The sequence below is a fragment of the Mobula birostris genome, chromosome 18 (genome assembly GCF_030028105.1).
Source record: "Mobula birostris isolate sMobBir1 chromosome 18, sMobBir1.hap1, whole genome shotgun sequence".
NCBI classification, from domain to species: Eukaryota; Metazoa; Chordata; class Chondrichthyes; order Myliobatiformes; family Myliobatidae; genus Mobula; species Mobula birostris.
Window position 1 is genome coordinate 44,284,852 of NC_092387.1, and position 144,179 is coordinate 44,429,030.

Sequence of the window (144,179 nt, forward strand, 5' to 3'; positions counted from 1 at the left end):
TAGACGTCATGCCAACATAAGACCATAAGATCATAAGATACAGGAGCAGAATTAGGCCATCTGGCCCATTGAGTCTGCTCCACCATTCAATCATGGCTGATCTTTTTTTTCCATCTCCTCCTCAAGCCCAGTTCCTGGCCTTATCCCTATAACCTTTGATGCCATGTCCAATCAAGAACCTATCAATCTCTGCCTTAAGCACACCCAATGACCTGGCCTCCACAGCTGCATGTGGCAACAAATTCCACAAATTCACCACCCTCTGGCTAAAGAAATTTTTCTGTTTCTGTTTTGAAAGGGCACCCCTCTATCCTGAGGCTGTGCCCTCTTGTCCTAGACTCTCGCACCATGGGAAACATCCTTTCCACATCTACTCTCTCTAGGCCTTTCAACATTCAGAAGGTTTCAATGAAATTCCCCTCTCATCCTTCTGAATTCCAGCAACTACAGACCCAAAGCCATCAAACATTCCTTGTATGATAACCCTTTCATTCCCAGAATCATCCTTGTGAACCTCCTCTGGACCCTCTCCATTGCCAGCACATTTTTTCTAAGATGAGGGAGCCAAAACTGCTTACAATACTGAAGGTGAGGCCTCACCAGTGCCTTCTAAAGCCTCAGCATCACATCCTTGCTTTTGTATTCTGGACCTCTTGAAATGAATGCCAACATGGCATTTGCCTTCCTCACCACCGACTCAACCTGCAAGTTAACCTTTAGGGTGTTCTGCACGAGGACTCCCAAGTCCCTCTGCATCTCAGATTCCTGGATTTTCTCCCCATTTAGAAAGTAGTCTGCACATTTATTTCTACTACCAAAGTGCATGGCTAAGCATTTTCCAACATTTGCCACTTTCTTGCCCATTCTCTTAATCTGTCTAAGTCCTTTTGCATCCTACCTGTTTCCTCAACACTACCTGCCCCCCTCCAATCTTCATATCATCTCCAAATTTGGCAACAAAGCCATCTATTCCATCATCTAAATCACTTATATACAGCATAAAAAGAAGTGGTCCCAACACCAGACTCCTGCAGAACACCACTAATCACTGGCAGCCAACCAGAAAAGGATCTTCTAATCATTCCCAATCATTTCCTCCTACCAATCAGATAATTTTCTAACCATGTTAGTAACTTTCCTGTAACACCATGAGCTCTTAACTTGGTAAGCAGCCGCATGTGTGGCACCTTGTCAAAGACCTTCTGAAAGTCCAGATATACAACATCCACTGCATCCTCTTTATCTATCCCACTTGTAATCTCCTCAAAGAAATCCAACAGGTTCGTCGGGCAGGATTTTCCCTGAAGGAAACCATGCTGACTTTGTACTGTCTTGTCCTCTGTCACCAATTACTCCATCAACTCATCCTTAACAATTGACTAACATCTTCCCAACCACTGAGGTCAGGCTAACTGGTCTATAATTTCCTTTCTGCTGCCTTCCTCATTTCTTAAAGAGTGGAGTGACATTTGCAATTTTCCAGTCCTCTGGCATCATGCCAGAGACAGAATATAATATAGCAAAAATTAGTGGGATATAGGAGGATTGGGAAGCGTTTAAAAACTTAAAAAAGGCAATGATAAAAGCCATTAAGAGAAAAGATGAAATATGAAGGCAAACCAGCCAATAATATAAAAGGGGACAAAAGCTTTTTTCAGATATTTTGAGTAAAAGAGAACAAGAGTGGATACTTGACCACTGGGAAATAGGACTGGAGCGGTAGTAACGGGGGGCAAAGCAATGGCTGACAAACTTACTAAGTATTTTGCGTCAGTCTTTACTTTAAAAACACTAGCAGAATGCCAGAAATGCGAGAGTCTCAGGGAGCAGAAGTGAATATTGCTGCTATTACCAAGGAGAGAGTGCTTAAGCCAAAAAGTCTGAAGGTAGATAAGTCACCTTAACCAAGTGGACTGCATCCCAGAGATCTGAAAGAGTTTGTGAAGGCATTAACAATGATCTTTCCAGAATCACTAGATTCTGAAATGGTTCCGGAAGTCTGGAAAATTACAAACGTCAGTCCACTCGTTAAGAAAAGAGGGAAGGAAACTACAGGCCTGTCTTTAGTGGTTGGAAAGATGTTAAGAGTCTATTATTAAGGATGAGGTTTCAGGGTACTTGCAGGCACGTGACAAAATGGGCCAAAGTCAGCATGGCTTCCTTAAGGGGAAATCTTGACTAACAAATCTGCTGGAATTCATTGAGGAAATAGCAGGCAGGATACACAGTGGACTTTGGTTATTTGGATTTTCAGAAGGCCTTTGAAAAGGTGCCACATGTGAGGCTGTTTAACAAGTTAAGAACCCATGGTATTACAGGAAAGATACTAGAATGATAGAAGATTGGCTAACTGGTAGGGGGTAAAGAGTCAGAATAAAGAGGACCTTTTCTAGTTTGCTGTCAGTGACTAGTGGTGTGTTGCAGGGGTTGCCATTTCTTTACACATTATTAGCCAGTGGATGAGGGAATTGATGACCAACTTTGTGGATGATACGAAGATAAGTGGAGGGGCAAGTAGTGTTGAGGAAGCAGAGTGTCTGCAGAAGAACAGACAGACTGGTAGAATGGGCAAGGAAGTGGCAGATGGAATATAGTGTAGAGAAGTGCATGGTCATGTACTTTGGTAGAAGGAATAAAGGTGTGGACTATTTTCTAAATGGGGAGAAAATTCAAAAGTCAGAGCTGCTAAGGGACTTGGAAATCTCATGTAGGATTCTCTAAAGGTTAATTTGCAGGTTGATTCAATGGTCAGGAAGGCAAATTCATTGTTAGCATTCATTTCAAGAAGGCTAGAATGTAAAAGCAATGATGTAATGCTGAGGCTTTACAAGGCATTGGTCAGACTATAAGAGTATTGTAAGTAGTTTTGGGCAACTTATCTAAGAGTTGACATTGGAGAGGATCCAGTGGAGGTTCATGAGAATGATCCCAGGAATGAAAGGGTTAATATACAAGGAGCATTTGATAGCTCTGGGCCTGCACTTGTTGGATTTTAGAAGAATGAGGGGGAATTTCATTGAAGCCCATTGAATATTGAAAGGCCTAGACAGACTAGATGTAGAGAGGATCCTATTGTGGGGGATTCTTGGGCCAGATAGTACAGCCTCAGAATAGAGGGACATCCATATAGAACAGAAATGAAAATTTTCCTTTATCCGGGGAGTGGTGAATCTGTGGAATTCATTGCCACAGATAGCTGTGCAGACCAAGTCGCTGGATATATTTAAGGTGGATATTGATAGGTTCTCAATTAATCAAGGCATCAAAGATTACAGGGTGAAGGTGGGAGAATAGGGTTGAGAGGGATAATCAATCAGCCACGATGGAATGGCAGAACAGACCCGATGGGCCAAATGGCCTAATTCTGCCCCCATGTCTTATAGTCTTACGTTTTAAGCTGTTCCTGAAATGTTGAGTTTGTCTCTTCAGGGTCTTGTACCACCTCCTGGATGGCAGCAATGAGAAGAGGGCATGTCCCGGTTGGTGGTAGTCCTTAATGATGGATTAGAGATTATAAGTGCTGGAATCTGGAGCAACAAGACACCAGGCAGCATCTGCAGTGGGAAATGGACACTTGACATTTTGGGTGCAATGCTTTCATCCAGACTGGTATAAAGAGGTGAGGATGAGGGTTGGGACAAGAGCTGGTAAGCAATAGGTGGATCCAGGTACGGAGCAGTTGATTGACAGATAGAATTACGTGGTTGAGGGAAGAATGCAAATACTGACAGAGGCTGGGAGATGATAGGTGGAGACGAAGGGCTGCAGATTATGGAATTTGAAGAGTGGAATCTAAAAAGAGGGATGGTAGGCAGGTCAAACAGGAGGGGATTGGAGATCCAGTACAAGAGTGTATGAGGGATGAGCGGGGTTGATCAGGGGAGGGGGAGAGGGGGGACGAGTGAGCACGAAAGGATCAGAAGAGGAGCGAGTTATCTGAATCTCAAGAACTCCATGTCTGGTGTCCATTTCGCCTTCAGATGATGCTTGACTCAGATCCTCCAGCAGCATGTTTTGTAATGGACAGAATGTTCATCCATGTCCAACTTAAGATATCTCATTGCAATTTTAATGTAAACATTGTAATTCATATAAATTATAAGTAATGAACAAGTATATTTAAACTTCTTTCCACCCAAACCACAAATACACTAGCACTTTTTCAATGTTTAAATTTTTTTAAAAACACCTTCTGGACACTTCATGTCAAACACTTGTCATTGTAGGAAACAAATTATGTCCCTCAGGATCATAATTTGCTGCTTGGAATGTCATGCAGCATCAGGTCTCTCCTGACTGATCTCCACTTTTGGTGAATTCTATTTAAGCAAATTGTGTCAATGTTTTGCAAGTTCAGCAGTCATCATATCTGTTCACCTCTTAAACTCATCAAATACTATGTGCAATGTTTACATTTTAAAATATAACTAAATTCATCATTGATGAATATTCGGCAGAGTGAATCATTCGATTTGCGGGCAGTTTGCATTCTCAGGTTTTTAAGAAAAACTTGGCCTTTCTTGTTGTAGGCTCAATTTTACCATTAAGATCATGCAGTGATTAGTATGGAGCAATCATGGGTTCACATCACAATGCTGATTTCAACTTGGAGTTAAAGTTTTGCTGAGATCATGGACTCAAAATTCTACATGGCGCTGCCTTCAAGATGACTGAAAAAGTGCAAAGGCTCTCAATTGGGTGAACTTTGAATGTCTTTGTCTGATTCAAAACCAAAAATCCACCAAGTAACCGGTCTCCCTCTCTCTCTGCAGGGCTTCAAACAAGCCAAGGAATGTTTTTCAGTGAATGGTTTTGTGATGTTAAGCATGAGAACGCCTGGATTTGGCACTCATTTCAGGAAGTCCTATGGCATGAAACATGAAAATGAATAGATTTTTTTTTTGCCAAGGCCAGTATACACACTGGGTTCAGAAAGGAAATATTAATGTATTTCTATAGTAACAGTAAAATTTGCTTTCTTGCCTTCTTCGCATTCAGCCTTGGTGCTAGAATCTCAGTTAAAGAAAAATATTGCTTAGATCAAAAGTAATCAAGAGTGTATATCAACAGAATGGTGAAGGTAGAAATTATGTTTTCAGCAACCTACAGTGGATCTGGCTGCATAATTGTTTTATCTCTAGTCATCTAGAAACCTCAACTAAATCTAGAATGTACAAATTGTAAGAATGTAGTTCTTAGGAGATCTTAGGAAACTGGGTCTTGGTAAAACTGGCCATGAGGCTGTGAGAGACTCAAAAGATTGTAGATGCTGGAATCTAGAGCAACACAAAATGCTGGAGGAACTCAGCGGGTTAGGCATCTATGAAGGGAAATAGACAGTTAATGTTTCAGGTTAAGATCCTTCATCTAGACAGAAGGGGAATTAGCTGGAATAAAAAGGGGTGGAGTAAGTGCTGGTAGGTGATAGGTGGATCCAGGCTGTAACATTGTCATTAAATATCCAATTGGCTCAAATGTAAGAAACAGAAACCTACTGGTTCAAACTTCCAGTCAGCAACTTTCAAACTCCCTTTGAAAAGGCTATTGGTCCACTTCATTGTATTAAACCTCAGGCTGATCAGAACTGATCAAGTTCACATAACCCTGAAGAGCATTCCTCCTTCTTCACTCTTGCTTGTATTCAAGATAAAGCTGAATCCATGTAGAAAGCTGAATTTTGCCAGAAGCTGGAAGGAAAATCAAAACGTAAACAGCAAGTACAAAAATAATCAGCTCAGCTAGTATCTGTAGAAAAAGAAACAATGCTTTAGATTAATACATCTTTCAGCAGAACACTGGAAGGGAATTTATTGGCTTTTGAGATCTGACCTATAGTTTTAACTATTAATTTTCCACCGTCAGCTGCTGCAAAACCAGTCTCAATTCCATTATTGACAAAAAAAAGTCAAAATAGAGCAAAATATATCAGATAACTTGAACATGTGGATTGATTACAGAAAATCAGATGAGATTTATTAAAGTACTGTGTTCAACATATATTTTCTTTAATGAAGCAGAGAATGATGCATTTGTGTATACACGATTGTATATTTGATAAAAAGCCACAAGCTGAAAAAAATGGAAGGAAAAGCTTACTAATATTGTCATGATAAGTTCTGTGAGTTTAATCAAAGCAGGCTATTTTTCTTGAACTTATAGATATTCACCACTTCCCAAAAAATCCAGTCATCAGACAGAATGGCAAAGTCTCAGGTACTGGAAATTTTAGACCAAATGTAGGGACGATAAAATGGTCTGTATCTGTGGCAAGTACAATTAGACCCAGGGTTGGAAACCTGAATGAAAGGCAGGTGTGGTTGTTCATCAGAAATAGGGAAGCAGTTGTGAGAAAAAGGGAAGCAGTGGTGAGAGAAAGGCAAGCCAAGTTACTGAATACTACAGAATGATCAAAACTCCAGTCATCTTCAAAACAATATTGATATTTCAGAAAAATGCACTTCCCCAATGATCAAACTGATGCACACTATACTTGCTATTTACACTTCAAAAGCCTGAGGCACAATTGCTCTCAAAAGGTCTTCACTCAAAAGAGCATCAGACTTAAAAGTGCTTCAGCAGTCAGAGGAACCTACCCTGATCTAACACAGCCATGATGTATGAAACACAAATTTTCCAGCCAAGCAATGAATACTACATGTCAGTCCACTGGGATGCAGAATACGAGCAAGCAATGAAAACAAACTGTGATTGCATGCATCAAGGGGATGATTCCCCAGAAATGTCCAACTTGTCTACATGGTAGAATAGCTGGAAGACCTTAACGTGCAACATGCATTTCACATCTCTTTCAGGATAGCCAAAAACACCACATGGGTAGGTATAATATTGGAAACAACTCCTGATTTGTTCATAGCAACATACGTAATGTTGATTCAGTGCTAAATTTTGACAAGGAACTCAGACATCTCCCAATTTTCTTCAAGTTTACCATGCAGGAGGGGAAAGAGACTAAGTTTAACATCTTACTTTAAAGAGCGGACCAACATCAAAAAATGATTAAGTTGCCTTGTAACAAGAAACCTAGGCTATTGATCGAGTTATACGAGTCTGAATCTCACCTCAGCAGTTGGGGAATTTGAAAAGCTATCAGTAACTTTATCCATAAAACTTCAGGAAATACATGGCCAAGGTGACAGGCACGAAAATTTTGTTGGCATGCAGCGCTACCCCTCAATTCTTTAAACCCCATGCATAATAAAGATACATAATAATCTTTACTACCAAATGAAGCAGCAATTTTTTTTACAACCCAAGAATATTGAATTGCTTTCACAGAAAATATTTTGTGCCACCTAGGCAGTTGGAAGAATATGTGACATTGAAAGATACACTTTTAAATCTTTGCAGATCCGGTGTACATGTCAGTATTTGAATTAAAATAGTTACAACAATGCTATTTAGAAATTGTCTTTTAAAAGTTTAAAATTAACAATTTTTGAATAGGTTTTCTAAAATGCTTCATTTATTTCAAACCATCTCTGTAATACTTTTATTAATAGTAATTTTTGCCAACATTGCATTTGCCTTCTTTACCACAGACTCAACCTGTAAATTAATCTTCTGGGAGTCTTGCAGGAGGACTCCTAAGTCTCTCTGTACCTCTATTGTTTGGAACTTCTCCCTATTTAGATAATAGTCTGCACTATTGTACCTTTTACCAAAATGCATTATCATACATTTCCTAATGCTGTATTCCATATCACTTTTTTGTCATTCTTCCAAAACTGTCTAAGTCCTGCTGCAATCACATTGCTTCTTCAGCACTACCTACCCCTCCACCTATCTTCGTATCATCCACAAACTTTGCCACAAAGCCATCAATTCCATTATCTAAATCACTGATAAACAATATGAAAAGCAGCTGCCCCAATACTGACCCCTGAAGAACACCACTAGTCACCAGCAGCCAACCAGAAAAGGCCCATTTTAGTCCCACTTGCTACCTCCTGCCTGTCAGCCAGTATCTTTCCTGTAACAGCCTCATGCGTGGTACCTTATCAAACACCTTCTGAAATTCCAAGTAAATGACATCCACTGTCTCTCCTTTGTCCACTCTCAAAGAACCCTAACAGATTTGTCAGGCAAGATTTCCCTTTACAGAAACCATGTTGACTTTGACTCATTAGTCTCCAAGTACCTCAAAACTTCATCCTTTAATGACAGACTCCAACACTTCTCCAATCGCTGAGGTTTGGCCAGCTGGCCTATAATTTCCTTTCTTTTGCCTCCTCCCTTCTTAAAGAGTGGAGTGACATTTGCAATCTTCCAGTCCTCCAGGACCATACCAGTATCAAGTGATTCTTAAAAGATCATGACCAATGCATGTTTATCTCTCCAGCAACCTCTCAGGACTCTGGGATGTACTCCATCTGGCTTAGGTGACTTATCCACCTTAAGACCTTTCATTTGCTAAGCACTTTTTCCTTTGTAATAGCAATGGCACTCACCCCTGCTCCCTGACGCACACAGACTTCTGGCACACTGCTCGCATTTTCCACTGTGAAGACCAATGCAAAGTACCCATTAAGTTCATTTTCCATTTCTTTGTCCCCCATTACTACCTGACCAGCATCATTTGCCAGTGGTCCAATATCAACTTTCACCTTCCTTTTACTCTCTTATGAAAAACACTTCTAGTATTCTGCTTTCTATTATTGGCTAGTTTGCCCTCATATTTCACCTTTTCCTTTCTTATAGCTTTTTTTGTTGCCTTTTGTTGGATTTTAAAAGCTTCCCAATTATCCAACTTCCCACTCACTTTTGCTACCTTATATGCCCTTTCCTTGACTTTTATGCAGTCAACTTCCTTTGTCAACCACAGTTGCCTTCCCCTACCATTTGAGAAATTCTTCCTCTGTGAGACATGTTTATCCTGCACTTTGTGAACAATTTCCAGCCTTCTCTGCTCTGCCATCATCCCCACCAATCCACCTGGGCAAGCTCCTCTCTCATGCTTCTGTAATTCCAATTATTCCATTGTGATACTGATACCTGTGAGTTATGCTTCTCCCCCTCAAACTGCAGTATGAATTCCATCATATCATGATCACAGCCTCTTAAGGGTTCCTTTACATTAAGCTCCCTAATAAGATCTGGGTTATTACACATCACCCAATCTAAGATGGCCTTTCTCTAAGTAGGCTCAAGCACAAGCTGCTCTAAAAATCCATCTCATAGGCATTCAACAAATTCCCTCTCTAGTGATCCAAAACCAGCTTGATTTTCCCTATCTCTTTGCATATTGAGGCCCCTCATTACAATTGTGTCATTACCCTTTTTACATGCCTTTTTCAGCTCCCTTTGCAATCTCAACCCCACATCTTGGCTATTATTTGGTTGCCTATGATCCCCAGAATGTTCCTTTTACCCTTCCAATTTTTTACTCCACCCACAAAGATTCAATATTCTCTGACCCTATGTCACCTCTTTCTAAAAATGTAATCCTATCTCTTACCAACAGAGCCATACCACCACCTATGCCTTTCTGCCTGTCCTTTTGATACAAAGTATGTCCTTTGATGTTAAGCTCCCAACTATGGCCGCCTTTCAACCATCACAATGTCCTACTGACCAATCTCTAATTGCGCCACGAGTTTGTCCACCTTATTCTGAATGCTACATGCATTTAAACATAGCACCTTTAGTCCTGCATTCTTCACCCTTTTGAATTTTGCCTCTGCGGTACAATTTATCTTTGCTTTGTCTGCATATGTACCTAATCATTGTCTTGTCCTTCCTCACATTCATGATACACCAACCTACCTGTAAGCCTGCTGACTCATCCTCAGCTCCATCATTCTGATTTCCATCATCCTGCCACGTTAGATTAAACCACTCCCAACAGTTCTAGTAAACCTGCCCGCAAGAATATTGGTCCCCCTCGGATTCAAGTGCAACCCATCCCTTAGTACAGGTCCCACCTGCCCCAATTATCCAGAAATCTGAATTCCTGTCCCCTGCTCCAATTCTTCAGCCATGCACATATCTGCCACCTCATTCTCTTCCTATCCTCCCTGTTGCATGGCACAGACAGCAACCCTGAGATTACTACACTTGAGGTCCTGCTTCTCAGCTTCCTTCCCAACTCCCTATATTTGTTTTTCAGGACCCCCTTCCATTTTCTTCCTATGTTGTTGTTACCAATGAGTACCACAACTTCTGGATGCTCACCCTCCCTTTTCAGGATATTGTGGACACGTCCAGAAAAGATCTTGGACCCTGGCACCTGGGAGGAAAATAACCATCTGTGTTTCCTTTTCGCACCCACAGAATCACCTATCTGCCCATCTGACTATAGAGTCCCCTGTAACTGCTGACATCCTCTTCAATTCCCTACTATTCAAACCACAGGGCGAGAGGCATGGCTGCTGTTGCTTCCCACAAGCAGGTCCTCCACACCTCCTAAGTTTTCAAAATGGAGTACTCGCTGTTGAGGGGGATGGTCACGGGGGTGATCTCCACTATCTGACATTTTCCCCTTTCCTCTCCTGACAGTCACCCATTTATCTGTCTCCTGTAGCCTTGGGTGACTACCTCCCTGCAGCTCCTGTCTTATCACTGCTTCACTTTCCCTAACAAGCCAAAGGTCATCGAGCTGCGGCTCCAGTTCCTTAACACTGTCTCTAAGGAGCTGCATCTCAATGTAACTGTTGCAGATGCGGCCGTCAGGGAGGCTGGGAGTCTCCTGGATATCCCACATCTGACACCAAGAACAGAACACTGGCTCTGTAGACATACCCCCCATTCTCTCAAGATTCAAATAAGAAATAAAGAATGAACTTACCTACTTACCTTGCCTCTGCCTGTTCTCACTGAAGCCTTGTTGAGTCAAAGCCTTACTACTCTACCTCAGACTACTTCTATGACGACTGCTTTCACGATGACCACTCTGCTCGGTGGTAACTCTTTTACAGAGACTGGGTTTCCTGTCGAAAGTCCTTGGAGAACCTGCGAGGGAACATACCTGTTGCGTCTGCACAGTACTTGAATCAATGACTCCCATTGAAAAACTTGCTGCTTTTTCAAGCTCTTTGTTGGACCTGCACAGGAATGGTCCTGTTGCGTCTGTGCAGTACTGCACAGCGTTATGTCATTGGGCCCAGGGCTCTGATGTGAAGACATCAGTGCTGCAACTCTATCAGCAACAGCTGAATCCCTCCAGTACAAATGCATCAATACGCTAACACTACAACAGAAACCCAAGAGCAGACCCAGTGAGACATTTGGAAAGAAACATATTTATTGCATCAAAAATTAATGTCCCGTTTACAACAGCACATTGTGTTTTTAATATATATATATATATTTTACAGCAGGTTGCAAAAGTCAGCATGGTAAACCGATCTAATAAATAGGAATGGGAAAATACAAGGAAAAAGGCTTTGAAAAGGAATTGTGCCTTTTATCCTGGATCACTACTGTTCATCTGATTTGAAATGGACACAATACAGTAATGTACTTTCTCTGTCAAAGATTGGCATCAAATCCTATCACAAAGTCTTGCAATCACAATGCATACAATCAAAACATGAGGATGTGGTTAAAGAATTGAATTAAATCATTTTTTTGTATTTGGTTGGATATTGGTTGGGATTCTAATTACAAAACAACACATTAGAGGCCATCATCAGTGACTTTGAACAGAGCAGCAGCTGAGAATGCCTACTCTCTGCTCCCTTCTCTGATTAGTTTCTAAAATCAGAAACAAAAATACAGAAAGATATGCAGTTTTTAAAAATCTCTCACCCTCCCCCATACCCCAAAGGCCTTTCTGTAAGTCAAATTTTCTAAGAATCTGCAAGGGAGCAAAACAGAATATGGAATTTAATCAAAGGTTAAGCATTCACGAGTGAATAGATAAATTATTTTCATTGACAAATCTATTCACATTTAAAGACCTAATTAACAACCAAGAAAAAAAAGGCTGTGGTACAACATGAAATGATTACTATTGATGTATATAAAAATAATTTCCAGAAGTCAAACCATGTTAGCAAAGCCACAAATTGGATTTTGTTCAATTTATTGACTTGAAATCCTGCGTATTAGGAGTTTACCATCCATACATCCATCCACACAGCGCATTCCCTTCCATATCTCCTCATACACAAGCAACAAAGTAATACAAGTGTTGAAAAGATAGCTCTCATATAAGATTCTAAATCATATACATTATACTGTACTATTAATTCCTTACATTACATTCAGTATTAACAGGTTAGTCACACATCCATGTTGCTTCCATGGCAGCTGCTGACAATCAGGGGCCTTGCTGACAGCAAGCACTGGGCCCACTGGGGAGAAGCTGGGAAACAGCTCCACCCAACTATCTCAATCCCTGCTCTACTCTCCCAGATTAGCTGAGTAGCTGCCGTATCTCCTTATGCATATGGCACAGAAAGTCCACGTATGAGGCTCCACCATTTGCACTCTTGTCCTCCATGAGAAAATGCTTAAAGAGCACCTCCATCTTGTCTTCTTGCTTCACTATCAAGAGCTGTAAGAATAAGAATCAGTGTATTGATGAGGTATTTTATCAACTCTTTAAGCACAGGTCAAGCTATGATGTATTTACAGCTAATGGAATCAGTTTGAATACTGTTCTGTGGAAAACCCACCAGCATACTTGCACTAAGTTAGATCAGATAAATAGTCAATGAAATAATTATTTTTCAGCAGGCATGTTTAATGCACAGGGTTGGGTGGGGCATAGAGAATTCTCATTTCCTCATCAAACTGAATGCAGAGGCCTCTGACCTCTACCGGAGAGGAGAAACGCCAGAGGTCAGCACCTAATCCTGTGATGCAGACTCCTCCCTGAACCTACACTCAAGTGCCAGACTTTATTTCTCACAGCACTTGTGCTACCTGAGAATTAACCACCTGTTCCTGGGGCAGCAAAAAGAGGAAGGGACCGCAGTTTCTGAGAGCTGTATGGAACTGAAATCCCGATTTCTGCAGGCTTCAAGGACACAAGCCCCAGTGGCAATGTGTCAAACAGATTGTGCCAATAACCTTACAAATAATTAAGATCAAGGATCAGTAAGCAGCATTCAGATTCTTAAAGAACCACAAGAACAATTTTAACATCTTTTTAATAATACAAAAATGGACCCGCATTTTATACAGCAAAGGGCACTGAGTTTTGTCTTGTGCACTGATCCAAGGTAACCATTCATTGACAACTGGTTGCCTCCACTGTCACAACAGTTGGTTATCTGAGAAGTGCATACATTGAGAGAAGTTTTAAATGTTGTTGCCAACACAAATGTTTTATGTCCATGAAATTTACCAAGAATATCATACACCAAGAAAATAAAACAGGAAAGCAGAGCACAATGAGACCCTTCGAGCCTACTTGACAGTTTAATGAGATCACAGTGAATACTATCTCAATTTCACGTTCTGGTTCTCCCCATGTCCCTTGATGCCATTTGCATCGATTTCCTCAACACTGCCCCTGGTTCAGCCACCACAACCTTATAAAAGACTGTCATATATGTTAATCACTCTCCAATAATTCTCTCTCAATCCTAATATTTTTACTACTTACCTTGAGATGGTAACCCCACGTTTGAAAATTTCCAACAGCAGCACCCTCTGCCAAACCCCATCAGAACTTTGCAGAGTTCATTGAAAAGTCATTTAATTCGTCTAGATACTCGTGAATATAGGTCCAGTCGCCATCTTCAATTTATTATTTTGACAACCCCTCCCTCCAAGATTTCTAAAGCACTGAACACTAGGTATTCCAAAAATAAGATCCCACTGTAGTACTCAAAATTATGAATTAAGCACCTATGTAGTTCAGGACTTAACTTTACCTTCATAAACCTGGGTCTCTGGGCACGAATTGCATCAACCATGGATCGTAATTTTTTGGAATATGGGTTATCTAGTTGTGGCAGAGTGGCCTGAAAATAAAATACATATTGAATCAGATGGCTGGCATTGCACAGAAGACAGAATATATGGTTCACAATGAGGACATTCATCAACTTTATCATCACACTTTAGTATTTACTTTAGTAGAAGCACTTTTTAAATTAAGTAGACTTAAACTTGTCTAGGAAATAACTTCATCAGTAGTATATTTGGAGTTAAGCAGTTTGATTTTGCAATTCTGTTGATAAATGGACTCACAGCAAATGCAGTGACAATGTAAAGCAGTTTCAGTCATTACTAAATCCAGAGTAAAATCCTGATATGATAGGACAATGATCAGTTGGGAGTTGGTGCCAAGTACAGGTTATTCATACCAATGCTAAAGTTATGGTTGATATAGCAGCTGTACTACAAAAAAAAGGAATTTCCCAAATTTTAGCAAGTTCAAATTAAGTTATGCTGATCTGGAAAACTCAGATGTGCATTTATAAGTTATACCCCAAAAGGGCTGTTACTGTAACAGTCAAAAACTCATTTGACTGAAAAGAAAAGCTACAATAAACAAATAAAATTTGAGACAATGCTCCTAACCTTCAGATAGCAACTCATCAGAATGGAGAACAAATTGTTACTCATTTCCAAATCATAGAATGTATAGCATAAATGTTCTGCATAGCTACTCTTGATTCACAACAAAAGATATTTAGTATTAATCAAAATTCACAGAGCAAGATATAATTGGAGGATTCACGTTCATCTGAAACCTACCATTCCAGAGTCAATCTGGCCAAATGATTGCACGTTAAAGATGCTCTGGATGAGGTCATGTTGTGTGTTCATTCCCACCCATATGAAGAGGTTCAAACCATTCTCCAGCAGATAGATGCCACCTTTCGATAATCGTTCCTCTGAGCAACGAATGGCCACTGGAAACTCATCACTATCAACATCCATTTTGTGCTAATGAGAAAGAGAGAGTTTTGTCACAATTGAAGCCTAGAGACTGAACAATGTTTCAACAATTCTACCAAAAGGCAAAAAACACGTTCATGGAGCCACTTAGATGACACTTCTGAGAGTGTTCCCTCTCAAAAGTGAATGATGTTGTGATATGGACATTATGATTCAGCAATGGGACATACTGATTGAATGGATAAAAACTTGGAAAATGTAGTTTAAAACATGTTAATGTGGATTTATATATTTATTTAGAGATACAGCATGGTAACAGGTCCTTCCGGCCCCACAAGGCCACACCGCTCAATTACACCCATGTGACCAATTAACCTACTAACCCTTGTGTCTTTGGAATGTGGTAGGAAACCAGAGCAGCTGGAGCAAACTTGGTCACAGGAGTAACATACAAACTCCTCACAAACAGCAGTAGAACCAAACCTAGGTTGCTGGCACTGTAATAGAATTACACTAACCACTATGCTACCACGTTGCCCTTTCACGCACTTCCAGAAAGGGAATCAAAATCTGGATTAGCCAAGAGGAAGAAAACTGGTGAATCAGGGAACTTCAGGAGTACCAAGGCATGAATTAAAAAAAGGTAGCAAGCAATTTTTTTTTCAAGTAATTAAGGCAAATGGCATGTCAGCCTTTTCTGAAAACAGGGAGGCTTTGTTATCTGTGTGCAAAATGTTGGAGAGGACATATTTGGGATACTATGCAGTGTTGGACATGTTATTCAAAAACAATACAGTTGCATTAGAGGAAGTACGAAGATCATTCAGGTTATTTCTTATAGAAGAGGATTTTCGTATCAAGAGAGGCTGGACAACTTGGGTCTGTATTCTTTGTCCTTTATGAAAATGAGTGGTGACCTTATTTAAACATATTGGAATCATCACAGTAGATGTTGAGATGTTTTCACCAAAGTGAGATTTACAAACAAAAAGGCATCTCTATAAAATAAGGGGCCCTGGCAAGCACACCCAACTCCCTCACCAAGTGGTGGGGACCAGCTTAGTGGATACATTTCAAGTGGAAACAGACAATTATCTGAAAGAGAGGAAGTGAAGATTATGGGTATCTGGCACAGAAGATCAGCCATGATAATACTGAATGTCAGGGCAGGGTTGAGGGGCTTGTTAGATACTCTTGATTTCTAATTTTCTTGTGTTTAGCGCAGATCTACATGTCTTGCCCATCCTATAGATGAGCATTTGAAATCTCTCATTTTATGTTCAGAGCACAAATTTTCAGGGTTTTAAAACATCTAAAAGAGCCGAACAAGGTATAAGAAACTGGAAACTGGAAACTAACACTGCAGGCTAAGAATTCAGCACTTTGTCACAATCACTCACAGCTGAACTTCCAAATTTATTCTACAATAACTGTGTGAATTCTAAAGAGGACCACAACCTTGTCACAAGATTTGGAGACTTGTGTGCCTCAATGATGTGGACAGCTATGTTGGCTGGAGTCAGGGCCTTGTTTTAGCCCTTGTTAGGGTTACCCATGCCAAACAGGTCAAAGGATAGAGGCTAGGCTTTAAAATAAGTGGTCCCATGTCCTCCAGGTTCGGGGATTCAGCTCAGGGCTAATAACCCTGACTGATCAAACAAAAATCATTATGGAAACAGCAATGAAGAATCCTTCTACACACAGATGGAGGACTTTCACTGCTGCCCTGAACGCCAGCAGCATAATGGCCAGTAAGTAACTGCATAAATCATAACTCACCACAGGTAAAAGCCTAGGGTAGAAGAAAACATTGGTTTCTGACACATCCATGCTTGCGATGAGCTGACGGATGTAGGCCCGATCATCAGTAGAAACTTCAGCTCCAGGCTGGAGAACATCACTTTTCAATACACAGTTCAGGTAAACAGGCAGTAGCTTCATGCACTCTGGTAGAATCAGCTAGGAGAAAGGGCAGGAAGATAGATAGAGTGAAAAGGAGTGTGGACTCATGAGATTGTAATTCGGATGTTAAGCAGGGCAAGATTACATCTGGCCTGTTTGTAGCTTGAGTTCCACAGCAATGAAGCCGACTTAAACACACTCTGAAATGGCCCAATGAGTCAAGTTAAGGAGCAATTAGGAATAAGCAATCACTTGCCAGCAGCACTGATTTCCAAAATATGAACTAAAGATATGAGAAGTTAAGAACTCAATGCATTTGCACTATATGTGGGGGGGAAAGCTATCTAAACAAGGCTTCACGTTTAAAATTACTGTTTCCGACATACAGCAAAACACCATAAAGCTGGTATTAAGTTAGAAAGCATACTGCTGCACCGACATTTTTCAGGGGCTTGCACAGTCAGTTCCAGGAAAGACAAAGCACATTCCCTTCTTCCAACTAATTAAAAAACAAATCAAGGATTTTTTAAGCACATCTGTGCATGTAAAGCTTCCACAATGTACTTTACAGAGGAAAGCTGGAACGTGTGTGTGTTGGGGGAAATCAGTTACAAAATAGTTCAAGTTCATAAACTTTTTGGGAATCAATTACTTGTATTAAATTATCAGGAACAAAACAAGAGATCAAGTGACAAATGTAGAGGCAAAAAACATCTGTGCAACATTATTACAATGCTAAAATTGGAGTTTCAGGGGAAATTTTCCACAATGTCAAGATAACAAAAACTTTCAATCTCATGCTAAGCATTTTATTTTTAACAAAGAAAATCATTCAATTCCCAAAAATCTTACTCTGGCTCAAATACTGAAGTACAGAAATAATCCATTCCTATCACAGCCACATTGCACTTAATGGTAGCTTAAACCTAGAAGACACAAGCCATTTTCGCTTCAGGAAGAAAACTTGCCATGTATTTCAGTATGCAAACACTAGGAATTCTGCAGATGCTGGAAATTCAAGCAACACACAACAAAGTTGCTGGTGAACGCAGCAGGCCAGGCAGCATCTCTAGGAAGAGGTACAGTCGACGTTTTGGGCTGAGACCCTTCATCAGGACTAACTGAAGGAAGAGTTAGTAAGAGATTTGAAAGTGGGAGGGGGAGGGGGAGATCCAAAATGATAGGAGAAGACAGGAGGGGGAAGGATGGAGCCAAGAGCTGGACAGGTGATTGGCAAAAGGGATATGAGAGGATCATGGGACAGGAGGCCCAGGGAGAAGGAAAAGGGGGAGGGGGGAAAAAAACCCCAGAGGATGGGCAAGGGGTATAGTCAGAGGGACAGAGGGAGAAAAAGGAGAGAGAGAGAGAAAGAATGTGTATACATAAATAAATAATGGGTGGGGTACGAGGAGGAGGTGGGGCATTTGCGGAAGTTAGAGAAGTCAATGTTCATGCCATCAGGGTGGAGGCTACCCAGACGGAATATAAGGTGTTGTTCCTCCAACCTGAGTGTGGCTTCATCTTTACAGTGAGGAGGCTGTGGATAGACATATCAGCCTGGGAATGGGATGTGAAATTAAAATGTGTGGCCACTGGGAGATCCTGCTTTCTCTGGCGGACAGAGTATCCTTGTAAGCAGAACAAGTGCTACACATGCCCTTACACTTCCTCCCATACCACCATTCAGAGCCCCGGACAGTCCTTCCAGGTGAGGCGACACTTCACCTGTGAGTCGGCTGGGGTGATATACTGCGTCCGGTGCTCCCGATGTGGCCTTCTATATATTGGCGACACCCGACACAGACTGGGAGATCGTTTCGTTGAACACCTACGCTCTGTCCACCAGAGAAAGCAGGATCTCCCAGTGGCCACACATTTTAATTCCACATCCCATTCCCATTCTGACATGTCTATCCACGGCCTCCTCTACTGTAAAGATGAAGCCACACTCAGGTTGGAGGAACAACACCTTATATTCCGTCTGGGTAGCCTCCAACCTGATGGCATGAATATTGACTTCTCTAACTTCCACTAATGCCCCACCTCCCCCTCGTACCCCATCCGTTATTTATTTATACACACAATTTCTCTCTCTCTCCTTTTTCTCCCTGTCCCTCTGACTATACCCCTTGCCCATCCTCTGGGTTTTCCCCCCTCCCCCTTTTCTTTCTCCCTAGGCCTCCTGTCCCATGATTCTCTCATATCCCTTTTGCCAATCACCTGTCCAGCTCTTGGCTCCATCCCTTCCCCTGCTGTCTTCTCCTATCATTTCAGATCTCCTCCTCCCACTTTCAAATCTCTTACTAGCTCTTCTTTCAGTTAGTCCTGATGAAGGGTCTCAGCCCGAAACGTCGTCTGTACATCTTCCTAAAAATGCTGCCTGGCCTGCTGCGTTCACCAGCAACTTTGATGTGTGTTGAACGTATTTCAGTTTCAGATCTCAGCGTCGAAGGACTGGGGACACTCTGTGATGATCCAGCATATATCATTCACCCTTAGAGCTCATGCCCTTTCACCATTCCATTATGGCAATGGTCTATGGATCCTAGGATATTGTTCCCCAAGCAGAATGAAATGCAGCTTTCATCCATTCTTATGGTGTGGGCATAACTAAGAATACACACTGATGACCCACCCAATTAATTTAGCTTTAAAAGATCAGCACAAGCTACTTTGAACAAATCCAATAATGCACAAGTGACTAAATAGCTTTGGTTCAAGTTTGAGGGTCCATTGACAAATTTCCATTCGTGCACATAGGTGGCAGTGTCAGTCATATTTCAACCTCCTGATAAAGTCATTCCGCTTGCATGCATCCCCAAGAATAAACGTGTCAATTATGACAGGTACACCTTGTTACTTACTGCACCATACGCAAGGTTATTTTACAAGCTGTCTGAATAAATGTTAACGGATGTCAACCAAGCACCTGAACAGATCACAAAACCACTGCTTGTCAAAAGTACAAACATTTAAAATGACTATGGTGCAAATACTGTATTTTCAAAGTCCCTTCAACATTTAAATTTGGATCATTAAACACTGAAACTGGGAAGCTTTTGAACTTCAAAACTATATGGAGATATTGTGTTTTCTTTTTAAACTTCAGTTAACTCTGTTCACTCTGGTAATCTAATAGTCATGCATGACCAATTAGGCTCTTTTGAAATACAAGCACTTATAACATTGAAAATCTAGTAGCCAATTCGTGCATAGTAAACTTTTCCTCAAAGATAATTAGAAATGATAACTACTTCATTAACCAGTATAGCAGGAAAAAAAGTCTGGGGTGTGAAGGGGAGGGAGAATTAACATTCCAGCTCAAAATCCTGCATCAGGACTCCATTCTCGCCCCAATCCACTTCCACAGATAATGCCCAATCTGTTCAGTTCTTAAGTAATTTGTTTGTTGCTCCAGATCCCAGCATAAGGTGCTGTGTGACCTAGATCAAATGTCTAATGGAACTGTCGCATGGAATGAAACTCAGGAGCCAAAAGAATTAAGGGTACAGAGAGTGGTGGGTGCGTGGATGCACTGCCAGTGATGGTGATAGAGGCGTATACAATGGTGTCTTTTAAGAGACTCCTAGATGGGTACATGGAGCTTAGAAAAATAGAGAGCAATGCAGTAGGGAAATTCTTGGCAGTTTCTAGAGTAGGTTACATGGTCAGCATAACATTGTGGATCAAAGGGCCTGTAATGCGCTGTAGATTTCTATGTTCTAAGAGCAATTCTTCAGCCAAAAAAAAGGTAAAACTGAGAAAATCGATTAAGTAAACTGCAATTTCACATTTTTTTTCTCAGCTAAAGCTTGAAAAACAGAAAGTCAAAGTCCTGCCAAAGAATTTTGGCCCGAAACGACAATTGTGTCCAGCCGAAGAGTTTTGGCTCAAATCGTCGACTGTATTCTTTTCCTAGATGCTACCTAGCCTGCTGAGTTCCTCCAGCATTTTGTGTGTGTTGCTCGGATTTCCAACATCTGCAGATTTTCTCTTGTTTGTTTCAAAAGACAATGCATTGCATATTTTAAAGAAATAACCCGATACCCAAGTTTAATATTTAGTATTATCCTTCCCTACATTTCTGAACGTAACTGTGCATTATAACAGTGTACATTGAAAATGAATGAGCATTATTCACAAAGGTGCAGTTTTGCTGTAATTAAACCACCTATTGGCAACACATTTGAAATGTACTTATGTATTTGAGATATTAATAGATGAATCTCAAGCATTGCTAAAAATAACTTCATTGTCAATTGATAACAAACTGCTCATATTAATAATCAAAATCTAATGCAGGTAAATTGGTAGGTGATGTAATTGGTTTCAGTGTTCTTGAACAGTAGTCCCCAACCTCCGGGCCGCGGACTAATACATTGCCGCGAAGAATGCAGTGGTGCAGCGGTAGTCTGAACGCACCCAGCACATCTTTAAGAAAAAAGCCGAAATAAACAAGCTTATTAATTAGGTGCTGCCCAGCACGTAAATGTCGGCCCAGATCAGAGGCAACTGCAGAATGTTCCCCGAGCATGCAACAGGTACTACTTAGTCCAGGATTGATCCTAATTTGTTAGCAGATAACACATCTATCAGGAGCAGGAACCCAGGGCTGCTTTACAGGGGCTTGCTCCTCAGTTTGCAAAAGTTACTGAATGCTACTAACCTTGCAAGTTCTTCAAGCTCTACGATGCAGGCATCTTTCAAAGTGACAAAGCTGTGTTCAAATTTGCTGCACCAACATGTAATTTGACATCCTCCTCTAAATGTGGGATGCAAATTGCGCATGTTTTTGTTACATGACTAGTAAACCAAAGTCCTGGATAAAACTCCACTATTGGATATTTAAATTGTTATTTGAATTGGGAATGAAAGGCACCAATAATCATGGAGCTACCCGATCTGCCATAAAAACCAGATATGGTTATTTGCAATTCAAATTTATCTACTGGAAAGGGCATTAAATACAGGTCTGGCTTGGTGTGGGTGAAAGCAAATTACTATATAGATATGCAAAAGAGACCACGTTTTACCTGTCCAGCCGATGATGGACTTGCACAATTCTTGCGGTAGCAGGCCAGAATCTGAGCAGACTGATTAATTAAGGACTCTCGTACGGTCTTTGTGGGGTTGCTCAGAACACCACGATAAGCTACAAACATGACATTGAAGTGTTAGACCAACTGCATTATACAACATGATAGCATTTCAGGTACGGACTAGAGGGTTTCAAAGTACATATACTGTACATTAGAATATCTGAATGTAATCTTTTAACTGTTAAGAATTAGAAAACAAAAGCTTCCACAAAGGGACATGAATGATCATATCAACACAATTCAATGGGGCCACTAGTTGTTAATAGGTTGAGAAAACATGGGGGGAAATTACCTAGTTTATATTTTAAGATTTTATGAAGATTTGAGATAAGAACAAGATGAGAGGGAATCAGAAAAGAGCAATCTATTTTTAACGTTACTTAATCACCTTTCTTTTCAATTCTACCTCTCCATTAGTTGTAAAGGTTTCAAGGGGAGTTATTTAAGATAACAGAAATATAAAGTCATCTACTTCCACAGGAAAGAAAATGAAGATTAACGTTGTATAGTGTGACAGTTCACAGGGCCTTGGGCATGCACGCTTAAGCTTTTGGGGTGACTGATGAAGGCTGTGCTGTGGATATTGCCTACATGGATTTTACTAAGGTGCTTGACAAGGTCCCTCATAGGAGGTTCATCCAGAAGATTAAGATGCATGGGATCCACGGTGAATTGGCTGTTTGGATTCAGAACTGGCTTGCCCATAGAAGACAGAGGACAGTGGTCAAGGTGGTACTTTTAGCTGGAGGTCTGTGATTACTGGTGTTTGGCAGGGATCTGTACTGGGACCTGCTGTTTGTGATGTACTTAAGTGACCTGGATGAAAATGTATATGGTGGGTTAGTTAGTTCACAGACTGGTGGTGTTGTGGATCACGCAGAAACTGTTGGGAAGCTGTGGACATACATTACTTGTTTATCCCTTGGAATGGAAACAAAGTGATCCAGAAATGGGGGAGATTCAAAGTGAATACAAAAACAGGGTGGAAACTGTCAGCAAAAATTAGGAATGTGTTCTGCTACTGAAAACTAACTACCTTTCTCTTTTCCTGGTTCTGGCACAGGATCTTGTACCTGAGACAAGAACTGAGAATCCACAGATACTGCGTGACCTGACTGTTCACAGCACCTTTTTTTCTTGTGATTTTCAACATCTGCTTATTGTTTGGATTTTCTTTTGCAAAGGAACCAAATGGCCAATTCCTTTTTCTTCTTTTGTTTAGCATTTTTATACATTCACATTTAGTGAAGTTTGATCTGCTCCATTTAGCCACATTTACTCCAAATACTAACTTGAATATAAACAAAAAACTATCCTCAGCAGTTGGGCAAACTAATCATAAAAAGCTATGAAATCTTTTAATATCAACTTTAGATGCAAAGGAAATTTATTACATCCAAGGTATTATATGAACTGTCCACATACTATAACTAGACTACTGGTTTTTGAAATTAATGTGTATTGTTTTACTTTCACATCTTTCTAAATCATCAGTAACACTGTACAATATTTTTCTTTACAGAGGACACCCTACTAGCTTTGTTCAAGGAAACATAAGATTGCAATAAAGGTCGCAACTCGAAATCAACTTATTAAATAACAAGCATCCATTAGTTGGAGAACAAGATTAAAAACAAGCTCCCCAGGATTTCTCAGCATTATCTGTAGGACTCATTTGAGATTAATTTTAAAACTACACATAATTGAATTTGTAGAATAGATAGGTTTGTACGTAATGAACCTTGGGTAGCTGACAATTATTTGAAGCCAGAAACCAGCCTTGGATTTAGCTGAATAGTTTCTATAGCCAACTGCAGTATCACTTTTCTCCTTTTTTCTCTGCTGGTTTTCACCTCTCCTCTAATACACGTGTCAAATGGAGGCCAATTCCATAGTGCTTGGGCTACTTAAGGTAATGCAGAGTGTGCATAATTCAGCTGCTGGGGTAGTCACTCAGCTCTACACAACATTACAAACAAAGCACATCTTAACCTCATGCACACGACCCAGATAAAAACGAGGGCTGGAATTCCAGTCTGACATACCCTTCACTCAGAATAACAAATGCAACACAAGGCCAGATCACTGAGATCAAGCCACATTATTTTAACACCAGGTCAAAGAAGCTGTACAGAATTCATCTCATTTTTAACCACATAAAGACAGTTTTGAAATTAGACAATTTAAGCAAAAACATACCCAGCTTTACAAAGAAGTTGATAAGCGTATCGGTCTCACAATTTCTGTACAAGTCAGCAAGCTGAGTGCAGCAGTTTAGGGAAAGATTGTGTATGCGTAACCTCCTCTGTCCACTGCAACTGGTGTAGAGCAGAGCACACTGTAGGGGAGAGAAAAGATGCTCATTTCACAAATGTTTGAATGGATAGCGCAATAAAAACCAAATTTTACTTGAACAAATGTTGCATGTGTGCCCATCTAAGAAATGTGAACTGCACAGAGAATATGAATGTTTCAAGGCAAGAACTCTCTTGGGGACGCTAGATGGAGTAGGTTGCATTTTGGCTTTGCTCCATTCATTTTTCAATTTCTTTACCACCCTTTTACTATCGATATCAAAGTGTTTATAACACTTTTATATGCTTGAATTCTGAATTTTAATCGATGGAAATGAATACCAGAGGAAGAAAGGCATTAGCCGAAGGCAAGGAAACTGGTAATAGAAATGGAAAGAAAGAAGGTGTCTTTGCTCTTGGAAGAAAAACTTGATAAAAGATTTGCTACTTTGGAAGTATTGTTAAAGGAGAACGAAGGTAGATTGGCAGCACTTAAAAAGGAGAACGAAAGACAGCAATGGCAAATTTCAGAACTTACTGAAGCTGGGAAACAGATTGCAGACTGAATTCTTTGGAAAAGAAATCAACTTCGACCACTCATACACTGGAGCAGTACAAAGTCAAGATTATTGATTTGGAGAGTCGTAGTCGCAGATAGAATTTGCGAATAATAGTGAAGACGTTGACAGTGGGGATCTTACAATTCTTAATGGAGGTCTTTGGCTCTGAGGTTTTTTCTCCTCCTCCTATACTCGACCATGCGCATCTGGCGTTGAGACCCAAACTGTCGAAAGAGTTAAAGCCGCGCCCTGTGATCCTACTTGAATACTAAGGAGCATTTAATTTGAATTGCTCGTCGGAAAGGAATTATTGAGCATCAAAATCCTAAGTTTCGTCTGGTTGAAGATTATTGTCCTGAGGTAATGCAAGAAAGATCGCCTTTTAAATCGGTGATGTCGGAATTATATCAAAGGAATTTGCGACCGGCTTTGCTATACCCTGCTCGTCTAAGGGTTGTTCTGCCTAATAAATCGTTTAAATGGTTTAAATCCGTGGATGAAGCACAACAATTTCTTGAGGATCAATGATTGAACTCGGATATCTAATAAATTTACCGTTCCTTTATGTTTGTATACATCTGGTTTATTAGTTAATAACCAGCTTAAAGATTTTGACATTTTAAGTTTGTAGAACTTTGCCCTTGGGTTGATTCTACTTGTACCTTGTTTTGGTGTACGGATGTTTATTATGCTTCTATGTTAAAGTTCCTTTCTTTTTCCTTTATTATTTTACTTTCTTATTTTTAATTGCTTTTGAAAATTATTAAGATTCTGACTTGGTAATTATTTTTTTTCTTGAAATATTATTAAGATTGTATTCTGCTTCTTTTTTTTAAGACCTTGTCTTTTAAAATGGTCTGCAAATGGTTTTTTTTTCTTAACATGTGTTTAGCATTCCTTTCGCAATGCTTTGACTATGGGTGTTTTTTAAATTTTTTTTAAATTTAGAGACTTGCCCTCAAGAGAGATGGGGGTAGGGAGGTTCTTGATAGTTTTCTGGCTGTCTGCTGGCCAGGTTTTGGGTCTTTGTGGGTGGGGGTAGGGGCATTTTTAGTTTAGTATTTTTCATTTGGGCTGATTTGAACTACAAAAATGTCTGTATTGTTGTAACTTCTGGTTCCTCTTTAAACTTTTTTCCCTCTTCCTGATTCATGAGTTTCCTATGTAATATGGTTAACCCTTTACATACTATATGGTTTATTTAAGGAAAATGGATAATATTATTAACTTTGTTTCATGGAATATGAACGGATTGAATCATCCAATTAAACGGAAGAAGATTTTTAAAGCTTTTCATAGATTGAATGCTCAGATTATCTTTGCATAGGAGACTCATGTGAGGAAGGAGGATAATCAGCATTTTTTTAGGTTTTGGAAAGAACAACAATTTCGTTCTAACTCATCGACTAAGGTGAAAGGTGTTCCTATTTTTATAGACTCCTCGATCTCATTTGTTCACTATGATACTATCTCAGACCCATATGGTAGATTTCTATTAATTGCTGGTTTACTTTATAACCAAAAAGTAGTTTTGGTTAATATTTACGTACCAAATACTGACTACCATAAATTCCGGTGTATAAGCCGAGAATCTGGCTCTAAATTTTGGTCTAAAATTAGGGGGTCGACTTATACAGAGGGTGCCAACTTTGGAAAAACGAATACATGGAAGACAGGTCGTATTTATTGGCTGCTTTTGAGTCAAATACAAAAGAATACAAATGCCCACTCGCAAACTGTAGCTAGAGATGCGGCCCTCATATTTCCCGCTGGAGTGAATGACTGATTTCCAGACATCATCCATTCATTCCACTGTTGACGCACGAATTCTTTGAATGGTTTGTTTAAGCTCACATCTACTGGCTGGAGCACAGACATCAAACTACTGGGAATGACAGCAATGTCTGTATTTTCAGCTTTCAATGCTGCTTTTGTCTCACCTGACAAGTGCGCTTTGAACATGTCCCAGACAAGTAGCATTCCTGAAACCTTCAGGACATCGACACCACACCTCTTTAATCCACTTCAAGCAACCCGCTTCGTCCATCCAGCCGTGTTCTTGAACGTAAAGAACAACACCCCGTGGGGATTTTTCTTTCTTTGGGAATGTTTTCCTCTTAAAAATCACCATCGGTGGTAGTTTGGTCCCATCAGCCATACACGTTAACACGACAGTAAAATGCTGCTTCTCGTGTCCAGTTGTTTTGACAAGGACTGTTTTCTCCCGCTTCTGATTGACAGTGCGGTTGCCAGCAAAATCAAAGAACACTGGTGTCTCATCCATGTTACCAATCAGTGACAGCAGGTAAGAATGTGCCCATCGATGCTTGATTACAAACAATTGGAAGGCCGTAATCTTATTCTCAAGGTCGCTCGGCAACTTCTGAGTATTCTTTGTGTTTTGTCTCAACAAACGATCATGTCTATTCATAAATCGGGTGCACCAACTTCGCATAGCTTTGAAATTTTCGCTGTGTTTTTTGGCCCATTTCAACACTGGAACTCAAATCATTTCTCTGGTAACAATGTATACACATGATTGCTGGTGATTCACCCACTCTAAAACTTTTTCTTCCAGTTCTGGCCACTGGCATGTTTTCCAGCGGTTTGCACATTTCATCTTTGGCATTTCCCTCAGCATGTCTTCTGCCTTTCTCCACTCTCTCACTTGTTTCTCGTTTACACTAAACTTAGCAGCTGCAGGATTATTCATTCCTTTAGCAAAATCAAAAACCTTCAGCTTGAAGCCAGCATTACATCGCTTTCGTTTCAATCTTTTGTACGTGGTGGTAGCAAACTCAATACTGAGTACACATACTGATCCCGCCACCCCGTGTTATGTTTCAACAAGATTACGATGGGTGCTAAATGGTTTCACGGGGTTACATTTCAGAGGATTCCTTACCATTGGGAATCTAATCCAAAACTTCCCTCTCTGATTTATTTATTAAGAATTCGCTTATAACGCTCTATAATGTGTAGGCCTATTTTCTTAGCAGGTATTGGTTCACAAAATTTCCATGTTCCAGATCCAACAAAGCTGAGTCTCACCTGGCACGTGTGTGCTTGTGATCTTTTCTGGTTAAATCAAAAACCTCTACAAAAGGGGTCGGCTTATACAAAGTTAACATGAAAATGTCACTTTTTTTAACCTTGAAAATGGGGGGGGGGGGGGGGGGTCGGCTTATACACCGGAATTTACTGTATCCTGAATTCTTTAAGCATTTATTTGCATCTCTTCCAAGTTAAATGACTATATGTTAATGTTAATAATGGGCAGAGATTTTAATTGTTGTCTGAATCCTATGATGGATAGGTCTGTGCCCAATCAGGTACTTCCAAACAAATCTGCTATTTTTATTAATTCCTTTTTAATTGACTCCAGAATTTTAAAAGTTTGGAGGTTTTTACATCCTAATGATAAAGAGTTCTCTTTCTTTTCTCATGTATATCATAATTACTCTAGAATCCATTACTTCTTTGTTGATTCTCGATTAGTTTCGTCTGTCACTGCCTGTGAGTATGATGCAATCGCCATTTCTGATCATGCGCCTTTGAAATTATCAATTAAATTAATTGATGTAACCTTTAGTACTAGACAATGGTGGTTCAACTCTATTTTGCTTCAGGATTTAAATTTTGTTAACTTCATTAAAGAACAGATTGCATTTTTCTTTTCAACTAACTCAACAGAAGAAATTTCCAGTGGGATATTATGGGATACCTTTAAAGTTTATATCCATGGGCAAATTATTTTATACTCTGCTGGACTGAAAAAACGAATTAATAGTGACATACGTACATTGATTGATAAGATTAAAGAAATTGATAAAAGATATTCTATTGCTCCCAATCTGGAGCTTTATAAAGAGAGAGTTGAACTTCAGATGCAACATAGTTTATTATTAACATCCCCGATTGAAAATCAATTACTTAAAACTAAGAGTCAATTTTATACACATGGTGGTAAATCGGGTAAATTACTGGCTAACCAACTGAAAGCTGCTTCGGCAAAATGTCAGATTAATAAAGTTCGTAAATGGGATGGTATTTTGACGGTTGACCATGATGAAATTAACAAATCTTTTCAAGAATTTTATACCAATTTATACCTGTCAGAATTTCCTGATGATTCTACCATAATGCATGAATTTTTAAGGAAATTGAATATTCCGAAATTATCAGTTAATGAATCTTTAGCACTAGACACACTCATTACTGAAGAGGAAATAAAGAAAGCAATTTTTTCGAGAAACTCTGGTAAAGCACCTGGTCCGGATGGGTATACAGCTGAATTTTTAAAATCTTTTTCAGATTTACTTTCTCCCTGGTGATGTAGAATTTTTAAAGATGCCTTATTTGTAGGTAAATTACCACAATCCTTTTATGAAGCATCTATTTCTTTAATTCCTAAAAAAAGATAAAGATCCCACTGAATGTGCACAATACAGATCTATATCTTTGTTGAATGTGGATTCTAAAATCTTTTCCAAAATATTAGCAATTAGATTGGAGAAGGTATTGCCACAAATTGTCTCCGAGGATCAGACAGGATTTATTAAAAATCGTTGTTCAGATTTTAATGTTAGGAGGTTAATGAACATTGTATACACTACTTCATCTAATACTCCAGAATGTGTTATTTCGCTTGACGCCGAGAAGGCGTTTGACAGACTTGAATGGGAATATTTATTTAATATACTTGAGAAATTTAATTTTAGCCCAAAATTTATATCTTGGATCCAATTGTTATATCATACACCTTTGGCTTCTGTATTTACCAATAATCAGAGATCCCCTTTTTTTAGGCTTTTTTGAGGCACTAGACAGGGCTGTCCTTTAAGGCCTTTACTATTTGATATTGCCCTGGAGCCCTTGGCAATCGCTCTTCATGATTCACCCAATATATTTGGCATCATTCGTGGAAATGGGATGCATAAAGTATCACTATATGCAGGTGACCTGTTACTATATATCTCTAATCCAGAGAAATCCATTCCTGCAGTAATAACACTACTTGCTCAGTTTAGTAGTTTTTCTGGTTGTAGATTGAATCTTAATAAGAGTGTGCTTTTCCCATTAAATGTGCAAGTTCCAATTTATAGACAATCAACATTTAGATTGGTTACTGATTATTTTATTTATTTGGGTGTTAAAATTACTAAGAAGCATAAGGATCTATTTAAAGTTAATTTTTTACCCTTAGTTGATCATGTTAAACAACTGTTTACTAAATGGTCCCCATTGTCATTATCTTTGATTGGTCGCATTAATGCTATTAAGATGATTATTTTACCTAAATTTTTGTATCCATTTCAGGCAGTATCAATTTTCATCCCTAAATTTTTTTTTGATATTATTGATTCTAAAATTTCTTCATATATATGGCAGAATAGAAATTCTAGGTTAAGTAAGAAATATTTACAGAAATCAAAAAAGGAAGGCTGTTCGGCTTTACCGAATCTTAGATTTTATTATTGGGCAATTAATATTCGCTATTTAACGTTTTGGACGTAAGAGTTGGATGAAACTCAATGTCCACGATGGATGAACCTCGAGCGTGAGTCTATACAGGGGTTTTTACTGGTTTCTATTTTAGGGGCTGCGTTTCCCTTTGCACTTACTAAATTGAATAACAAATGATAAATCCAATAATTAAACATACAATACGAATATGGTTTGACTTTCGTAAATTTTTTGGACTGAATAAATTTATCCTGTCAAGTTCTATTATATCTATTTTTTTTCTTTCAACCAACTAGAATTGATCAAGCTTTTCTTTCATGGAAAACAAAGGGAATAACATGTTTCGTGATTTATTCATAGATGACTGTTTTATGTCTTTTGAACAGTTGTCTAATAAATATAATTTGCCTGAATCACACTTTTTCAGATATTTACAGATTAGAAACTTTCCGAATGTTATTTTACTTACCTTCCCGCTATCACATCAAATTGAAGTTCCAGAAAAAAAATTTAAGCTTAAATCCCTATCAGAAGAGTTTAACAGTATTTATTTATGATTTAATTATGAAAATACACTTTGGTACTTCTGATAAAATTAAAAATGAGTGGGAAAGAGAACGTCAGATATCTTTACCTACAGAGAAATGGGAGAAAATTCTTCAACTAGTTAATACTTCTTCAATATGTGCCAGACATGCTTTGATACAATTTAAGGTGGCTCATAGGGCTCATATGTCCAAGGATAAGAAGTTAGCTCGCTTTTACTGCCATATAAATCCTGTTTGTGATAGATGTAATTCTGAGGTAGCTTCCTTGACACATATGTTCTGGTCTTGTCCTCTTCTAGAAAAACATTGGAAAGATATTTTTGATATTATTTCAGTAGTTCTGCGTATTGACTTACAACCTCATCCTATTACTGCAATTAACGACAAATAATAATTTTAGCCAATGAAATATGGCAGCCCAATCATTGTTTTCGTTTTCTTTTTGTAAGTTTTTTTTAGTTTAGGTTTTTCTTCCTCTTAATAAAATATCTTTTTCATGGTTAGTTACTAAGAGATTGAGAGGCTAAACTACATTTGTTACTTGGAATCTGTGCTTCTACATGTTAACCATTATTAGTGTAATCCCAATCTCTTTGTATCGTTATTATTATTGCTATGTTTATTAATTTGAAACTTAATAAAAAGATTGAAAGGGAAAAGAAAAAGAAAAGAAGAAAGAAAGAAAAAGGGCCTAGAATTTCAAAAACACCTTTTGGTCCCTTTTCCAATATTCCATGTCATTTTACAGTGCTTTTTAAAGTGCAGTTGTTTTTGTTATGTAGTCAATGTTCCTACAACACCTTGGGCAAACTGCAATATGATACGTTTAGTGATACGGGACGAAGGAAAGATTTTCAGCTAGGATACCTAGTCACCCTTCTACTCTTCCAAAATAGTTTCAGGGATCTTATATACCCACTTGGTAGAGCACACAGGGATCTCATCCAAAAATACCAATAACTCGTGCAATATTTCTTCAGTGCTACACTGAAGTGTCAGCTCAAATTCGCTGCTTAAGGTATCTGGGATAACACTTAAACCCTCAAAGTGAAAGTAATTTTCATTGAATTTTAACTTGCACACAAAACACCTAGAACTTAAACTGTTCAAAAACTGTTACTGCCTCTCGACCACCAGGCTCTTGAACAAAAGGGAATAACTATACTATTTCTGGTGTTCCCACAAACCGATGGTCTCACTTTAAGGACTCTTTATCTTGTTATTTATTGCTATTTATTTATATCTGCATTTGCACAGTTTGTTGTTCATTGATCCTGTTTACAGTTAATGCTCTATAGCAGCAGTCCCCAACCACCGGGCCGCAGAGCATGTGCTACTCGGCCATGAGGAAACGATACGAGTCAGCTGCACCTTTCCTCACTCCTTTTCACGCACTTGGACATAAGGTTGCCAACTGTCCCGTATTTGCCAGGACATCCCGTATATTGAGCTAAATTGGTTTGTCCCATATGGGACCGGCTTTGTCCCGTATTTCCCCCGCTAAGGTAGAGCATTCCTATGAAACCTTTTGTGCCAAAATGGTGTAAAGTGAAGAAGCAATTACTATTAATTTATATGCAAAAAATTGAGTGTTCACAGACCCAAAAAATAACCTACCAAATCATACCAAATAGCACGTAAAAACTAAAATAACACTAACATATAGTAAAGGCCAGAATGATATGATAAATACACAGCTTATATAAAATAGAAATAATCTATGTACAGTGTCATCGGGAAGATTAAGCCAAAACCGATTTGTGGAAAAAAATTGGCATGTACACACATGCGCACGTCACGCATATGTGCCCGCACAAGGCTTCATGGTCATGGTAGTCTTTCCCAAGTGTCCCGCATTTGACTGCTACTTTTGTCCCTTATTTGGGAGTGAGAAAGTTGGCAACCCTAACTGTAAAAGACATGTTGAGGTGAGTTTAACCTTACTTGAACACCCACCGCCCCCCAGTCGGCCAGTCCGCAAGAATATTGTCAATATTAAACTAGTCCGCGGTGCAAAAAGGGTTGGGGACCCCTGCTCTACAGATTTGCTAAGCATGCCCACAGGAGAAAATCGCAAGGTTATATGTGGTGACATGTATGCACTCTGATAATAAATTTTACTTTGAACTTTGAATACTAGTCAGTGCATTGATTGATTTGACAGAAGCAAACTTGATAGTAATTTTCAAAAATAGTCCAGATAAGTGAAAGGCACGGGAAATATGCACGAGAAGTGTAGTGGTATACTGCTAAATGATAACTATTTCCAAAAGATGGCATAAACACACAAGATCAAAGAACAGTAGCCACATTGCACAGGTAAAGTTGTCAAGTTAACGTGACTCAGCTTTTGCCTCTGTCATTAGCTTCAAGTGCCACTCTAGACTCTAGAGTACAAAGTTCAACACTGTTAATCCTGTGCAGTAATGTGGATAGTAGATAAAATGTTAAACCAGAAATCGAATTTCTCTCTCCAGTGGGTGAACAAGCATTGCCTGGAATTTCTAGGATGACTGTGATTGGAGACATCTCTGACTTTCACCTATTGGTTGATTTCACTCAATGTTCCAAAAACATTACCTGGTTTTAAAACCAGACTAATGTACCTGGAATCTTACCATGTGCACATTAGCTTCTGCACTTATTTCAAACTAAGCACAAGCAATTAACAACACAAACAGAATAATGAAACTAGGATATAACAAATGAAATACATCACAATGTGTTCAAACTACGGAGTTCTCTGGTCTGAGTGCAGATTGCGCAGAGTATGTAGCACAAATCTGATTATGCTTCTTTCTCAAAAAAAAAAAGACCCAGCCAGTTCCCCTCCACTACCACCTTCCTCCGTCTGACGGAACTGGTCCTCACCTTCAGCAATTTCTCCTTTGGCTCTTCCCACTTCCATGGTCTGCCTGCCTTCTCACTGGCTATTTAGAATACTCTGTGTCCCAAGCCTTCCCTGGTATTTCTCCCCAACTCCTCCTGTGCTATACTGATGACTGCATTGGTGCTGCTTCATGCACCCATGTTAAGCTCAACAATTTTGCCTCCAACTTCCACCATGCCCTTAAATTCACTTGGTTCATTTCTGACACCTCTCTCCCCTTTCTTGATCTCTGTCTTCATCTCTCAAGGGAGATTGTCTACCAACATCTTTTTATAAAACTACCAATTCTCACAGTTAACTTGACTTTACCTCGTTCCATCCTGTGTCCCGTAAAAATGCTATTCCCTTTTCTCAGTTCCTTCATATCTGCCGCATCTGTTCCCAGGATGAGGGTTTCCTTTCCAGAACATCAGAGGTGTCCTCCTTTTTCAAAGAACGGGATTTCCCTTTCTCCTCCATTGATTCTGCCCTCATTCTCATCTTCCCCTTCTCTGGACATCTGTGCTCACCCCATCTACCTGCTGCCTTAACAGGGATAGAATTCCTCTCGTCCTCACCTACTACCCCACAAGCCTCCACATCCAACACATCATTCTCAGGCAACTTCTGCCATCTTCAATGGGATTTTACCACCAAACACACCTTTAGATCCCCTCTACTCTCCGCAGGGATCACTCCCTCTGTGTTTCCCTTATCCATTCATTCCTCCCCGCTAATCTCCCTCCTGGCACACACCTCTGCAAGTGACAGAAATGCTGCACCTGCCCATTCACCTCCTCGCTTACCTTCATGCAGGTCCCCAGGGTCCCAAACAGTCCTTCCAGGTGAGGCAACACTTCACCTGCAAATCTTTTTGGGGTCGTTTATTGGATATGGTGCTCCTGATACTGCCTCCTCTACATTATTGAGGCCCAACATAAATTGGGGGATCACTTTGTTGAGCACCTCCACTCCATCTGCCAAAAGCGGAATTTCCCGGTGGCCAACCATTTTAATTTCTATCCACATTCCCATTCCGACATGTCAGTCCATGGCTTCCTCAGGGTAGAGGAGCAGCAGCTTTTATTCCATCAAGTTAACTTTGAACCTGATAGCACAAACATTGATTTCTTCTTCCAGTAATTTTCCCCCACCCCCTTCTTCTATTCCCCACTCTGGCCTCTTACCTTTTCTCTTCACCTGCCTATCACCTCCCCCAGTGCCCCTCGTTCTGTCCTTTCTCCCATGGTCCACTCTTCTCTCCTGATTCCTTTTCCCCCAGCCTTTTACCTTTTCCACCCACCTGACTTCACCAATTATCTTTGAGCTAGTACTCTTTCCCTTCTCCCCACTTTGTTTATTTTGCTGTCTTCCACCTTCCTTTCCACTCCTGAAGAAAGATCTCTGCCTGATACATCAACTGTTTTTTTTCCCTCTTTTTCCATAGTTCCTCCAGCATTCTGATTACCAAAGCAGATATTCAAGTTCTAGCAGCAGGTCAGAGACCTAGGCTCCAGACAGCAGGGTCAAAAGAAACAAGGGAACTGGCATTTTTTACCCAACAGATGCAACATTGAAGGCAAAAGCGAGGCGAAAGTGCCAATCACAGACAAGGAGCAGTATAATGTTTTGATTTCACAATTCTTCAGAAAGAATTATCAATAATAATGGATCCAATGAACAATGGCAAGTGTAATAAGCAAATAAAACAAGTTCCCTAAATTCTCTTAACTTTCTGGAATATTCACGAATCCACAAGAAAAATTACTAAATGGAAAAATTGCATTAGTCACAACAATCGTACATATTTCTCACCTGGATTTGAGCTCCACTTTCTTCATTCAATTTATCATCATGTTTGAATTCTACAGTGATGGTCTTATCACAGTCTAATGCTGCCAACTCCACATCAGTTGTGTTACTCATGTAGAAGGAGCCAAAGAAATCAGTTGCTCTAATGCCTAGAATAAAAACACTTTTGTTACGCCACATTAAAGAATTAGAAATAAGGTTCTACAAGCAGAGAACTAACTTTACTTGATTTTTTTTTTAACTCAATGAGCACGGTGTAGCAGAATGGAGGGATCAAAAATTACGTAGTAGCTTCAATGGAAAAGTTTCATTTTCACTGGTTACAAGACATCTACATAAATACCGTCAAAAAGCACAACCAAAATTTACAATGATGAAATAAATATTTAACATTTTATGTTTTTGAAATAAAACTATTTTTAAAAGCAGCAAATACAGTGGCATGCAGAAGTTTGAGCAGCCCTGGTCAAAATTTCTGTTACTGTAAACAGTTAAGTAGAAGATGAACTGAACTCCAAAAGTCATAAAGTTAAAGATATAACATTCTTTTCAACATTTTAAGCAAGATTAGTGTACCATTTTTGTTTTGTATAATTTTAGAGTGAGAAAAAGGAAAGGAGCACCATGCAAAAGTTTGGGCACCCCAAGAGATTTGAGCTCTCAGATAACTTCTACCAAGGTCTCAGACCTTAATTAGCTTGTTAAGGCTATGGCTTGTTCACAGTCATCGTTAGGAAAGGCCAGGTGATGCAAATTTCAAAGCTTTTATAAATACCCTGACTCCTCAAACCTTGTCCCAACAATCAGCAGCCATGAGCTCCTCTAAGCAGCTGCCTAGCACTCTGAAAATTAAAATAAATGATGCCTACAAAGCAGGAAAAGGCTATAAGAAGATAGCGAAGTGTTTTCAGGTAGCCGTTTCCTCAGTTCGTAATGTAATTAAGAAATGGCAAGTAACAGGAACGGTGGAGGTCAAGTTGAGGTCTGGAAGACCAAGAAAACTTTCCGCGAGAACTGCTCGTAGGATTGCTAGAGAGGCAAATCAAAACCCCTGTTTGACTGCAAAAGACCTTCAAGGAGATTTAGCAGACTCTGGAGTGGTGGTGCACTGTTCTACTGTGCAGCGACACCTGCCCTGCACAAATATGACCTTCATGGAAGAATCTTCAGAAGAAAATCTTTCCTGTGTCCTCACCACAAAATTCAGTGTCAGAAATTTGCAAAGGAACATCTAAACAAGCCTGATGCATTTTGGAAACAAATCCTGTGGAACAATAACGTTAAAATAGAACTTTTTGGCCGCAAAGGTATGTTTGGAGAAAAAAGGGTGCAGAATTTCATGGAAAGAACACCTCTCCAACTATTAAGCATGGGGGCGGATTGATCAAGCTTTGGGCTTGTGTTGCAGCCAGTGGCATGGGGAACATTTCACTGGTAGAGGGAAGAATGAATTCAATTAAATACCAGCAAATTCTGATAGCAAACATCGCACTGTCTGTAAAAAAGCTGAAGATGAAAAGAGGATGGCTTCTACAACAGGATAATAATCCTAAACACACCTCAAAATCCACAATGGACTACCTCAAGAGGCGCAGGCTGAAGGTTTTGCCATGGCCCTCACAGTCCCCCGACCTAAATATCATTGAAGATCTGTGGATAGACCTCAAAAGAGCAGTGCATGCAAGATGGCTCAAGAATCTCACGGAACTAGAAGCCTTTTGCAAGGAATAATGAGCGAAAATCCCCCAAACAAAAAATTGAAAGATTCTTAGCTGGCTACAGAAACCGTTTACAAGCTGTGATACTTGCCAAAGGGGGTGCTACTAAGTACAGACCATGCCGGGTGCCCAAACTTTTGCTTCAGGCCCTTTTCCTTTTCTGTTATTTTGAAACCATAAAAGATGGAAATAAAAAAAGTAATCTTGCTTAAAATATTAAAGAAATGTGTCATCTTTAACTTTATGACTCTTGGAAATCAGGTCATCTTTTACTCGCTTAGCTATTCACATTAACAGAAATTTTGATCGGGGTGCCCAAACTTCTGCATGCCACTGTATTTACAAGTAGTTTCTTTAATATCAGCATCTGATTGGGATACAAATCAAAAATTTTTCTGTAGAAACAAAAGGTCAACTTTGCAGAATAGCACTCTTAATAGTACTGGTGAAAAAGGCACAACAGCACCTCTTTTATCTTAGACAGGTGAAGAAGTTTGGCATGGGCACCCAAATTCTAAGAACTTTCTATAGGGGAACGATTGAGAGCATCCTGACTGGCTGCATCATGCCTGGTATGGGAACTGTACTTCCCTCAATTGCAGGTGTCTGCAGAGAGTAGTGCGGACAGCCCAGCGCATCTGTAGATGTGAACTTCCCACTATTCAAGACATTTGCAAATAAACGTGTGTAAAAAGGCCTGAAGGATCATTGGAGACCCCAGTCACCCCAACAACGAACTGTTCCAGCTGCTACCATCTGGGAAACGGTACCAAAGCATAAAAGCCAGCACCAACAGGCTCTAGGACAGCTTCTTTCACCAAGCCATCAGAAGACTTAATTCATGCTGATGTTACTGTATTTCTATGTTATATTGACTATCCTGCTGTACATAAGATTTATTATAAATTACTATAATTGCACAGTTGAATGGAGATAAGAGTTTTACTCCTCATGTATTTGAAGGATGTAATAAAGTCAATTCAATAATGAAAGCTTTTTGCAAATAATCCAACTTCCTTTTAATTATTCTTTGATATGCTGTTTAATGAAATTATTCATGCCCAAGAAATTGAAGTGCATTGCGTATAAAAGAAAATGTAAAGACTGCATTTCCATAGAGTGATTTGAGAATGCATATTCCTTGAGAAACATTATGTGCAAAGGTTGTTCTGAAGCTGTGTTGAATTTGCACTGTGGACTACCATCTACTCACACAGACATTGCAAAACATAAATACTAACAACTTTTAAAGGATGTCTGTTCATGAACTTACGTACCTGTACTTGTGCGTACCCTCATCACGGCATCAAAACCGATCACTTTTCGAACATCCCTGTGCAGATCATTTAAGAAACGTTCACCATCTGCTTGCGCCTGTTTTTTTTTAAAGAAAACAAAAAATGCTCTCAATACTTGCACAATAAAGAAAACACTAGTTGTTTTGTTTTTCCAAAGTTCAGTTTCAGTAGCTTATTCAGAGCTTCCAGAAATGCAATTTTAGTTTTTAGCAAGCCAAAGTAATAGATGACTGTCATTAATAACAAACAGATAGATTGGGAGGCTAAAAAACACCCCAATCCACCTGTTCCATTTCCTATTTTTTTGCTCAAAGTTTTCTTGAGCTAATCAAGTTTTCTATCTTTAATAATCAGGACTGTGCTAAATCCCATTCATCAAGTGGGCAAGCGAAATGTTTTGACTATTTATGGCACTATTTGAGTATGCAAGAGCGTACCGCTGCATGCTCTAATGTAACTAATAACATTAGAAAATCCTCAAGGGGAATTAGGGTCTAAACCAATATTCAATTCTCCCCTGTTGCAACAAGTTTGGAAAGCGGTTACAATATCACCTTACATTATTTGAAATGGAAACTACCCACAGCTGCTTCACCCAATCAACTGTGATCCACAACACGAGAGATGTGAACTGGACTAAATATGCTGAAGGAATCTTAGCTCCTTGTGCACAATGGATCTGGATTGTCTCCAGAGAAACAGAGCAATTTTTGAACACAAATGCACAATCAAATTCATTAAGAAGAAACATCTTGTACTCCGATTTATTCCAAGTAATGCAGCCCAAAACTCATTCACCAGCAAACCAGTAACCAGTCTGTTGTAGAGAGTGCAGTCTTCTATGCTGCTCCCCAAACATAAAGCTGCATTGGTGCTAGTGATGCAAAAAGACTAAATAAACTCATCAAAAAGGCTGGATCCGTCCTTGGCTTCAACCCGGACTCTTGAGTTAGTGGTGGAGAGGAGGTCACTAAACAAACTGTTATCCGTTACAGACAATCTGGCACATCCTTTCCATGACCCACTGAATAAGCAGCGGAGCACCCTTTTGAATAGACTCATTTAGCACCACAGTCACAAGGATCGTTACAGAAAATCTTTCCTACCAACTTCAGTAAGTATATACAACAGTTCATCTATGCGACAGGAGAACATATATCATAGTACAACAGTCTGTTTTATTATATTATTAATGCACATTGGTAAATTATTGTGTATATTATTCTGTACTTTATTTTTAGTTGTCTGCACATTACTAAGTGTGTTTTTAAATGTTGCTGCTATAACGAAAGAATTTCCCACTCCGGATCAATAAAGTACTTATTATTATTAATTTGAGAAATTGCTTGTGACATAAGAATGCACGTTCCTTAAAAGACAAAAGTGAAAGTGCTGTTGAAAAGCTGTGTGCATTGGAGGAGCCAAATCCATGCTAATACTTTGAAAGAGAGTTGCAAAATTCATCTATCGCCAAAGTAATCTGATAAACATTACCTGGAAGTATGTGTACTTGTAAATGGAACCTCCAGTCTGATAAGTAACTAATCCCAAGGTTGCCACATCGACATATTGATTGGGGAATAGGAAAAGATCTACACAGCAGCCTTGTGCCACACATTCCTTGGCCAGATTACTGTAAAAGCTGGTCTGAGGTTGAAAGAGAACCTGAAATAAATAAATGAACACAAACAATAATTAAAATTGTGTTAATGCTGGAAATTGGAAAAAAGAGTACTGGGGAGTTGGGAGTATCTGTTGGGAATTAACAGATTAGATGTTTTAATGAAAAAATAATGACAGCACAAAAACAGAGGAAGTGGCATCAGTATCATCAATGGCAATGTCCTTCAGACAACACATGAAACTGTTTGTTTTTTACTTCTTTCAAATATGATTCTACTACTAAGCTGCATGCAATTGGAATCTCCGATTTACATTTCGAAGGTGTGTTTTTGGGCCGAATGAGTGATCTGGCAGTTTGCTGTCTGTGGGAGTTCTCAGAGGCTTGGAGCAGAGTGTGCCACCTAGAGACTGGGCATGAGCCCATGATCACCTCCATTTCTCGCTGATAAAAACGGTCTAGCAAGATTGAAGAGAGCTGAACGAGGATAAGACTGGAAGGCGAGTGAGTGATCAACACTGTGTGCCTGCGTTTGATCTCTCTCTCTCTCTCTCTCCCCCTATCGGAAGGTACTGGAGTCTTGGGTCTTAGGAAAGGTTTGATAAGCATGGTTTGTGGATTGGACTCATTTATAGAGGACACTTCAGTTCAAGTTATGAGTGTTCCTTTTTTTTTGCTATTTTGTGCAATTTTGATTGGGGCAAACTGGCTCTGTAGCCTACAATGAACGATCAGCACTAAATTGAACTGAACTAAACTGCACATTCCCGGACTGTTTTAAGGACTCTCGAGTTTAACGTTTAATATTCTGTGTTTATCGCTCATTTTTGCCACTTGCAAGGTTTGTTTTGTTTTGCACATTGGGTGTTTGATGTTTTCTTTGAATAGGTTCCATGACATTTCTTTGTTTTGTGGCTGTCTGCAGGAAGACAAGCCTCAGGGTTGTATACTGCATACAAACATTAATAATAAATGTACTTTGACATTTCTAATAGGGTAAGAGGAAGGAGAGATTAAAAGACCAAAGATGGGATGAAAAAATGTTAGATTTGGGAGTTTAAAAAGCAGAATTATCTACAATGACCAATGAATGCTAGAAATCAAATATGCCTGCCAGAAATTCTGCTTATCATTGTTCTAAATATTGAAGTTACAACATACTTAGTCAGAAACAGAGGTTCTATTCGTGAAGCTTATGTTAGGCTCAGGCACAGCTTCTATCCCACCGTTATGACTATTGAACAGTGTCCTAGTACAAGATAGACATGTTATCTCACCACCTACCTTGTTGTAACCCTGCACCTTACTAATTGCACTGCACTTTCTCTGTACTTCAGAAATTTATTCTACATTTTTGTTTTTGCTTGTACTACCACAAGGCACCATTGTAATGAACTGTACAGATGATTTGCAAGAGAAATTTTCACCGTGCTTCAGTACATGTGACAATAATAAACCATTTTAGTTTACCTCCAGAAATACTGACTCACGTATTGTTATGCAGCCAGACCCAGGCAGTAAATGTGGCATTAACTGCATCACACATAGAGAGACTATTTATGAAGTTACTCAAAAAGCATTGTTTTTCCGAACATAGCAGCCTCAAAAAAAAAATTAACTTCAAATGATGGAAACCTATCTTCATCATCCTACCTTTTCTTTATCTGTATTGATAAGCTTCTTGTCATCTCGATTCTTTAGTTTTCCAGGTGCTTCAGCAAGAGGCAGGGTAGAGTGGAATATGAAGAGTTTGCCAGCACATTCAGCTGCCTGCAAGTACAAAACCCCATCAGCACCTTCTCTCAGAGGAATAGAGACAGAGCAGAAGTCAAAGACACATAAAGAAAATAGAACTCATGATTGTAATTGCATGAACTCTTCCCAATAACAACAAAAATAATTTTCCCCAACAAATGCAGATTTACATACTTAAGATCACAATTCTGGCCCCAAGATCAACTCCAATCACTGAGATGAGTCATTGAATCATTACTATTCTAATTAGGTAAAAATCCAAAGGTCAAAATCCATTGCTCTAGATATTCAACATGATTTGCAGGTTCAAAAATGGTTGTGGATCTAAAAGTGGACTTACCTTGAGGGCCTCTAAACCAGCCTGAATGACAGGTCCAAAAACTGTCTCAGTTTCTCTGGTATCAGCAAACATCTCAGGAATTTGCTCTAACAAACTGAGGGGAAAATTGCCATAATTGTTATTACTTACGGCTGTTCAGTATGACTGCAATTCAGTTACATAAACTGCACAGCGAGCATTCAACTAACAATACCCAGATTTAACTAAAGATGATATTTGGTTCAAAATGCAAACAAGCAGACAAGTTGCTTAACTTTGCAGTACAATGCACAAGACCCCCATTGGAAAGCATGCAACTGGCTTTGGCTCAGCAATCCACAAGCCACAAACTGCACCATCACAAGTTACGAAATTAAATTCAATAGTTCTGAGAATTCATCAGAGCAACATAAACCCTGAATTTCTATCATCTTGCATGATTGGAGGCTACACCTCAGTGCAAGCTGTAGCAATGATATTTAGGTATCTCATTTCAGATTTCTCAAACCACATGACAACTCAGGTTTCTAAAAATTATCTCCACATCAATATGAATAGGTTTAGCAATTAGCAGAGTTCACTGTGCAGTATACTGATAAGAGACACCGTTAAAACCTAACAACAATACTCATCAGAACATATTAGCATATTATTCATGCTTCAAGTGAAGCTTTCTAACATAACACTATATACTAACCCACTGGATGGGGTCCTTACCTGTTTATCACAGCCCGTGACTCATTCACATTGACAAGGAATCCATCAAGCAAGGGTACAAACATGTCAGCTACATCGGACACCACCATCATTTGTGGCTGAGCCAACGAGCTCTTAACATTGTAAAAATGCAAAACTTTGTTGTATGTTACAAAGCCAACCTTAATGGCTGATTCTTCCACATTGCCCTCCCTGGAAGAGGAGCAAAAGATTCAAGAACATTACTTCTCAGCACCAGGTTTTCATCCGGAAAGATACTAAACAAAATGTTTTAAACAAGATGCTTTATGCTAGAACAACAGAAATACACAAATTGTAACTGCAGTCGCAAACAATGGCAATATGGATGAAATTTGCCAAAGGGCAAAGAGATATGTGAATGGTGAACAAATGCTTTTAAGATTTGAGAAATATGATACAGTGTCTGTTATCAGGAACATTTTCATTTTAAAGGGAACACCTGCAAATCTGCATATCACCTAAGGAAAGGATACAGAGATTTATTAGCATGGTGTCAGAAACAATGAACCCCATTAGACAGAAAAGCAGGCAAAAGAAAGATTGCTTCCTTTGAAGATAAATAAAATGAAGACACAAGATGCTGGCAATCTTGAACAATATATACAAAAGATAAATGATTTTTCTTTTAAATGTGTTAAGTATTGGAATGGAAAGTGATTTCAACTGGACTTCAAGTGATAATTGATGAAGACTGTTGAGAATTTACAGAGCAAGTTATTTCTGCTTAAGTGGGCACAACAAAATGCTCTCACCTTGGAAGGAAATCCAACAAAGCTTTGAGCTCCTCACACAATAGGTGAACCAGCCCACTCTTCAGTGCATTGTAGGACACATCAATCATAAAGATGAAAGCAGGTGGATTTGGAAACTTATTGTTCTGCAAAAGAAATTCTTTCTCAGTTGAAATTGAAGAATCTGCAAAACCCTTTGCATCAGCCATAGCAGTGCCTCAACTTTACAACTAGCTGGACACATTGCCAGCTGAGGCACATGCACGAGAGTTGCACCAAGAACAACCACTGCCTTCAGTGATTTAAAAAGAAATTTCAGAAGATTTTAAAAAAATGGTGAAAGCCTATTGCAAAATTCCACTGAAACTACTACCAAAATGGTATCATTGGCATGCTTTTTTTTAGCTTGACAAAAATGAAAATCCTAAAACACGGTCTTACTTAGTTTGTTTGACTTGTCTCTCCTATAAACTCATTCACAAGAATGAAAGGTGCAGACAAGCAGAAAGTCATGGATCATTGATCAGTCGCCTCACTGCAACTTTGGTTAAAAGTCACCTCCATCAATTATATATTTTATAAACATATAATATATAAATTCCCTTAGTGAACAACAACTACATTCACCTTGATTTATGCAAGCCATCAATAGGCCAAGAATACAAGATTTAAAAAAAATTCCAAGTGCCAGCAAGCAAATGACTAATGCAATACTTGACAGTGTTAAAAATAAATCTATCAGTTATTATCTTTTTTCCTTATCAGAGTCAGCTTGTTACCTGGCAATATTAAATGGCAGATACAGCAAAGCGGAGGAATTTACAAGCAGACTGTAGTTACCCACATCAATTGACTTCATAATATATTATTTAAAGGCACAGGATTAATATTTAGAATATTTGGTTAAGATCAATAGAACAGGTATTTTTGTAAATCAAATGTTTAACTTACAATTTAACTTCTGCGAAACAGGTGCGTTGATTAAGTAGTAAATTAAATATAAAATACCTTGCAGTAGTCTACAGTGGCTAAAAATTCATAGGAACCAAGTGAGAGTTCCGGTCGATCATAGTAGTCCATTCGCTTGCCAGTGTGATCCAAATGTTGGAAATAGTGAGGCAGCACTAAAGAAAGAAAAACAGGAGTTACAGTGTTGCTTCCAAGTACGCCAAAAAGGTGAGATAGGAACAAGAACAAGTCAGTCACATAAGAAAAACTTTACAATGATAACCACTAAAAATAACTTCAACTTAAAAATCTCGTAGAATTAACAGAGGCATGCAGATTAATTTTGAACATTATCAAAATAACGCAGGATATTTGTTAAGGATTTGTAGAGCTGGCAATTCCGAAGATCAAAGGCTGTTCCATGGTAATTTAGAAATCCCCTAACGTGAACTGATTCCAGCTCTGCCAATTATAGTAGGTAGGAAGACAATAAGTGAAAAGCTGGGCATCTACAGTAATTTCTGACATATTCAGAAGTTACTATAAGACAATGCTACCTAAAATACTGTGAATTTTATGCGAACATCAAATGAGGGAGAATTCAAAAATAAGTTTACATTCTAACAGAAATGAAAAAATTACCTTCAGAAACACAACTGCAGAAGGCACACTGGAACCTCCGCCCTCCTTCAATAAACTGCATGTAAGGGCACATGTAGGCCTTGCATCTATTGCACCTTATTGGACCAGTTTCTCCATGATCTACAATGAAAGGTTGTGCCTGCAATTAGAAGGACAAAAGAGTTCCATAACTTACCTTTTCAGCAATTTATCAAATTTGAGATTACATGCATGTTTTTCCTTTACAGCATCATTTATTGGGTGTTTATTTATGCAGTGCATTTTACATCCACTTTTTCCACATTAATTTACTTGTGAATTTATTTACATTACTGTTTAGCAATCTATAGGCAATTAATAGTCAAATAACGAGATTATTAATTTGGATGATGCTTGTTTACGGATAAATGCTGGTCTGCATACTAAGATATTTCTTAATCAGTTCAAAATAGTATAATAGCCTTTAACAACCAAAGGGGGATAGAGGAACCTCAGTTTATCATTGAATCTACAAGACTACACTGAAGTTCTGGCCAAACTAACCAGGTCCAATCATGGATCAATGTTTATGTATTTTTATCATCTATTTTTCAACGTTCTTGGTGGAAGACATCAAAACTTAGACTACATTTCATTGTTTCCATTGCAATTATAGATATAAAATTCAAATTCTGGTTACAGTTGGTATTTTATTCCTTTCAATCCTGATAAATAACTACAAAATGATATCCCCTGGTAAATAACTACAAAATGATATCCATACTTTTTTTCAAATTTATAAAGCATTCACCCAATACTAATCAGTTATTTTATTCTATTTCATTCCTTGCATGATTATTTTACCACAAACTTGTTCATCTCAGTCCATCTGATTTTTACAACTTTGCATCAGCCTTCACATTTAGCTGAATACAGAACCAATTTGTTTATTGACCATGATTTCTCAACTACCCAGTGAAGCCTTACCTTTTAGATAGGTTTTTGCATTATATTTTATTACCACTTCTTCCTTTTCCCACACATATACACATACATCATACATACATACATACAAACACACAAACACACACAGAAATGGGCCTTCTGGCCCAATTTGCTTATGCTGACCAAGCTGTCTATTGAGCTGGTCCCATTTAACTGCAATTGGCCATTTCCCTCTACACCCTTCCTGTCTAAATGCTTTTTAAACATTGTAATTATGTCCACTTCTACCACTTCACTGGCAGCTCTTCTAAACACCCACCAAACTGTGGAAAACTCTTGCCGTTCAACTCTTCTTTACATTTTTCTCCCCCCATCTTAAATCTATGCCCTCAGGTTTAAACTCCCCTACCATGTAAAAGACTGACCATTCATCTTATCTATGCTCCTCATGATTTTATATACTTCTATGAAGGTCACCCCTCAGCCTCCTGCAGTCCACGGAAAAAACTCATTTAAATTAACTTCAGTTAATTTTCCGGAACTTAGATTTTAAAACCTTTCGATATCTCATTGATCCTCATCTACTATGGTACTTAAACTACAAGACCTTATATGAAATTCTTGTTTATGCTTAGATTTACTAAGGCTTGTTGCCATGTGGTTCCAAAAAAGGATTCTAGAAATCTATTCTCAATGCACAAAAGTTGCCATTTGCAGAAATAATGGCAAACATTTTTGACTGTGATTACACTAGAACAATTCCAATTATTCCAGTATTTTACAATCCTATTTTTCAGTCCATGTCAACAATTATTTTGGATACTAGACCAAACAAAGCAACAAAAACTTACTATGCTAAGCAATTCAATGTTGAGTGAAACTGATAACCCACTGCTTGATTGTTTAGAAATCCAGATAGCTCAGCATCTAGCTTCCATGCCTTCTTTACTGCACTCTCCTGATAGAAAGGTCACAGTTCCCAAGCTCTCTTTAAACAAAAACATTTGACCACGTTTCCTAACCTCATGCTCAACAGGAAGATTGTCCTATGGTGGAACATCGAAAAGAGAATTGAAATCATTTTGGTGTATTAACAGAAGCAATGCCCAATAATCCAGAAAATCTGCCAGACCAGTATCAAAATCCTGAGAATTTGTTCTGATGCCTGATTATTGGAGTTTTATTACCTGGGCCACAACAGAAAAAAAATTGGAAGTAACCTTTGCAGAAGGGTTTTTAAAAAAATTAAATTTTGCACGAGGCTTTTCCAATTACTGGAGGAGACTCTGAGGGACATAATTTATTTGCTGTTGCAAAGGCAAGGACTAATCAGAAATGGTCAGCTTTATTCATAGAAGTTGCATGGAAGCCTTGCAAATTTGATTTGAGTTTTTATTTTGATAATGTGACCAAGAGGATTGATGAGCACGGGGCATTGGATATTGTTACATGGATTTTATCAAGGCTTTGGCGAAAATCACACACAGCACGTTCAGAAGGTTTGAAAATACAGGATCCATATGGTAGGAGGCAGAGGATGGTACTGGAGAATTGTTTTGCACATTGGAGACCAATAACTAGTTTATAGTGAATAGTGAAGAAGGTTGCCTCAGGTTTTAAACACAATCCAAATTACCTGGGAAAATAGGCAAGCCAATGGCTGATAAAATTATCTGAGTTTAACTCTAACTCAGATAAGTACAAAGAGTACAATTTGTAAAGTTAATTGCAGGGATTTAGGGAGATCCTTGAAATTGTCATAGCCAATGGTTATGGGTTTGTGCTCCCACTACTCATTAAATACTCCCAATGGCGTGTGTCTCATATAGCCTTTAACAACCAAGTCCAGCTCCTTCCTGTCTTCACCCAAGGCTTCGCTACTAAGCCCAGCAAAACCATTTCTACTGACAGCAGGAGCAAAGGTGGGTCACCAGCACCTTAAAACAAGTCACTTCAGACAGTTGGGGCTCATCAGCCATGATTGGCAGCTCATTTACAAGAAGGAAAATTCTGATCTCAAACCTCCATTGCCTTGCAGCTATACCTTCTCATGGGAAGGCTTCAGGAGCAAACCCTGATGAAAAATCCAGAGTACTATAAAACTGATTTAGTTCCTACTAGTTATGAATGGAGGAATTCATCCAGTGTATGCTGCCGTCTTCGTCTCATTGACTGTAAATGAACAAAATCGGCAAAAACACCTCTTGCAGATAATGGAGTGCCTTCATACAATGCTTTTGACAATTGCGTAGTCCAAGTCTTCATTTTCATTGTAACATTCACAATGATTGTCAATACTTTCAAATTCTTCATAGTTCCTAACTTAAAGTAGTGAACATAGTACAGTACAGTACTGGAACAGGCTTTTCAATCCACAATACTGCGCTGATCCAATAAAATTGATAATCAAATTGGCAGCTTAATTAATCCCCTCTGCCTACACAATGTTCATATCCTTCCAGTTTCCTCACATTCATGTGCCTATCTAAACACTACTATAAAGTCCCTAATGTATCTGCCTCTACCCCTACACCAGGCACCCACCACACTAAAAAACTTGTCCCTCACATTTCCTTTGAAATTACCCCTCTTACTTAAATGCGTGCCCTCTGGTATTAGATATCTCAACCCTGGGAAATAGATACTATCTGTCTACTCCATCAATGTCTCACATGATCTTACAAACCTCTATCAGATCTCCCCTCAGCCTCCTCCCTTCCAGAGAAAACAACCCAAGTTTGTCCAACGTCTCATTATAGCACATGCCCTCTCATCTAGACAGCATTCTGGTAAACCTCTTCTGCACCTTTGCCAAAGCCTAACATCCTTCCTATAATGGGGCAAACAGAACCGTATGCAATACTCCAGATGCAGCCTAAACTAGTTTCATAAAGCTGCGTAGTATCAAAGACATCTTCAAGGAGCAATGCCTCAAAAAAGGTGACATCCATCTTTAAAGACTCCATCACCCAGTTCAGGCCCTCTTCTCACTGCTACCATCAGGAAGGAAGTACAGAAGCCTGAAGGCACACACTGAACGATCCAGGAACAGTTTCTTTCCCTCTGCCGTCTGATTTCTGAATGGACATTAAACCCATGAACACTACCTCACTATTTTTTATTTCTATTTTTTGCGTTATTTATTTAACTATTTAATACATATGTACTCACTGTAATTTGCAGGGTTTTTTCCCTCTATTATGTATTGCATTGCAGCTACAAAGTTAACCAATTTCATGACATATGCCGGTGATATTAAACCTGATTCTGAGGTGGTTCAAAATAAATGAGGTGTTATTGAAAACTGAACTTGGAATAAATGTAGGTAGTCAGAGCTGTAAAACTCCAAGTCTTAAATCAAAAAGTGGAAAAATACAATTCACATTGATTAAGGTCTATCAACTGCATCTCAAAAGTGCATGATACAAACCAAATATGCTGATCAAGCCACTTGGTGTCGCTTACAACTTCTGGATTTATTTCAACAGCTGCAGCAGACAAAATGGCACAAAGAACTTGAAAAAAATGACTTTGCATTGAGCACACTTTCATGTGTTTCTGTGGAGGTGTACCAATAAAGAGAACCTCATCACTCCCATCAAGTAGATTTTGACAAACTTGGTATCAACTTGTCTTCAGAATTGTGTCAAGTAAACATACTCATTTTCATATATTAAAATTTCTTTATAGAACAGGAAGCTACGTTTAGAGTGTTTCTGGATACAACTGACTTTGCCACCTCTATGGCTGGTGTACAATTCTAGCTGTTTCGCAGCTGTCAGTCGACAGACCTAATCAAACGCAGCCAGATCGAATTTTACAGCTTGATTGTGAAAACAGCAACAAATACAGTATTGTTTCACAGCTTGATTATGAAAAGAACAACAAATTCAGTATTGTGGCTCGCTTTAACTAACTTCAAGCAGCATTAACTGCTTGAAATAGAATTAAGTACAAGGATGAGCACCACCTAAGTTACAAATGTCCAACATTGCTCAAATTGGAAAGAGGTCAAATGAATTTGCCTGTATTTGCTATCCCCTTCACTAACTTAACCCACGAAGTAACCCAATTCATCAAGCAACTGCACTTAATGACAATACATGAATTTAACCACTTAAATTATGAGGCAACAGTTTCCATTGGAAGTTTGGATCCATGTTCCTTTCCTTTGCTAAAGGCATCAACTGGGAAATTATTTCCCACATGCTGCCAGTTAACCCCCCAGCAAGTCAGCATTTTTCTGCACAATATGACACAATGATCACTCTCCAACCAAAGACTTGGGTTCATCAGAGCTCTCATGTCCACAAAGAACCTACCGGCAGACACCATAATATTCAAATGTTGCTTAAGTAAATCCCAGATGTTGCCTTCAGATGTTCATTCTACATGCTAACCCTCTTCATACATGCACAGCTCATGAAGGCTACTTACCCAATTTGATGTTATCCTATTTTTACTCGATAGTAATTAATGCAAAAGTGATCCTTCAAATACCTGTTATGGATTTAATTCTTTTTGTGAATGATAGATCTAATCAGAGACCACAGCTAATACTTTTGGTTTAGTACTTTTGTTAGTTGCCTCCACTTCAGTCTAAAATAGTTTTTGTATTGTATACACATTCTTGAACAGGTGCATCCATTTAAAAGATATACAGCTTCAACATTTGAAGCATTGAGATTGTAGTGCAAACATTTACCTCATCAGCTGGTAGGGTGGCAAGTGGCTTAATGACCGCATTGAGGGGAACTTGGCATTGTTTTGCCATATCTGAAGTGCAAGGTATATTGTAAGTCGCACATCGAATATAACGAGGACTTGCATTCCCTGCAAGACAATGAACAGGTTGTTTTAGGTTCCTTCATACATAGTCAAAATGTAACTTTTCAATCCACTAATTAAGAAAATCTACATTTGGTGCATTTTGCTTGCCAGTGAATCAACCAAAAACTGAAGGTCAAGTTTATAAACTCTTCTGTCATTTCATTTTAGAATAACATTTAACGTGTACTGCAGGGAAAGTCAAGAATCTAAAGCATTCAATAGTTTCCACTCACATAGCCTTTAACCTTGTATTGATCAATTGAAGTGTGTGGATTGAGAAGACTGCCAAGCAACTACAATTGTGACCAAGATAATAATTTACAGTCAAATGTTCACATGTAAAGATGATAAAAATGTCAACTTTGCTTTTCTGTTTAACGTGCAAGAAAATGAATCTCAAGGTAGTAGAATATACAGTAACATGCATGCATTTGATAATAAATTTACTTTGAACTTTAATGTTACCAAATGAACAAAAAATGTTCAAGTGCACACAAGAACACAGGAAACCAAAAACACTAGGTAACATGCCCAAAAGGAATTCTGATCAATTTGAACTACAATTAGCCAAAATTGTATTTTCACTTAGGCACGTGGCTAATGCTAATTTAATGCCTTAAATAAACTTCATCCTGAGGACAGTGAACAGCAATGAAAAGCAAGCAGCACAAGATGAAGTAACATGTTAATTATGCAACTAATACACAAATATCCTCCAATTTAAATGATTAAATACATATTGAAGGATAAAAAGATTGGCATGTGCTGGCAGAGGACGAGTTGAAAGGTGACCAAACATAAGAGGCCATTTACTCCCAATGATAATTTTTTTAAATAAATTGTTGAGATTCATGCAGAACAGAGAATAGAATAAAGAAAATATCCCCATAATGCATTTGGAACAGTGGTTAGATTTAGTCACAATGCACAGCATGACTTATCCCAACTGAAAAACCAAGATTAAACATTTTCTTTTTTTTATTATTAATTTTTTTATGCCTTTCTACAGTAAAACTACTGGGAAAAAAAACAACAAAATGGAGATTTATACAATGTGAAACAAACAAATCCAATATGTAATTCACAACAATAAGAAAAAGCACCCAAAAGAGAATTATGTATAATTAGTATCCACCCCAACCTCCCATTGAAAAAAAAACCAGGCCAACCACTTCTGTGCGTAAAAGAAAAAAAAATTAATTGGAGCATTCAATCCCAGAGAACTGTAAATATATATAGGAAAAAAGTATAATGTCAACTACCAAGAGTATAATGTAATTCACAACAAAAAACCCTATAACTTACAAAAAAAAGCTGAAAGTAAGGGATTGTAGCATACAAAGGATAAACTTACACTGAAGAGTTATGAAAATATTCAAGAAAAGGTCCCCATACCTTATGAAACTTTATGTCCGAATTAAGAAGTGAATAATTAATCTTTGAGGTCTAAACAGGCCATAATATCACTCAGCCATTGAGCGTGAGTGGGTGGGGCAACATCGTTTCACCTAAGAACCAACCACCTAGCCGACAGAGGTAAAAGATAATGTTCAACATTTAGTCGGGCTCAAGTGCATATTTACTTCACTCAAGGTGCCAAAAAGAGCAACCAGAGGGTTAGGTTCTAAATAGCAATTAAGAATATGAGATAGGGTTGAAAAAACTTCTCTCCAGTATTTCTCTAGACTTGGACAGGCCCAGTACATATGAATAAGGGAAGCCTCAGCCCCTTTACACTTATCACAGACAGGACTAATGTCAGGGTAAAACAGCAATAATTTAGTGTTAGGCATATGAGCCCTGTGTACAACCTTAAACTGCAAAAGGCAGTGGCGAGCACATAAACAGGTTGAGTTGACTGACTTAAGAATTGAATCCCAAACTGCATCAGATAAGGAGATATTTAGATCTTGTTCCCAGGCAGTTCTAATTTTATCAAAGGGGGCACGCCTCTAAATCACTAACTTATCCCGAATAGCAGATATTAAACCTTTACCCAATGGATTGATACAAAGAAACAAGTCCAGAACATTTTTCTCAGGCATCGCAGGAAAGTTTGATATCAAAATGGTGAATCTGTGGAATTCTCTGCCACAGTAAACAGTTGAGGCCAGTTCATTGGCTATATTTAAGAAGGAGTTAGACATGGCCCTTGTGGCTAAAGGGATCGGGGGTATGGGGGGGAAGGCTGGTACAGGGTTCTGAGTTGGATGATCAGCCATGATCATACTGAATGGCGGTGTAGGCTCGAAGGGCCGAATGGCCTACTGCCGCACCTATTTTCTATGTTTCTATGTAAAGGGTTAATGAAATGTCTAATTTTGAAGATATCTAAAGAAATGAGTATTAGGTAGATTAAACTTTACAGACAGTTGTTGAAAAGTTACAAAACGATTATCTATGAAAAGATCTTCAAAACACCTAATACCCATTCTATACCAATCGTGAAATGTTGAATCCTGCATAGAAGGTAGGAAAAGATGATTGTGTAAAATAGGGCTAGAGAGAGAAAAACCATGAAGACCATTAAATTTTCTGAACTAAGCCCATATTCTTAAAGTATGTCTGATAAGAGGATTAACAATAAGTCTAGGCAAATGACAAGGAAGTGCGGATCTGAGAAGTGCAGAAATTGAAAGATCCTTGGTAGAGTTCAACTCCATTACCACCCATTTTGGGCAGTCAGACTTATTATGGAAGAAAGACCAAAAAATAAGACAACGAATATTGGCTGCCCAATAATATCAATGAAAATTAGGCAAGGCCATACCATCTTCCTTTTTAGATTTTTGAAGGTGAGCTTTATTAAGTCTAGGGCGTTTACCCTTCCATAGATAAGACGAAATAATAGAATCTAATTTTTGTATCTATTTCAGTCTTTACCAACATTGTTTTCAAAGGGAAATTTTAGAACTTACTGGTAAGGTAAATCACTGTGAAGATGTATAGCAAACTACATCAGTTTAAAGAAAAAAGTTAAAAGCATATGCAGAGTAGAAATAAGGACAATTACTAGATAACAGCTCATAGCATCCTGAGAATGATAATAAAAAGGGGTTATTCAAAGGACAATATGAAGCCACAAATGGTTAGGGATGTGTGAGGTTTAATTCCCTTTGCACAATGAGCTGAAGTGTATTATGTATGGTTAATGCACACTGTGCCACTGAATCTTAATGGGGGGGGGGGGAGGAGAGGGAGGGAGATTGCTCAAGGCCGTGGCGGTAAAAGACGAAGAGCTGAAGCTCTCAGTGCTTTTTTTTCCAGTATCTTAGCTTTTCCAGAGAATGCCCTTGCTCGATAAATGAACTGCATTAAAATATGTCCATTTCCCAAGGAACACAAGTGAAGTATCCTATAATACTGAATTGGCTCTGGGGCAAGCAAAATAATTCATTTGAAGATAATCAAGCAGTTGAAAAAAATTGTATCTCAAGAAATTAGGTTTGACACACTGTTGGCCTTATTTGGAATTGGGAGATAATTTATAATTCAATTAACAGATTTATGTAGCACAAAATCTGGCGCTTCAAGCCACAAGTCTGTACCACCATCCAGAACCCATTTACAATAATCTTATTTTATCATTCACCTACAGAGCAATTACCAACCCACATGTATCTGCAAGTCTGAGAGGAAAGTGAAGCACTCAGGAAACGCAGGCTGCTACAGGGAGACCGTGCAAGTTCAACACATATTGCAGCAGAAGTCAGAATTCAACCCAGGTTGCCGGAGCTGCAAAGTTGGTTCCTAGCTCTTAAAGTTGCACTGTTATCCTTCAATCACTGATCTACTCAGTTTAGTATTTTTTGGAGTTTACTTACAAGTTGAAAAATCATCCAAGGTTTTTAGAAAACTTTGAGATTCATGTCCTGAGCACCTTACACAAAAGCAATTAATCAAATATGCAGGTAACCACTGCATGTTCCATATTTGCGATTTGAAACTGCTTATAACCAAAGCTAAGGAAAATCTACCTTGATCTTTGACGACGAAGTCAGTAGTCACAAGTGGTGGAACTTGTCCTCTTACACCAGTGGAAAATGGTTCAGATCCTCGATTTGACTTATCATCCTCAATCACTTGAATCTGTCACAGCACACAATACAACATTTCAGAGTCATTCATTAAAGTTCAAGCTATTTGTTACAGATTGTAGAGATGAACAAATACACTCTATAACACTGACTAGCCACTTAACAAAGCTTCACCCTAGCCTTGCTAACACGTGCTGCCTATGCCAAGAGGCCTTGCTACTGAACTAGCTAATCAACACAGGATCACAATTTACTCTGGCACCCCTAACAAGCAAAAAAAAATCAGCCCAAGTTCCCAATCCCATTCCGTGCTCAGTAGTTACTGCTGCAGTGCAAAGTTAAACATATCTGAGCATAAAATTGGGCTCAACTATGATATCTCTCAATGCTGTGTACAGTGGAACAGCCCGAACAGTGAAAGTCTTTTGCATCACTCAACCAGTTGTCTAAAAGATACCAGATCGACTACTGACACCTGTGGAACAAAACAATGGTACTAATCCACATATTTAAATTGTGAAAAAACTGATGAATTATTGATGAAAACATTGACAATGCCTGGGGATGGTGGGGACAGTAAAAAAATAAATTTGATATGAATCCTCTACACACTGAATCTAGACTTGCATTACACCAACATTTGCATTTCAAAGGTATCTCTGAATGTATCAGTGAAGTACCTCTCAATGAGGGACACTCATTCAGAAGCTAATGTTCACAAAAAAAAATTCTAAGTAAAAAGTTATTTTTCTGTAGCCACTGAAGCTAGTCCTATTCAATACCTAAGCACAATAGTTTTGTCCCAGCAAACTTTCACAGATAGCTTTTAGAATGCTTTATGACTATTAATACACATTCTTCTAAATTAATGTTAGGACTTAATTAGTACACCAAGGCTTCTACAACTAAAGCATCCTATAGGATGGTTTCAATTTCTTATTCACAATTCATGAAAATAATGAAAAAAAAGAGGGAAATTAAAGTGATTTGCATTAAGTATGTTGATGGTGGTGCATTAAGAAACAGCAAATTTTTAGCTAATTGAGCTAGTCAGTGCTGCAAATTAAAATTAAGACCAAAAATACTCATCATATATGCAAGTGTAGATCCTGTTAATAAAAAATTACATTTATATCTAATGCTACCCTAATAAAACATGACTGTAAGGTACCAAAGCAGCTCATGACATCTGTTCAAATGTTATAAATTATCCACAAATCAGATGACTAAAGTTCCAGCCTTCTATTGGAAAGGTCTGCAGTACAAATATTTTCTTAGGCATACATTTTCATGCTGTCATTTACCTTTTTTTAATAAAAAGGTGCAATTGCAAAGAAGGATGCACAAAATGAAGAACAATATTTTATGACCTTACAGCATGTAATTGACATTTACAAATAAATGAGCCTTTTGGAGTTTAAGCAGGGCAGTAATGCAGTAGGTAACAGCACATACATACAAGCAGACTTACTGGACTAGGAATTGCATCTGGATCTATTCTATGTCTTGTTTTCTTTTGAGTTGGTAGTTCATTAAGTTGCTTATAAAGGCACAAATGAGCAGCAAAACAGGAGAGAAACAAGAGTAACAGTTGTTACTTCTACCTTCCTGCACAAACAGTGCCACATCAGCAAGTCCTTTGATATACATCATTGCACATGCAAGTAGTTAGACTGACTACCTGAACAAGTTAATACCAAATGCAAGGCTTTTTACATTTTTGCATTCCAAATAAAATTCTGGGAAGAAGAATTTCATCTATAAATGTGTTAGCTCCTCAACTATGCACAGTCTAACATTAATTCAGAAAATCTTAAGTGCAATATAAAAGGATTACATTCATATGACGTGCAGTGTTAATGATGATTTCAGCCTCATTCATGCCAGTTGCCCACCAAAGGAATCAGTTAAAATGCTGAATACTCTAGACCAAGTATCAAAATCTACGATATGATCAGTTATGAAATGATGAGGACAGCATAGGAAGCTCATTCATCTCCTGAGTAGGGAAACTCTGGTAATCAAAACATTGTCACTACAGTTAACATCTAAAATGGTGTGAAACACAAGGTCACTACAACTGCTTAAAGAAGTAAGTGTCACTGTTTTTGAACAGATGTACATCTATATGAGCCTGTGCTATACTATTGGGACTGTGGCTGATTCCCATTTTAAAGATTGTTTTATTCACTTCATAAAACAATCAATAATTTATCAATGCATCAGCTGATCTGAATTGTTTGGTTAAAACAGGAAGCGTATAATCGTAGAATTAATGTCCTAGAAATTGAGCACATCCTAACAAAAGATTCAGAAGACTTGATTACCCACTTTCACAAAAAAGGTCTTAAAGGCAACTGTGCAAATAGATACTGTTTCACATCGTTAAAAATTCATCTATTCACCATCTATCAAAAATACTCTTATTTCTAGTTCAGTCTCTTCCAAGCACTATCACTTGCTTCCTGTCCTCCTGAACTACTTACAAAAGAAAAGCAATTCAAAATATCAAGACCACAGACGCCCTATTACCTGCAGAGTATTTCAAGCATTTGTGGATTTTCTTCTGATTTTCAGCACTTTTAGTATTTCAAAGGGCTGTTATTTCTTTGCATTCTGAATAACTCCACTTTTAACCCAAATAGAAGTTTGAATAGCTGAATTTTCCTGGATTGCTTGGAGGCATATTACAAGACCTTAAGAACATAACCTCCTCTGTCTGGCTTGGGTATTTAAATTCATGTAAAGTCAACACCAACTCAACAAAAAACTGATCATTCAACTGGAAAAATTAAGTTTTGTCAGGCAATTGAATATTCTTTATAATACCGTAGCACAGATGCTAGGATTTCAACTGACATATTAACATCTATATCCATAATAAAACACCAACTTGCACATCAGGAATAAATCAGCCTTGTTATAGTGCTGCTATGGTTTACGAGTACAGAGCACCTTATGACAAGGTTGTTTACTATCTCACCTGAATGCTGCTCCAGGCATTTCAGTTCTAATCCAGCTGTACGTCTATCAACCTCCACCAGTTTCCCACTCGCCTCTTTCTAGATCTCATTTCCATGTACTCAGGACGTAGCTATCAGCAGACTTAGATTCAGACAAAACATGGAAAGATGAGGGATACTAACAAAAGGCTCAGAAGTTGCAACCTTGACAAGAACAAGATGAGGTGAGTCCTGACGAAGGGTCTCGGCCTGAAACGTCGACTGCACCTCTTCCTGCAGATGCTGCCTGGCCTGCTGCGTTCACCAGCAACTTTGATGTGTGTTGCTTGAATTTCCAGCATCTGCAGAATTCCTGTTGTTTGAGGTGTATCTTCAAAGTCAAATGTGGACTGGAAGCTATGATACTAATACCAGAACAGGAACAGACTAATCTCTCCCACTAGAGTTAGACCACCGAGTCCAGAATATCAAGCTGATGTAAAGTAACTACATCAGTAACTAAAGTAGCTAACTCTACTTGCTTGTGCAAAAACTGCTACTGCAGAATTTCTGATACCATCGGATTAGGTACACATGGAACACTGAGGCTACGCTAAACAATATTTCTAAACAAATTCATTCACATTTGTGGCGGGTGGGGGGGGGGGGAAGAGGAGAAGTACATTTAATACTCCAACAAACCGATCAAACCATTCCTTTCTCAAGCAATTTAGATTAGAAAATGAGAAAATTTACAGAGCAATTCTATGAGCATTAGACCACAGCACTCAACAAAGGAAATAACAAACCAGTGTGCTTACAGGGCTAGGAATGCTGTCTGGGTCCAGTCGCTTTTGCTGAGGTTGAGGTTGACAAGGTGCAGCATAGTTTGGTTGTGGTGCCCTCATTTGCCCAAAAGAACCTAGGACATTGTGTATCAAATAAAATAAATTTGCATATCTCAACAGTAAGAAAATGGAATATATCACTATTTGTTCAAACAAGCTTCAATGCTACAGTGATTTGGTTCTCATCTGTTTTTGCACAAATTCACTGAAATCTGAATACTTTACATAATAGTACAGAGAATGTGTATCTACCAAAACCTTTATTTTCTTAAGTACATTGCATTCTTCTCAAACAGAAGAGATGCTGGAAATCCAGAGTAACACACACAAAATGCTGAGGAACTCAGCAGGTCACGGAGCATCTTTGAAGAGGAATAAAGAGTCAACGTTTCAGGCTGAGACCCATTTTCATATTGTTTCGGCCTGAAACGTTGATTTTTTTATTCCTCTCCGTAGATACTGCCTGACCTGCTGAGTTCCTCCAACATTTTGTGATTTACTAACCATTCATCTTATCTAGCCCATATAAAGACTTAACAATAGTTACCACACGTTCCCTGAAATTGCAATAATAATTTAACCAATTCCTTATTACGCACGACTGTATCCATCCCACTAGACAATTAGGTCTTCAAATGCAAGTGTATTTATGCAGTATTCATATTTGGAGGTAGGATTCATGCTGATGTAGATGGAAACATTTTCATTCTAATATTGTATAATTCTGAAAATCATTACATTTACATGATAAATGTGCAATCTGACATCATTTACAGCAGAGCCTATCAACACAACAGTAGCAGTGGAGGAATATGGCCAACCTTAAAGGTTTAAAAAAAAATTATATATATATAAAAATATAAAAATTATACAGCTAAGATGATATTTTAAATAGATTAAACTCTGCTGCAAGGATTGTATAAAAATTTACCATTCTGTTGAGGTACAAATCCCTGATTAGGTGCTGGATGCATCTGAAAGCCCTGAGTTGGTGCACCAGGGGCTACTCCTGGCATACCAGGCTGAGGACCCATAGGCCTGTGATTAGGCTGGGTTGGATAAGGTCCCAATGGAGGTTGTCCTGGCAGAGGTGGTCCATGCATCATGGGAGGTCTTTGCATCCCTATTGAAGGAGGAAGATTCACACCCGTAGTTGTGGGAGGAGATGTGAAAGTTGATGCAAGGGTCGTTTGACCAGGAAAAGAATGCTGAGGAAGGCTATTATTTTGGGGTGTGCTCGAAGGAACATTCTGTAGCGGAGCAGAATACGTTGCTGGGCCTGCAGGTGGTAAGCTAGTTGAAACTGGAGGACGAGAAGCTGGAGGTCCTGCAAGCAGAATATATTTACAGTCATAAAAATTTTTAGAGAAGCAAAAGTAGAAAATTCATTGAGTTGCTATAGTTCATAACTGAAACTGAAAGAAAATGTCAACTTCATAACCAATTTTGGACAGTTCAAGTTTAATTGTTATTCAACCATACATGAAAACCCACGAATACAACCAAATGAAAGAGCATCCCTCCAGGCCAAGGTGCAAAACACAGTACTAAAATTTGCAGTAATCATACAGTCACACAAAAAAATAGCTCAAGTCCCTGAGTTCATGGATATTGCCAGCAAGAACAAGCCCACACCAATCTCCAGACAAATGCAATCCAGCTTGTCTTCCACTGAACGAACACCGGACAGCAGCATCAATGCCAGCATCGATGCTGCACCACAGCACCTGTGGCATCATCTCCTAGATGGATGCAAAATGCTACACCGCAGCATGAAGCCCAGTTCATACTTCAACAAAGGACATGCAGTTCCCCCGCCAATGAAGACAATCACTCGCTATTAGACTGCACACTCCTTCGTACACAGATCCAACACCTCTTTGTGGCAGACAGCAAACGGTCCACACCAAGGACAGCATTTCACTTTAAGCTCTTCATTAGACTTTCAACCATATACCTCAATACGCGAGAAACAGCAGGATTTGTTATAACAAAGACATCACATACATCCACACCATCAAATAGCTACACTTACCTACAATAATTTATTTTGAAGCAACAGTAGCACACTTCATGCATACAAAATATTCCCGTGAATTCACACGTAAATAAAAGCTTAATGAAAGAGTCATTCTTTTAAGTAAAATAACATTTATCTTTATCAAGCCACCTTCTGGGGACAAAGTTTGCAAAGCAATTCAAGAAATAGCTCCAAAGACATTACCCAATGAACAAGAAAAAAACTCAACTGATTTAAACATGAGCTCTTATTTTTCCTTCTCTAAGAAATATCCTGTCCACATTCATCCTGACAAGACCCTTTATTATCAGTTAAATTCTCTCACTTTCTCCTGAAGTGGCAAATCAGAGAATTGACTTCAGAAGCTAATATACAGTTGAAAGAAGAAAGTTTGTGAACTCTTTGCAATTACCTGGCTTTCTGCATTAATTACTCAATAAAATGTGGTCTGATCTTCATCTAAGAAACAATAATAAGTAAACCCAATCTGCCTAAGCTAGTAACACAGAAACAATTGTACTTCTTCTCGTCAATACTGAGTACACCATTTCAATCAACAAGTGAAATTGGAGATGTGGGTTGTCGAGGTGCCCTGCCCTATATATAAAAAAAAGATGCAAAGTCAGGTTACTGACAGAGCCTGCTCTTCTCAAGACAGATCTGTTTATGTCCACCATGCCTCAATCAAAACAACTTTCAGAGGACCTTAGGAGAAATGTAGAGATGCATGAAGCTGGAAGCCTCGGCACCTGAGCTGGTGTGTCAACAAGAGGGCAATTGTCAAACCTATTGAAGAATTGGCTTAACTCATTAGTCCATTTACAGCTGCATTCCAAGGCTCTATAGCTAGTTCTTCATGTCTCTCCACATCTCCCATGTGCTACTCTGCCCAAGCTTGTTCTCCAGCTTTCCTGTATTCCTCTTTAGCTACCTTGCTCTTCTCCTTTAACTCCCTCTGCATGTTTCAATTCCTCCCTGTCTCCTGACCTAAAGGCTCTCTTTTTGTGGTTTGTTGTTAGGGAAGCAGGAAAGAGTCCTTGATGGCATTGCAGTGTTCACAGAGAAGTTAATGTGTAGCCAGTGACACAATCAGAAGTCCATTAATGTCCTACTCATATGGTTCACAAAGCACATTGTAGTCAGTAACCTCTAGCAGACCTGGGTAATTAATGCAGAAAACCAGATAATTGCAAAGGCTTCACAAACTTTTTTCTTGCCACTACACCTGCTTAGGAGTACATTTTATCAATAGCTGAATTCAAGTAATACATGATTCCAGGGTGCATGTGCTCTCCTGGGTCAACAGTTGCAAAAAGGCAGACACACATTTCTTGTTGGTCACTAACACGCTTCCACAAAAGTAGCTAAATAGGGCTGTCCAGTTAGCAGAATTCCAATCTCCACTGCTGTTTTGGTGGAGTCTGTACCTTTACCCTTCCCTTGGGCATGTGGTTTTGTGACATCCCAGCTTATCCCAAAACCAAGTGGGCAGCTTAGCTGGCCAGTGTTAACTGCCTCTAATATACAGTAGATAAGTGGTAGAATCTGCAGAGAATAGATGGGAATGTGGGAGAGAACAAAATGGGATCAGCAAACATTAGTGCAAAAGAGTACTTAATATTTGACACAGACTTGGCAAGTCAAAGGTCCTATAGCTAAGCAACATGTCACAGTGTCTATTATTAATAACTTAAAAGTGTGTATAACTATATTTCTCTACAAGGCGGTTCTTTTTGTACAACCTGTACCACATATATTGGGACTGACTAGTAAAAGTAAGCTGTCCAGTAAATTCCTTGACAACCTCTGAATATTATGAATATTGATCTCAGAATATCAACTAATTGATGAACTATAAAAGTATATGACTGTTTGATCTCTAGATATGTCTTCAACTGTAAAAAATAATCAACTTTACCTACCGTAACCTTGACTAACTGAAGGTGATGCATTGTTGGTGGAAACTCCACTGATCTGCATTCGGGCCATCTGATTTGGTAACTGTTGAGCGTGACTAAGTGGGGGTGCATACTGTTGATATGGCATTGGTTGACCAGCAGAATGAACTGTGTTACCAGGCAAGTATGGTTGAGACACTGGAAGCCTATGAAAGGATTTCACCAGTTAGATTTGGGTATTAAGTGCAAAGCCAATGTCAACTGCAATGACTCAAGTTCTGCAGACAAGGTTAACAACATAACCATTATCACCGAACAGGTTACTTAATTACTCTGAGCGCAGATGAAATTATTTCATTCCAGCAAAAGCGATTGAGTAAATAAAAGATAGCATGCAGTATTCCCAATAAAGCCCTGCATTTACTGAGTGATGCTGACCAATGCCAGACTCCTCATGGACTTCAGAAGTGAATGAAACAGGTGATAAATACTCAGCAATTACACTGCAAAATTTGCCCAATGAAATTGTGCACTCTTTATCCAGGTGCAGCTACGGCATCTGTTTATTCTAGAGCAAAATGATATTAAATACTAGAAAACATTTGGGCAATTCAAGAACAAACATCCCAAGTTGACTTTAAATGTTTTTCAATGGTATAATATAATTTAAAATTTTAAAGTTTGCTTAATATTTAAGTTTACTGAGAAGTCCCAGCAGATATCTTGTGCAAATGGCCCCACATAACTGTCAGAAAGTCCAGGAGTTTTTGTGCAATAATGTAAACAAAATCCCTAACTTCCTGTCAAATTCTCCTGCTGTCATTCCATTCTTTGCTCATACAGAGGACCAAACTCTTGATTTTCCCAGTTGTAATGCTGAAGGACCTGTCTGCTCAACTTGCACCAGATTAAAACTTCAGTCATTCAGTGGAGGGGAACTGCTGAGGGAGATACAAATTGGTGGGGATGCTGAAGATGAGTTAAGGGTAATTAGCTTTTAAAAAAATCAGAATCAGATGTATTATTTCTGACATGTCATGCATCAGCATTTTAATCTTCAAAAAGTTATAACAGTATAATATTTAATATTTCAATGTTGAGATTATTTGAAAGACAGAGGCATTAACAAATGTTTAAGCTTAGTTTTGACAACCAGTTAAGCGAGTGGCATGACTTAACGGTGCTAATGCATTTCTGAGCAGGGTTTATCATTTATGACTAGAATGAGATCACGTTGAAACATAACTTTGTGACCAAATTGCTAGTGGGTGATACATTTCAGGGGATGTGTATTCAGAAGAAAAGTTCTGAACTGGTTTGCAACCATAAAATGCCAAACTGTTCTTCTTTGTGGGTGGGTGTGCACCAGCCTCCCAGGCCGTGAATTGCCAGCAGCTAAGGTACAGTGGATGCACGTGGATTGCCACTTTTACCCGAGGGTGGTGAGTAGGGCTGGGGAAAAAAACATAATAATCGCACTTCACTGTAAATATGACTATCAGTGTCTAAAATAGATATCCAAGTCCACTCCAGATTACTAATAGCAGCCTGTCATTCACTGATTTGAGGGAAAAGAATGCAGTATGAATACATCCCACTCATAGCCCATTGTCAGGCCAATTATATAATATAGTAACAGTTGTCACCCACCAGCTGCTTTCATCTGAAAAGCTTCCTCATACGAATTCAGTGTGCTGAACATTGTAAGGCAAGAGCTAGATCATGGAGATAACTATATCTTTATATCCATATACATGTTACAACCATACAGACCCTAGGCTCATGCTGCCTCAGGTTGACTTATCACTTAATAGAAAATATGTATGTGTAAAATTTTTACCTAACAATGCTGTTATCATTACTTTGTATAATCAAATTCCTAAAAAACTCCACTTGAGTAATAACTTTCAGCTGACTTATAGTGAAGTTTCAAGAGACAAAAAAAGACTAGTTTAAATTGGGGAAAAAGGTTTCACAAAGTTACAAATGAATTGAAAGTTAAGTGAAAATTCTTTTCGAAGAGAAAGCATAGGGTACTTATTTGCTACACAGATGGCTTAACTTATTGATTGGTGTGATGTGGATGTCCAAATAGATACAATTAATTCACCTTCCTGAACAGCTGCCAACCTTCTGAAGGTATTCTTCCTGTGAATAGTAATTTTGGCACATCTGTAGCAGCCCATGCCGCTTGAATAAACAAGAGACGATCACTTTGCTGGGGTGTGGATATACATCAACCAAACTTGGTAAGAATGTAGTTTTTCCATTTTTAAAGTGTCTTTGTAGCCATTTTTTATAATTCAGTACTACCATATAATAAGACTGTAGAATACACATCTCATGTTAATAACGAAAACAAACGACACAATACTCTCAATTGTCATAATCATATTTGACACTTAAACATCTATGGTTGGTCCATGGTCCAAACTATGTACATATGTATTAACTATTGTACAAATACACTGATCAATTTCCAGACCACTTGCTGTTCTAATAAGTCTTTTCCATAAAGTTGCACCCTGTGATTTTAAAATTATCTCTGCTTGCAAGCTTTAATCAAAGTAATAAATGCTAAAAAATACCATTTCCTTTTAGATATTTAAATGTTTTAATGTGTTTATTAATGCATGTTAAAATGACAAGAACATTTTAGGGTAAATTATGTTCAGTTGAAGGGTTGGTGTATGGCATTTTTGATTATATGTAAAATGTCCAAGCACCTAATAATCCTTGATAACAAGGATTTAAATTTCTTCGGCTTTATTTACAAAAGCAACATTCTTCAACATACCTGCAATGATCAGCAAGTTACATTTATGACATTGGCTTGTGCAGAATTTTAAAACCTAGTATGCGAAGCCAAATATGTATTAGGAATGCATTTCACTCAAAATAAAGTAACACTAAATTTAGGCAGACATATTGTAAAGGCAGTTTTCTGGCCTTCAACCATTCTCAGGTGAAACTAAAGGGCATTTTAATGAAATTCTCAAAAAAGACTGAAAGAAACAGAGCAATCCTTTACACTGTATATTTTGTAAAATCACATTAAATGGAATATGCAAACTTTGCAACTTAGTATTCAGTGGATGATAAAGCTCAAGAAAAATCTTGGTTCCATCTGCTTCCATATATTCCTCTGATCTACCCGCCTTTTTGAGTTTTCAATGAGAAACAAACCTTTGCATCTGGTCAGGCGCTGCAGGGCCATTGTGTATATCCCCCTGTCCATATTGGTTATATACAGACTGCTGTGCAGTTGTTGACGGAGATATTGAGGTTGGGGGTGGTGCTGATCCTGGTGGTGGCCTCAAAGGACCTACGCAAAACAAAAATCACAATTTTAAATACCGCAAGGAAAAAAAAACATTTTTTCTGCTGATGCCATCTCAACATTAAACAAAGAGAATTTATACCCTTCTTAAAAGCAGAACTGAAAATCTGCTTTTTCAAAAAACTAGCAAACCCTGGAAACCCTAGAATTGTATTTTTGAAAATGCCAACAGTAATGGTTCCAAATTCTTATAAGCCACACGTTTGTATAAAATTGACAATTAGTTAGGTTCTATTTAAAAGAAACAAAAGATGAAAACTTAAAATCAGCTGTATTTTTTAATATAATTTATCCTGTAGGTCACTGCTTTCACTTCTGCAAACCAGAAAAATAACTGAATTTCTTGACAAGAGTACACAAAAATGGCTAGATCACACTGAACTTGTTTTCCCCACTTTGGAATTTTACATTTACTGTGTAGAAAAAATGTCACCATTAAGGTATTGCTGCAACCCTGAAAGCTTTTGGCAATGAAGGGGACTGTAGAGAGAGCTACACACAATGAAAACATTTGTGTTTAAACAGCTTGCTTAAACAAATTGTAGCAATTCATTCTTTCATTATTAAAATTACCATACTACCAACCAAATGACCCCAGTATTTGAAAGGTTTAACCTACCAGACATGACAGCCTATTAAGCAGACCCTTACAACTCACTTTTACACCTTTAGTAAAGACCAGATTAAAATCTTGTTACTGATTATTACAGATTTCAGTTTAGACAGATGCAAAAGCACCTCTGCTCAAAAAGTATGTTACTGGGGAGAATGCAGCATGGGTGAAGGATTAAAGTTATCTTGTTACCAACCAAAGAACCCCAGTTCAGAAGTCAACATTCAGCAGAGGCCTTCAGGAGAACAAGCGTACATCTGCCAATAGAGGCAATTCACTTCCTCCAATTCAACTTGAAATTTCTTTTCAATATTTTTAAATTAATTTTCTACATAGAATACAGAGTTCAAGAAAAAAATATATCAAATACATGATACTGAATCGCACATACAAACTCCTTACTCTATATTCAAATTGATTGACTCATAATATTGAAATATGGTAATTATATGGAAAAAAAATCTAACCCACTACCAAGACCGAAGCTGATTAGTAAAGAAGAAAAAAGAAAAAAAAGTATATTATTAGCCATCCTTTAACGGCAAGTCAAAGGTTTTGAAAATAGTTCAAAAATAGTTCAAAAAAGGTCCCCACAATGTTTGAAAGTCTTGCTTAGATTCAGAAATTGAACACCGAATCTTCTCTAAACTTAAACATCACATCACGCAGCCATTGAACGTGAGTGGGCGGGACCACATCTTTCCATTTAAGCAAGAGCGCCCTCCTAGCTTTAAGAGAAATAAAAGCCAAAATGTGCAAATCAAATTTCTCCAAAATAATATCCCTTCCTCCAACAATACCAAATAAAGCGGTCAAAGGATTAGGCTTAAAATTTACTTTAAAAAGTACAGAGAACATTTCAAATACTTTTTTCCAATATTTTTCAAGAAGACTTGGGCATGTCCAAAACATATGAATGATGAAGCTTCTCCATTATTACATTTATCACAATAAGGAGATATATCCAAATAAAAATGAGACAACTTATCCTTGGTCATGTGGACCCTATGGACCACTTTAAATTGTAGGAGAGAGTGGCGGGCACATAACAATGAAGTGTTAACCAATTTAAAAATTTCATTCCAAGTTCCCTCAGAAATTGAAGTCTGTAAGTCTTGTTCCCAATTCACTTCCTCCAATTTAACTTGAAATTTAACGACATTATTTAATTATTTAGTGATCCAGGCCCTGCGAGCCATGCTGCTCGGACAAGCATAGTAACCCTAACCTAATCACAGAATCATTTATAATAGCCAATTAACCTACCCGGTATGTCTTTGGATTCACTGGGAGGACACCAGAGCACCCAGGGAAGTAGATCTCCATACTGTAAACCTCAGCAATCATGCTCTCTAATAAAATCAGCATTCCACATATATAATTTACTTAGCTGGAAGCACTGGATTCTGTGACTGATAGAACAATCCAGCTGGAATTAACAGCAGGAGAAACTGTTCATATTCTGCAATCAATAACTCTAGGTAACCTAAAAGCCCAAATTTTAAAAAATTACAGTACTGCATTATTAAAAACGTTTATAATTACTGAAAAATATTTACACATGTTGGAAATCTGTAATATAAAAGAATATAAATGGAGTGAGAGCCTTCCTCCACCATCAACTCTGCTCTCAAACGCATCTCCCCCATTTCACGTACATCTGCTCTCACTCCATCCTCCCACCACTCCACTAGGAATAGGGTTCCCCTGGTCCTCACCTACCACCCCACCTGCCTCTGGGTCCAACATATAATTCTCCGTAACTTCCGCCATCTCCAACAGGATCCCACCACGAAGCACATCTTTCCCTCCCCCTCCCTGTTCCCTATGAGACTCCCTTGTCCATTCGTCCCCCCCATTCCTCCCCACCAATCTCCCTCCTGCCACTTATCGTTGTAAGCGGAACAAGTGCTACACATGCCCTTACACTTCCTCTCTTACCACCATTCAGGGCCCCAGACAATCCTTCCAGGTGAGGCGACACTTCACCTGTGAGTCGGCTGGGGTGATATACTGTGTCTGGTGCTCCCGATGTGGCCTTCTATATATTGGCGAGACCCGACGCAGACTGGGAGATCGTTTTGCTGAACACCTATGCTCTGTCCGCCAGAGAAAGCAGGATCTCCCAGTAGCCACACATTTTAATTCCACGTCCCATTCTGATATGTCTCCTCTACTGTAAAGATGAAGCCACACTCAGGTTGGAGGAACAACACCTTATATTCCGTCTGGGTAGCCTCCAACCCGATGGCATGAACACTGACTCCTCTAACTTCCGCTAATGCCCCACCTCCCCCTCGTACCCCATCCGTTATTTATTTATATACACACATTCTTTTTCTCTCTCTCCTTTTTCTCCCTCTGTCCCCCTCACTATACCCCTTGTCCATCCTCTGGTTTTTCCCTCCCTTCCCCTTTTCTTTCTCCCTAGGCCTCCTGTCCCATGATCCTCTCATATCCCTTTTGTCAATCAACTGTCCAGCTCTTGGCTCCATCCCTCCCCCTCCTGTCTTCTCCTATCATTTCGGATATCCCCCTCCCCCTCTCAAATCTCTTACTAGCTCTTCTTTCAGTTAGTCCTGACGAAGGGTCTCGGCCCGAAACGTCGACTGTACCTCTTCCTAGAGATGCTGCCCGGCCTGCTGCGTTCACCCGCAGCTTTTATGTGTGTTACAGATAACGATTACTTTTATTTGTCACATATACATTGAATCATTGAAACATACAGTTAAATGCGTTGGTGTGTCAATGACAAACACAGTCCAAGGATGTACTGAAGGCAGCCTGCAAGTATTGCCTTACTTCCAGCACCAACATAGCACACCCACAACTTACCTGTACCTAATGTATACATCTTTGAAATGTGGGAGGAAACCAGAACACCCAGAGGAAACCTACGCAATCGCAGGGAGAATGTATGACTCCTTGCACACTGTAGCGAAAACTGAACCTTGATCTTCCAATCGGTGCAGTAAAGCATTAACTACAACACTACCGTGCTACCCGTCTAATTATACATCTGTATAGTTTTGTCCCATGCACAGACTGCAATCCTACACAGCAATATCAGCAGTGTAGTGGAATGAATCTGATTCATTGAACCTCTTGAGTTTACCCATGTTTCATTTGGGTAAATGCTGTCAGATGGGCAACATACAATCGTTGCAGTTTTGTACAAGTACAGAAAATGTAATTGAGATAAAAATTCTATAACTTTTATTTCATTTGTCATTGGAATGCTCTGCACAGAGCAGCTCTGATAAGCTGCTTATTGCTGAATTTTTTACTTTCACTGAAGGTATTAGAAACCAAAATATCTGATCTTAATAGAAGTAAACTAAAGAAATGTAAAATTTTAAATGGCAATACTTTATAAAATAATCAGGGAGCTAAATCCCTATTCATAAATTCCTGCAATATGCAAACTGTTAAAATTAGATACAATTTTGCTGTTATCTTCCAACCAAAGCAACGATCAATGAAATCTAAATAATGGAATCTGGAATACAAAATAATTTCATACACATCTTAGAAATAGACTCTTAATACGTGGGGGAGAAATTAGCTTTTAGTTGCAGGCACACAATCCCAGAATCCCTTGAAGGCAGAAACGGGTGAAATTATGGGGAACAAGGAAATAGCAGACGAGTGGAACAGGTACTTTGGATCTGTCTTCACTAGGGAAGACACAATCTCCCAGATGTAATGGTGGCCAGAGGACCTAGGGTAACGGAGGAACTGAAGGAAATTCGCATTAGGCAGAAAATGGTGTTGGGTAGACTGATGGGACTGAAGGCTGATAAATCCCTAGGGTCTGATGGTCCACATCCCAGGGTACTTAAGGAGGTGGCTCTAGAAATCATGGACGCATTGGTAATCATTTTCCAATGTTCTATAGATTCAGGATCAGTTGCTGCAGATTGGAGGGTAGCTAATGTTATCCCACTTTTTTAAGGGGGGGGGGGGAAGAGAGAGCAGGGAATTATAGACCAGTTAGCCTGACATCAGTGGTGGGGAAGATGCTGGAATCAATTATAAAAGATGAAATAGCAGCACATTTGGATAGCAGTAACAGGATTGGTCCGAGTCAGCATAGATTTACGAAGGGCAAATCATACTTGACTAATCTTCTGGAATTTTTTGAGGATGTAACTGAAGATGAACAAGGGAGAGCCAGTGGATGTGGTGTACCTGGTATTGGGGGTAGGGTACTGACATGGATAGAAAATTGGTTGGCAGACAGGAAACAAAGAGTAGGGATTAACGGGTCCCTTTCAGAATGGCAGGCAGTGACTAGTAGGGTACCGCGAGGCTTGGTACTGGGATCGCAGCTATTTACAATATACATTAATGATTTAGATGAAGGGATTAAAAGTAACATTAGCAGATTTTCAGATGACACAAAGCTGGGTGGCAGTGTGAAATGTGAGGAGGATGTTATGAGAATGCAGGGTGACTTGGACAGGTTGGATGAGTGGGCAGATGCATGGCAGATGCAGTTTAACGTGCATAAATGTGAGGTTATCCACTTTGGTGGCAAGAACAGGAAGGCAGATTACTATCTGAATGGTGTCAAGTTAGGAAAAGGGGAAGTACAACAAGATCTAGGCACATATCCTTGGCAGCAGGCAGAATCAATTCTTCACCAACAGTGAAAGGCTTCTTAGCCTTAGCAATACAGCTAGCCACCAAGTACAACGCTCTCAGAGCTGCAGCATTTGTGGAGGTGGTGGCTCTCAGCACTTGCTTCTGTCTCACTTGCTCACATTTTTTCCACTCAAAAAATTCAACGGGTTTGTCTTTAGTGCAAGGTGCTTGAAATCAAGGTGCCAAAGCAGTTTTGAGGTCTTCATTGCCTCATCAGACAGTTTGTCTCCACATATCACACACAGGGGGCTTGGAGCATGCCAGTCACGGTCACAATAAAGCCATATTTTATGTACGACTCGTCGTATTTTCTGTTGAAGGAAGTTTTTTTTTTGCAGTCTCCGCCTCAGCTGTCTCTGCATTATCATCATCGTTAGGCCTTTTATGTCCCCTACCAACTCTTCCATAAAAACTCTCAAGCGACGTTTGTTTTTTACTCATCGAGTAGTTGTAGGTTAATGACCGACTGCTGTCCTCACATGGGTATCGACCTAGCGTGTGTCCAAGTTCAACAGTGCATGACAGGGAATGAGGAAAGGTGCAGTTGACTCATAACGTTTCTTCGCAGCCTGGTAGCACAAGGCTGAAGTATAAGAACAAAGAGGTCCTTCTGCAATTGTACAGAGCCCTGGTGAGACCACACCTGGAGTATTGTGTGCAGTTTTGGCCTCCAAATCTGAGGAAGGACATTCTTGCTACTGAGGGAGTGCAGCGTAGGTTCATGAGGTTAATTCCCGGGATGGCGGGACTGTCATATGTTGAAAGATTGGAGCGACTGAGCTTGTATACACTGGAATTTAGAAGGATGAGAGGGGATCTGATTGAAATATATAAGATTATCAAGGGATTGAACATGCTAGATGCAGGAAACGTGTTCCCGATGTTGGGGAGTCCAGAACCAGAGGCCACAGTTTAAGAATAAGGGGTAGGCCATTTAGAACGCAGTTGAGGAAAAACTTTTTCACACAGGGAGTTGTGGATCTGTGGAATTCTCTGCCTCAGAGGGCAGTGGAGGCCAATTCTCTGGATGCTTTCAAGAAAGAGTTAGATAGAGCTTTTAAAGATAGCTGAGTCAAGGGATATGGGGAGAAAGCAGGAACGGGGTACTGATTGTGGATGATCAGCCATGATCACAGTGAATGGCGGTGCTAGTTCAAAGGGCCGAATGGCCTACTCCTGGACCTGTTGTCTATTGTCTATAATTCCTCCTTAATGAAGGTAATGTCAGCCAGAAAAGTGCAGAGCAATTTTTCTTTAAATTCCAGATTTTATTTTATTTTTGGATCAGATTTAAAATTACTTCAGTTTAGGAAACAATCCTTTCAAAATGCCTACTACAAAAGTAAATTTTACCTTAAAATTAATAAAATATACTAAACAGTTCAATGTTGTTTTCATCAATATCATCCAATCCCTCCTTTGCTTAGTTTTAAAAGTACTTTAATTTGCACTTCAAAAATCATCATTACTTACTCAATCAATATTTTTTCTTGTAGGTGGAATGAATCTCTTTTCAACAATCTGAAACATGACTAATGTAGGACTTCACTATTAGGCAACAGAATTCAATTACACTGTTGGGTTTCAGCTTCCTTCAACAACTGAATGAACATTTCCGTAAAGATGTACAACTTGGCATAATGTCTAACATTTTTAAAGTTTCTTCAATCTGCCTGATATTCAGCATTAGTAAACAAAGAATACAGATTGAAAAACTAGAGCATCTAAAGAAACTTTTCATTATCCTATTTAGAATTCACAGCAAAGAATATCAGCATCTTTCAAGTCAAAGGAAATCATTCATTCAATGTAAAATTAGAGACAAAGACCTTTGCTAAAACCGCATTTAGCGAATTGTGTGCAGTTCTAGCCATCTAACTATAGGAAGGGCTTCATTAAACTGTGAAGGGCAGAGAAAAGATTCACAAAGTTGCCAGAACTGGACTGCTTGAATTTCAAGGAGACTGGATACTCTAAGGTTGTTTTCTCTGCAGTTTAGGAGACCGAGGGATGTACATATAAAGGTTCAGAAAATCATGAGAGGAATAGATAAGATGCATGATCCACTTCTTTTCCTCAGGGTAGGGGAGTTTTAAAAGAGGGCATGGGTTTAAAGATGAGAGGAAAATAATTAAGGAGAACCAGAGGGCAAATTTTTCCCCAAACAGAGGTTGGCATGGGTAACAATCTGCCAAAGGATATTTTATTTTCTTCATAGATACAGCACGGAATAGGCACTTCCGGCCCCTTGAGTTAGGCCGGCCTACAACCCCTATGACTATTGATTAACCATGACTTAATTACTGGACAATTTACAATGACCAATTAACCTACTAACTGATATGCCTTTGGACTGCGGGAGGAAACCAGAGACCGGAGAAAACTCATGCATTCCATGGGGAAGATGTATGAGCCCCCTACAGAGGATGCTGGGATTGAACTCCCACACCCCAAGCTATAATTGTGTCACAATAACTGCTATGCTACATGGTACTTAGTGGCGAGTACAATTTACAATGTTTAAAAAAATAATTGGGCAGGCAAAAGAATAGGTAAGATTTAGAGAGATACAAGTCAAATGTAGGCCAATGGGATTAGTTCAAGTAGACATTATGTTCGGCACAGAAGTTGGTCAGAAGGGCCTGTTTCCATTCTGTATCGCTGTTCTACGTTGGATCAATTGTGTTTTAATTTCATTTCATTAAATACCTTGTGGCACAGCATTTTGTTGGTAACCTTGGACAGGTCCATTGTATGGTCCATATTGCAATGGCGGAACCCCAGTCATATGCTGGTTGTCATATGCAAACTGTTGGTACCCTTGGTAACCAGGTTGAGGCTGCCCATAAGATGCCATGTGACCCTGCTGATTCATCTTTATTTGGCCAAGTTCATCCCCAAACTGGTGTTACCTGAAATTAAGAGGGAGGAAGAAAAGCACACGGTCAAAATTCTCATTACACTCTAAAAACTTCTACTATACATTTTTCATTACAGGCAAAGAGCACGCTCACCCTAAATAAAACTACTCAATTTCTTATTAACTTAAGTGCAGATGACATCTTACACAAATAGAAGATAGACAATTCATGCTTTGTTATTAATTACACATTATTCCCAGTTCCTCAGTCAGACTCTTCTCTGAAACTGGATTGAAAAGTTTAAGTGAGAGCCAAAATATGACAAATTTTCAGTTTGAATAAAATGGTAAAATGCAAAACTTCAAATGCTGAAAATCTTAAGCAAGAACAGATAATACTTGAAATACTCAGGACAAGTTGCATGTGTGTGAAAAGAAACAGCATCTGTGTTTCAGGTCAAATACTTTTGTTAGAACTTCAGGAGACAAATGAATTTCTATGTATACCTGGAATATATTAGCTAGTTCTAAATCTGTCTATATCAGTTTCTTAACCCACATTCAGGACCACTTCTCTTCAATCCCCTTGCCACACAAGTAAGAGTTGCCTTACCATTTTGTATCTATGCTGATTTGTAACAGCTTCTCAATAATGAAGCAGAGAAGACTGGCAAACCTTTAGCTATAAGCACAATGGGAAGTCTCCATATTCTAACAGTATCCAAGAATCACTTTTTGACAATATTATTGCTGTTACAAGACAAAGTAACAAATCTTGCATTAGGAATGCTCGTGTTTGAAACCAAAATGTCTGGTCTTGGCAATTATGCACAAATTCCAAAAAGTGATTCTTCTTTAAATTACACTGGCCTATGGTGACTTCCACTGCTATTAACAAATGTTATAACATAACTGTGTTCTTCCGATCAGGAGCATCAAAATGTGTGTATTTTGCAGAGAGCAGTTCATGTTTTAAATAAATTAATTTTCAGATCTAAAAAATCCTAACATGTTAGGTGAAAAATAATTTATTTCCAGGCTGCAAGATAGCAAAAGCAATTAAATCCTGGCTTGTATTGTTTCATATCCTTAAGTATTTATTACATTGAAATCAAACTTTGCTGCACAACAGAACAAGATTAAGCTTAGTGTTAAAATTAATGAGAGAAAGGTTTGCTATTAATTGATAATTGTCTTTGGATTCTTTCATTGCTGCTCCAGAAATACTCTCATACAATGGTACCAAAAAATACAAAATTTCAGATTATTTTTGGTAGAAGAATCTGGGATCAGCTAAAAGGCGTTGAACGTGAAAATAATTATTTTGTACTTCCAAAACTGAGTTGCTTTTGCTAACACCTGTCCATCAGGTGTCATAACACAGTAGCAGATTTTGACTGTAAAGGTCAAGGGTCCATTGGGAGTTAACCAGATGATTCAATTCCATGAGCTCCAATATCATTCATAAGCCTTTTGGGGATTGTATGATTTTTGAGAATTCTGAAATATTTAGGATTGACTTCGTAGCTCAGTATATATCATAAGATACAGGAAGAACAGCAACTGATCGTGTATCAGTCATAAAAGCCCAATTAAGAATAATCAAATATATGACATCTGGCTCTTAAATTTGGAATGACTTTACCGAGATTATTCCAAGAATTCCATCCAAAATTATTTCCAAGTGTAACAAAATACAACGCACAAAAATGTCAAACTTTTCCATACCATTGCAATAAAAATCCACAGGTTCTATTATACAGCTGAAACAAAAACTTTAAGAAACAAAAAAAGACCAAAGCGTTTAGTTCCGACAATAATCAATAGTCAGAACACAATTAAGTTCAATAGGTTCAATTTAATGTCAGAGAAAAGTATACAGTATACATCCTGAAATACTTCTCTTCGCAAACATCCACAAAAACAGAGGAGTGCCCCAAAGAATGAATGACAGTTACCATGAACCCCAAAGCCCCCCTAACTCCCCACTCTCAGGCATAAGCATCAGCAAAGCAACCGACCCCCAACAATAATCAAAAACTGAGATGCAATCAGGCAGGAAACACAAGATCAAGCAAATTGCCAATTTTTTGTCTCACCCAATCATTTCAATTGACTTCAATAGCATCTCAATCTACAGTAATCTGCTATCCAATTATTCAGAAATCCTCACTGTTCAATACTTGGCCCAATTTGAGTACCAAGACTCATCAGAATCCCACCCCGGCACTCCTTTGAAGTATCCATATTCACTGTAGAATTTAATAAACTGCCACAACTAAAAATACTAATTAAGGTGGCTGGTATATTAATAAAATAACCATAGAACCAAAGAACACTACAGCACAGAAAACAGGCCATTCGACCCTTCTAGTCTGTGCCAAAACATTATTCCACTAGTCCCATTGACCTGCACCCAGTCCATAACCCCCCAGACCTCTCCCATCCATGTATCTATCCAATTTATTCTTAAAACTTAAGAGTGAGCCCGTATTTACCACGTCAGATGGCAGCTCGTTCCACACTCCCACCACTCTCTGAGTGAAGAAGTTCCCCCTAATGTTCCCCTTAAACCTTTCCCCTTTCACCCTAAAGCCATGTCCTCTCGTACTTATCTCTCCTAATCTAAGTGGAAAGAGCCTATTCACATTTACTCTGTCTATACCCCCTCATAATTTTGTAAACTTCTATCAAATCTCCCCTCATTCTTCTACGCTCCAAACAATACAATCCTAAACTGTTCAGTCCTTCCCTGTAACTCAACTCCTGAAGACCCGACAACATCCTAGTAAATCTTCTCTGCATTCTTTCATTCTTACCGATATCCTTCCTATAGTTAGGTGACTAGAACTGTACACATTTGGCCTCACCAACGTCTTATACAACCTTCCCATAATATCCCAACTCCTATACTCAATACAAACAACAGGAATTCTGCAGATGCTGGAAATTCAAGCAACACACATCAAAGTTGCTGGTGAACGCAGCAGGCCAGGCAGCATCTCTAGGAAGAGGTACAGTTGACGTTTCAGGCCAAGACCCTTCGTCAGGACTAACTGAAGGAAGAGTGAGTAAGAGATTTGAAAGTTGGAGGGGGAGGGGGAGATCCAAAATGAAGGAGAAGACAGGAGGGGGAGGGATGGAGCCAAAAGCTGGACAGGTGATTGGCAAAAGGGATACGAGAGGATCATGGGACAGGAGGTCTGGGAAGAAAGACGGGGGTGGGGGGGGAAGAACCCAGAGGATGGGCAAGGGGTATATTCAAAGGGACAGAGGGAGAAAAAGGAGAGTGAGAGAAAGAATGTGTGTATAAAAATAAGTAACAGATGGGGTACGAGGGGGAGGTGGGGCATTAGCGGAAGTTAGAGAAGTCGATGTTCTATACTCAATACTTTGATTTATGAATGCCAAGATGCCAAAAGCCATAACATCTAATAATCTGGAAAATCTGCCAGTCCAAACTATGCCATGTTTTTGGAGTTGCACTAAATAGTTAGATTTCCTGTTACTTACATTATATGAACATTATTGTTTTCAAAAATCTGAGGATGTTGTACAGGACTATTGTAGCCCTCTCAACGGGCTCGTACGCAAACTTGGCAAACAGCCACGTGACTCAGCAGTGAGAAGGTCACCTTTTATAAACAATATACACCTCGGGTCGGTATGATCGGGGGCTCAACCAAACAGGAACATCATGATGTTCCAATTAAAGGAAGCTTGATTTGAATGATTTCAGAATCAGAATCAGGTTTATTATCACCGGTACGTGACATGAAATTTTTTAACTTAGCAGCAGCAGTTCAATGCAATACATAATCTAGCAGAGAAAAAAAATTTTAAAAAAATAATAAATAACCAAGTAAATCAATTACAGTATACATATGTTGAATAGGTTTTTAAAAATGTGCAAAAATAAATACTGTATATTAAAAAAAGTGAGGTAGCGTCCAAAGATTCAATGTCCATTTAGGAATCAGATGGCAGAGGGGAAGAAGCTGTTACTGAATCACTGTGTGTGTGTCTTCAGGCTTCTGTACCTCCTACCTGATGGTAACAATGAGAAAAGGGCATGCCCTGGGTGCTGGAGGTCCTTAATAAAGTACGCTGCCTTTCTGAGACACCGCTCCCTGAAGATATCCTGGGTACTTTGTAGGCTAGTACCCAAGATAGAGCTGACTAGATTTACAACCTTCTGCAGTTTCTTTCAGTCCTGTGCAGTCGCCCCTCCATACCAGACAGTGATGCAGCCTGTCAGAATGCTCTCCATGGTATATCTATAGAAGCTTTTGAGGGTATTTGTTGACATGCCAAATCCCTTTAAACTAATGAAGTATAGCTGCTGTCTTGCCTTCTTTATAACTACATGTTGGGACCAGGTTAGATCCTCAGAGATCTTAACACCCAGGAACTTGAAACTGCTCACTCTCTCCACTTCTGATCCCTCTATGAGGATTGGTCTGTGTTCCTTTGTCTTATCCTTCCCAAAGTCCACAATCAGCTCTTTCCTTTTACTGACATTGAGTGCCAGGTTGCTGCTGCTGCACCACTCCAATATCTCACTCCTGTACACCCTCTCATCACCACCTGAGATTCTACCTACAATGGTTGTATCGCCAGCAAATATGTAGATGGTATTTGAGCTGTGCCTAGCCACACAGTCATGTGTATATAAAGAGTAGAGCAGTGGGCTAAGCACACACCCGAGGTGCGCCAGTGTTGATCGTCAACGAGGAGGATATGTTATCATCAATCCGCACAGATTGTGGTCTTCCAGTTAGGAAGTCGAGGATACAATTGCAGAGGATGATACACAGGCCCAAGTTCTACAACTTCTCAATCAGGATTGTGGGAATGATGGTATTAAATGCTGAGCTATAGTCAATGAACAGCATCCTGACATAGGTGCTTGCATTGTCCAGGTGGTCTAAAGCTGCGTGGAGGGCCATTGAGATTACATCTGCCATTGACCTATTATGGCAATAGGCAAATTGCAATGGGTCCAGGTCCTTGCTGAGGCAGGATTTCTGTGTAAATACTGCCCATACACAATTATCGGTCGGCAAGAAATAACAGATCGTATACCACATAAAATTATAAAGAAAGTATATTATCAATATCAGCTTTATCAAATTGTTAATAAGAAAAAGAAAAGAACAAATGAATTCTTCTCGGGCTTCTAGCCAGGTACAGGTATTGATTCTAACCACATTTCGATGACAAACTCTGCTATCTTCATCAGGGATGATGCCTGGGCATGTCTAGTCTGGCGGTATTTATACTCCCATCGTCCTTTCCTACTGACTGGTTAGTCAAGTTTCCGCTGTCCCACTTTGTTTACAATCGATGACACACAGGGAGGATTCCCCCGAGGCCTTTTGTCAGTGGGATAGATTTTGTGAATTACTACTTCACTAACCATTTATCAACGATGTGGTCTCCTTTTGTCGGGATTTGTGAGCATCCCATCACAAATTCGACCAACCCTGTAAAAATGAAAACCAACATCCAGCTAACCCCGGAGGACATACTGATCAGTTTCAATGTGTTCCTGTTAATGAGAGTTCCTATTAAAGATAGCTTGGTCCTCCTGCAGTCAAGTTTGATAAAGGTACCATTGACCTTAGAACACACCCTTAGATCAACATACTTCCTCATAAGGGAAACTACTATGGACAATTGGACAGAGTGGTCATGGGATTGCCCTTGTCACCGGCTATTGTTAATTTCTACATGGAGGACTTTGAGGAAAGGGCTCTGAGTTCATTGCCCTTATACCCCAAATGCTTCTTCAGATACATCGATGACACCTTTGAGGTGTGGCCTCATGGACTCCAGTAGTTCCATCCAAACTTTCAATTTATGATGAAGAAGAATGGTTGCCTCCTGCTCCTGGACATTCTAATACGACAAAAGCTGGATAGTCGCTTCCGACAGGGCATCTAGCAGAAACCCACTCTCACAGACTTGTACCTCAACAATAACAGCCACCAAATATGCCTCCCAACGTAGAGCGGTACTTTCTACTTTGATCAACCATGCAAAAACTATTTCAGACCTGGACAGTCTCCTTGATGAAAAAAGATGATTAAGCATAATGTTCTTACAGAATGGCTACAAGGTGAAGGAAATCAAACAGGCCCTTAAAAGGGCCAAAGGAAATACCAGAAAACCTGTCGCTACTGCCTCTCTTCCATGTAGTTCCATGGTTTCTGGAAGGATCACCAGGATCCTGAGGAAATACTGGATTAATACCATCCACAAACCCATAAGCAAGCTCAAACTACAGATTATGCAAGTCAAAGGCTAGCTTTTACAAGATTCCCTGTGAATAAAGAGCAGTGCGTGAGCAGCTAGACAGGACACACGGTGGAAACCCACATCAAGGAGCACAAGAGGTGTATCCAGTTGGGTTACCAGGAGAAACTGTCAGTAGCAGAACACTGCATTTGCTACTGAAGTCAATAGGACTGAGTTGAATGACACAAAACTACTGTGACATGCCAGTGACTTTTGGGACTGCCTGGCGAAGGAAGCCACTGAAATAAAACTAGAGGAAACGAACTTTAAGACAAAGGTTTCACTCCAAGTAAGAAATGGAATTCAATTATAAATAAGGTGGGATAACAGAAACCTAATTGATTACCAATTAGGAGGGACCGATGACCTGAGTATAAATTCCATACCCAAGCATCATCCCTGATGAAGATGGCAGAGTTTGTCATTGAAGCGTCGGTTAAAAGCGACACCTATACTCAGCTGGAGGCCCAAGAAGAGTTTATTCATCATATACACCGGGAAAGCCCTAGATCCTTTTCCAAAAGGGCCTATTACAGTTAAACCAATCCAACGTGCACGACTGTTGCAATTCATACTGGAGTATTTGGGGATGTATCTCATTAATCACACGCTGGACCCATGGTCTACGTGAAAGCACACGCCACATTCTTAACTTCCCGGAGTCTTTTACAGAAAACTGCTAATATAAACTACCTCACTGCATTAAATTCTAATACACAACCATAAAGGATACCAAAGCAGACAAGTGATCAATGTATTTGGTCAGAAATTGGATTTAAGGAGCGTCTCAAGATTTAGTAGAGAATTCATGTAGTCCACAAGTAAAGATATGAAAATAGAGTATGTCAAAAAAGTATGAAAAAAAACAGCACACAGAGTCCGGATGACTAGAAGAGGTAGAAGTGGAGGAACAACACCATACAGATTTGAAAGAAAAGTTTTTTTTTTAAATCTAGGTACTGTTTAATCAAATGTCACTGTAAGTTACTTTATACATGTGTAGTTAGCAAGCACAAGTATATGGAGAACTAGTATAGTCTGGAAATATCAGAGTAATACACACAAAACGCAGGAGGAACTCAGCAGACCAGGCAGCATCAATGGAAAAGAGTAAACAGGTGACGTTTTGGGCCGAGACCCTTCATCTGGACTGAAACGACAGCCCGAAATATCAACTCTTTGCTCTTTTGCATAGATGCTGCCTGGCCTGCTGAGTTCTTCCAGCATTTTGGGTGTCTCACTTTGGTTTCCAGCATCTGCAGGTTTTCTCCTGTGTAGAAATATTAGAGGCTACCCACAATAAGCTCAATCTTGCACCCATCCAATATCCACATATCTGTATTTTAAAATAAATTGACAACAATCCAGGCTTATTTCTCACTGTCTTGACTCTGGGTACTTATATTTAACCAACCCCATTGCCATTCTGACAGCCCATCTGTGAACTAGTGGAGACAACTGGATCAATTGTTTGGTAAAACACTTGCAATTCAAAAGTCATTCTGAATTGTGCCGGCAATTCAAGATTCACATCCAACAACTCTGAACAGCAAGTTAAAAATTTGGTGGACTGTTCTTGTAGATGCAGGAAATGTGTAATGTTGTAATAATTAAAACAGAATTGGTCTTCTGTAAACTAACCACGGAGCTTACAAATACAGTAGCCTTTCAAGCCTGCTCAGTCATTCAGTGCAATCATAGCTGATCCTCTCAATACCATATTTGCACTTTGCTCTACTTAACAACTCATGCACAGAAGTCCAAAGTACCTTTAATATCAAAGTATGCATACATTGTACAATCTTGAGTTTTGAGTCCTTATAGGCAAGTACAAAGCAAAGAAACCTCAGTGGAATCCATTAAAGACTGTTAAACACCCAATACAGAGAGAGAAAAAAACTAAATTGTGCAAATAAAAGCAAATCACTTCAGAACTGAAGTTTAACAAAATACATGAAGCCAGGCATCAATACAGCTGGGGCAAGCCACAGTCTCAGAGCAGAGCCAAGTAAAGGTTGCGAGACCACAGACACAAAACCAGGCAGCTATAACAGGCCACAACCTCAGCTCAGTGCAGAGCTGCTCAATCGTCATGAAGCAGAGAGCAGAACTAATCCTCGCCTCACTTCTGGCCGAGCTTTTCAATCTGGTCCGGTGCTAAAATCAGCCAAACTTCAGGTCATTCCGCATTCTCAGACCACTCTGGGGCCTGAATCCCACCACCACGATTTGGCCCATACCTGACCTTTCCAATTCAGCTTTCTTCGCTCATCGGGAACGCTATGACTCTGCTTCGACCTCATCTCTTCCTTCGCATGTCTCGAACCATGCTTCGCTTCCAAGTCTGGCTTTTCGACCATGCCTTGCCTGCACCTCCACTCGCTTCTCCATTGTTAGCATTAATAGTTATTGAGTAGTACTGGAGGTATTGAGTAGTTTTCTTTGTTTTGTTTTTTGCCGCTGATAAGTAGTCACTGGGCATCACTAACACCATCTTACTCTTACAAGTTGCTCTCCAAGGATTACTGTAGTAAAAAATTCCACGTTCACCTACCATAGTTCTTGCTCTCAAAATATGTATTTCTCATTCTAGGCACTGGAGAGCACAGGCCAAGTCGATCTGACCGCATACCACAATCCCACCATTCCAGAACCAGCCTGGTGAATTTTTACTGCGTTCTCTGCAGAAAGCGTCACTGTCTGATATGGAAAGGCCACTACACAGGATCAGAAAAAGCTACAGGAAGTTGTAAACTCAGCAAGCCCTATCACAGGCACTAGCCTCCCCAGCACTCAAGGCACCCTCAGACGGGGACATCCATTATAGAGGATCTCCATCACCCAGGACATGCACACCTCTTGATTACTAGCATCAAGGTAAAAGAATCCTGAAGAGACACTCAACATTTCAGCAACAGAGTCTTCTCCTCCCCCACTACATTTCAGAATAGACAATGAACCCTTGAACAATACCTCACTATCCCACCCCTTTCTGCACCATATTTAATTTAATTTTTAAAATATAATTTATGGAATTTATGTATTGTAAAGTGCTTCTGCTGCAAAACAACAAACTTCATGACATATGCCAGTGATATTGAACCCGACCCCGATAGAATTTTGGAAGATGATAACTGATGCAACTACGCTTTCCAAGGCCACCTCCTTCAATATTCTCAGATGCAAATCGCCATGCTCTGGCAACTCCAATCCCTCCATATTAAAGAAAATATATCTATGCCCTAAAATAATCTGGATTTCAAAGTTCTACTTGGTGGTTATGAATCTTCACTAAAGAAATCCACAAATACGATGTCCCCTCATGGTGTTTTTATAATTGAGATACAATGCTGAATACAGCAATACCCCAGGCCGGTTGGTGGCGCAGTGAGATCAGTGCTGGATTCCAGAGCGAAGGTTCCCGAGTTCGAATCAGGTCAGGCCATCCACGAGCACGCTTTCCATCCGTGCCAGGTTGAGTGTCGAGCTAGCCACTTGGCCTCGTAAAAAATACAAGGGTCGAGTCAGGAACGTTCATAACGTGACCCGGTTAATCCTGACACCATGTGCCAGACAAGAATGGCTGAATGTCTGGTCTGACACACTAAAAAAACAGCAATACCCCGATTTAATCTTAGCCTAGTCACAGGCCAATTTACAATGACCAATTAACCTACCTACTGGAAAGTCTTTAAACTGTGGGAGGAAACCGCAGCACCCAGAAGAAACCCAAGTGGCACAGGGAGAACGTACAAATCCCTTACGCAGAGGCAGGAATTGAACCTGGGTCATCTGTATCCTAAAGCATTGTGTTAACAAGTACCCTTGCACGCTGCCCATTAAGGAAATGATTCTAAGTGGCAACTGTGACAAAGCAGTGATGGTTACGTTTAACTAGAATTAAAATTACCAAGGTAGACACAGATGCGGGCAACCATTTTCTTGATGCAGGACAAGAGACTGTGGTAGCCATGGTGGACAATGGGGAGTTAATCAGTGCACTTCCCTCCACCACTCTTCCACCCCAAACTCTCCAGAAATATATACAGAAGGCCTCAAACAAATCATGATTACAAATGATCCACTGTTATATTGCAACAGGGCGCAATAATATCTGAATGTATTTTGCAGAGATGTTGCTAAAGTGCAAGGTTTTTGTGACAGCCAGCATATTAAATGGAAGGTGATAACCCCAACTCTCCACACTTCCAACCACTCCTGTAACTTTTCTCCCCTTCGCATATCAAGAAGCAATCTCTACCTCATCTAAAATCTGCTTTGGCTCCCCTTTGATTAAGAATTTTAAATACTCGACCCTCAAAAAAAATCACAACTGACTCAAATGAGTGATCTAGTTTCAAACAGTGCAACACTAACTGTGATGCCTTGGTTGAGGGAGCCATTCAAGAGGGGAAAGAGAAGAGAAATGTAGTTGTAAATGGGATAGTATAGTCAGGGGAACAGACACAATTCTATTGCAAGGATTGAGAGTCCCAAAGGCTGTATTGCCTGCCTGGTGCCTGGGATCAAGACATCTCATCTGACCTGCAGAGGAACTTGGAATGCAAGGGGAAAAAGTGCAGTTGTTGTGGTCCATGTGGATACTAACTATGTAGATAGGAGGAGGAAATGAAGCAATCATGGCTGACAAAGGAAGTTAAGACAGCATAGAAGCTAGAGGACTGGGAAGCTTTTGAAAACCAATAGACAACTAAACAGGTAACAAGATGAAATATGAAATATGGAGAGTCTCCAAGGAAGTAAGATGATTACGCACAACGTTCCTACAGAATGGATACAAGGAGAAGGAAATCAATCAGGCCCTTAAAAAGGCCAAAGGAAAAACCAGGAAACCTAACATCAAGGAGAAAACTGTCGCTAAACAAGTAACAAGACAAATAATCCCAAGAATGAAAAAGTTTGCATACAGGAGTGCATATGATGGCTCTGATTGAAAGTCAGAAGGGTAAGGGGTCTCTTTGAAACCTGCCAAATAACTGAAAGGATGGGAAGAGTGGATGTGGAGAATGCTTCCAGTAGTGAGAGTTGAGGACCAGAGGGCATAGCCTCAGACTAAAATGGTCCCCTTAGAACAAGGGGAAAGGTTTCTTTGACAGGGGGTGGTGTATCTGTGCAATTCACTGCCACAGATGGCTCTGGATGTTGATAGGCTCTTGATTCGTATGGGTGGGCAAAAGTTATTGTGAGAAGGTAGGAGAATGGGGTTGGGCGGGTGGGGAATAAAACTCAGCTATGATTGATTCACAAAGCACTCAGTGGGCCAAATGGCGTAATTCTGCTCCGATGTTTTATGAAAATGAGAAGATTGTTTGCAGTGAGGTAGCCCGAAAACCCTACTAGACCGCCACTACCGGGACTTGAACCCCAGATCTCCGCATTGTGGCAGGCAGTGCAGCAGAGGCTTGATGGTTCCCAGTGTCAGCCTCTGGCTCTGCCTGAATACCTGCTGATTCTTACACTCAGTGTCCTCACAGTGGCCGGTGCTACCTGTGTCTGCTGAGGCTGCCACTGCCTGTACTGAGGGAGTGACTCCACAAATCCCAGGAACAAGATTCAAGATCTTGGTCCAGAAGAGTGCACTACTAGGAACAGCAAGGATACTGTGCCTAACCTTCAAGCTCTCAGTAGAGGACCTGAGATGGAGGGAAAAATACAGTACACACCACCCATAAGGTGTGTACTTGCACATTTCTTCGGTTAAAGAATCTTAAGCCACAAGTTCACCATCTCTTGAGGTCTGCTTCAGTGTTAACCATTGGAACACTAACTAGGCAATCACATAGAAACATAGAAAATAGGTGCAGGTGTAGGCCATTCGGCCCTTCGAGCCTGCACCACCATTCAGTATGATCATGGCTGATCATCCAACTCAGGACCCTGTACCTGCCTTCTCTCCATACCCCGATCCCTTTAGCCACAAGGGCCATATCTAACTCCCTCTTAAATATAGCCAATGAACTGGCCTCAACTGTCAATATCAGTGGGGAAGAGCTCAAGGAAAAACTGAAATGCAAAGTTTAGTACAGTAAGAAATTTGACAACTTTATCCAAAAACACTTGCCGTCATCTCGAGCAAGCCAGTTAACCAATAATCCAAATTTCAGAGTTACTCTAAAATGTTGATAATCTGCTGCATTATCCGATGTTAAAAGTTATTCCTACTTTGTGGACATCAGCAACTCAAAATTTTGCAAATACATATCTGAGAAACTCATGTTTCAGCTTTTTAAAAAGATTACAATAGAAGCTTTGATAAAGACTACCAATGAGCCTTCACAAAGGACTGTCAAAAAGGAATACCAAAAGTCAAGGGAAAAGTTTTAAGCCAATGATAAGCAACAGGATAGTAAGCCAGGGTGGACCTATACTTCCCCTATTATGATTACCTCACTCGGTGAATACCTGTTTGCAGAGCTGTAGCTGACAACCAGAGTTCCAAAATAATCTCAAACTTCCAAATTACCCGATAACCTAGAATAAGTTTGTCATGAAACCTCTCAGAGAGAACATTATCACATTTGAAACCCAATATTCAAAGTTGCCTGATCCACTGAGAACATTAATTTTCCCCTAGTATTCACAAGTTCTATTTTGACCTTGATATTTTTATTTCTGAATAACTCCATAGTTTTGCATAACAAGTATAGATTGAGCTCTGAAAAAAGATTTCTCAGCTATGCAAAAAGATAAAGAAACAACAATATCCTGTATACCTGAAAACAAAAACATTAAATGGAGTCATTGCAGCATTTCAAAATTAATTTCATCCAAAAATCTAGATTACTAAATTGGGATCACTGATAGACAGCAAAGGGAAGCATTCAGAAGCTCGATCAGTCCCATTCACTTATCACAGCAGGTGACAAGAACCATCCAGATTCTGCTCCACCGCCTGCCGCAGCGCGGAGGTCTGGGGTGTGAGTCCCGGTGGTGGCGGTCTAGTAGGGTTTTCGGGCTACCTCACTGCAAACAATCTTCTCATTTTCATAAAACATCGGAGCAGAATTAGGCCATTTGGCCCACTGAGTGCAAGTTTGTGTAATATAGACTTACAAATTAGCAATCCACGCTCTAATGTTTCATGTCTCACCACATACAGACACCAGTGACAGGAGGAACAGCAGAAATCATAACATTCAACAGAAAGAGCAATTAGAGAAAGCTACTTGATGGGGGGGGGGGGGAAAGAGACCCAGAAAGCAGACATTAGTGGAACTCGAAAGTACAACAGAAAGAAAACACCTCAGAACAACAAAAAACATGAGTAAGCCAGCCACCCTTCAGCCTCCTAATCACTAAGCTCACAGCTGCTCTAGTCTTGACTTCAATGCCATTTTCATGCTCTCTCCTCAAGCATTTTAGGTTTCAACTTCAATAATTTTAGTGAATCAGCCTCAACTACTCCTTGGGGTAGAAATTTTCAAAGAATCAGAATGCTGAAAAAAAATTCTTAGTTATCACCAAAAAGACGGCACTCTCTGATTCTGAAACCTCGCCTAGATCTAAAATATCTCCACCAATGGACTCATCTGCTTTGAAATCTCAATATTAGACCATAAGATATAGGAGCAAAATTAGGCTTCAAGTCCATCGAGTCTGCTGCAGCATTTCATCATGGCTGATCTAATTTTCCCCTCAGCCCCAATCTCCTGCCTTCTTGCATATCCCTTCATGCCATGATTAATCAAGAATCTATCAACCTCTGCCTTAAATATACATAAAGACTTGACTTCCACAGTTGCTTGGTGCAAAGAATTGCAGATTCACCTCTCTCTGGATGCACTCCTCATCTCCGTTCTAAAAGGACACCCCACTATTCTGAAGCTGTGTCCTCTGGTCTTAGACTCACTCATCCTCCTCACATCCACTATATCAAGGCCATTCGATGATTTCAATGAGGTCACCCTCATTCCTCTGAAGTCAGTAACTGAGTATAAGTCCAGAGTCATCAAACACTCTTCATATGACAAGCCATTCAATCCTGGAATCACTTTCATGAACCTCCTTTGAACTGTCTCCAGTTTCAGCACATCCTTTCTAAGATAAGGGGCCCAAAACGGCTCACAATACTGTAAGTGAGACCTCACCAGTGCTTCATAAAGTCTCAACATTATATCCTCGCTTTTATATTCTAGTCCTCTTGAAATGAACCTAACATCGCATTTGCCTTCCTTACCACAGACTCAACCTGCAAATTAACCTTTTGGAGATCTTGCACAAGGACATCAAGCCCTGTTGCATCTCAGTTTTTTTTTTGTAATTTCTCTCCATTTAGAAAATTGTCAACCCTCTCATTTCTTCTACCAAAGTGCATAACCATGCACTTTCCAACACTGTATTCCATCTGCCATTTCTTTGCCCATTCTCTAATCTAAGTCCTTCTGTAGACTCTCTACTTCCTCAAAACCACCTGCCCCTCCATCTATCTTCATATCATCTGCAAACTTTGCATCAAAGCCATCAACTCCATCATCCAAATCACAGATATGTAACACAAAAAGAACTGGTCCTAACACAGACCCCTGTGGGACACCACTCATCACCAGCAGCCAACCGGAAAAGGCTCCCTTTATTCCCACTCTTTGCCTCCTGCCAATCAGCCACTGCTTCACCCATGTTAGAATCTTTCCTATAATACATTGGGCTCGTAGTTTGCTTTATGCAGCCTCATGTGTCGCACTTTGTCAAAGGCCTTCTGAAAATCCAAGTACACAGCATACACTGATTCTCCTTTGTCTATTCTACTTGTTATTTCTTTAATGAATTCCAACAATTTTGTCAGGCAAGATTTTCCCTTCAGGAAACCATTCAGACTATGGCCTATTTTATCACATGCCTCCAAGTTTCCTGAGACCTCATCCTTAGTAATCGACTCCAACATCTGCCCAACCACTGAGGTCAGATTAACTGGCCTACAGTTTTCTTTCTTCTGCCTCTCTCCCTTCTTGAAGAGTATTGTGACACTTGCAATCTTCCATAACCATTCCAGAACCTAGTGATCCTTGAAAGATCATTACTAATGCCTCTACAATCTCTTCAGCCACCTGTTTCAGAACCCTAGAGAGTACACCACCTGGTCCTGGTGACTTATCTACCTTCAGACCTTTCAATTTCCCAAGAATCTTCTCCCTACTAAAGGTAACTTCACACACTTCATGACCCATGACAACTGAAACTTCCACCATACCACTTGCATCTTCCTCGGTGAAGACTGATGCAAAATATTTATTCAGTTCGTCCACCATTTCCTTGGCTCCCATTACTACCTCTCTAGCATTGATATCCAGAGGACCAATATCCATTTTTGCCTCCCTTTTACATTTTATATACTGGAAGGAACTTCTAGTATCCTCTTGAATATTATTGGCTAGCTCTCTTTCGTATTCCATCATTACCTTCTTAACAACTTTTTTAGTTGCCTTCTGTTGGTTTTTAAAAGCTTTCCAATCCTGTAATCTATACTAAAACTCTCATGGTCTGACTGTTTGTGACCTCCAATTAGCGCAAACAATGCATTACAGCGGCACTTTTTTTGGCTAAGTCGAATTAAAATGCGCTAACTTACAGAATGCAGGCCAAGTTCAGGGTTATATATTCGTACAAAATTGCTCATTCGCCAAAATTAACAGGCTCCCTTTTAATCTGAGAGCTGATCCGCCATCATGGAAATCGGGACGCGACAGCCCGACGCATGCGCACGGCCAGTCTCAGCAGCGACACTTACCGGAGCAAAAGGGCAGGGCAGCTCTATTTCGACGGGTCACATTCTGCTAATCACCATCAGCATGTGCAGGCTTGGGACAGATCTAACTGCCACCCATCAATAAGAGATAATTAAATCTTATTGTAATGATGTACTTTGAGACACCCATAAAACACCCATGACACCCATGCTGCAGTCAAAGGACAGCGGTGACTATATCACGTCCATTTAGGAGAGTGCCAACCACATTATCAAGAATAATCAGCATCCTTAAGGTGTTACTGCTTCGTATCTTCTATCCAGCATTAGGGTTAAAAAATGGTCAGCCTAATTATGCCGCGTGGAAAGGGAAGGGGGACATTATGGTCAAGAGATGACGCCAAACGTCGTCGGGAAGCAGCAAGGAGAGGGAGAGAACAAGAATCGGATGAGGCCAGGGCTGCACGACTCCAGGATCTAAGAGTCAGGACAAAAAAAGATGAGAGAAGAAGAGACAGAGGAGCAGAGGCATGCACGTCACCAGGATCAGAGACAAACAGCAGAAGAGATGGGATGAATGGGTTGCATGCCTCCAGAATGACAACGAGAGGCACAAGGATGGCAGATAAACCAGAAATGATGCCATCAAAAGTTTCCTTCATTAAATGAGAATGAGGAGGAGCTATATTTGCTTTGCTACGTGTCATTCTTCTTTAATAAACTGAGGTTTTCTACTTCAGTTTCTAAAGCAAAGCGATACCAATAGCATTTAGGAAATTTTAATGTTCATTCTGGTCACATCAGATTGCACTACCCTTCTCTCAAAGGGTGTCCCAATGGGTCACCCCGTTGTCCAGTTTCCCACTAATTTTTGCTCTATTATATGCCCTCCCTTTGTCTTTTATGTTGGCTTTGACTTCTCTTGTTAGCCACAGTTGTGTCACCTTACCTTTAGAATGCTTCTTTCTCTTTGGGATGTATATATCCTATGCTTTCCAAATAAAGTTTATTATCACTATCTTGTATGAGGCAAATATGTTTTGCAGCAGCAATACAAAGACAAAATAGTGCTAATGAAAAAGAAATAATGAGGTAGTGTTTATACATAGTTCAAAAATTAATTGCTGAGTATGGTTCTTCAGGTTCCTATATTTCCTCCCTATTGTAGTGGCATGTCCCAGATGGTGTGGACCCTTAATCATGTATCTTTCATATAGATCAATCCCCATTTTTCTAAACTTCAATGAATGTAATCCAATTTACTCAAACTCTCTGCATACTTCAACCCATGATCCTAGAGAATCTTTCAATGCTCCCAAAAAAAGGGATATTCATCCTTAAATACAGAGACTAATATAGTCGACACCACTCTAAATGTCGTGTAGCAAGAACCTGTAAGGTTAGAATAACAACTTCCTACTTTTGTACTCCACGTAACTTCCACTGATTCATATTTAAAATGATAGTACAAGTAGACCATAAAGCCTGCTTCACCAGTAAGCACATGGAATGTGTCTTTATCCAAATTCCAATCTGTTCACACATCCACAATGTTGAGAATAAATTTTGAAGAAACCACCGTCTTCACATCACTCTTTCCAAGCTGAATTTGGTGGGATGTCCAAAGATCTAGTTTCCCCAAGAATTAAGTGATTCATGTCCAACTTGAGGCTCTACTTAAGTTCAAAATTGTGGAAATGGAGGAAAAAGTCCAGAGATGAAACAGCATCTCAACATCTCCTTCTACCATTCCCTTTCAGGATACTCACATGCTAATGAAATGTATTACACTTATAAAAATCATCAAGTCAAGCCTACTTGATTTCTCATAAACACAACTACAGAAAAACTGCTTATGACCAAAGTTAGAGACTGAACAGCAATACCATAAATATTTCTGGTGCACAATTATAATTAGGTGCAGATTAATCTTTCTTCACTAAACAATGAACAAAAATCACCTTAATCTTTGCATGCTGAATTCAGTGCAATTTGGAACAAACCTTTTCAATATTATTGTAACTTTTTGTGTTCCACTTCAACAAAGTGAGGACATACAGCAATCAGCTGCACCTGCAAATACACATTTCTGATAATGCTTATGAAAATCAGAGTTCATGGACTCTGCTCATCACACGGTAACAAACTACACTTTATCTTACTGTTCCAAAGTCCTGTAGGGTTTAATTGCAGACACCAAGATTTTAAAATTAATAACTCGACTCCAAGACAGTTAAAACAGATATTACGCAACTTCTAAAATAGACTTTCACGAGTATTTAGAGGACACGTGTCAATTGGAAAGCTGTCACCATCCACACTGGGCTGAGTATTAAAGAGCTAAAGATAAGTAATGCAGGATGCAATGCAACCAGTTTAACATTACAAATGTTCTAAAAGTCAATATACTCAATAACGAATAACTGACATGCATCCAAATAATAAGCAGTGATCGCTTAAAAGTTAATGCGTGGGTGACACCATGTTGAAAAAGCTGATGAAATTAGGTCAGGAAGCTAGTGAAAGCAGTTGAAATTAGAATTTAGATACAGTGTGTGAACAAGTAGAGGTAGACCAAAAGCCATTTCAAAAGAAAACTTGACAAATGTAGAGAAGGTAACTGCATCCATCAATTAATTCATGAAAGGCAACAATTAATGGAGGTACTTTATGATTTACATGCTGCATCATTGTTCAGAAACTGCAATGGACAGGAATATTTTATAGCAGGGAGACAGAGCTTCCCAACGCATCACCAGCACCAACTTCCTCACCATTAAGGACACACATACAGCAGCAAGGTGTCAGTAAAAGGCCTGCAATATCATGAAGGATTCCACCTGCTCGGCTCATGGACTGTTTGTCCCATTCCCATCAGGCAGAAGGCATGTCCACCAGGCTCAAAAACAGCTATATTCTCCAAGCAGCAAGGCTGATCAACGCTTCCACCACTACTTTATTATTTCCTGTCAGTCACCTATCATTACTTTATGGACATACGATCAACTCATAAAAGCTATCTTATGTATTTATGTTTATTCTGTTTTTATATTATAATGTTCTTTATCGTTTGTGTTTTTTTGTGTTGCATCAGATCTGCAGTAACAATTATTTTGTTCATTCTCCTTTACACGTGTACAGGAAATGACATCATGCAATCTTGAATTCTGCCAAGAGGGATAAAAATGAAGTGGTAAAAGAAAGACTGTAATGCCACACAGCTTAGGCAGAGCCACAGCTTCAAGTCAGAAAAGATACACGCTTCAAAGCAAGCTTGGAGGCACCGAAATAAAACAGTGAGTTAACATAATGCTGCAAAAGTCCCATATAGCCTACACACATCAAAGTTGCTGGTGAACGCAGCAGGCTAGGCAGCATCTGTAGGAAGAGGTGCAGTCGACGTTTCAAGCCGAGACCCTTCGTCAGGACTAACTGAAGGAAGAGTGAGTAAGGGATTTGAAAGTTGGAGGGGGAGGGGGAGATCCAAAATGATAGGAGAAGACAGGAGGGGGAGGGATAGAGCCAAGAGCTGGACAGGTGATAGGCAAAAGGGGATACGAGAGGATCATGGGACAGGAGGTCCGGGAAGAAAGACAAGGGGGGGGGGACCCAGAGGATGGGCAAGAGGTATATTCAGAGGGACAGAGGGAGAAAAAGGAGAGTGAGAGAAAGAATGTGTGCATAAAAATAAGTAACAGATGGGGTACGAGGGGGAGGTGGGGCCTTAGCGGAAGTTAGAGAAGTCGATGTTCATGCCATCAGGTTGGAGGCTACCCAGACGGAATATAAGGTGTTGTTCCTCCAACCTCAACACTCAGGTTGGAGGAACAACACCTTATATTCCGTCTGGGTAGCCTCCAACCTGATGGCATGAACATCGACTTCTCTAACTTCCGCTAAGGCTCCACCTCCCCCTCGTACCCCATCTGTTACTTATTTTTATGCACACATTCTTTCTCTCACTCTCCTTTTTCTCCCTCTGTCCCTCTGAATATACCTCTTGCCCATCCTCTGGGTCCCCCCCCCCTTGTCTTTCTTCCCGGACCTCCTGTCCCATGATCCTCTCGTATCCCCTTTTGCCTATCACCTGTCCAGCTCTTGGCTCTATCCCTCCCCCTCCTGTCTTCTCCTATCATTTTGGATCTCCCCCTCCCACTCCAACTTTCAAATCCCTTACTCACTCTTCCTTCAGTTAGTCCTGACGAAGGGTCTCGGCCTGAAACGTCGACTGCATCCCTTCCTACAGATGCTGCCTGGCCTGCTGCGTTCACCAGCAACTTTGATGTGTGTTGCTTGAATTTCCAGCATCTGCAGAATTCCTGTTGTTTCCATATAGCCTAAGCAAGTTTTCCTCTTCCAGGGACAGGTTAAAACACGTCAAGAAAGTCTGCAGAAAAACACTTACGTTAGGTATGCTCACAGGAAGTGATCAAAGTTGTTGAGCATTTAATGTTACACCATCACTCCCCCACTTCATTCCAGTTTAGCAAGAAATGGGAACGGACCATGTTTCAAAAGATACTGCTGCAGGCAATACTTGGAGGCACTGCAAATCAATGTGAATATTTCTTGTGTCAAAAGACTCTTGCAAATTCTACAGATGTACAGTGGAGAACATCCCAACTGGCTGCATCACAGCCTGGATTGGAAGCTGTGCAGGGTTGTAAATTCAACCAGTTCCATCATGAGCAACATCCCACCACTGGCAACATCTTCAAAAGGCAGTTCCTCAAGAAGGCTATAGGCACATTAAAGACTCCCACCGTGCAGGGTACTCTCACTTCGCATGTGGAGAGTGGATACAGAAGCCTGAAGAGGCACAGCCCTTTTCCTGGTCATCAGATTTCTAAACATCCTCTATTTTTATACCTTGCACTCTCCTACTGTTGCAAAACAAATTACACATCACATTAAACAGTGATAATCAGCCTGATTCTGAGATGTATCACAACATTCAAACTCTCAGTAAACCAAAGCCAATTCTCATCATGATTCAACAACCAATAACTTAATAACAAGAGAATTAATGCAACCAGGAGCAAACATCCTTAGACAAAATTAATGCATGTTAAACCAAAACTTGCATTTCTGGAAGTAGTGCTGGCAATAATTGGTGGATAACTTCCACCTATATTAAAAGTTTATGGGTTCAAGTTCCTCCTCAGGGATACTTTCACCAGAAAATTGCTACAGTCGAAGATGATGACTCACTATCAGTTCAAAAACAATTAGGGATGGGCAATAAATGCCAGCTTTGAATTAATATAAAGTATTAATCATAGAACCTCATCCTGACTCTCCAAAACACCGCCAAAGTGCACTAAATTATATGGAATAGCACCTAGATATCCCTTGTTTTGGATATCAGATAAATTCTCGGGTGAAAGCAAAAGGTAGAATTTTGATGAACGGCTAATTAGTTCCCTCCAGAAGCCTCACCAACATACAATCCTCAAACAAAGTTGTAGTGATCACACTCCCAACTGGTAATCTCTGAAATCGTGAAAGAAGCTGCTAAAATCCAGCCATTCTGTTATTGTAGCCAATGGTCTGAGCCAAGGGCACATCACACAGTGAAGTGGATTAAACCCGCGAATGTTTCAGCAGAGCCCTGACGTCTGGCCGGTAATCAGGAAGATTCCGGGGTGGATTAGACAGTGCAGAAGCATCAAACTACAGAGAAATGAGCGGAAGATCCGGTCGCTGCCCGATATGATTCACCAGCCTTTTCAGACCCAAGCCTCGGCCCCAAGGCCGGAGAGACGGAGCCCCATAAACCCGGGGCCTGTTGCATCGATACCCTGGACGGGCAGCATACAGGCCTCGAATCTGAGACACACCCCTGGGGCGATTCACCTCCAGCCCTGGTCCACCCACTATCTAAGATAGGGTCCAGCCCGGGTGACTGACCTCCTGCTTCGAACCGATCCCCGGCTACCAGCCGCCTGCCTGTGCCCATTCACCGTTAACGTCGGGCAGAGATCTGTGGCCACACACGGCTAACCTGAGCCCTAAATTTTGCGCTACTGCCGCCAGCGATGTGTTTAACCCTGGGGCATTCAGTGCCAAATACGCCGGAGCGCTAACCACAACTCCAGCCACTCCCCGACCCCGGCCACTTACCGCCTGACCAAGGCCTCTCTCGGCGTCTCCCCTGTCGCTGCCACGTCCGTCTTTCGCTCGCCGCACGTAACGCTGGCGTAAGGACGCACATGATACATCATCGCACACAATAAACTCCCGGATGCTACGCAGACGCATAAGCAAACCGAGGAGGCGTCCTCTGGTTCTTGCTGTGATTACCCGGGGGTCGTTGGTTGAATTCTTTCTTCATCGATTGCCGTGTTCATTTTGTTTATGAGATACTCCGGATTGGGATGTCAATCATGCTTCAATCACAACAGCCGCTGAGAGTACGAATCCAGGCCGAGAATCACTACGTTTCGCCAAAAAATACTTCAGGAGCTGAAAGACCAGGAGTAGGGGAAGACCAGTCGGCCCCTGCATCCTGATCGCGACTTTCAAGAAGATAGGGCCCCACCTCAGCCTCAACACCGCCTTTCACAACGCTGCCTTAACTCTCCTTTTTCTCCCTCTGTCCCTCTGAATATACCCCTTGCCCACCCTCTGGGTCACCCCCCCCCTTGTCTTTCTTCCCGGACCTCCTGTCCCATGATCCTCTCGTATCCCCTTTTGCCAATCACCTGTCCAGCTCTTGGCTCCATCCCTCCCCCTCCTGTCTTCTCCTGTCATTTCAAATCTCCCCCTCCCCCTCCTACTTTCAAATCCCTTACTCACTCTTCCTTCAGTTAGTCCTGACGAAGGGTCTCGGCCTGAAACGTCGACTGTACCTCTTCCTAGAGATGCTGCCTGGCCTGCTGCGTTCACCAGCAACTTTGATGTGTGTTGCTTGAATTTCCAGCATCTGCAGAATTCCTGTTGTTTGCCTTCAGTGATTGTCAGGTTCCGTCTCTATGGCTCGGAAAAAGTAATTCTTCCTCGGTAGTCTCTTAAATAGGCGACCCCTTCTCATAAATGGACCAGAAAGGTTTTAACTCGTAGTTCTTGCTTGACTGAATGAGTTCTTCCAGCCTTGTCTGTTTTTGACCCTTATTCTGAAACTTTGCGTCGAGTTCCAGGCTCCTGCACTAGGGGAAACATCTTAGTACCCACCCTGTCAGTAGCCCTCATAATCTCGTGTAAGTCAAAAACACAATGAAGATGCTGATGATTTGGAATAAAAACAGAAAATGAACAGGCATCATCTGTGAAAAGAGAAATGGTGTTGATATGTGGTGTTGAAGACTCCATCAGAAGTGTTGGGGACCCAGGTGGACCTGGAATTCTGGACATGGTAGAAACAGTCAACTGTCTGTGTTGAGGACTGCTGGCTGATGAAATGGGCACGGGGGTAAAGACAGCAGAAGAGCCCAGGGTCCTAATGGGTTTGGAATTGATTAAGATAAGATTGAGACTGAAGACTGTGGAGAACTGACCATTTGAAATCATGAGGGGAACATCAGTAATGATAAGTGGGGAGAGATGGGGTCAGAGGAAAATGCCCGGGAAGAAAGATATAGAAAAATATTTCAGTCCAAGAGCAGTTGACGTTTGCAGTCCTTGACATCTGAAGAGAAGGAAGTTGAAAGTGTGTTGAATGTGAATATACCTGTGATGTATGATGAATTCAAATTGTAAAGGGTAGAATTTCAAATCCACATGGAATGAATTGGAGCTGGAGATATTTAGGAAGGATGTTTTATATTATATGTTAATAATCTGCATGACAGAATTGATGGCTTTGTGGCCAGGTTTGCCAATGATATAAGGATAAATGGAGGGGCAGGTAGTGTTGGAGAAGCAGAGAGTCTGCAGAAGGACTTGGCCGGATTAGAAGAATGGGCAAAGAAGTGGCAGATGGAATACAATGTAGGGATGTGTATGGTTGTGCATTTTGGTAGAAGGAATAAAGCAGTGGTTTCCAGACGTTTTTAGGTTCCTGTTCCCTTGGCTTCCACGTCCCCAGTGCCCTCCTTTCCCTTTCTGGCCATTATATAAAAATGATTAACAATTTTGATTTATGAGGTACTGTGAAAAATTGCAAATTCAAAGTAGTGACAAATGATTGCAAAAATTATTCAAATCTGTTTAAAGCTACAAGTAAGATTATTTCTTTAATTACATTAAAAACAATTTTCATCCACAATTTTAGAGCATACATTAGTCCGACTATTCACTACTTTGTTGCTTTTTCATCTTTCAATGCAATGGATGGGTTTGGTGCAATGATAGCAACTTCTCAACGTCAGGCTGAATGTCAATCAGAAGGAGTCTCAGATTCTCACATTCAGTATTTTGCAATCTGCTTTGAAAGAAGTTGGGTGACTGCACAGAAAATGTGCTCCACTAAATATGATGTTGGAAAGACAATAAAGAACAACTTGATCTTTTTCCACAGTGCAGGAGAGTGTTCAGTGATTTCTTTCTGCAACTAAATGTCTTGATAATGACTTTTTAATCATATCTTCAAATCAAAGTCATTTTGTAGCGAGATTAGCTCTTCCTCCATCCTTCCTGTTAATTCCTCATTACTTGTGTTCAGGAATGGATTTTCAAAGGTTCATTTTTTTTGTCAAAGTGTGCATGTACAATACAACTCATATCAGCATTGTCTTCTCCAGATAGCCATGAAATACAGGAAAACTATGGATATTGTTGAAAGAAAAGACATCAACTCCCCACCTCTGGCATGAAAAAGTAAAAGAAACAAAACTCGCAAACCCAACCCACACACACACACAAAAAACTTAACAGGTTGCCCACGTGGAAAAGGTCAGGTGGAACAGCAAACACCCTACCCCCTCCCTCGCAGAAAAGAAAATCGACAATAGCATTAAAACCTCAGACCTTTGACCTCCTCTCTCACACACAAAAAAACTACAGATCGCCCACACAGAAAAACATCAGACCCCAAATCCACAACTCCTCTCACAAAAAGTAACATACTGACTACCCACCAATCGGCAGCAAGAAAGAAAACACTGAAAACTGAAGGAGACCAATATAAAGTACAGTCATGTATATCTCAAATTTCCTGTCAGCATCCAAGGGGAGCAGCCACACAAGCTCAGTCCTTACATGAAGAGTGACTGTCACACCGGGGGCGAAAGCCACTGACCCAGCTACCGTCTGCTATTGACCCCATGGCCTCCGTTGAGAGCAACCTCTGACATCGGTATCTGCCTCAATGCTTAAATCTTACCCAACGTTTCAAAATGGAGTCATTCATAACCCTGCAGCCGTCTCTGGATTTTTCCATGAGGCAGCTCGTGTTCTCAGCAGAGCGCTAGATCACTTAATCAAATTCCGAACTGCACGTTACAGGCCCCAACAGTTTCTGTAACACAATCAAGACAAAAAGAACAAGTAGAAGATATAGAGAAAGTGAAATACTTGAAGAGATTGACTATCTGGAAAATGTTGCCTGAGGAATCGTTTGCTGCCACCATCTTGACCGGAAATGTTTTACCCAATTTTGTATTTGGATGGAGAAAAAATCCTGAAAAACTGACGTTCACCCAGATGGGCACAATATACAGTGGTGCTAGAAAGTTTGTGAACACTAGAATTCTATTTCTGCATAAATATGACCTAAAATGCCATAAGATCTTCATGTAAGTCCTAAAGCTAAATAAAGAGAACTCAATTAAATAACACAAAAAATATACACGTTCATTTATTTATTGGGAAAAAAATCCAATATTACTTGTATTCGTTGAAATAAGTATGTGAACCTTTGCTTTCAGTAGCTGGTGTGACCCACCCCTCCCACCCGCATATAGCAATGACATCAACCAAAGGTTTCTGGTAACTTGTTCAGTCCTGCACATCGGCTTAGAGGAATTTTAGACCGTTCCTCCATGAAAACTGTTTCAGTTCATCAATATTGCTAGGATACCTTGTATTAACAGCCCTCTTCAGGTCATGCCACAGCATCTCAATTGGGTTAAGCTCTGGATTCTGACTTAGCCATTTCAAAACACAAATGTTCGTCTTTTTAAACCATTATGTTGCTGATTTACACTTGTGTTTTGGATCATTGTCTTGTTGCATTATCCAACTTTTATTAAGATTCAGGGGATGGACCGCTAGCCTGATATTTTCCTGTAAAATATGATACAATTTTGAGTTCATTTTTTCCCTCAATGATTGCAAGCTGTCCAGGCCATGAGGCAGCAAAGCAGCCCAAAACAATGATGCTCCTTCCACCATGCTTCACAGTTGGGATGAGGTTTTAGTGCTGGTGTGCAGTGCCCTTTTTCCTCCAAAAATAGTGTGCATTTCTGCCAAAAAGTTCGACTTCCATCTCATCAATTCACAGAATATTGACCCAGAAGCACTGTGGAACATCCAGGTGGTCTTTGCAAATTTGAGATGTGCAGCAATGTTTTTTTTAGGACAGCAGTGGTTTTCTCCATGGTGTCCTTCCATAAACACCATTCTTGTTTAGTGTTTTTATGATAGTGCACACATGAACAGAGACTTTAGCAAGTTCTAGAGACTTATGCAGTCTTTTGCTGTTACCCTTGGATTCTTTTCACCTCCTTCAGCATTAAGCATTGTGCCCTTGGTATGATTGTTGCAGGATGCCCACTCCTAGGGAGAGTAGCAACAGTAGTGAATTTCCTTCATTTGGAGACAATTTCTCTTACTGTGGATTGATGCAACACTCAAGTCTTTAGAAATGCTTTTTTATCCTTTTCCAGCTTATGGATCTCTTCAATTCTTCTTCTAAGGTCCTCTGAAAGTTGTTTTCATTAAGGCATGGTGCATATAAACAGATCATTCTTGAGAAGCGTAGGCTCTGTCAATAACCAGACTTTGTGTGTCTTTTTTAAAGGCCAGGGCACCTCTACAACCCACACCTCCAATTTCAACTCATGAATTGGAACATCTAACTCCAAGTAGTTTTGGTAGAAGGCACTACCTCAAAGGTTCACATACTTATTTGAACATAGACTGTGATTGTTAAAATGGTGTACTCAGTAATGATGAGAAGAAGTATAATTGTTTCTTTTATTCTGACTTAGTACAGCTACTAGGACTTGATGTTTCAATCCCTATGATAAGTTGGCACTCTCGATGTTGGCAGTGGGTTTGGAGTGGTGACAAGGAGGGAGGGTAGGTATCTCATCGGGGTTATCAGGTGGGCACCCTCCTTCTTTGACGTTTCGTTGATAAGTCCACAACATCTCCAAAGGGCTCAACGGTGCTACCTGGCGTCCCAGATACACCCCCCTCAGTTCCATACCCTCCTGCCTTCATCTACATAGTCATAGTCATACTTTATTGATCCCGGGGAAAATTGGTTTTTGTTACAGTTGCACCATAAATAATAAATAGTAATAGAACCATAAATAGTTAAATAGTAATATGTAAATTATGCCAGTAAATTATGAAATAAGTCCAGGACCAGCCTATCGGGTCAGGGTGTCTGACCCTCCAAGGGAGGAGTTGTAAAGTTTGATGGCCACAGGCAGGAATGACTTCCTATGACGCTCTGTGCTGCATCTCGGTGGAATGAGTCTCTGGCTGAATGTACTCCTGTGCCCACCCAGTACATTATGTAGTGGATGGGAGACATTGACCAAGATGGCATGCAACTTAGACAGCATCCTCTTTTCAGTTCCATCCCCACAACATCACTGGCCTTACGGATGAGTTTGTTGATTCTGTTGGTGTCTGCTACCCTCAGCCTGTTGCCCCAGCACACAACAGCAAACATGATAGCACTGGCCACCACAGACTTGTAGAACATCCTCAGCATTGTCCAGCAGATGTTAAAGGACCTTATTCTCCTCAGGAAATAGAGACGGCTCTGACCCTTCTTGTAGACAGCCTCAGTGTTCTTTGACCAGTCCAGTTTATTGTCAATTCGTATCCCCAGGTATTTGTAATCCTCCACCATGTCCACACTGACCTTTGGATGGAAACAGGGGTCACCGGTACCTTAGCTCTCCTCAGGTCTACCACCAGGTCCTTAGTCTTTTTCACATTAAGCTGCAGAAAATTCTGCTCACACCATGTGACAAAGTTTCCTACCGTAGCCCTGTACTCAGCCTCATCTCCCTTGCTGATGCATCCAACTATGGCAGAGTCATCCGAAAACTTCTGAAGATGACAAGACTCTGTGCAGTAGTTGAAGTCCGAGGTGTAAATGGTGAAGAGAAAGGGAGACAAGACAGTCCCCTGTGGAGCCCCAGTGCTGCTGATCACTCTGTCGGACACACAGTGTTGCAAGCACACGTACTGTGGTCTGCCAGTTAGGTAATCAAGAATCCATGATACCAGGAAAGCATCCACCTGCATCGTTGTCAGCTTCTCCCCCAGCAGAGCAGGGCGGATGGTGTTGAATGCACTGGAGAAGTCAAAAAACATGACCCTCACAGTGCTCACTGGCTTGTCCAGGTGGGCGTAGACACGGTTCAGCAGGTAGACGATGGCATCCTCAACTCCTAGTCGGGGCTGGTAGGCGAACTGGAGGGGATCTAAGTGTGGTCTGACCATAGGCCGGAGCTGCTCCAGAACAAGTCTCTCCAGGGTCTTCATGATGTGGGAGGTCAATGCCACCGGTCTGTAGTCATTGAGGCTGCTGGGGCGCGGTGTCTTCGACACAGGGACGAGGCAGGACGTCTTCCACAGTACAGGAACCTTTTGGAGCCTCAGGCTCAGGTTGAATACATGGCAAAGTACTCCACATAGCTGAGGGGCACAGGCTTTGAGCACCCTGGTACTGACACCATCCGGTCCTGCAGCCTTGCTTGGGTTGAGACGTTTCAGCTGTCTTCTCACCTGTTCAGCCATGAAGCCCACTGTGGTGGTTTCATGTGGGGAAGGGGTATAGTCATGAGAGCAGGGTGGGGGACTGTGAGGAGGGGTAGGAGGGGAGAGTGGAATATATGTTGGTTGGGGGCCGACAACAGATGACTCATGTGGGGGATGGGCAGGGGCCACAATGTCAAATCTGTTAAAGAAAAGGTTAAGTTCATTGGCCCTGCCCACACTGCCCTCAGCTCCTCTGTTGCTAGTTTGCCGGACCCCAATGATCCCCCTCCAGACCTCTCTCATGTTGTTCTGCTGGAGTTTCCACTCAAGCTTCCTCCTGTACCTGTCTTTAGCCTCACTGATCCTGGCTTTCAGGTTCCTCTGTATTGCCCTCAGCTCCTCCCTACTTCCGTCAGAACATTGCAGTCCACACAGAAGTTGATGTAATCAGTGATGCATTCTGTGAGCCCATCAATATCCTCTCCATGTGGCTCACAGAGTGCCTGCCAGTCTGTTACCTCAAAAAAACCCTGGAGCGCCTCATAAGCCTCCTCCGACCATTTCCTCACTGTCCTCGAGGTTGCAGGTTTACTCTTCACCAGAGGCACGTAGCAGGGTTTTAGATGCACCAGATTGTGATCTGACCTTCCCAGTGGGGGGAGGGGAGAGGAGCTGTATGTATCCTTAACGTTAGCAGCCCAGTTGTTGTCTTTCCTTTTAATCCAAATCCAATTCCTGCTTTCTTCTGCTGCATTTGACAAGGACTTGATTGCTTGTTGGAGGGAGTGACCCCTCACCCCCATCTTCTTCAATAGACTGGTCGTAGATGTAGCAATGAATCCCCTGCATCCCACTTCTACAGGGAAAGTCTTGGTCTTCCAGCCATTCTGGGCAGCTTCAGTTGCCAGTTCAGAGTACTTGGTCTTTTTCGTCTCTCATAAGCTTCTTCGACATCATCTTCGCATGGTACTGTCAATTCCACAACATATGCCAGCTTGGCTGTTGTGGACCACAGGACCATGTCTGGTTGGAGTGTTGTAGCTGCAATGTCTGGGGGAAACACAAGCTTTTTTTCCAAGTCCATGTCCATTTTCCAATCCCGAGCAACCTGCAGAATGCTTAAATCTTTTGATATTATACGGTGCTCTGGAGGTTGGCCTGCTGGTACAAATCGTGTAATGTGGACATTTCATGCCAATATTTGTGGGAGAGCATTTGTGATGATTCGCCTCTGTTCCAAGATTGATGCCAGCTGTCTGAGAACTTGGTTATGCCGCCAAGTGTTCCGCCCCTGGATGAGGCTCGTGGTGCATCCTGTTAAAATGTACCTTAGTGATCCAGGTGCTTGACAAAGAGAGCAAGCGGGGTCTTCTCCCCACCACTGGTTCAGCTTCTGGGGTGTGGGTAGATCATAAGTGGCTCTGATGACAAAACTTAGCCGAGATTCCTCCATCTCCCAGATGTCACGCCAGCTAAGTTTCCTCTTTTCCAGGCTCTCCCAATTAGTCCAGTGGCCCTGCTTGATTATTGAGATGGCCCTGGCATGTCGCTCTGCCTCCTCCTGTCTTCTCAACTCCTCCAACACGAGTCATCTCTTCTGCACTGATGTTGCCTTGTGCCATTGAGGAGCCTTTGGGACAAGCCTGATGAAGATCAGATTACATTTTATCAGTAATTAATGTGGAAAATCAGGTCATTACAAAGGGTTCACTAACTTTTTCTTGCAACTAGACTTGAAGATCATCACCTGATCTTCCAACTCAGAGAGGCTCAAAAATTAGGAAGGTCACCACAGCCGATGTTGCACATAAATAGAGTTAATTTGTACGGAAATGTGGGGATGACTTATTTGACTTTGAATATTTCATAGCACTTCCTTGTAATTGAAGATCAATTTAATTAAATTTGCAAATAATTCTGACAACTAGCAACGGCATGCCTAATATTCTTGATTTGATTACAGAATGAAGCATTTGAGTCTTTGAAGAGTTTTATCGAAGTTTCAAAAAAGTGCATAAAAGCGTCTCAGACAGTTTCCTTTTGAGAGCCATCTGACTGCTGTGGACCAGCAAGTATTCAAGCTGTTCATCATTCTTAAAAGCACTCTTGAAATAGTCAAAAATAGCAACTTTTGTACGATGCTTTCATCTTTTATGAAGTGAACATAACCAAGAAGCAAAGATTTGCTGCCTGGTAAAGTTAACTCATCCAACTGCAGTGCAAATTCTATTGTCCTAAGTATGTTGCACAATGTGTCTTCCACATTTTCAGATATTTCATCTATTTATCTTTGAACAGCGTTATCACTGAGAGGAATAGCTTTAATTATTTAGTATTATGGAAAACTGTACTGAGAACCTCCCTTATTGCTGGCAGAATCAGTTCTCCAATTGTATGGGGCTTTCCCGATTTAGTACTGAGCAAAGTAAAGTTGTATGAAGCAAGCAAACCATCACTGTCTTGTTGTGAAGTGTTAGCAAACATGTTCTGAAGTGTTTTCCATTTCTGAAAGTTTTCACGAAGTGACTGAAAATATAACAAGTTCTTGTTTCCTTTATCAGAATGTATTCTCTTCAAATATTCAAGGAATTTGGACAGTTCCATTGCCTCATTTTTTTCATCAAAGACACATTGGCTGCTGTTTGTTGCTTGGTGCCAGTATAAATCTATCTTTCAGTTACTCCACACAATCTTGTCTACATTTCTTTTTCAGCTGGTGTGCTTCTGCCATTTTCATTATGGTTAAATGACCATGGTCAATCACCTATTGCTTAAGTCCAACCTCAAGGGCTGCAATCAATAAAAGGGAAAGTTACAACATCATCATAGCTCAGGCAAAAACTGATTCTCTGCCTGAAGGTACATAAAGTGGGGCCATGAGCTAGAGAAATGCAGTCAAGACCTCTTTTCTGAACAGTATCATTGAATGCCATAACCAAATTCTCAGGAATTGTGTCACTGTGTGATTAGAGTATGGGAATCATACTAGCTAACACTGTACTACACTAGTGAGTGGCAATAATGCAAAGACTGCGTCCAGAAATAATTCAATTTCTACAGTCCAGTTTTCTTATGATACGCCAAACACAGGAATGCCATATGGCTTTTCAACAACAATAACATGCTTCCAGCAAAGTCTAAGAGAACTTAGACTTTTGGTTATACTGTGTCATTTAACACTCCTTCTGTTTTCTCTTCACCAAAAAACAGTTTCTTACAGGATTTCATGCATATCACTATAGGATCATAATCTGGGTAAGGGTCCTCCCTCCCTTTTTAACTTTTGTCTCCCTGTTCTAACTGAGTAAGTGAACTTGAAGCAGATGAATGTATGTCATCTCAAACTGTAAATGATATCCCAATTTTGTCTACAACAATAAAGTTCTTACATCATCGAAGAAATCCAACTATACAGCCTGCTCTCAGTGTTACACTAAAGTGTCAACCTGGAGTTAAGTCTTAAGAATGTGACAAATAATTTATTCCTACTCGAGGTACATAAGTATGTTATGCACTATTTTGCCTGGGATTAGATTTAATATGCAACACATTTTAGGAAGTATCAGACACCTTTAGCAACAAAAATGGTCAGGTTAATGAAGGAATGGGTCCACAGGGGAAATGAACAGCTTGTCTTGCTGACAGTGATTGGTACTGGCTGATTAGGCACACTGCAGGAACAGTGAACAATTAATTTGGGAACTAATCGACTGACATGAGGGAGGGCTTTGTTTGTGGTGCCATGCTGTCCTGAGAGAGAAGCAAACTGGACAATCCACTCTTTCACCATTTGATTTGAAGTCACATGTTTTGTATGTAATATCTAAACAATTTACTGAAGGAACAGTAAAATAAAATCAAAGTCTTAATGTCAGGAGTATAACTTTTAATTCATACTTTCACAGCAAATGTCTCTTCTGATTAAACTTACTTTAAGATGTCAGCATACCTGATCTCAGAAAATGAGTTATGAAATGATCGACTTGAATGTCAGTAAATAGGATATTGGTAAACACAACCCTGTCTGAAGTTCCTATTAATTTATAAGCAGTTCTTTATTTCAGACTAGGCTCCAATGGCATCACTCTAGAAGGTATAAAAGCACTGTTCAAAAGAATAAGAGATCATTTAACCAACTTTGAGCTGATCCAATCTATTTAATAGGAAGCAGGTTATACAAGTTGGGAGTGGAATCTCTGGTTCAGTGATGGTACTCCTGCCTCCTAGGCTAATCCTGGAGCTTTTGCTTGGAATTCTCAGAAAGAACCAAGGCAAATTGGTCTGTGTGGCATTTCAAACCACATTGGACAAACCAATTCACCACCATAATGGATCACTTATAATACTCTACGTCCAGAGTAGCACATACAAAATGCTGGAAGAACAGAGCAGATCAGGTTTCCGGATTTCCAGCACCCGCAGAATCTCTTGTGTTTGCTCTATGTCAACCTGTTAATCAGTCAGACTTTTATTTTTCCATTACGTATTGTTCTCCCCAATGGAAAATTCAGACACTGAGGAAATCAAAGACTTAGAAGGTGATAAAAGATGAGATTCAAGAGTAGACTAGAATGTTTGCCTCTGCGTTACTGGTCCGTGGCCCAATGGTTGGGGACCACTGGTTTTCAGGATGGGGATCAAGTAGAATTTGGCAAGATTGTGTGTGAAAACAAGGTGGGATTCTTGATTTGAAAACACCAGAAATTAACATTTTCATCAACCACACTTCTTCTTTCATGGACTCCCCTGCATGGTATATGAGGTTCAGTGACATTATTCTTTGTACTGAGAAAGCTCAGGAAAGTCTTCTAGCTGCGATAGACCCTGTGGTGATTGTGCCAGATATATATCAGGAAATTCCAGGCTACTCTAGTTTAAGTGAAGGGACTTGGAGATAATGGTATTTTCACAGCATCGCAGCTCTTCTTCTTGATGCTGCTTGTGAAGAATACACATATAAGGAAGTTTATATGTATTGAGCATTGTGGAATTTCTCTGCTAAGCAGAGTTGCAAAACTCAATACTTACAACCCAAGAAAATTTGCCAAAAATTACAGGCACATACCATATATTTAAGCATGTAGTCTCAATTTGACATCAAGAGCAGAAAAGAGGCAGTTCTGCACTTCGCTATTTTTTAATTGTTAGAACAGTAGTGGAGAACTGCTGACTCTCAGCTTCTGTGGAAACTGCGGTAAGGCAAGAGTTAAAGACAACATTCAGATGAATGTGACCACAATGGTGTATCACCAAACCCAGACAAGGGAGACCTTTCAAGTGAGACTGCTTATTGCAGTCAGATAAGTGAGAATGACTCCCCCACCCCATCCACCACATTATCATCAACAATCACTCATAGTCGAGTATGATTCTTCTCCTGGTGGTTGATCTGGTGGCTTGTGGGTCTTGAGATGACTGAAGAAGACGATCCGTGATCCACAAGTCCTATTGCAGTGTTGGCTGGTGCAGGTCATTGAAGTGGTGGTGGATGTAGCTGGTTGGGCCTTTCCCTGTCTCTCCTTACATTGAAGCCACTTGGTCTTAGCCACTTATCCTTCGAACTGTGCAATCCCCTCATAGACAGTCCTTCTCCAGCTTTCCCTATCCTGTGCTAATTTCTCCTTTCCATTCAGGTTGATGTGGCACTTCCTCAGGTGAGTCTTGATATTGCCACTGAACCGCTTTTTCTGCTCTCCAAGAATGCAATCCTTGACTTGGCTGAACAAGAGTTGTTAAGGAAAGATGGAGTCAGGCATATGAATGATGTGGTTGACCCATTGCAATTGGTATTGAGTCACGATTGTGGTTATGGAGTTAATGTTAGAATCCCCCAGGATGCTGGAGTTAGTATGCCTATTCTTCCAGCTAACTCTCGGAATCTTTCAGAGACATCTTTGATAGTAAGTTTCTAGAGATTTTATGTGCCTGCTGCATGCTGTCCATGATAGCAAGAAGGGGAGGACTATAGCTTTATAGACTAGAAGCTTAGTGTTGGTCTTGATATCCCAATCTGCAAAAACCCTCTTTTTTACCCAGCAAAAACTCCACTTGCATGGCCTATTCTGCAATTTATTTCAGGCAGTGTTGGCTTTTGAAGAAAGAAGGCTGCCAAGAAATGGGAAATGATTAGTGTTCTCCAGAGGGATGTTATTAGCTTGGATGGTTGGAGGTTTAGGAGCTAGATCTGAAGCAGGTTAGTGTAGGACTTGGGTTTTCTTGACTCTATAAATTGTCCTGCCCTTTGGCAGGTACTGTCCAAAATCAGGTGCCCGGAGAAATACCTCAAGATCCTGCAGCTCTTACACAATGATATGACAGTCATCAATCATCAGCAACAGCAGCTCTGAAACAGCAATTTTTAAGGTTGAGACCAGGGTCAAACAGGGGTGCATCATTGCCCCAACTCTGTTTGCCATTTTCATTGTAACTATTCTTCACCTCACAGGACAAGACCTCCACAAAGAGTCCAGATTCTCTATAGGACAGATGAGGTGGGGCTCTTTAGAATTAGAATATATTTTAATCTTTGTGTTATGACTTCAAATTTTAGGCATCGAGGGAGAGAGGAAGAGGAGAGCCATCCGCAGTACCACCGATGCAGCAGAGAGGGCCTCAAGATGGCTGTGGCTCAAAAGAGGGGAGCCATGGAGTCATAAGTAGCTAGCCATCTGGACACAAGCTGGGGTCTGATCAGCCCCGGCTGGGACACCTGGAGGAGATTGTATGATGTTGAAAGACCTGAAACACCCGATGATTCCAGGAACGTCACTGAAGATGTGTCCAGAAGCATCAATAGATGTATGTACACAGCAATGTACAGATATGTGAATTTATGTCCAATGGCTTGTAGAAAGAAAATGTCCCATAGCCTGTTGGTCCTGGCTTTAATGCTGCAGCAGCGTTTGCCAGACGGAAGCAGCTGAAACAGTTTATGGTGGAGGTGACTGGTGTCCCCGATGGTCTTCCAGGTCTTCTTTATGCACCTGCTGCTATAAATATCCTCAATTGAGGGAAGTTCACATCTACAGATGCGCCAGGCTGTCCGTACCACTGTCTGCAGTGCCCAGCGATCAAGGTTGGTGCAGTTCCTGTACCAGACTGTGATACAGCCAGTCAGGTGCTCTTAATGGTGGCCCTGCAGAATGTCTTGAGGATTTAGGGGCCTATGCCAAACTTCTTCGGTCGCTTGAGATGGAAGAGATGCTGTTGTGCTTTTTTTGCCACAAAGCCGGTGTGTACAGTCCTGACAAGATCATCGGTGATGTGTATACTGAGGAACTTGAAACTACTTACCCTCTCAAGTGCAGACTCATTGATGTTGATTGAGCTGAGCTTGTCTCTGTTCCTCCTGTAATCTACAATCAGCTCTTTTGTTTTTTGGACATTTAGGGAGAGGTTGTTATCCTGAGGAGGATCTGCAATGCATAATGGATGCTTTTGCCAGCGCATTCAAGCTCCTGGAACTTGATCTGAACATTAAACATATCCAAGACCTAAGAATTGGTATGGTAGTGTTTAATCAACCTAGATTCTGGATTCTAAAAGAACATCGCTTCCCTTTTCACAGTAGTGGGTGCAGGAGACAGTCAAGATAGGAATAACAGAAAGATGGGAACTACACCCAGCAACTCAGGGACAATTACTTTACTTACTTCAAAACATCATAGGTTGTCAGCTTGAAGTTTTGATTGACTTTTAACAACACTATAGTGAATAGTGATTGATCTTGCCAGCGGAATTCAAAAGTATACAATTTATCAAATGGTCAATACCTGTAACCGTATAAAAATGATGAGGCTTGGGTTCCTCCAGGTGAGGACATGACAAGGCTTGGGTTTAGACTCCGAGCCAGAGACTGGACAAGGACTCAGAACCTAGGTCTTGACTCGGGCTCGGACTCCGGAACTAGGCAAAGACATGACGTGGTCTTGGAGACTGGACAGGATGAGGCAACTCCTGGACAGGATGAGGCACATGGGCAGGACGAGAACATGAAGCCTTGACTTGGTACTCAGGAACAACCGAGTCTTGGACTTGGGATGACAGGAACCTCGGAACCTTGGACTTGGGATGACAGGAACGTAGAACACAGAGCCTTGGTCTTGGGGAGGACAGGAACACAGAGCCTTGGTCGAGAGCACAGGAACATGGAGCCTTGGACTTCAGAGACAGGAACACAGGGACATGGAACACAGAGCCAGGACTCCTCCTTGGGAACAGGACTTGGGGCCGGGGCTCTACACAGAATGCTGAACACGACGAGATGGTTCCCAACACTAGGTAGCGGCAAACAGCTGGACCTACCTAGTGCAGGTGTGGACAAAGAGGTGGTTCCCAAGACTAGGTAGCGGCAAACAGCCAGACCTACCTAGCACAGGCGTGGACACAGAGACGGTTCCCAACACTAGGTAGCAGCAAACAGCCGGACCTACCTAGCAAAGGCATGGACACAGAGACAGTTCCAACTCAACAATAGACAGTTCCTTATCTTGACACAACAGGGCTCCAGTCTAGCTCTCATGGTAGACTGGACAGATGACAGATCCAAGATGCTGGAGGAGCTTCGCGGGTCAGGCAGCATCTGTGGATGTCATGGTCTGGTCTGTGAAGTCCGCATTCCGGTTCACGGTCCAGTCCATCGATCTGTATTCCAGGTTTTCTGGTTTTCCCTTGTCCTGTTGTTTGCCTTAATTGAGGCACATGATTCTGATTTTGGGCTGGCTACATAAATAGCTCCTGGGGTCAGCTTAATTTGCTGGACTGTTCCCAGCCCTTTCCTCTTCCAGCCTCTCTCCAAGTTCAAGAGCCAAGATCCCAGCCACGTCCTGTCCAGTAGCCATTGTCATGTCCTCAACTGGTTCTGGGGTCTGACCCTGAGGCAAGACCCAGGTCCTGGGTCCTTGTCCAGTCTCTGGCTCAGAGTCCAAGCCCAGACTCCTAGTTCATAGTTCCCTGTGTCTAGTCCATGTCCTAGCCCAAGTCTGCGTTCTTGTCCCTGCTCCTTGTCTGTACCCTGTCACGTCCCTACTCTAGTCAAGTCTTGTTCCTTGTACTTCAGTATCTGTGTCTTGCATTTGGGTCCGTTCCCAACGCCCCACTATGACACGTCATGTCCTCACCTCCAGGAACCCAAGCCCAGGATCCTAGTTTGCGGTTCCTTGTCCTGGTCCCGCTTGCCTAGCCAATGTCCTAGGCCAAGTCTGTGTTCTTGTCCCAGCTCCTAGTCTGCATCCAGTCACATCCCTAACTCTAGTCATAGTCATACTTTATTGATCCCGGGGGAAATTGGTTTTTGTTACAGTTGCACCATAAATAATAAATAGTAATAAAACTATAAATAGTTAAATAGTAATATGTAAATATGTAAATTGTGCCAGGAAATAAGGCCAGGACCAGCGTATTGGCTCAGGGTGTCTGACCCTCCAAGGGAGGAGTTGTAAAGTTTGATGGCCACAGGCAGGAATGACTTCCTATGACACTCTGTACTGCATCTTGGAGGAACGAGTCTCTGGCTGAATGTACTCCTGTGCCCACCCCAGTACATTATGTAGTGGATGGGAGACAAAGTCCAAGATGGCATGCAACTTGGACAGCATCCTCTTTTCAGACACCACTGTCAGAGAGTCCAGTTCCATCCCCACAACATCACTGGCCTTACGAATGAATTTGTTGATTCTGTTGGTGTCTGCTACCCTAAACCTGCTGCCCCAGCACACAACAGCAAACAGGACTAGTTTCTGGTCCTGTCCTTTTCCTCGTACTGCAGTCTCTGTGTCTTCCATTTGGGTCCGCCATCAACGCCCCCGTATGACAGTGGCGGAAAATGAACAATCGACCTTTCGGGCCGAGACCATTCATCAGGACTGGAAAGGAATAGGGCAGAAGACAGAATTGAAAGGTGGAGCACAGGCTACTAGGTAACAGATAAGTTCAGGTGAGAGGGCGAAGGTAAGTGGGTGGGGAGCGGGGTGATAATGAAAGGGCTGGAGATAATGAAAGTCCGGCGCGCCCGTGGAGAAAGAAAGTTTAACCGGAAAGTGTGAGGATCTTATTAAAATAAATCGCTTTGTTATGTGCAGATTGGCTGCTTCATTTCCAGTCGTGATCAGGAAAGCATGTCATTGGCTGCACGGCCGCGAGGTCCTTCTTTTTCTAAACATAATACTTAGTCAAGTAAAGACTTCAGCCTAATTTAAAATGTTTCGCGTAAATGTTGTGGAGGGGTAATTTGCATGTTCTTATTTGCATAATGAATGTTCAGTTCTTCTCGTTGCGAGGTTCGGCACATTCAAAACTACAATGATTAAACAGAATGTTAATCTTTGCAACATAAACCAGATTTTAATTGGAATCCAGACCACGCCCGAAACCACCAGAAACGGGTGTTGTCCTTTTACAATCCAGTTTTTGTATTAAACCAAGTGTCCCGCAATATTTTCGCAGTCCAGACCCTGGGTACAATAGTACTTGATCTCGAACCCCAGCTATGTGTCTATGGTGTTCTTAGTGGTGACAAAATAGATAAAACCCTCTTGCCCCTCTTCGGCAGGCAACATTTTAACCCTGAACTCAAGCATTTGCATTTTCCTTATAGACAGATCTTCCCACAGCAGCGCTGTGCGATTGACGCAACATGTGCTGAAACTTGGCCTTGAACCAAGAGCCCCTTATGTTTGTTGCGGCTTTGCGGGAGAGAGGAGACTCGAGACTGGTGTCTTGCAGTGACCTCCCAGCGCCTGATCAGCCAGCTCGGACAAGATGTGAAAGATGGGTGAATTCAGGGCCATGAAGACTTCCCAGGGACCCAGCGTTTGCTGAAGAGCGGGAGAGATCATGGGGACCGGGGAAGAAATCCTCGTCACCCTTAGTGGTGGGGCGCCCTGGGGCTTGAGGCTACATGGAGGATCCCACCTAAACATGCCGCTTCGAGTCGCCAAGGTAGGACAGCGAGCCAGTATAATAAACCACCGCGGCCAGGGAGAGAGGCACCGTTGCCAAAGAGAGTCACCACTGCCAAAGAGGGAGAGAAAGAGAGAACCCCATAGACAGAAAGAGATATATACGCCAGGAAAGTCAGCGGGAGGGAAGGAGCGCGCGAGAGAGAGTTAAAGCGACAATCTTACCCTCTAACTCGGGGTGATCAATATTCCAATAAAAGGGAACGCCAATTCGCAGAGCGAACGCCCATCAGTAAGATCCTTTCTAAAGGTACCTGCTCATAGAAAGAGGCACCCGACGGAGAGACCGTCAAACGCAGATCGATTAAGGAAGAGCCCCAAACACTACATGAGTTTGGGGTGGGGGGGCCGGGTCTCTGCTTCAGAGAGAGATCTTCTGCCAGGGAGGAAGACACTCACCATGAGGCCATCCGTCAGAGAAACTCCCATACTAAGAGACACCCCGGGTTCGCTCATCTCAGAAAGCTACACACTCCCTTCCCCCCACTCCCACCTTTCTGCTGTAAAGTGATTACGGAGTTTTGGGCACCCACACATTTACACAGTTAGTGTACTTTTTAAAAACTATACTATGGCCATGCTCAACCTGATTTTTACGCAGTTGGTTTAGAATTTGATTTCAAACTGCAAGGCGGGTGGAGACTGTCAAAGGGGTAAAGTCAAACTAACTTTGAACGGTATCGTATGCGAACCACGGGGAGCTTTACAGGAGCCAAACTCTTATCGGGATTTCGCTTGTATCATATTCTTTTACCCTGTTGCTAAAACCCAGCGCATGGAATCAGTATCATCCTCAGTTCCAACACATTCCCAGCATGACCTCTTCAACCTGTAATATAAATATACATAAAAAAACAAATTATACTATTTTCAATGTATTTTCGGTGAAACCCTTTTGCCGGCTATTAGAGATGCGCACATAAAAGAAGAAACCCGATAGTTCAGACTGAATCACTCCATAGATCAGCAAAGATAAACATTTTTACCTGGAAATGTTTGGAGGTCAGATGCCAAAGACAACCCTCCATGGGATAGGGAGGGGAGGAGATCCTGAAGTTTTGTTTGAACTCTTGGCCTAGTCCCCATTCTGAAATAATACTGAACAGAAATTATATTTGTCGCTAAATATTTGTGCTGCATAAGAGATTACACTACAAAAACACCCCATTGGCTGTGAATTGAGTTGAGATACTCAGAGGTTCTGAAAGGCAGATACAAATTCACTTCTTTCTTTGGCTCATGCATATTCATGATCTTCTCACATAGCTAGCACAGGAACAATGGGCCAAATAGCCTTCTGTACAGTGTAACTCTGTAATTCTCCTTGGCCAGTTTATTCATTTTTTGTTCTTCCTTAGAAATGTGATCAATAGTTACATACTTTGCTGAACAATAATCACATTGGAAAGGGTGAACACAGATGGTAAAAAGGATACAGAAATAAAAGGTTTGAGACCAGACAGTTTTGGATTAGAAACTTCCCAACACCACAAATCTTTCAGCTTTTCAGGGTATTTGGTTCCTCATATCCCAAGGGAGTGTGAAAATAATAGTTGATTCTGTGAGCCAATTTACGGACAATTGCAAATGTACACCAATTTAATGAAGTTTCTGATTGATCAATTCTTTTTCATTGACTGTATTTTACAGAATATCACAGTCAGTTTCAGGGTAGAATATGCAGAGATTGCATTTGTAATGTCATTAGTAGATACTGTTTGTTGCCCTGAATCACAGTTCAAAACAAGCAGATGGGCAGCCTTATCTTTCAGAATTAGAGGCAGCTGAATGGATTGGGGCTCAGAAGTGATCTTATCTTCCTGAAGCTATATTAATGGGGGTTACTGCCAGTGAGTGCAATGAGAGCAAAGAAAAAGTGAAGGGGTGGGAGAAAGGGAGATCATTTTCAGAGAAATGTGAACAATAATCCTGAGCAAGATTTATGTTGCTGATTTGGTTTTGCAGAATGCATTTAACATTTAAAGTTAGGCACAGCAGTAATTAAGCCAAGGCTTATTCACATGTCAAGTACCTAGACATTTATCTCCATTCATTTGCGCCAGTGGAAACATTGTTGGTGACAGTGGAGGAAATAGTTGTTTGTGAAAACTCTGGGGAAGGACAATGACGTAAGTTGGGTAGCTGAAAAGTGATCGGTTGATTGAGTCCTTGGAAGCTTGAGGCTATCATGATGATCATAGCATTTCTGTTAATTAATGATTCAAGATTCAAATATAATTATCAAACAGTGACATGCATCGTTTGTGTTAACAACCGGCACACCTGAGGGTGAGGCTGGAGGCAGACTACAAGTGTCATGACACAATCTGGCACCAATTTGTTCAAAAATTTGACACAATCCAATTGAAGAGGATGCAAAGCAGCAAGAAGCAAACTTGCTCACAAACAGCCAGGAAGGTTTTATAGGACAACAGAGGAGCATCGATTTGGATCTCTTTGAGGTGATATGCAGTGTCCATTTGGTTTAAAGTAAACACAGTGATGCTGGAAAGTTTGTGAACTGGGTAGAATTTTCTCTGTTTCTGCATAAATATGACCTAAAATGCGAACAGACCTTCACGTAAATCCTAAAGCTGGATAAAGAGAACTCAATTAAAGAGCACAAAAAACATTATACGTGTTCATTTATTTGATAAAAATAATCTAATATTGCATATATTTTGAAAAAATATGGGAACCTTTGCTTTCAGTAACTGGTATGACTCTCTTGTACAGAAATAACTTCAACCAAATGTTTTTTGGTAACTGTTGATCAGACCTGCACATTAGCTTGGAGGAATTTTAGACCATTCCTCCTTACAAATCTACTTCAACTCTGGGATGTTGGTGGGCTTCCTTGCATAAAGTGCTTGCTTCAGGTCCTCCCACAACATTTCTGTAGGATTAAGGTCAGGACTTTGACTTGGCCATTCCAAAACATAAATCTTCTTTAAACCATTTATTAATTTATTCTTGTCTTTCGGATCATAGTTTCGTTGCATTATCCAACTTCTATTCAGCTTCAGGCGGCGCACTGCTACCCTGACATTCTCCAGTAAAATGTCTTGATACAATTTTGAATTCAAAGTTCCCTCAAAGATAACAAGCTGTTTAGGTCCTGAGGCAGTAAAGCAGCCCCAAACCATGATGCTCCTTCCACCATACTTCACAATTGGGATGAGGTTTTGGTACTGGTGCGTAGTGTCCTTTTCCCTCCAAACATAGCAATGTGCAATTCTGCCAAAAAGCTCAACTTTTGTCTCATCTATCCACAGAATGTCATCCCAGAAGCATTGTACAACATCCAGGTGGTCTTTTGCAAACTTGAGGGGTGCAGCAATGTTCTTTTTTTTTTGGAGAGCTATGGTTTCCTCCATGGAGTCCTTCCATGAACACCATTTCTTCAGCTTTGCATGTTGTGCTGTTGGTGTGATCTTTGCAGGTTGCAGGAGAGTAGCAACAGTACTGTGTTTCCTCAATTTGTAGACAATTTCTCTTACTGTGGACTGTTGAACACTCAGGTCTTTAGAAATACTCTTGTAGCCTTTTCCACCTTCATACATCTCTACAATACTTCTTCTAAGGTCCTCCTGAAGGTTGTTTGCATCGAGGCATGGTGCACATAAAGAGATCTTTCTAGAGAAGCACAGGTACTGCCAGTAACCTGACTTCGTGTGCCTCTTTTATAGGGCAGAGCTCCTCTATAACCTAGACCTCCAATCTCATCTCATTATCCAAATGGCTTTTGTAGAAGGCATTACCTCAGAGGTTCATATATTTTTCCACAAGTACATGTAACATTGGTTCATTTTTCTCAATAAATATATGAAAAAGTATATATTTTTGTGTTATTTATTTAATTGGGTTCTCTTTATCTAGTTTTAGGACATGTGAAGATCTGATCACATTTTAAGTCATATTTATACAAGAATACAGAAAATTCTACAGGGTTCACAAACTTTCTAGCACCACTATATAAGTCCAAGCAGTCAAAGCTTACTCAATGTTCAGAAATGCTGAGTAGTGTTTAGTTCTTGTGGAATTTCTCAGTGATTCAAAATTTCAAGTATATCACAACTAATGTTGAGTACCACCTTAGATATAACAGTACATGCATTGGCATTTGGTGGTTCAGTTTTATCATAAGAAATAGTTGAAACTTTGTAATATGTATTTTAAAAAATTCAAAATCACCAAAGTTTATGTGGCTCCCTACTCTTAAAAATAGCCGGCTGTAGATGTAGTGGCAACCACACTGGATTTCAAGACGAGTGGTTTTGGGTTCGAATCTGGTTGGCTCCTTGCACACCTTCCATCTGTGCCAAGCATTGAGCTAACAAGTTGGCCTCGTTTAAAAAAAACAGACAAAAATGCTAAAGAAATGGCAAGTGAGGAACAACGGAAACTACTCTCAAAAACAAGATGCATTAATGTAACTCTTTACAGGACAAAGTATTCTGGGATTTCACAGAGGTAAGCAGATAAAAGTGAACACTAAACCACATTTGGAAATAGTCTCTAAGATTTGAATGAAAGAGGTAGATTTAGGGAGGAAAGAGATAAATAGACAGAGAGATTTGCTGAGTCATTTTCAGAATCTAGGCAGGCAATGTAAGGCACAACTTCCAATACTGGCGTGAAAAAAGTAGAAGAAATGAAGAAGTAAAAGAAATGAAGCCAAGTTTGCAGAAATGTACAGATGTCAAACTTGAGTTGGGACTTGCAAAGATTTGAATATGATGCTGTCAATTTTAATAATAACACAAACTGAACTGGGAGCCAGAGGATAAATAGTGTGAATGAGGATTCAGATTAATTTAAGCTGCAGTAATAAAAGCAAGTCTTAGGGGGTTTAGTAGCAAACAGGTTGAAGCAGTGGTAACGACAGGTAATGTTACAGAGGGAAAATTAGGCCATCAAAGAGATGAATGTAGGGCCAGAGGTTCAGTTCATCATCAGATAAAGCACTGACATTGCAAACTCTCCAACAATTTTTACCCATTGAAACATCAATTGAATGGATTGTTCTGACAAGACAAAGTAAACGGTAAAATAAAATAACAATGAAATATTTTAGAAGTTTGCAACACTTATACTGCAGACTCTGAAGGTCTCTCTTCACTATTTGTAAATTTATTATGAATTTATAAAGGGCAGAAATTCAAAAGGTGTTTACTGATGATACTGTAGTCGCGCGCAAACGTGCTACTAAAGAAACACACGGAGGCAGAAAGAGCTGAACTCAGAATGCCGTTACTGATTCAAAATCGCGCGCTTCAATTTCTCCTCCCATGGGCCCCTGCGACCCGCGGGGTGGACATGACGTCAGACTATCCCCGGAAGGTCCGCCCCGAGCGGGTAGTTCCAAACGTGCTACCGTGTGCCCGCGGCTCCCGATGGCGGTTTGAGTCCTGCGTGTGCGGGCTGCCACAATACTATAATTTATTTCTATATGTTGTCTCAACAATTAACTACAGTTTTGTATCCCATTGTGTAATCATAGTGGATTATAGAGAAAAGTTTTTATTTGTTTTTGGGTAGGGGGAATGTCACTTTCACTTTGCTTATGAAATGAAGATCAGCATTCCTCAGCTGAATGTTTATAAGGAAACTTAAATAAGCAATATTCAGTTCTGACCGGGGAAAGGTGAGAAGTACTTCGGACATTGCTTGCTGGCATTTTAGCTTGGTTAACGGTGACATCACCTAGATCAGTTAACAGAGTATTATCTGTGGGCACAGGCACAGCTCATCGTTGCTACAGTATCTGAACGACTGTTCTTTGAACTATTGCTTGAACCAAGTTCCTGTCTGCTAGTCGAAATGGGTGGAAATAGTGATATGGTATTTGATATGAGAAAGCACAGCTGCTGAATCCTCGCCAGAAAACTCTCAGTATCCAGTATTTCGTGGTGACCTAAGGCAATGCAGCACATTTCTTGGTTAAATATTTAGGTTGTTATGTACATTTTATAAATATATGCACTTGAATCTGGAGCCATTTGGCCGTTTTCTTTGTGCTGGCTCTTTGAACGAAGTATCCAGTTTTTTTCCACTTCCCCAATTCTTTCCCACAGCCTTGCAAATTTTCCCTTTTCAAATATTTATTAAATTCACTATTATTATTTGTTCTGTTTCCACTAGTCTTTGATGTTACATTCAAAGCAATCCTCGTTTTTTCACTTGTTGGACTTTGGAGAAACCTATCTTGAGAGCAAATAATTTTGTCTCATTTTACAAATGCTAATCAGCCCTTAAAGTGACAGAATTTCCCAGAAACAATTCAGATCGCATCCAGTAAAAGAACAGCCCCATTTTGCTTCGGCCACCAGTAATTTGCTAAAACCTTCTACATTTCTGTCCTTCAGCAACTAATCCATTTCCTCTTCAAAATATTGTTTGAATTCAGTCTCCCTGTTGCTTCTGGTCAGACATTCCTTGTCACAGCAAACCCCTGCTTTGAAACATCTCTTAATCCACTACCTTTTCCATGACGTTTGTAAATTTATCCTCATAGTTGCTGATATATCTACCAGTGGAAAAAGTTTGCTTCTATTTATAAACACCTTTGAACCCCTCTCACAGGTCTTATCTTGTAGCTGATTGTTCTTCTGAATAAAGCAGCAGCTTCTGTCATCCCTCTTCACAATTAAAGCCTCTCATTCTCAGGATCGAATGTTGTAACCACACACTAATGTGCAACAGTTGTTCTAACATTACAAACCAAATCCTGAACTTGAAAGCTTTATCTGCCTACAAGCATCTGAATTATTTTATTATTTAATAAATCATCGGACTAGCTTCCAAAGCTGAGGCCCCCCTGTTGGTCGAGGCCAACCATGGATGTTGTGCCTTAGCTGTGTACATGACGCACAATCCAGTACACAGGCCAGGGCAGTATGATATGGAGAGCAAGCTGTTATGCATGCAACAGGCTCCCTTTCTCCACACAGCTGATGAACCCAAAGGTACAGTAGAGACCAATACAGTTTGCTACTAGTGGCCAGTAAGCATTGAACTCAATGCAGGACTGTCTTAGGGCATCCAGGTTTAGATTTTTCCTTGGGGTTTGCTCCCGAAGCCTTTCCCATGAATAAGTATGATCGCAAGGCAGCAGAGGTTTGAGATCAAAGTTTTCCTTCTCATCGGTGAACTACCAACCACAGTTGATGAGCCCCATCTGTCCAATTCAGCTGGTTTTAAGGCGCCAGTGATCTACCTTTGTCCATTCTCCTGTCATAGAAACAGTTCCACTGGGCTTAGCAGCTAAGCCACATGTGAAGGGCAGAAGCTGGACTTGGTTGTCAGAGGCTATTTGGGATGTATGGTATTGGGGGCTTTTGCCCACTGCCACTCTGGCTATAACAACCTGAAGGAGCCGATTTCTAATTTCCACCTGGGAGATAATGCAGTGCCTCACTAACAGTATATCTGCCTGATTCTCAACCAGTTGACAATTAGACGTGTTCATAAGGTTGTCAATTCACACCACTAGATTATTCTTCAGGTGGAACTGGTGCAAGTTGCTCAAAACTTCAACGCTTTATTCCTTTCCATAGATTTTGCCTGAGCTGCTGAGTTCCTCCTGCATTTTGTGTATGTTTCTCTGGATTCCCAGCATCTGCAGATTCTCTTTGTGTTCTTTCAGATTACCCTCTACGTGTCATCAGTAATCAAGAAATAAAGACCAAATTGCCAGCCAGAACCATATTTAGATCAAGAGTACGTTCTCTCAGCTCATGACGATGCCACCTAGCTGGTCCCAAGGGGAGACTCATTTATTAAGTATGCAAGGACCCACATAGCTCTGTGTATAGTATCAGGTGTGAAGATGGTACTGAGCTCTCTCTGGCTCAACTGAAAAAAGGTTCAGTCAAAAAAAATTTAATCACATGACAAGCTGATTACTTTTCAGCATTTTTTCGATTAACTTAGGATATAATTTAAAAGTTTATTCAGGTTCCTTTTTAGGCAATCACTCAGGATCAAAAATGACTTGCTTCAACTCCCATCTGTGATACTGAGGTTACAAATGCTAATGGTAGCCCTGTGGTTAGCATGCTTTAGAGTACCAGTGACTCAGGTTCAATTCCCACTGCTGCCTGTAAGGAGTTTGTATGTTCTCCCCATAACTGTGTGTGTTTCCTCTTGGTGCTCCAGTTTCCTCCCACATTCCAAAGATGTACCAGTTGGTAGGTTAATTGGTCATTGTAAATTGTCCCATGATTCAGCGAGGATTAAATTGGGGGATTGCTGGGTGGCGTGGCTCGAAGGGCCGGAAGGGGCTACGCCACACTGTCTGTCATTAATATAAAAAGATATAAATATTAAAAATTTAGAACTACAGACTCTTCAATAGACAGACAGGAGGTATTTGACAGGGTGGGTGGGTGTTTAGCTTGTGAGGTGGTGTGTTCCTTTCACCCATATCAATGTGCTCCCAAAACATGGACTCGAGGTTCTAATTACGACTCTGGTTGCCCCTTCCCTACTTCAAGCCATCATGGGTCGGGTACTCCTGGAGTCAGTGGGTAATTGCTGTTTTTCAAAATAGAATGTGAGCACATCCTTGAATCTTTTCTTCTGTCAGCAAGGTAATTGCGTTTAGATTATATATATTCACATAACGTCAAGGATGAAGGATTTAATATAAACAAACATCTACAATAGTTTTGTTTTTTAAGAACATTAAAAAGGGGAAGCAACTGTGGCTCCATGAAATAATTTTTTCTTGATTTTACATAATGACTGAAAATCCAGGGCCTACCAGAATAGAGAAATTCAATGTAATCATTCTTTCCCAGTGGCATATCATGACCTGGTCCCCTTACTCTAATAGGCTGTTGCTTCATAGGAAACGAATTCATTTCATTACACCATTTAGACTCTTTGCTTGGCTGCATTCTTAAAGATCCTATTTCCCAAAGGAAACGTAGAAATACAGTGCCACAGGATCCAGATGAACCTTTCTTGTGGTAGAGTCTTCAATTTGCATTTCACAAAAACAAAATCATTGAATTGTTTGTGGGGATTTGACCACCATTGGCAAGTATTTATATCCCATTCCCAATTACTTTACAGAATGTAATAGTGAGCCACTTCCGTGAAACACTGGTGAAGGTACTCTGTCAATAACTCTCAAATAGGGTGTTCCAGGTTTCAAATCTGGATGCTGTGCAGCTTCAGGAGTGAATCAGGAGCTATCCTGATCATTCCTGATGTCGACATGATTGCAGGTCTGACCATAAGACATAGGAGCAGAATTAGGCCAAACAGCTCATCAAGCCTGTTCCATCATTCTCTCATAGCTGATTCATTGTCCCTCCAAACCCCATTCTCCTGCCTTCTCCTCCTAACGTTTGATGCCTTTTGGGTCGTACTATCAGAATCATCCACGTGAGTAATCACAGTACTTTTCGTAGATGGTGCTTGCTCAATGAGAAGGGAATGAAAGTTTCAGATAGTGGATTGGTACTAATCAAACAGGCAGCTTTACCCTGGTTGGTGCAGAGTGTGTTGAGTGTTGTTAAAGCTGAATTAATCCAGGCAGGAAGAAAGTACTCCATTTTCCTCCCGAAATAGCCAGAGGAAAGGTTTAGTCTTGTTGCTATATTAGGAGAGTGAACAAATCATCACCTTCTTGTACTTGTCAATCCCAGATGAACAGTGGAGAAGGAGAGAAAGGTGTTCTAGAGAATCCAGTTCTAGTTGCTGACAGTGCAACCAAGCTCTCCTGTTGGAAGAGGGTAGAGTCTACTGTGGAACTTTAAGGTGGGAGGGAACAGAAAGACCAACAATTCAGCTGGCCAGGTGTATGGCATTCAAGCACTGATCATTTTGCGATAGCAGCATTGGAAGTTCAAACCGTGACAAGTTTCACAACTTTAAGGAAAAGCTTCGAGCTTGGGAAGACTTTCTTGATGATTAAATGTCACATCATTTGATAAAGGAATGCTGCTGGCTGTAAGAAAGCAACATTTTCTTTAACAGTTAAACGGAAAGTGAGACAGCACTCCTGCTGAGTGACTGTGACTGAAGCTAATAATTAAAAGCTTTAATTAGAGATTGTTGCAGGATGTGACATGAGTGAAGGATTGTTTTCTCCTTTTAAGTGATAGTCAAGGGAATACAGTCCCTGAACTATTCACTTGCAATAAAATGGAATTTGATTTCTTCTCACATTATTCAGTGATTTTATATGTTAAACATATAAGATCTGGCTTTGCTCATTATTTATTGAATGATAGATTGTTTCATCAGGATTATTCAAACAGTTTCTTGCTAACGTAAACACAAGAGGTTCTGCAGATGCTAGAAATCTAGAGCAACATCCACAAAATGCTGGTGGAACTCAGCAGGTCAGGCAGAACCCATGGAAATGAATAAACAGTTGACATTTTGAGCTGAGGCCCTTCATCAGGAAAGGAAAGTAAGCAGGAAGATACCAGAATAAGGTGGTGGGAAGAGGACAAGCTAGAAGGTGACAGGTAAAGCCAAGTGGGTGGGGGAAGAGGGATGAAGTAAGAAGCTGGGAGATGTTAGGTGGAAAGGGCCAAGGACAGGAAAAGGAGGGGCCCTGAATGGAGGTTGTTTGCTAACCCTGTCTTCCTTTACACTCACTAAGTGTGAACAAAGGAAAAGTCAGTCAGAAATTAAAACAGAAAGAACTGGAAATAATTTAATAGGTCAGGAAACATCTGTGGAGAGAGGAACAAAATTGACATTTTAGGTCAATGGCTGTTCATCAGGATAGCAAAAGGTAGAATTTAAAATTTCGAAGTTATAGAAAGTAACTATTATAGGTACACAGTGGAGAGTATCCTAACTGGTTACATCACAGCCTGGTATGGAAACATCGATGCCCAGGAATGGAAGCCTACAGAAAGTTGTGGATACAGCCCAGTCCATCACCGGCAAAACCTTCCCCACTATTGAGTATATTTACAAGGAGCGCTGCCACAAGAAAGCAGCATCCATTATCAAGGACCCCCACTATCCAGGCCATGCTCCCTTCTTGGTGCTACCAGCAAGTCAGAGGTACAGGAGCCTTAGGTCTCATACCATCAGATTCAGGAACAGTTATTACCCTACAGTCATCAGGCTTCTGAACCAGCAAACTTTACTCACAACAACTCTGAACTGATTCCATAACCTACAAGCTCACTTTCAAGGACTTTACATCTCATGTTCTCCTCAACTTCTCCCAAAACATATCTTTACCTCCCCACCTCCACTTTTTGCAGGGATTGCTTCCTCCATGATTTCCTTGTCCATTCGTCCCTCCCCACTAATCTCTCTCCAGGCACTTATCCCTGCAAGCAGACAAGCTGCCACACCTGCTCTTTCACCTCCTCCTTCACCTCCATTCAGGGTCCCAAACCATCTTTCTGGGAGAGGCAACACTTCACCAGTGAATCTGCTGGGGTCATCCATTGTGTCCAGTGCCCTTGATGGGGCCTGTGCTCCTGATGGCTGTTTGCTCATCTTTATTTATGCAGAGTTTTCTTCACAAATTCTATTGTATTTCTTTATGTTCCTGTAAATTCATGCAAGAAGGTGAATATCAAGGCAATATGTGGTGATATATGTGTACTTTGATAATAAATTTACTTTTACTTTGACTTTGAATGGAAAGAACAAAATAAAGGATCTCTGATAGGCTGGAGAATTGGAGAGATTGAATAAACCAAGCAGTGGTGTTGCCAGTTGAAACATCTGCTTCCTGTGAGAACTCTTTTCCATTCTCCCAACTTATCTCCACCGTTGTTTTATTGCTTCAGCGTTTCAGGGATAGCTTCTTCCCCTCTGTCTCTTCTTCCACTTCTGAATGGACAATGAACCTATGAACACTTACTCAGTTTTTCTTTCCCTCTCTTTTTGCAATACTAATTTATTATTAAAATATATACATCTTATTGTAACTTATAGCTCTTTCCCTATGTATTGCAATGTACTGCTGCTGAAAAATAACAAATTTCATGTCATATGCCACTGATATTAAACCTGATTGATTCTGTTCTCAACATCTATTTTTCTCTGCTACTGTTTCTCTTCCAGGGCTACTAATCATGTCTGCTCCAATATTCTGCTCTTTACTCACACTTCTCCCACACAGAATAAGACTTGGGATCCCTTTACCCTTTTCTTCCGCCCCTCCAGTCTAAACATTCAATAGATCAGTAACACTATCATTTTTAATTTGTAAATCTGTAATTCCTAACATTTCCATTGACATAGCACCAGTTGATTCATCTTTTCCTATACCTCCACTGGTAACATTACAGTGGACTATTTGCTCTGTGATACTGTGCTCCATTTCTATCAATGTTCACTGTTCATGGCATCTCCCCAAGTAACCATTGTGAATGATAAACCTGCTCTGTCACTTCTTTGCTGTTTGTCAATCAGAGACTTAAACACTACTTCCAACTGATGCAGTGATTTTTTTTTAAACTTCTTCAAATTTAGAATACTGCACATGGGTTCTATATGGGAGACTGAGTCAAATTGACAAACATGATGGGGAAATATTTGACACATCAAAAACACCTCTAAAGACTGCCTCATCCAATTATCGGTGGAACCCTCAATCATTATTCAATCATACTATAATCAAACTGTTGGCAGAGTGGGGAAGAGTCTCCCCAGTTTCATCCTCAAAGGCAATCAAACCAGCATCATGTCAAGGCGGTCTAAGAGGAAGATGCTGAAGTGCTGTTAGAACATTTTGTTGTGAGTGGACAGTGTTGGAAATGTTCAGAGTGGACATATATCTTATGATCTTATGGACAGTATTGGATCCATAATTAATCATGGAAACTAGCTCACTGTGTACCTGATGATTGATTTGATCACGTGGTACCTCTCTCAGGGAGTGTTTGTGATGTCCAATGCCACTTTATTGACATAAATCCTCACATTGACCCTTGTCCTGAGGTGGTGATTAACCAAGCTTCAAATTGCCAATGCTCTCATTTCACTACGCAACCAATTAATGAACACCATTTGCCAAGATTCTCCCGTATGTGACTTTGAATTGTGGTGCTAAGATAACTCTATAAAGATATGAGGCTTGGTAGAAAGCAAAATAAATACTTGGGATAAATGACCAATATTCTTCATAAACTTGACAGAAAACCAGGAGTCCCGTAATATGTATTTAGGATTCCCTAAGTTAAACATGGATTTAAAAAGTACCTTACCTGAAGGTATTGATTCTTGCTGGAAAATGTGTGAAACAGGTCATCAGCCTTGCACAAGTTATAGGTGCGTTCTTGGAGACAAAGTATTGTGATGATATACAGAAATGCAGGCAATCTTAGTCAAGTACAAGCTACAGCTGAGCCACACTCTTCAAGGAACCCAGAACACTGAGGATAATTGTTGCCTGATTACTGTCTGACTACAGATTAGAGGTTTTACCCAAAACTATTCCATTTTGTATGCTCATTTGCACATTGAACAGTATATTTATTTATTCATGAACAATGAAGCCCATTAAAGTATATTTTAAGGACAGCAAAAATACAACACTTTCAATCTTTTGGTAGTTTAACTGTTGATTGAAGCAGAGATGATGTGTTGTACTAGAAGGGGAAACTTGCATTTATCCAACACCCTTTATGACCTCAGGATATTCTAAAGCTTTTTATAGCTATTTAAACACTTTGGAGACGTAGTGATTGTGTGTGAAGTAATATAACAGTCAATCTGTAAAATATGTTTTCCTTAAAAGTACTGTGGTAAATGATCAGATTTTGTGACGGTGATTGAAGGTTAATTGCTTGTCAAGACATAGGGGAAAGCTGATAAAGCTACCATGTGCTAAAGGCACTTCTAAATTCATTTTGGCTGAAGAAAGAGCAGCAAACATATCTTATAAGAATGCTTAGAAATAGAATGAAGGGAAATTGGAATGCTGTAATTGTTTGGTATATATAGGCATCCATTAATCTCGTGAGACCATGGATTTGCGCCTTGGAAGGTTTCCAGGGCACAGGCCTGGGCAAGGTTGTATGGAAGACCGGCAGTTGCCTGTGCTGCAAGTCTCCCCTCTCCACGCCACCGATGTTGTCCAAGGGAAGGGCACTAGGGCCGATACAGCTTGGCACCGGTGTCGTCGCAGAGGAATGTGTGGTTAAGTGCCTTGCTCAAGGACACAGCACGCTGCCTCAGCTGAGGCTCGAACTAGCGAACTTCGTATGGTGTTGGCACGTGGCCAAGTGGTTAAGGTGTTGGTCTAGTGCTTGGTATAACTGTGTCCAGATACTCTGGTTCTCTGTTCTACCCATAGATGGCTTGCACCATATGGTCCTAAGTGTGTCCCAACCTGTTGAATCATTTACAAGTGAAGAGTCAAAGAAGGAGACAAAGGCTTATTAGGTTTTAGGCTTCTGAACAGCATTACACCAAGATAGGATGAGGGCTTTTCTGTGAGCTCTAGAATGATCAACAGGGAGGGAAGCAAAGAGAAATGAATACAAAATAGTCTCTTAACTGAAAAGGTTGTTCAACTTTTCCATATCAGAGAATTGTGAAGATGAACAAATGAATATGGCTTGCCTACTTAATCTGTGGTTGCACTAGATGTGTATTACAGGCCGAGTGAACCCAAGAACGAAAGGATTAATCACTCACAGTTGCCCTTACTTACTTCTTGGTTCTTAGTTGCAGGGAATAGCTCCATCTCCACTCATTCTCTTTCCACTCCCCTTGTCTTCACATCTTCTCACTACCCTCTATCCTTACACTTGTCCACCAAAGCAGAATCAGAATCAGTTTAGTATCACTGGCAGGTGTAGGAAAATTTGTTGTTTTGCAACAGCAGTACATTGCAATACAATAATAAAAACTATATAATTATGTATTACAATATACTGCTGTCACAAAACAACAAATTTCATGACATCTGCCAGTGACATTAAACCTGATTCTGATTCTGCTTTGGTTGACAAGTCTAAGAAAACCTCTACACATTTGTTATTCATCTTCTAGATGGTATTTCTGTTTAAAAGAAAGGTAAAATAATGCTTAGCTTATTGGCTGTAGTTCTCAGTGATAAAGCCCTCCCTGCCTCTGAGAACATCTTCAAGGAGCGCTGCCACAAGAAAACAGCATCCATCAACAAGGACCCCCACCATCCAGGCCATGCACTCGTCTCACTGCTGCCACTGGGAAGAGGGTACAGGAGCCTTAGGTCCCATACCACCAGGTTCAGGAACAGTTATTATTACCTTTCAACCATCAGGCTCCTGAACCAGCGTGGAAAATTTCACTCACCACAACGTTGAACACAAACTATGGACTCACTTTCAAGAACTCTACAACTCATGTTCTCAGTATTATTTATTAACTTCTTAATTTTTAAAAAAATATTTGTACAGTTAGCCTTCTTTTGCACTTTGGTTGCTTTTAAGTTGTTGATTATGTGTACTATAGTTTTTCGCTGATTCTATTTTATTTCTTTGTTCTTCTGTGAATGCCTGCTAGAAAATGAATCTCAAGGTAATATTTGGTGACCTATACACACTTCGATAATAAGTTTGCTTTGAACTTCACTAATTCACTAGGGCAAGTAACTCATTGCAATGAAGGATCTTTCAAAATGTGCAATTTTAGGCTTGGCAATAGAACATAAATGGATTCTGTCCGTGTGTTTTGCTTAAGGAGTTAGGAAACTAGAATCAAGAGCAGATTCAAGGGAAATTTACTTCCAGCAAACCATTTAAAATGCTCCACATAGTTGTGACTAGGTAATGGAAGAGGTGAAAGTATTTGGTGTGTTAGTAAAACTAAAGTCTCTCTGGTTTCTTTTTCCAAAAACAGAGTTTCCTTGGAAAAATTAAATCATTCTTTGCTTCTTTGAGCTGGTGCATTCCGTTGCATTAGCTCAAGCCTTGAATATACAGTAATGTGGAATGCTCCCTCCCCACTCTTGTGTACTATTTTCAGATGGGGGACATGCACTGCGATAATTTTTATTTTTATCTAGTACCACATGGCATAGAATTCCAAAGCTCATTTACATCCACAAGCATTCAACACTGATTGGGACAGATTGCAGAGAGAGAGGACGCCAGGAGAATGGGAAAGACTGGCAATGTGCCTAAAGTCACGTAACCACAATACCAGACAAAGCTATTATGGGTAAAATGATGACAGCAGGTGCTATCTTGTCTTCAAGTGCTATTTATGTGTGATCCACAGCAGCATCAATAGCAGCAAGATTTTGAGCAAGTCACTTAATAGATTATTTTCTAAGATACTCTAGGGTTAACTTAACAAATAAAAAAGTCAGATGTTGATCAATTGCCTGCTCCCTATTCCAAAAGATGTCAGTGGATCTAAATGAGATTCAAACTAAAAAATGCAGATGCTGGAAATCTAAAGTAAAATCACTGCTGTGTCGTTCTCTTACTTTTCTTTTCTGTCATGGTTGACTTAATACTGTCTTCAACATCACTTTCATGTTCTTTATGCATAATCCTTGCAATTCAAATATCTTTCAGGATCTGCCGTGAATATACTCAATGACTCCCAGATACTCAACTCTCAGGGATGGAGTCATAGCCCGTTTAGACAAGAAGTTCCTTCCTCCTCATGTCAGTTTTAGAAGAATGACCCCTTATTCTGAAACCAGATCCCTTAGTTCTTGATGTCCTCACTAAGGGAAACATGCTCTCAGCATCCACTCTGCTAATTCCCCCTCAAAATCTGGTATGATTTTCTTCTAAATTCCAATGGGCTTAAGCCCAACCTGTGCAACATTTCTTCATACATTAATTCTTTCATTCTAGGAGTCAACAGTAAACCTTTTCTGCACTGCCTGCTATACAAACACATATTTCCAAAAATATGGATATTAAAACTGTATCATTACTTTAGCCTAGGTCTCACGAGTGTCCTGTAAATTTGCATCAAACCTTTTCTACTTTTGTACATCATATTCCTTACAATATAAGGCAACATTTCATTAGTCTTTCCATCCAGTTGTTGTCCTGAATACCCCCCATTTCTTTCATGCACACAAGCAGCACTGGGGCTGTATCATTGCAATTTTGTCTCACTCAGTTTAAATATTACTTTGCTTTTCAGTGCTTCCTTCTAAAATAACCTAATATTTTCCCACATTATATCCCATCTGCCAATTTCTTGCTGTTCACTTAACTTAGTTAAACACTTTCCCAGTTCTTTATGTCCTTTTCACAACTTGTTAACCCACCTACAGCAACAGCCCGCTCCTCCAGATTTCCCAGCTCTCCGAAAATCAGGTTGAGAAATCTGCCCCAGCGTGAACCAGGTTAAACCTGGTACTAATGCAGTAATCGCATTAAACTGGATGAGAGACATCAGCTTCCAGGAAAAAGTAACTACACTTCTACTATTTATTTTGAGTTATAGAGCGTAGAATATGGAATAATACTGTGCGAAAACAGACCTTTCTGCCCAAGATATCTGTGATTCCAAATTAAACTAATATCTCTCTCTATTCATGTGCCTATCTAAAACCCTCTTAAACTCTACCATTGTACCTGCTTGCACCACTATCCTGGCCATGCATTCCAGGCGCCTCTACTCTCTGTGTAAAACTTAACCCTGCACATCTCCCTCCCCACCTTAAAGCTACACCCTTGACTATTTGACATTTCCACCCTGGGAGAAAGATTCTGACTGTGTACCCTATTTTAGTCTACCAATAACTTTTAATTATTTTTATGTGGATGTGCTTTCAGGCTTTTTAATAAGAATAATAAGACAATTAAGAAATCCCAACTTTTTACCAGTGTTACCTTTCACACAGATCCCATGTACTGTATGTGCACTGGTGGAGCATCACTGGCTGTCAGAGCTGTTGCTGAGTGCGGCCTATGCTGAGATGGATTCTCCATTGTGCTGAACATGCTGAAATACTGAGAGCCAGGCTCCATGGGGAAGAAAGTGCCAGAGTCTACCTCATGGGGCAAGGTAGATGGCCATTGATTTTGGAGCAATGGATGTCAGTCAAATAAGTCAAGTCTCTGTCTGTACTCTTAGGTATTCATAACGATCCCAAGGTGCTATTTCCAAATAAAATCAGATATGTTATGTCCTGTTGATACTTATCTCACAACCAACAGCTAAAAAACTGATAGTTGTTATTTGGTTGTTACATCTGTTTCATAGTTTGCTCAACACTGTCCCCCGAACTCTCACCTTTCAACTCCCTACCCCAGCACTTGTACATCAGGCTGGCAGGGTGGGTCATTTATAAATGCTCTGAAATTACCCAGGCAACTCCAACAGCTCTTCCCAAATCTGTGGCCTCTTCTACAAGAATGGATAGCTGAAGTTAACACAATCACCAGTGGGATCACCTTCACCAGCACAGCTCAAGAAAAAAAGCTCTTCACCACTTTCTCAAGGGCAAATCGGGATTGGTGGTACATTCTGACCTTTCTAACAAAGCCCTCTTTCCATAAAAATATAAAAACTTGGCATTTGGGTGTATCCTTATTTGTTGATAAAATTGCTATGATGCCTAGATTCCAATAAATTTTGAGCTGATAAAGCATAAGTTATAAATGGTTACCTTGGAAACTTGCACCACGATATTATGTGTGATATTTGGCTTACTGCATTACTTAAGTAAGTGTATCTGCATACTAATTGAGATGTTAATTTATTCAAGATATAATTAATCATAAGATTGGGATGTTGACAGCATGTTGATGTGCAGTTTTGGGAGGATATTAGTGGATCATAGGATTAAGTCGATGTTCTTTTGTTCAACTCACAGGATTTGGGGGTTATTGGCTAAACAGGCATTAATTACTCATCCTTAGTTGTTCTTAAAAATGTGAGGTTGTGTTTGACTGGTATTCTTTATTATGATGATCATATGCAATGCTGTTAGCTAATGTTTTCAGGATCTTAACCCAAAGACGGAGTAAAATATGCCAAACCTGAAATAATGGTACTGATAGTGATCCCATAAACTGCTGCAATTGTCATTTGAGGTGAAGCAAACCAGAGGTAGAGGGCACTTAAAATCCCATGTCATCAGCTGAGCATAATCTTGGAACCCATAGGCAGACTGTAGATAAAAGTGGAGTGGAGAACTTTCAGATTCCAGCATCTGCAATTTTATTTGTTTTCTAGTAGAGAACATGGAACATTTAACTGCAATAGATTTTATCAGATAATTGAAGGTGAAGTTTCTGCTCCATGCTCTTTTATTAAAACACAATTTAATTTGGCTTTAGAGCTCTTAAAAGGTTGCCATGTATGTTCTACGTCACTGCCGAACAATTAAATGTTCCGCATTGAATCCAGAAATAAACTTGTCAATGAGCCTGCTGCCATCTTCCCACTATAAATGATTTTCTTCTCCATTAATGCAGTTGCTAATTCCAAGTTTCTATTAGCATTTCAGCCAGTTGGCTGTTGTTTACGTACATCAACATTAAGTGGAGGTAGCATGGAGGTGTCACACTGGAACAAAATCCAGGGATCCCCAGCTCTAAACAGAATGATTACCAGAAAGGATGACTTAATATACAAGGATTCCAATAATTAATTAAAGCACAAGATAACTTTGCACCCTTGGCTCGCAAAGTAGGGAAGCTAAGAGAGGAAAGAAATAGAAGAGTGAACAGCAGGGAAGTAAACAAGCATTACAATATGAAGTCAGTCGGTGAAAATAGGATGCACCTTTTAAAGAACACTTATGGTTGCTGTCCCATGAGTGGGCGTAACTGCGTCTCATTGCTTACTGGGTAATGGTATACACACATTCCAGATAAGTTAGTGCCCTAAATAAACTGTGTGTAGGGAGAGAATGCATGTGAAATGACAGCCAAGCTCTGTGCCTGCAATGTGTGGACTGCCTGCAATGACACCTGTCATTGAGCCACCTGCTATTTTCGGCCATTGAGTAACTTGGGATTTGCCTTCAGCTCAACTTGGCAAAGCAGCAGCGCAGGGTCGCAGGACAGACATTTGCAACGCAGAGCAGTTTTTGGTCATTCTGTTTGTTGAGCTAAGCAGACATGGAAGATACAACTGCTTTTAAATGTCACATCCTCTGAGATGTTTTAGCTTTCATTTTAATATTATTGTTTATTACGATTTGATACCTAACCATGAAACAACCTTTTAAGAGAAATAAGATTGAAGAGGACCTATAGCTTCTAGTGTTTGGTATTGTCTGATTATTATGTGCATGCTTTCAGGACATCACACTGATTGAAGTAATTGAAATTTATTAATCAAAAAATATAAGTAATCGTAAACACCAGCTAATAGAACAAGTCAACACCACTTGACCCATTAAGCCAGCTGACTTGGTGAGTTGCTGATCTTTGATTTCTTTTGCAGCACGGTCGTGTAGCGTTTAGCACAACATTATTACAGCTCACGGCATCAAAGTTCGGAGTTAATTCCAGAGTCCTCTGTAGGAAACTTCGCATGTTCTTCACACGTGCACATGGGTTTCCTCTGGATGTTCTGGTTGCCTCGAGAGTCCAAAGTAGATTGATTGGTCATTGTAAATTGTCCTGTGACTAGGTTAATGTTAAATTGGTAGCTTGGCAGTGTGGCTCGGTGGGATGGAAGGACCGTTCCCTGCTGTATCTCAAAATAAATCTAAAAATAAAACCAAAAAAAATCAAAGGAAGCTCAGATGGCCATCGTTGTTAACCATTGCTCTGCAAGAGCACAATCATCATAATGATTGATCTTCCTTCTTATTTATCATGAAACATATATGCTGTTATTTCCAATGTCACTAACTTAGAGGCATACAAGTCATAGAACACTGCAGCACAGAAGCAGGCTATTCAGCCCATCTAATCCAGGCTGAACTATTAATCTGCTTAATTCCATTGACCTGCAACCAGACCGTAGCCCTCCATACTCCTTCCGTCCATGTACCTACCTACGTTTCTCTTAAATGTTGAAATCGAGCCTGTGTTCACCACTTCAGCTAGCTGCTTGCTCTACAGTCCCACCAGCCTCAGAGTGAAGAAGTTTCCCCTCAAAAAAGGTAGTAGGGATAGTCTGGGTAATTATAGACCAGTGAGCCTTACATCTGTGGTGGGAAAGCTGTTGGAAAAGATTCTTAGAGATAGGATCTATGGGCATTTAGAGAATCATGGTCTGATCAGGGACAGTCAGCATGGCTTTGTGAAGGGCAGATCGTGTCTAACAAGCCTGATAGAGTTCTTTGAGGAGGTGACCAGGCATATAGATGAGGGTAGTGCAGTGGATGTGATCTATATAGACTTTAGTAAGGCATTTGACAAGGTTCCACATGGTAGGCTTATTCAGAAAGTCTGAAGGCATGGGATCCAGGGAAGTTTGGCCAGGTGGATTCAGAATTGGCTTGCCTGCAGAAGGCAGAGGGTCATGGTGGAGGGAGTACATTCAGATTGGAGGATTATGACTAGTGGTGTCCTACAAGGATCGGTTCTGGGACCTCTACTTTTCGTTATTTTTATTAACCACCTGGATGTAGGGGTAGAAGGGTGGGTTAGCAAGTTTGCAGACAACACAAAGGTTGGTGGTGTTGTAGATAGTGTAGAGGATTGTCGAAGATTGCAGAGAGCCATTGATAGGATGCAGAAGTGGGCTGAGAAGTGGCAGATGGAGTTCAACCTGGAGAAGTGTGAGGTGGTACACTTTAGAAGGACAAACTCTAAGGCAGAGTACAAAGTAAATGGCAGGATACTTGGTAGTGTGGAGGAGCAGAGGGATCTGGGGGTACATGTCCACAGATCTTATGGGGTGTTAACTTTCATAAGTTGAGGGATAGAGTTTAAGAGTCACGATATAATGATGCAGCTCTATAAAACTCCGGTTAGGCCACACTTGGAGCACTTCTGTCCAGTTCTGATTGTCTCACTATAGGAAGGATGTGGAAGCATTGGAAAGGGTACAGAGGAGATTTACCAGGATGGTGCCTGTTTTAGAGAGTATGGATTATGATCAGAGATTAAGGGAGCTAAGGCTTTACTCTTTGGAGAGAAGAGGATGAGAGGAGACATGATAGAGATGTACGAGATATTAAGAGGAATAGACAGAGTGGATCGCCAGCGCCTCTTCCCCAGGGCACCACTACTCAATACAAGAGGACATGGCTTTAGGGTAAGGGGTGGGAAGTTCAAGGGGGATATTAGAGGAAGGTTTTTTACTCAGAGAGTGGTTGGTGCGTGGAATGCACTGCCTGAGTCAGTGGTGGAGGCAGATACACTAGTGAAGTTTAAGAGACTACTAGACAGGTATACGGAGGAATTTAAGGTGGGGGCTTATATGGGAGGCAGGGTTTGAGGGTTGGCACAACATTGTGGGCCAAAGGGCCTGTAATGTGCTGTACAATTCTATGTCCTATGTTCTCATTGTTATGTTTGTGGTACTGGGAAGCTCGGTGGCCGTGAGTAACACACACGAGAGTGGGAAAGGTGTGGAACAGGCATGCTGCCGTTTATTTGCTTGTAAGTCATCTACCCAGAATGCCCTCTCACATTGCGTTCAGTATGTAAGACACAGGGAAGCTTGACGACAACCCTCAAGGGTCAAAATAGGCATGAATACATAACTTATTCCCCTCCCCCTGGCTTATTATAAAGTTTTCTTCTCCTTCCCATTCACAGATCAGTTGCTAACCTATTAAAATTCAATGGAGTAATCATCAAACATCAACCAACAAACAAAAACATTTTTTTCTTAACTAGGGAAAGAGGGTAGACTGCCTCTATTCCCAGACATAACCCTGGGATAGTATGCCTCATGTGCTGAGTGTTAGCCACTAGAGTAGAGCTTCAATCTGTCTGGAGGCTGCCAGTTCCTGTGAGGGTACCAACAACCCGGGGATGATGCCAACGTCATTTTATCCCATGGTGGTATATCTATAGATCTTGGCTCGGGTACTATGTTGTCAGTAAGGGCCACCTCAGAAAGCACAGGTGATGGGGGAGTACTAGCTGTGTCATTTGATCTCAGTGGAAGTTCTACAGTCATTGCCTCAGAATCTTGTCACATTTCTGCAACTGGATCAGTTTGTGTTGGTTTTCAGTAGCTTCAGAAGTGGGCCACAGCTGATTAACATGCCTTATCCAGATACTGTGGTTACTAGTTTTCACTGTGTACGACAGGAGACCAGTTCGTGCCACCACTGTCGCAAGAGTCCACTTTGTGTGTGTGTGTGTGTGTGTCTCTCTCTCTCTCTCTCTCTCTCTCTCCTCTATATATATATATATATATATATATAGAGAGAGAGAGAGAGAGAGACTAAAAATTTTGCAGTGTATTGGTGTCATAAAAGAAAACAAATATCATGACATATGTGAGTTATGATAAATCTTATTCTGATATGGGTCTCTATTATGGACAAAGAGTGGGAAGGAGTCAGGGAGAGGGGTATCATGGTTGGGAAAAGGAGAGGGGAGAGGGGAGGTAGAGTGAAGCACCAGAGAGACATTCTGTAATAATCAATAGCCAATTGTTTGGAATCAAATGACCTTGCCTGGTGTCTCAGGCTGGGTGAGTCTGCATCGCGCCATCCCCCACCCATGGCACTCCTTCTCTGCCACCTGTCCCACATCCCTCCCAAGGTGCTCCACCCTCACCATTCCCAACATCCTTTGTTCCTGCCAGATTTACAAATTCACTCTCTGCTCCACATTGACAAATACAGTACTGTGCAAAAGACTTGGTCATCCTAGCTATGTGTATGCACCTAAGACTTTTGCACAGCACTCTAGTTCTGGGCAAATCCTCTCCCTCTCTCCTGCCATGAAACTTCTGTACTTCACTTTGGCATGTCTCTCTGCTTGGGTTTTGTGTTTGGGGTTTTAGCAGGTCAAGCCAGGTGTGAAGCTGTCTTCTCATCAGTGGCTGGAGCCACTTTGGTGATGGCATGAGGTGTGTTGCAGTATGTCAGCAAGAAAGTGCTAAGGCTTCCCTCTGAAGTCTTGAGGGCTTGTTTCATTGTCTGTATGAATCATTCAACAAGGCAATTAGTGGCTGGATAATATGGTGCTGACTTGATGTGCAGAATCCATTTGCTTCCATAAGCGCCTTAAATTCTTCAGACAGGAGTTGTGGGCCATTGTCACTTACAAGCTATTGAGCAATCCAAAAATGGCTAAAGATGGAATGTAGCTCCTCAGCACATTTTTCAGACGTAGTGCTCTTTATGATGGCAATCTCAGGCCATTTTCTGTGTGCATCCACTATAACGAAGAATATGTGGCCCTGTATAGGTCCTGCAAAATCCTGTGTCATGGTTCTTCAGGCCATTCTCATGGATGCAAAAGAGCAAGTTGAGGAACATTTCCCAATTGCTGATAACGTGGGCATGCTTTGGTCTTCTATCCAAAGGTCACATCCAGTCCTGACCACCAGAAGTAGCTGTGTGCAATTTCTTTCATGCGAGCTACATACAGTGTCCTGTATGCAGCTCGTTAAGGAATTGCTTTCTGAATGGTGGCGGAATGACAACATGGTGACCCCGTAGTAAGCATCCTATTTGGACTGTGAGCTCCTTCCATTGAGCCTGGTAAGGTTTCAATTCTATGGTTGGCTCTCCTTTCCATTCGTGAGTTACCATGACCACACTTTAGATAGAACAGAGTCAGTATGTTTGTGCTTCTGGACTTATGCCGCAATTATTGCAGCTGTAGGCACTTCCTTGAAGTAAAAGGTCTCCTTTGGGGATGCCTGGATAGTCTGGATCATCCATCAGCATTCGAATGGTGCCTGGATCTCCTGTACTTTGTATTGTTATGATGTGCAGATAGTAACAGAGCCCAATGTTACATTCGGCAATGTTGCAGCAGCTATATTTCATTAGGAGTTTGAAGAGATTTGGTTTGTCACCTAAAACACTCAAAAACATCTATAGATGTACTGTGAAGAGTATTCTGACAGGCTGCATCACCATCTGGTATGGGGTGGGGGGGGGGGCTACTGCACAGGACCGAAACAAGCTACAAAAAGTTGTAAAATTAGTCAGCTCCATCTTGGGTACTAGCCTCTGTAGTATATGATATATGATTATGATTATGAGGACATGCAGTCCCCTTTTATTGTCATTTAGTAATGCATGTATTAAGAAATGATAAAATGTTTTTCCAGAAAGATATCATGAAAACACATGACAAACCGACTTATAAACTAACAAAAACCACATAATTATAACATATAGTTACAACAGTGCAAAGCAATACCATAATTTGATAAGAACAGACCATGGCACAGTAAAAGTCTCAAAGTCTCTCGAAAGTCCCATCATCTTCAAGGAGTGATGCCTCAGAAAGGGGGCATCCATTACTAAGGACCCCCATCACCCAGGACAAGCCCTCTTCTCATTGTTACCATCAAGAAGGAGGTACAGAAGCTTGAAGGCACACACTCAGTGATTCAGGAACAACTTCTTCCCCTTTACCATCTGATTCCTAAATGGACATTGAACCCATGAATACTACCTCACTTGTTTGTATTATTTCTGTTTTGCACTATTTTCAATCTATTTAATATACATATATATACTTAACGTAATTGATTTACTTATTTATTTTTTCTTTCTGCATTATCGTGTATTACATTGAACTGCTGCTGCCAAGTTAACAAATTTCATGACACATGCCAGTGATAATAAACCTGATTCTGATTCAACTAGCAACCAATGCCGGCAAGTCAGGGGGTGATGTTCCGTCAGTAATGTAAATCATTGACCAAGGACAATTGCGAGTACTTCCTGCCCAATCTGGGCATTGTGGCTTTCTGCCTTGCTTAATGTCCTTGATGCGAAAGTGATTGGACACTCATCACCCAATGGCATGATGTGTGAGATAACTGCCCCCATATCATAGGGTGATGCATCACAGAACAACTATGGGCAATGACACATTGACGTGGGTATGTGCTTCAGATTGTGACAAAGCTGTTCTGGCCTTTTTGAAAGCCTCTTCACAGCAATCTCTCCACAGCCACTATGTTATTTAAAAACGCATGTAGTGGTTTCAACATGCTAGCCAGGTTAGGAACAAACTTAATTAGTATGTTAGTAGTCCTAAGAAAGATCTTAATTAACTTACATTCTGTGGTGATAGAGCCTCCATGATTACTTTAACCTCTGATGGTGCCTTGCGAAGCCCGGAGTTGTCGACGACATGGCCCAATTTTCAATGGAAGGTTGAAAGAATTCACACTTTGTCCTTCTGGACCCGTAGCCTATATTCCTTGAGCCTATTTTGAGGAATAAGTCATCAAAATAGCACTGCACCCTTGTCAACCTGCTCAGGATCTGATCCATTGCTTACTGAAAATGTGCGAGACCCAAGGTGATACCAAACGGAAATCTTCAGTACCTGAATATCCCTTTGTGAGTCACTATGGTCAATAGTTCCTGTGACTCTGGCTCCACATACTTCCTTAAGTCAATCTTACTAAATGTCTGTCCTCCAGCCAGTCCTGCAGAAAGGTCATCAATGAGGGGAAAAGTGTATTGTTCAGCTGTAAGATCTGGGTTAATTGTTACCTTGAAGTTTCCACAAGTCTTAAAGACCCATCCCTTTTTAGGACAGGAACAACTGGAGTTGCCTATTTACTCACACACACTGGTTCCACTAACTTACTCCGGATGAGTCTTTCCAATCCAGTCCCGACCTTTGGTTTAGACTGTAAGACCATAGGAGCAGAATTAGGTCATTTGGCCCATCAAGGCTGCTCCGCCGTTTCATAGAACATAGAACAGTACAGCACAGTACAGGCCCTTCAGCCCACAATGATGTGCCGACCCTTAAACATCATGGCTGATCCATCTCCTTCTCAACCCCATTCTCCTGACTTCTCCCTATAACCTTTCATGCCCTGGCTAACCAAGATGCAACCAACCTCCGCCTTAAATACACTCAATGACCTGGCCTCCACAGCTCACTGTGGCAAAGAATTCCATAGATTCACCACCCTCTGGCTGAAGAAATTCTTCCTCATCTCCATTCGAAATGGACGTCTCTCTATTCTGAAGCTGGGTCCTCTGGTTTGAGGGCATATAGAACAGGTCTTGCCTTCAGGCATTTGGGTAAACTTACTCTGGATCTGAATCTTTGTGGTATGTCAGGCTTAACAGTGATTCCTTTCATCCAGGCCAGTTCTCTCTTGAATTCTTCTGCGTGTTTCTTCAATACCTCTTGTAGACCAGTGCTCTCAACAATCAAGTGCACCTCGTGCTAGTTGAGTTTGAGCTGCTCCAGCCACGAGTGGCTCAGAAGTGCTGGATGACTACGTTTAAAGATGTACCGTGTTAGCTTCTTTCTCTGTTTGTTGATTTCCGCTGTAACACGTACTACTCCCCTCACTGGAATAACCTTACCAGTGTAAGTCTTTAAAGTCAACATTGCTCCTTCTAGGGTAAGACGCTGCAATTTCTCCTTGTAAACTATTTCTGACACCAGCGATACTGCAGTACCTGTGTCCTCCTGCATGGTCACTGTGGCCCCATCCAACCAGGGGTCACCCAATAGCCATATTTGGGTCCCGAAACAGATAAAACATACAAAGCTTCTTCAACCACAGAGTGAGAGTCATTCAGTCTGTCCTCAGTATGCTCCATCTTGTACAAGTGTTTCTTTTTGTTTTTCCAAAAGTCATTTTTCTTTATGACAGTGTTTTTGGTTGACAGTGTCTTTTTACTTTCACAGGCATGTTCAATATATCCCTATTTGCCACTGCTTCAGCAATCTAAATCCTTATACCAGCATTCTTTTGCTGAATGCCCGGCTTTATCACAAGGGTAAAACTGATTACCAATAGGTTTCTTATTCTTAAAGTCAGAGGAAATTTTATGAACTTGGGAAGATGCGCTTAATACCTATGTTTCTTTAGCTGCCATCTCCATAGACGTACTAATCTCAATGACCTATCTGTAATGCTTGTCTGTCTTCTGTAAGCAAATGTTTCTGGATTGCTTTACCGCACAGACCACATGAGTCTACACGTAATGTGTCATTCAGCAAAGGCCCAGTGTTCAGACAATTGCTTCAGCACTGCCACAAACTGTGAAATAAGCTCACCTTCTTCTTGATTCCTTTTATGAAATCTAACCCACTCAGTAATAATCAAAGGTTTAGGTGAACAGTGGTCCTTTAAGACTTTAACTATGTCCTCATAAGGTTTATTGTCAGGCTTAGCAGGTTGCACAAAACTGCCTAATAAAGTAAACATTTTTGCACCCATCACAGTCAGGAAAGTTGGAGCATGATATCATCTGAAATTTGATTTGCCAGCGCAAAACATGCAAATCTTTCAGTATATGATCTCCATTGCTCTGTAGTTTCATGATACAGCCCCATACTTCACAATTTTCAAACTCAGTCCTTGTCCAGAAAAGTTAACTAGTCTTATCCATCTCTCCCTCTCCCTCTCTTACTCGTTCTATTTAACCATCCCTTTCTTGTTCTCTCCCCTCAGTTTCTCACTCATCATGCTTCCAGTGCTGTTTCTCTTGCTCACCCACATTACACGGCGGTACACCGCTGGCGTTGCACATGGACATTCCTTGCCGAAGGGAACACAACATTAAATATCACATGAGGATTTGTCACTTCGTCACCAATTGTTGTGCTTTTGGTACTGGGAAGCCAGGTGGCCTTGAATAACGCACACGAGAGACAGAGAGGTGAGAAAAGCTTGACAGCAACCCGTAAGGGTCAAAATATGCACTCAAGTTCCACTTAAGTATTTCACCTTTCACTATTAAACCATGGCCTCAAGTCAAGTCTCACCCAACCTCAGTGGAAAATGCCTGCTTGCATTTACTCTATCTATACCCCTCATAATTTAGCACACCTCTATCAAATCTCCTCTCCTTCTCCTACGCCCTAAGGAATAAAATCCTAACCTATTCAACCTTTCCCTGTAACTTCTTCCTAACATTCTTGATAATGCTAATAACTTCAGCTTGTCTACACAGTCAGTAGCATTCTTGCCTGAACTTGAGACATTTTTAAGTTCTACATCTTCTCACAAAGCTGCCAGTGAGTGGTGCGATCTAATCTTGAGATCAGTCCAAAACTGATTTCCCCAATCAATCCATCAGAAAAAACCTTAAGATTATTATATTACCGTTTATGGGAGATTACTGTGCACAAATAGGCTGATGCATTTCCTATGTTACAGAAATGCCTACACTTGTCAATCACTTTGAGACATCCTGCGGTTGTGAAGATACTGGGGGAAATGAAAGAACTCCAGTGCAAATCTCCTTGTGCTGCTCACAAGTCTCACACTAGAATTACATTCAGTGACCACTTTATTAGGTATATCTGTACACCTGCAAATATCTAAGCAGCCAATCGTGTGGCAGCAACTCAATGTATAAAAGACAAGCTGAAGAGTCTCAGTTGTTGTTCAGACCAAACATCAGAATGGGATCGAAGTGACTTTGACCATGGAGTGATTGTTGGTGCCATCCTTGGCACTTTCAGTATTCCAGACACTGCTGATCTCCTGAGATTTTCAAGCACACAGTCTCGTAGAGTTTTCAGAGAATGATGCAATAAACAAAAACATACAGTGAGTGGCAGTTTTATGGGTGAATGAGAGAGGTCAGAGGAGAATGGCCGGACTGGTTCAAGCTGACAGGATGGCGACAGTAACTGAAATAACCACATTTCAGCAGTGATGTGCAAAGTGGCATCTGTGAACACACCGCACATTGAACCTTGAAGTGGGTGGGATAAAGCAGCAGAAGTCCATGGACATCACTCAGTAGCCACTTTGTTCAATGCAAGAGGTAATAAAGTGGCCACTGAATGTACTTTTTTGTTAAATCTTTTTTTTAGCCTGTGATCTCTAGTTCTTAACCACTCCATCAAAGCTGACCACCATCAATTCTGTCCCCATCCTTTGTCATTGTTTATACTTCAGTCTAATTTGCCTTCATCTTGATCCATTGTAGAATGCCTCACTGTAGTCCCTTCTACTGGGAACCAAACTTGCAAATCCAGACGTTCTCTGTGTCTGCAACACCCTGAGAAATCTTCTTCCCTTGATTGACAGCTGCCAGTGGGATTTGTTTAATTTTTGGACTACAGGAATCAGGGCAGTTTATGAAAAGTGAAATATTATTTCTATGAAGTAACTCCATTAAATTATTTCCATACTTCAGAACAAAAACAGTTAGCATTACTTGGATTTTTATGCCGCAAAATTTCACAGGTCAAATAGCACCTTGTGCAGAGAGAACAGTTATCTGAGGAAATATATTTGAAATAAAATATTAAAGCGGTTTCTCTCACCACAGAGGCTGCCTGACTTGCTAATGATTTTCGGTATTTT

General features: G+C 40.4%; 2 protein-coding genes across 5 annotated transcripts in view; one reads left to right on the top strand and one right to left on the bottom strand.

The window, feature by feature from the left end:
• Positions 1–11,238: 11,238 nt before the first annotated feature.
• LOC140212080 (protein transport protein Sec24C-like) lies at positions 11,239–96,304 on the bottom strand. Of its 3 annotated transcripts, none has more exons than XM_072282574.1 (24): positions 96,202–96,304; positions 73,925–74,127; positions 65,802–65,940; positions 62,640–62,821; positions 59,629–60,024; positions 58,671–58,771; positions 56,379–56,447; positions 54,848–54,959; positions 50,746–50,873; positions 45,138–45,276; positions 44,556–44,671; positions 43,569–43,693; positions 42,796–42,987; positions 42,100–42,193; positions 41,658–41,774; positions 39,878–40,048; positions 38,363–38,459; positions 35,371–35,516; positions 24,018–24,156; positions 21,753–21,871; positions 16,597–16,776; positions 14,674–14,865; positions 13,845–13,934; positions 11,239–12,517 (listed from the first exon to the last, which is right to left on the bottom strand). In XM_072282574.1, the coding sequence occupies exons 2-24, from the start codon at positions 74,088–74,090 to the stop codon at positions 12,377–12,379; spliced, it is 3,351 nt and encodes a 1,116-aa protein (XP_072138675.1). In that variant the 5' UTR covers positions 74,091–74,127; positions 96,202–96,304; the 3' UTR covers positions 11,239–12,376. The 3 variants fall into 3 exon arrangements, with proteins under 3 accessions (XP_072138675.1, XP_072138676.1, XP_072138677.1); XM_072282575.1 differs by lacking the exon at positions 96,202–96,304 and adding an exon at positions 95,989–96,159; XM_072282576.1 differs by lacking the exon at positions 56,379–56,447.
• Positions 96,305–113,589: 17,285 nt separating this feature from the next.
• Positions 113,590–144,179, top strand: part of synpo2lb (synaptopodin 2-like b) — a 47,635-nt gene continuing 17,045 nt past the window's right edge. The window contains exon 1 of one of the 2 annotated variants that reach the window (XM_072282577.1): positions 113,590–113,841. In XM_072282577.1, coding sequence (XP_072138678.1) covers positions 113,737–113,841 — 105 coding nt within the window. In that variant the 5' untranslated portion in view covers positions 113,590–113,736. The remainder of the gene's footprint in view (positions 113,842–144,179) is intronic. The other variant, XM_072282579.1, reaches the window with a different exon arrangement.

Excerpts from the sequence above, each read along its gene's own strand:
- LOC140212080 (XM_072282574.1), bottom strand. The coding sequence starts at position 74,090 with ATGAATCAGCAGGGTCACATGGCATCTTATGGGCAGCCTCAACCTGGT. Across the intron at positions 43,694-44,555 it reads CCACTGTAGACTACTGCAAG|AACAATAAGTTTCCAAATCC; the intron begins GTATTTTATATT and ends TTTCTTTTGCAG. Across the intron at positions 38,460-39,877 it reads ACAAGTACACATACTTCCAG|GCGCAAGCAGATGGTGAACG; the intron begins GTAATGTTTATC and ends AAAAAAAAACAG.